The 143,303-nt window shown below is 46.6% G+C and overlaps 3 protein-coding genes and 2 pseudogenes across 14 annotated transcripts; 3 read left to right on the top strand and 2 right to left on the bottom strand.

Annotated features, from left to right (window-relative positions):
* Window positions 1-40,637: 40,637 nt before the first annotated feature.
* LOC112908653 (uncharacterized) lies at window positions 40,638-48,676 on the bottom strand. The gene is made up of 3 exons (XM_025984155.2): window positions 48,595-48,676; window positions 45,504-45,655; window positions 40,638-41,476 (listed from the first exon to the last, which is right to left on the bottom strand). Exons 1-3 carry the CDS (start codon window positions 48,674-48,676, stop codon window positions 40,703-40,705), a joined length of 1,008 nt encoding a protein of 335 aa, XP_025839940.2. The 3' UTR covers window positions 40,638-40,702.
* Window positions 48,677-65,436: 16,760 nt separating this feature from the next.
* Window positions 65,437-65,640, top strand: LOC112908637 (protein transport protein Sec61 subunit gamma-like; annotated as a pseudogene).
* An 11,053-nt stretch (window positions 65,641-76,693) lies between these two features.
* Window positions 76,694-82,796, top strand: CDK20 (cyclin dependent kinase 20). Of its 2 annotated transcripts, none has more exons than XM_025984143.2 (8): window positions 76,694-76,953; window positions 77,298-77,411; window positions 79,295-79,483; window positions 79,702-79,823; window positions 80,012-80,074; window positions 80,667-80,790; window positions 81,039-81,194; window positions 82,254-82,796. In XM_025984143.2, the coding sequence occupies exons 1-8, from the start codon at window positions 76,879-76,881 to the stop codon at window positions 82,449-82,451; spliced, it is 1,041 nt and encodes a 346-aa protein (XP_025839928.2). In that variant the 5' UTR covers window positions 76,694-76,878; the 3' UTR covers window positions 82,452-82,796. The 2 variants fall into 2 exon arrangements, with proteins under 2 accessions (XP_025839928.2, XP_025839929.2); XM_025984144.2 differs by having other exon boundaries at window positions 80,667-80,807.
* LOC112908646 (F-box/WD repeat-containing protein 12-like) lies at window positions 82,254-115,598 on the top strand. Of its 11 annotated transcripts, none has more exons than XM_072760877.1 (10): window positions 82,254-82,709; window positions 86,432-86,469; window positions 93,327-93,490; window positions 93,904-94,022; window positions 97,451-97,660; window positions 109,506-109,664; window positions 110,147-110,342; window positions 111,340-111,518; window positions 111,603-111,730; window positions 115,054-115,598. In XM_072760877.1, exons 1-10 carry the CDS (start codon window positions 82,536-82,538, stop codon window positions 115,178-115,180), a joined length of 1,494 nt encoding a protein of 497 aa, XP_072616978.1. In that variant the 5' UTR covers window positions 82,254-82,535; the 3' UTR covers window positions 115,181-115,598. The 11 variants fall into 11 exon arrangements, with proteins under 11 accessions (XP_072616978.1, XP_072617042.1, XP_072617013.1 ...); XM_072760941.1 differs by having other exon boundaries at window positions 86,432-86,654; XM_072760912.1 differs by having other exon boundaries at window positions 82,659-82,746; window positions 110,147-110,357.
* A 16,753-nt stretch (window positions 115,599-132,351) lies between these two features.
* Window positions 132,352-134,185, bottom strand: LOC112908634 (serine/arginine-rich splicing factor 10-like; annotated as a pseudogene).
* Between the last annotated feature and the right edge of the window lie 9,118 nt (window positions 134,186-143,303).

Here is a 143,303-nt window from a genome sequence, read left to right as displayed (position 1 = left end):
GATCAATAAATGAACCAAAATCAGATGGTTTATGATTAAACCATTAAAATACCCTCTATGCTGATGATAAAGAAAACTGACTTTTTTCCAGTACCACTTAATTGGTGAAGGACTCAGGTTAAATATATATACCTCCCCGCCTCAAATTATTTGTTAAGAACAAATATCCAGGGAACCCCGGGGGGCTCAGCGGTTTAGTGCCGCCTCCAGCCCAGGGTGTGATCCTGGAGAGCTGGGATCGAGTTCCACGTCGGGCCCCCTGCGTGGAGACTGCTTCTCCCTCTGCCTGTGTCTCTGCCTCTCTCTGTGTGTCTCTCATGAATAAATAAATAAAATCTAAAAAAAAAGAGAGAGAGAGAGAGAGAGAACTCTCAGGCACCAAGCTGAGTGCCTGCACCTCGCACTGTCCCCTGTCTCTGCCCCCTGCTTGTGCCCAGAGTCAGCGCCCAGGGTCCCAAGGGCTTTGCAGCCCAGAAGGAGACTTCTGAGAGACACCCCCCATAGGGCTGCTGGACCTGCTGAATCTCTCCCGAGAGCAGACAGGCCAGAAGGCAGTGATGTGGCAGCCACCCCCACCTCCGCAGGTCTGGATCGGGCCCCTGGACCTCCCTGGTCACCAGGACTCTCTGCAGGTCCTCACAGAGGAAGACAGCCAGTGGTAGCCAGCTTCACAGCAAGTGGCACTTTGCCTTTTACAGAACTAGCAGTTCCTACAAACTTTCACTTATGTCCAAAATGTAGTGTTCTTCCTTTCCAGTTGGCTTTTGGTTTTGTTTTAACTAATGAACTTTATTATTATTTTTAGAGCAGTTTGGGGTTTGCACAGCCTGTCTTTACAGCGCCCTCTGCTTCTGCCTCCAAGCACTGTTTTCTTTCCTAACTTGCTTGGTCCCTGCTGGGTGCTAGAGGTCGGGGGGGGGGGGGGGTGCTCTTCTAGCCATAAAGCAAGCTCTACTCTTCATCTGGCACCTTTTAAGACACTGCAGAAATAGCAAAGTTAAACAGAAAAGTATTTTTTACCCTATTTCTCATTTAATAATATATAATAAATAACTGGGAACTATGTCAAAGAAAAATTGAGCAGAATAAAGTGAGAGAGATGGAGGGGCTCAGCTAGTCACGAAGGGCCCTTCTTTGTTCATGGGTTGTTTTTTTTTTTAAGATTGTATTTATTTATTTGAGAGAGAATGTGTGCAAGGGAGGAATAGCAGAGGGAGAAGAACAAGCAGAGTCCACGTTGAACAGAGCCTGATGCAGGGCTTGATCCCATGACCTGAAATCATGACCTGAGCCAAAACCAAGAGTTGGCAATTTAATCAACTGAGCAACCCAGGTGCCCCCTGTTAGTTTATTTCTGAAGCCAGTGTAGGCATTTTGGGTCTGGTTGATATCAGTAAATGGAGAGACTGTGGGGACAGATCGGAGAGAACAGCATGTACGAGGGTCCTGAGGCAGAGGCCCATGACAGTGAGTGAATGAGGCTTGGATGAAGGAGTCTGGGGGTAGCAAGGCCCCTTCAAGGGAGGCTCTGCTTTATTCTAGATGGGATGGGAAGCATGAGGTTCCATGTCATCCCCTCACTGCCTCTCCAGATCCTCACTTCTTTTTCCCTGGTTTTGTGGGTGTCCTGGGACATTTGCAAATGGGAAACCACACAAGGTTGTCATGCCTGAGCAAAGCCTTGCCCTCTGCCTCTGTTTCAGAAAAAAGCTTCTTTGCCTCCTGGTTCCCTCTGGGGCTTCCTCTACCCCACCATCTGAACTCTGATTCTCCATCATCGTACAAGCCTCTTCTGTGACCTGTGGAATCCTGTCCCTTTCTTTCTGACGATGGCAAAGACTCTATTTTCTTATGCTCCCAAGAGGCAAGAGGAAATATGTGCATTCCCTTTTTCTGGAAGCAGCAAAACCATCAGATTTCCACTGGAAAGTGTGGATGTGCACATTCAGGAGCCCTCTGAAGACCCCAGGAGAGGCAGCCCACGTGGTGCAGAGGTCCGGGTGCTGTGTCATCTGGGGTGCATCTGGGATGCGTCTGAAAGGCCTGGAAGGATTGGGAGGGGTCAGGAACTCTGAGACTGAAGCTTCACACACTCGCCCACCTGTCACTACGACGACACAGAGAAGCAGTGACACTGGCCTACGCGCAGATTCATCCCCAGAAAGCGGGGCGGGGGCGGGGAACACCATGTCTTGCCCGATGAGCGACAGGGGAATGGACAGAGAAGATGTGATGTCTACATGCAGGGCCTTGAAAATAGAAGATGCTGCCGTCTGCCGCAGCTCGGATGACCCAGCGGACGCCGGGCTCAGCACAGCCAGGCAGACACAGGACGAAGGCCGCGTGGTTCCCCTGCCAGGAGGGCCGTGGAGTCCTCGGCAGGGAAGCAGAGCGGGAGAGTGGGAGCCACGGCAGGAGGGCCCGGATGGGGGCGGGGGGCTCCGTTCAAGGGAGAAGGTTCCAGTGCAGGATTAACAAGTCCGGAGACCTGACACCCACCCTGTGCCCGATGCCAACGACGCTGTGTCTGCCCTTAAAATCTACCAGGAGGGTCAACCTCGTGTTAAGCGTTTTACCACAATCAAATCAAATAATAATAATAATAAAATTGATTCTGTAAATAATTTTTTAAAAAGAAGAATAAAAAGAAAATGTAAGCAAGAGCTCAGGAATGACAAAGCGGCCCCAGGGGACAGGAGGAATTGCTGAGGGGGCCCCCAGGATGGTAGAAACCCGGGGTCTGGCCCCAGGCCCCACTAAATCCCATGGTGCAGGTCGTGGCCAGGCTGATCCCCCATGGGAGCTCTCAGGGACAAGTGCAGACCTCCAGGACCAGGGGACTCCCCTGCCCCGTCCAGCAGGAGCCCTGACAAGATGTCCTCGCCTCCCTGGGACCCCAGAAGAGTTGCAGTCTGGCAGTGAGAGCCAGGGCCCGGCTGGGGGATGCCACCTCTCCCTGGACAGACCCCTGCTCTTGATTGAGACTTCTGTCACCTGTGACCAGGAGCTTTCTAACTCATTGGTTTTAATAAAAATAGCATTTATGTTAAGATTAGATACGACATGGGACACCTGGGTGGCTCAGCAGTTGAGCGTCTGCCTTCAGCCCAGGGCGGGATCCTGGGGTCCTGGGATTGAGTCTCACATTGGGCTCCCTGCTTGGAGCCTGCTTCTCCCTCTGCCTGTGTCTCTGCCTCCCTGTGTCTCTCATGAATAAATAAATAAAATCTTAAAAAAAAAAGATTAGATATGACATGATGGCATTTGTCATATTTGTTGATGAATTACTAAACATCATTTTTATTTTTTTTTTTATTTAATTATGAAAGTCACAGAAAGAGAGAGAGAGGCAGAGACATAGGCAGAGGGAGAAGCAGGCTCCATGCACCGGGAGCCTGATGTGGGATTCGATCCTGGGTCTCCAGGATCGCGCCCTGGGCCAAAGGCAGGCGCCAAACCGCTGCGCCACCCAGGGATCCCTAAACATCATTTTTAAATGCAGCAATTATATGAGATGATATTATTAAAGTTCCCCTCATTTGGTTTGTTGATGGAAAGTTGATACAGAAGCTTTCCAAATATGTCTTTGGGGAGGTTAAAAATTGGTTCCAGTGACTTTAGTAAGAAAAGCAGTCAATATATTCTAATAAGAACCTAGAGAAAAAAATGTTTAAACATTTTTTCCCAACAACAACAAAAAAAGCCAAATTAAGTAAGAAAATACTGTCATAAGAAACTTCCTTCCGGGATCCCTGGGTGGCGCAGCGGTTTGGCGCCTGCCTTTGGCCCAGGGCGCGATCCTGGAGACCCGGGATCAAATCCCACATCAGGCTCCCAGTGCATGGAGCCTGCTTCTCTCTCTGTGACTATCATAAATAAATAAAAATTTTAAAAAAAGAAACTTCCTTCCAAAATATCTATTTTGAAGAGCCGTGGAATCAAAAGAAACTAGGTCATAATCTTTTGAACCAGTTCTTAAAATCATCTACTCTGGTTACATCTGCTGGTCCTTCTTTGATTCTATTAACTGACATTCAAATCCTCCGATAAAAAGTGTATAATTTATTTTCTCTCGTTGCAGGAGTATGAGGCCCATGGTCCTTGGAAGCCTTATCTGAGAACTATCTGGATCACATTATACACTGATCTGCTCCTGGCTTCGAAAAGAGGCTTTGTTCTGTTATAACCCCACTTAAAGGAATCTATGTAAACACTCTGGTACAATGTATATGCCTGGCTTTTGAAACCTGCTCCAGCAACATAAACATCCTTTGCATAACACGCATGTTCGCTTACCGTGTACAGAAATGTAATTACAGGTTGAGCACAAAACCAATAGTTGTAGTGCCTAAAATACTGAAAAAGGGACACCTGGGTGGCTCACTCGTGAAGTGTCCCTTCAGCTCAGGTCATGACCTCAGGGTCCTGGGGTCGAGTCCTGCATCGGGCTCCCTGCTCAGCAGGGTATCGGCTTCTCCCTCTCCCCCTGCTCATGCTCTCTCTCTCTCTCTCTCAAATAAATATATAAAATCTTTAAAAAATATATTGTAAAGAGATGAAGAAAAGAAGAATTTTTCATTATTTTAACTCACTCATCTTTTGAAATGGGTTTCCCTAACAGGACTCAGGGATCCGTGTGCTACCAGTTTGCTTACACCCCCAGGGCCAGGCCCGCACCTTAGCTTGTGGCAGGTGCCATGTCATGGTGACGCCCTGAGTACAGGGAGGATCCCCGAGGGCATGTGGACACGAGGCTTCACAGCAAGGCAGCCGGAGAAGAGTTGGTCCTACCGGAAGATTGTTGCTCTGTAATTCTGGAGTAAAAGAGCTGAAGGCGTGTATGTGGCACTTGAGTACGAATGTGCTCATTTCCTGACAGTCCAGGTGCGTGGCTCTCACCCAGGGGAAGCTTCCACCGATTCAGCTCCGCACAGACTCTGCAATCAGAGCTTCTGCGGTGGTGATGTGTGGCAGCTTCCAGACAGAAAGTGAAAGCTCGTCATGTGCTTCACAAGCAAGCCCATTGCCACGGAGGAGGAAGGATATGGCAGCAATGACCCGCTCCAAGTTTTGGTGCCATTGGTGTGATGGGTGATACTTAGAATTGGGAAGTTTCCAGTTCATAGGAATGCTGAGAAGGTGAGATTTGGCAGCGTGCCAGGAGAATTAATCTGGGTCTCTACCTTCTGGTCTTCCCTGTGCTGGGTCAGCCAGCAGGCCCCGTTTGGGGCAGTGTGGCTGCTGGCCAGGCCCCCTCAGCTCCCCAGTTCCTGCTTGGGAGGAGAGGTCCCCGTTGGAGGCTCCCCATTTGTGAAGGTCCTCATCAGCAGAACAGATGGGGAAAGATGATGAAAATCTATCTCTGTGCCATCCACATACTTGCTGGCTTTTTTCTGCCCCATGGGACCCCGTAACAGGAGCCTCCAATGCCCATGGGTGTACAAGGCAATGGTTGGTTGATGCAGTGGACCCACTGAGCAAGCAGGTACAGGTGTCCAGGGCAGTTGGTAGATGCAGGGGACCTAAAGAGCAAGCGGGTGCAGGTGTCGTGGAGGGAGCTGCCTGTCCTGGTCACATCTGCACATGAGGCTCCTGGACAGCAGAGTGTCTGAGGGTGCAATGGGACCTTCTGCACGTCCCATCTCCACAGCATAGATGTTGTGAATCACATGTGCTTATCTGAAATCACATAAAGAAATAGATCCTGCAAGGAGCCTGGTGGGCAGCATGGCCAGAGTCCTCTCTGTGTCATCGGTTCCCAGGGCACTGCTACAAGGAGTGTGCACAGACAAGCCCGTGGCCAAACACAGCCTCACGCCTATTTTGGAGGGGGGGTGGTAGAGGGGAGGGCCACACTGTGCTTTCAAGAAAACATCAATAGTTCTCATATGCAAAATTTGAGAGATGTTCACATTATAATTTTCTAGATTCTGGCTTCTCCAAAAAAATCAGTAGCTCCAACCCTCCAGGGTGGCAGGAGCTGCCTGGGTGGAGACGCGATGAGTTCATGACCTCTCTGTGTGCGAGGCCCAACCATTCACTTACCACTCAGTCCCAGGAGCAGGCAGGTGGCCACCCGCTGTAGAGAAATGACAGAGACCTTGTCCTCAGAGCAACGCCAGAGCCTCAGAGAGGACCTAGAGCACCCCCCGCTGGAGGGTTCAGCTCCCAGTCCTCTATGGGTCCCCTAGCTTCAGACATGGAGCCTTTGACTCACTATTATTTTTTAAATTCACAAGGTCGCTGTAGGAATTCTACCAGAAGCAAGCCCAGCCAAGGTGCTGACCTCAGACAAGGACTGAGTCATCGAGAGAGGTGATGGAGGTCCTGGGACATGGGACACAACGAGCTCAGACTCATACTGCCTGGGGTAACAGTTGCCAGCTTCTAGAAAATTCTCCAACAAGTTTTCGATGGGGCATGCACATTAGACAAAATGCATTGCTTCAGCCACGCATTAGGAAAAAGGAAGAAATGCCTGGCTTCTCCTAAAATATCTGTTTATTGGGCAACCGACTTAAATTTTGAGAATTTAGTATTAAGGTTATTCCTTATGTGCAAAGTAACATAAGTGATGACCATTAAAAAAGACATTGGATGCATTGATTAAATTATTTTATAGGATTTGTTCAGCAAGTAAAGTGTTTAAAGGCCAATATGTTTTTGCTGTTGACATAGAGAAGACAAATGTTAATAGCAATTCACTTTTTGAACTGAATCTTTTTTGTTCTTAAGATTTTTTTCCTTCATGACGCCAAAAGCAAAGCAAAAAAATTTTTTTTAAAGTGGGACTATAGTGGGGTGCCTGGGTGGCTGAGTTGGTTGAGTGTCCAACTCTTGATTTCAGCTTAGGTCATGATCCCAAGGTCATGGAATCTGCTTAAGATTCTCTTTGTCTTTTTCCCTCTCCTTCTGCTCCTCCCCGTCTCTAAAAAAAAATTAAAATGAATAAATAACTAAATAAAAGGTGGGACTCTAGCAAACTACAAAGCTCCTGCACAGCAAAGAAAACCATCAACAAAATGAAAAAACAACCGATGGAATAGGAGAAAATATTTGCAAATCATATAAGGAGGTGATATACAACATATATGAAGAACTCATACAACCCAGTAAAAAAAAGAAAATCCAATTAAAAAATGAGCAGAGGACCTGAATAAACATTTTTCCAAGTAAGACATAAGGATGGTCAGCAGGTACATGAAAAGATGCTCAATATCACTCATCATCAGGGAAGTGCAAATCAAAACTGCAGTGAGATGTCACCTCACACCTGTCCGAACAGCTTTTCACAAGAAAACAAGAACTATGAGCAGACGAGGATGTGGAGGTAAAGGAGCCCTCGTGCACTGTCGGTGGGAATGCAAACTGGTGCAGCCACCCTGGGAAACAGGATGGAGGGTCCTCAAAAAACTAAAAATACAACTACCATATGATCCAGTACATTCCACTCCTGCAAATCTACCCAAAGGAGATAAAACAGTATTACAAGGCAATGTTTGCACTACCATGGTCTCTGCAGGATTATTCACAACAGCCACCACAGGGGAGTATAGTGTCCATCACAGGACAAATGAATAAAGCAGGCGTGGTGCCCGTTTATTAGGGAATGGTACTCAGCTGTGAGAAAGAAGGAAATCCTGCCACCTGCAACAGCGTGGGCCGATCTTTAGGACATTATGAAATCAGTCAGAGAAGGATAAACACTACCTGGTGTCGCTTGTATGAGGAATCTTAAAAAAAAAAAAGTCACACCTGCAGAAACAGAGTAGAATGGTGGTTGTCTGGGGCTGGGGACGTGGGAAAAATAGGGAAAGCATGGTGAAAGAGTGCAAAGTTCAGCTGTAAGTTGAAGAAGGTTTGGGAATCTAAGATCTAACGTAGTGACTGTAGTTGCTGATACTGTATTGCACACTTAAAATTTACTATAGTAGGACTTAGACGTGCTCACACACACAAGAGAAAGACATGAGGTGATCTGTACGTTTAACTAGATGGAGCGAATCCTTTCACTACACACAGATCAGATCACCACGGTGTACACTTTAAACGTCGTAGTTTGACTTGTCGATGGTTCCTCCATAAAGCTGAAATTTAAGAACTTTTTCCTTCAAAAAAACCCTCTGAGAACCAGAAAATCCCCTAAAGCATTTAAAGAGTAATTAAGCAGCTGCTAGGACCCACTTTCATGGGAGGACGTAGCAGCACACCCCACAGAAGTTCCAAATCGGCCCCCCTCGCCGGCTCCCTCGCAGACCCTGTCTCCAGGCAGTGTCCCGTGGTCCCGTGGAGGGACGTGTGTCACCTGGAGGAAGACGTGCACTCGTCTCCCAGAGCACAGCAGACTGTGCGATACACTGACCGCTAAAGTCCTAGCTGCTGAATCTGGACGCAGCAGGACCACAAATGAAAGTGCCAATTGAAAAATGTGGACAAGGACCCGTTCGGGTGAATCAGTGCAGGCATTGGAAGCAAATTCAGGAAGAGGTCCTCTGTCAGGGAGGAGGGGTTGTGGGAATCTGCTGCTTACAGCAAATGCTCTGCAAGTCCTCACGGGCAAGACAGGCCCTGCTGCAACCCTGCGTGGAACCCCTGGTCTCAGGGCTACCTACGTCCCCTTTCCTGCAGTTACGATCCATATTCAAGAAGAAGAGGGACACCTGGGTGGCTCAGCAGTGGAGTGTCTGCCTTTGGCTCAGGGTGTAATCCCAGGGTCCTGGAATCGAGTCCCACATCAGGCTCCCCTCAGGGAGCCTGCTTCTCCCTCTTCCTGTGTCTCTGCCTCTCTCTGTGTGTCTCTCATGAATAAATAAATAAAATATTTTTTAAAAGGAGAAGAAGAAGAGAAAATAAGCAATTTAATAACTGCTCTGGTGGTGGGCCATCTGGTGGCTCAATCTGTTAAGTGTCTGACTCTTGATTTGGACTCAGGTCATGATGGCAGGGTTGTGAGATCGAGCCCTATATGGGGCTTGCTTGAGATTCTCTCTCCCTCTTCCACTGTCCCTCCCCCTCTTCAAAATAATAATAAAATAAAACAAAATAACAAAACTGCTGTGGTGGACGCTGGTGTGTACCACCTGGATCTTGCTTCCCACCCAGCCCTCAACCCCCAGCTCCCGGGAGTACCTGCTATCAACAGCTCCCAGATGGGAGCCTCCTCAGGAACTGTCCTCAGCAAAGGACTCTGCTTCATCCAAGGTCATCTGCCTTCCCTGGAGGGTGCAAGGCCCAAACCCCTTTCCTTATGGCAGGTCCCCTCAGACAAGCCATTCCTGCTCAGAACTGAGCCCCGTGAGGCTGCTGTTGAATCCACATCACAGCCAACTCTGCCCTGCCAGTCCTGCTGTCCTCCTGCCCTCACAAGTTGGCTCCCAAGCGGGCACCTCAAAGATCCTGCCTGCAAATCTTCCTTCAGACCCTGTTCTCTGAGGAATCCCAATGACAGTGTGGCTTCTGACATGTCATTTTTTATATGAGTGTTGCAAATATGTCAAAATGTCCCAAACATCATAAATCTGTCATGTGCAGGCCTCAGGATTTTCTCTTCGAGGGTGGCACTAACGGACACTGACCAAGGAATGTTATTTTTTTCAATGGTGACAAAATTCACATGACGTCAGAACAGCTGTCAAGCAGTCAATTTCATGGAAACAAAAATCATAAAATGAATTACTTTGAAGCATAATTGTCTATTTTTTGGCAGGTACTTAATTACTTGAAACTTATGGCCATTAAATTCAAGTGGACTGCCTGAATTTAACAATTAATGAACACAAAGAATAACAGCATTTCCCTTTCCAGGGGCTTGGAACTGTCTCAGCAAAGGGGAATCTTGCCTTCAAGCTCACAATGTGGTGTCAAAATCCAGTCTACATTCTCTGAGTTTTCAGATGGAATTTGGAAGAAAAACGTGCTGCTTCTGAACTGATTTTCGAGGCAGGGCATTCTGGATGTGTCTGGGCTGCATAGGCAGGGAGTGGGGTGAGGGGCAGGTGCAGAAGCAGCCCCATTGCCCTCACGCCTGACATCGCTCTCCACACTCTCCATGCAGTGCTCATGTCAGAATCCACTTCCAAGTAACGCCACTGGAGGTCCAAAGGCAGGATGAGGGAATGAGCCAAGGGAGGGTGATTTGGTGCAAGATGAAGCATTCTGTGTTTCTTCTGGCTCCCAGAGCTGCCCACCCTCACAAAGCTGAGCCCCGGGGGCCCCAAGAAACATCGGCACCCGCTGCATGAAAGGCAAAGGCAACCGACACCACAGGTCTGTAAGGGGCTTGGGCACCAGGCCAGCACTTTCCTAATGTCCGAGGGTCTAAGCAAAGGGTGGCGGGTCAACAGGGTCAACACAAAGGGTTTCTGACAGGGTGCGTGGCCCTGGAGGAATGTGGCATGGAGTTTTGCACCTCTTTACCCCCAACTTCTTGAAGAAAGTTACCAGCAGGTCAGTGAGAGCCATGCGACCAGCTCACGCTGCAACAGAAGCCACGCGGCAGAAAGCAGCCAATGCGTCAGCTGTTGGAGGATGGAGCCCCGATGGGTGCCCCTTATGTCGAGAGGGGTGACCCAGCAGGACTCCCGTGTTAATAGAGGGAGGGAGGGAAGGAGGCAGGGCAGGCCATGGCCAGTATTAAAAAAATAAAAATCCAGCATCTTGCCACCTCCAAGAGGCATACTTGAAATAAATTTCATGTGTATTGGAAATGGAGACACACCCTGGGGGTGCTGAGGGAAGGACCAGGACGGACACTAGTGGGAATCCGGGATGGACAGGTGCACAGCTTCGCCCTGGCCGAACCAGCCCCGGGCAGCGGCCGCAGCCTGAACGGACACAAACTTTTCTCATCGTGTGCGACCTACTTCACCTGAGTTCATCGACGGCCAGGTCCACACACGCTGATTTCCTCTCTCTCCCCACTCCTGCGTCTGTCCCCTCCGGAATGTAGCCCCAACTCAACACAGGCCTTCCCTCTGATGACTTATTTTTAAATGGATAATATTATGTCCCCAAAACAAAACTGCAAGAAAAACCCGACAGTATAGAAAGAATAAGCTATACAAACTCCCTGACAAGAGCCGGCTACTTCCAAAATACAAAGAGTAAAGACACGGCTCAGTAAGATCAATTTTCCACACGACCTAGAAATGAAGTCTCCTTCTGAAAGTGGCATCTCAGCCCCCCCAAAACATCATCTGCCACTGGGCAGCTGGGGCACCTGGGACCGTCCGGGTGCGAGCAAGCGGCGGCGTATGGCCCGTGGAGGAGTGGACGGCTGGGCTCGAGGAAAGCTGAGATCACAACACGATGTTGTATCTTGTCCGAATAGTCCGTGTGAGTCCAGGAGAAACATCTGCGAGTACTGCGGACCCCGGGCGACGAAGTTAGGACTCGCCAGCGTTCCGCCACGTGCAGGATAAAGCTGGGGCCCCGTCCAGGGGCGATGGTGCATCAGCCACTGCAGGGCAGGACCTCAGCCTCAGATGCCGGGCTGCGTCCGGAGGCTGCCACTCGCCAGATGCCAGCCCAGCATCCGAGGCACACACCCGATGTCCACCCAAAGCGGTCTCCCAACAATGATTGGCTTCCCGTATTGAAGAGAGAAGGTGTTGTAGAGAAAAAACTGAGCTTCCGTCCTTTCCTCGCTGAAAAGTAATAAGCTGGCATTTTGGTTTATACATCGGTGTCTTGAGAGTTTGGTTAACGTGAGTTAACTACAGATGCCCATCCTGAGTTAAATACGGAGACCATACAGACCATACAGGGAGCCAGTTCCTGGGAGAACACTGTCTGAGTAGCGAGCAGTCACCGTCTTTGGCATCAGAGTGGGATCAAGGCTTTAACGCTGAGGAAAAGGACACCAAGCTCAGAATCAGTGCTCCACCAATACCCCCAAGCCCTCTCTGTATTCCATTTTCCATCAGAAAACATTTTCCCCCGAGGAGGAACATTCCTAGGAGTTTCATTTTCTGGGTTGCTCACCAACAGAAGCATCTCCATCAGAACCAGACACCCAGAGGGACGATTTTGTGTGACATGGAGGCCCTCATTCTCTCCGAAAAAAGCCGTTACATATTTTACTGCAAATTATCTGAGTCATAGTTTAATTCATCTCAAGTCACCAGTCGTAATACTGAAAACTATCCCGCCTGAGTGAGGGTTCACAAAGTGTGGATTCATCTCTTCTAAGCTCGTCAAGATAAGCTTCAGTAACAGGAGTAACGGCAGAAATAAGGAACTTGCTTTAAACAATGACCAGTTTCTGGAACTCTCACCACCTATTATTTGTCTAAAGAGCTCCCCCCACCTGTTGAATTGTTAACACTTCACATTGGTATAAAACAGTCCTTCCTCGGGGCACCTGGGTGGCTCAGCGGTTAAGCGTCTGCCTTCAGCTCAGGGCGTGATCCTGGGGTCCTGGGATCGAGTCCCATATCAGACTCCCTGCAGGGAGCCTGCTTCTCCTTCTGCCTGTGTCTCTGCCTCTCTCTCAGTGTCTCTCATGAATCAGTAAATAAAATCTTTTAAAAAAAAAAGTCATATCAGGAAATAAGTTGCATTAGGGAAGAAAAGAAGTAGCATGAAGGAAACAGGGAGATACGTCCTCTATGGGAGCCGGAGCCATGACCTGTGTGACCAGAAAGAAAAGAAAGGGGTAACTATTTGCTTCCTATTGAGAAGAGGTCACATCTTGTCCCCCTGGGTTCAGGCTGAAAGCAGTGAGCACTCTGCACACTCCTTGGGGTGCCTGTGACGCTTTCCCAGCTAACCTCCCCCTCCCAGGTGCTCCCAGTTCACAGACACAGGAAAGAGGTGCAGGAGGATTCAGATTCAGATCCACCTTGTGTCGGCTACACATCAGTTAGCTGGACACCCGACACCAAGAGGAAGAAGGGGAAACGGACACGTGGCCCTCGGGGTCTGGACTTAACTATGGGGTCCTGCGCGGATGCTTCCTTAGGGCAGCAGCAGCCACCTCCCAGGGGTGAGGGTGGACTCAGGGGTCTAGCTGGGCTGGTGCAGAGGAGGAGTAAACTTGCCACAGGGCGAGGGACACAGAAGAGGAGAGCATGTCCCACCGTTTTGGGTGTGCATGGTGAGGCACTGGATCCGGGGCTGCTGGTGGAAGGGAAACAGGGGAGAGGTGGCAGACAGATAGAATTGGAACAGGCCAAAATACATTTTTAAACACAATTTCCATTTTTCCATTTGTCTGGTTTTGTCAAGAGGAAATTTTCTGAATTGAAACCTCTTTTTTAAAAAAATTATTTATTTTACAGAGAGAGTGTGTGCTCATGAGCAGAGGGAAGGGGAGAGGCAGAGGGAGAAGCAGACTCGATCACGGGACCCCAGGGTCATGTCCTGAGCCTGAGTCAAGAGTCAGACCCCCAACTGACTGAGCCACCCAGGTGACCCAAGGCCCTTTTATTTAAAGTCATCTAGTCACTGGGGGCACTTGGTAACTGTTAACAACACCAAAACTATCCATGATCATTATTGGCCATAATCATTGACAATTCATAGCAGCAAATTACAGCCTATCCGCCCACTTTTGGGAGCCTGCAAGCCAAGAATAGATTTTACATTTTTAAATGGTTGAGGGGAGAAAAGAAGACCACTATTTGGTGACACGTGAAAGTTACATGAAATTCAAATTGTGCCTATAACACACATCCAAAATAAAGTTTTATTGGAACACAGCCACGCTCCCCCCTTTACAGATGGTCTGTGCAGCTTTCCTGTTCCCATGGCAGAGCAAGGAGCTGCTAACCACACACGTTTACCATCTGGCCCTACCGGAAGGTGCACCGGCCTGCGACACAGAGAACCAAGTGTTCCTCTCTTCCTCAGGTTGCCCCTTGCCTGTTATCATAATATTGTGGATGGCCGACTACGAAGACATGTGTACGTTTATCAGAGACTTTTAAAAAAGACAGAGAAATCAGAACCCTGGAAGACGAGTGGTTGTCAGAGTAAAGACAGGGGCACCTTCCCAAGATGGATTTGAACTTCATACCTTCAAGGACTCGCGGTTCTCAGACGTGCTCCGGGAAGGAGAGAGGGAGCTCATACCCACAGTGTGCGTGAAATAGCAACGGTGCACAGGAGGGTCAAAACCTCAATTAAAGCAGAAAGTTCTTGAAAACACCATGTGGGAGAGATCCTGCACCCCCATGCTCACTGCAGCATTATTTACAGCAGCCAGGGTAGGGAAGCCAAATCCATGCCCCCACTGATAGGCGAATGGACAAAGAAGGTGTGGCAGATACATGTGTGGAATATTACTCAACCGTGAAAACGGAGGTCCTGCCATCTACTGGGGATCTGTCTGAGGTCACGGATGCTCACTGAACTGACAGTGTGACCATGTCACAGTATCTGCATATCCAGTCACTATGCTATGTACAATCTTACACAGTGCTCTACGTCAGTTATACCTTAATAAAACTGGAATTAAGTTTTTAGAATGGACAGGTTTCAACTCACATCATATTAACACCACTGGGATTGTCCACTTGACTAGGTCACTAAGCAGTGTTTTTTCGGGAGTGGGGTGAGGCCCAGAGTGACCACAACATTTGACAGATGTGGATGTTATAACGGGCATCTTCAAGATACGAGAACCCAATGATCGTGGCAGAGACGTGTGGGATGCAGCCCCTGCACCCAGTACGTACCTGATGGGTGCCGCCCCAGAAAGCTGGGACGGAATTACTGACTCACACTTCTATCACACTGCTGCTCATTTATGTCTTGGATTTTTTTCAATGGGTTGCTTTTTTGCTTTTTAAAGAATGTTTGCTATATCCAACAAACCAAGGAATCAATGTGACATAGTAAAAATTTGAATTTGTAGAGTTTAAGAGAACATTGGCATCAGTGGGCTTGGAGTGTCCCTCTTGGCACACGCATCACCAAGGTGCAGAGAAACCCTTAGGTTCTTACCCACTGCCACCTTTTGAGTTTAAAAATATAGTTTTAAAATATAGACCTGATTTCCATCCTTGGCTATGGGTCGGGTGGCTTATATCCATAAGGCACCAAGAAACCAAGCAGCCAAATGATCATTAAGATGGAAATGGATCGTTAGCCACGAGGGCCTGAGTCAGAGCTACAAGCCTTCAAGGGCCTATAAAACCATCTGAGATTTGAAAAAGGAAGAAAAGAAAGTGCACTTGAAAACTAATCTCTGTTTAATTAACTGTTTACAAAATAGAGCATTGGGTCATCAACTAGACCCAGTTTTCTCTGATAGAATTGTTTGCGCTCAACAAATGTTTGCTGGGCCTGTCATGGGGGCTGCACCCAATTCTCAATCCCCGGCTTCCTTGAATTTTCACTTTAGGGGAAGAGACAAAAAAATGACAAACATGAAGTTAGGTAAGGCCAGAGCTGTGAACAGAAATCCCTCAGGGCAGGAGGACCCCGGGGTCAGGCGGAGGTGACCTCTGGCAGAGAGCTATGTGAGGAAGGGCCGCCTTGCACCCAGAAGCAGAACAAATCACATTGTGAAACTAAAAAAGAAACAGATGGGCTTAATTTTAATACTGTCTTCTATTTAACTCAATACACCAAAATATTATTTTCACGTGTAATTGACATTGACAATTTCAATGAGATTTTTGCTGAGTGGACATGATTAAAAGTGGTTGAAATGGACAACAGCATAGCAGTCATCTAGGTGAGGGGGGTTTTACCAGTGCTTTTGGCCAGCCAGGACTTCAGGAAACCATTCATCTTTTTTTTTTTTTTTTAAGATTTTTTTTATTTATTCATTTGAGAGAGAGAGACAGAGAGAACACACGCAGGAGGAGAGGCAGAGGGAGAAGCAGACTCCTAACTGAGCCGGGAGCTCAACCTGGGGCTGGATCTTAGGTCCCTGAGATCATGACCTGATCTGAAGACAGACGTCTAACTATCTGAGCCACCCAGGTGCCCCCATTCATCTTTCTTTTGAGAATCTTTTCCTAGGGTACGGGGCAGAAGGATTCCTGATTAGGATATTTGGGACTATCTCGCATGAAACATTTAGAATTGCTTTCTTAGGTAACTTGCGATTTCTAGTATTAACGAAGACTTTTATATTGCTCCCCCCACAGAATTTGTGCTCATAAAGTGTGTGTAAGCTGGTAAGGAAGGTAGGAAGCGGCGGGTGTCCCCTATTCTGAGAACACTCATCAATAGCTCAGCTCAACAGAACGAGTTTGGAGGCGGTGCTGGTGGCCTTGCTGCTGCTGCCACCAAGAGCAGACACGGGACCAGGGACCAGGGCGTTTGCGCTGCGTGGCTCTAAGTCACACCCTTGCTGGAGGTCGGTTGCCCATCTCCCTGGGAATCTACCCCGTAACAGAAGAACAATAGAAGGCACTGTTGCCCAAATTTGGCAGAGGATTAGGAATGACCAGGATGGTCGCTGCAAATAGAGATTTGGGGCCCAGAGCAGGGAAATCTTGCTTGAGCAACAACTGTGTATTGAAGTGACATTTTTGGTACCAAGGAGGAAGAGGAGGAACCTGGGGCTCCAGGCGCTCTCCCCCCACCCCCCTCCACCTCCTTTTGTGCCTCCAGGTCCTAGATGCCTCCCTGCCAGTTTATGGCAAGGAGGACCAACGTCTGAGTCAGGACAGATACTTCTTCTGTTTCTTGGCTACGAGGGATCCTGACCCCAGGTTTCAGAGCCCACCTGCTGTCGGCAAGCAAAAACTACTTTTCTCTCCAGGTGTGTGTCAGCGATTATTAAAGTGAGTACACTGGGACATCAGGAAATCCTGAAATGGGAGAAGCCACTATGGCTTTAAGTCTCTGTGAGATGGTCGTCCCCATAGCAGGCTGTCTGTGAACCAGGGCCTGCTACAGTCCTCTGTCCTGTGTGTTAGAATATGGTGTAATTAAAACGTGAGCAGACGTGTCCTGAGGATGAAAATAAGACGGCAGATATGCCCATGAGAAGATGCCAAGAGCCATCAGCTGTGAGGAAGTGCAAATTAAAACCATGTGGGATGTCACTACAGACCTAAAAGAGTGGCTGAAGTAAAAAATATCGACAACACCAAGTGCTGGTGAAGATGCAGAGAAAGTAAATCACTCCCACACACTGGAGGGAACGAGAGTTTGTGTCGTCCCTCTGGAAGACAGCATGGAAGCTCTTGCAAAACTAAACACACGATCACTGTATGACCAAGCAAGGAAACCCTTGGACGTTTATCCCACAGAAATGGAGGTTATGTTCACACAAAAACCTGTAGGCAAATGTTCAGAGCGGCTTCATTCATAATAGCTGAAAACTATAAACCCCCCAGATGTCCTTCGGTGGAGGAATGGTCACACAGACTCTGGTATCTCCATACCATGGAATTCTGCTCAGCAAGCAAAAGAATGGACTATTTATGCAACAGATTAAAAGGGAGTCCTACTAAGTGAAAAAAATCCAATTCCAAAAGGTTACTGTTAAAAAACAATTCAACTGAGTAAATTTTAAAGATCTTATTGGCTTTATTCAATAATTCATGAATTGGACAGCATCCCATCCAGCAGATAAAAAGAAGACTCATAGCCCACATGGTACAAAATTGGAGACTTTTACAGGCAGAAGAGGGTAGGAAAAGAAGTTACTATCAAAGAGTGCATTGTTTTAGGCAAAACCACCTTCCTTTGGGGGAAGGCCAGGGGTCCATCAGGCAGATGACCTCACTAGTGCTGACCAGGTAATCCCAGACTGACTGGTTAAGATTACACTCCTGGAAGAGGCTGAAACTGTTTTAGGTATTAAGTCTTGGTTTGGTGACATGAGCCTATACTATGCCCCAGCTCCATTTTGAGCCTGTTCTCTCTCTTTAAGTAATCTCTATACCCAATCTCTATGAGCTTGAACTCATGACCTGAGATCAAGAGTCACCCGCTCTACCAACTAAGTCAGCCAGGCCCCTGTTTTCTCTTTTTAATAACATCATATGATTCCATTTTTATAGCATTATTGAAAAGTCAAAATTATGGAAATGAAGAACAGATGAGTGAAGAGGAGCGATTGTCCAGGTTACAGATGGGGTAGAGAGGACAAGGGTTACCCAAGGGGGTCTTGCGGTGATGGAAGTGCTCTGTGTCTTGACTGTGTCAGTGTCAATGTTCTGGTTGTGACATCGTCTTGTAGTTTTGGAAGACATTACCCCCCTGGGGAAATTAGGTGATGGGTGATCAAGATGTCTCTGTATTACTTCATCCAACTGTATGTCAATGTACAGTTTTCTCAAGATAAAAGTTTAATTTAATAAGACATGGAGTAACTGCAGATGTCTTATGCAGTCCAGCCCACCCACACACACAAGTGTACTGTACCCTTACCCTCAGGGGTGTTCAAATTCCTTCTAAACCCTTCTAAATAACAATCGAATGGCCCAAATGATTAATTTGCCATTTGAAAATTGTTATTAGCTGCTATTTGTCAAGAGTCTATCATTAGTATCCATTTCATGTCACTGGATTATTTCCCCTTATCTATATCACAGAGGGCACAGAGCCAACAGTTCTGTATAATCTTTTTAAGTTTTATCTAAGCAACACTTATGATTGGAAATGAGCACTGAGACGGTTTTGCTGAACTGTGTATGACAGAATGACTAAGTAGAAGTGGATGGTGCCATGGGCAATGAGACTTGGAGAATGGGATACCATTGCCCACAAAGCAATGACTGTAAATGAGATATTTCAAGTAGGCAAGATTGCCTCGGTGATGATCCCTACAATTTGCAACCAAGTGCAACCCAGGGACTCAAGGATTGAACAGTCCATGGGCTCACCCATGTGGGCCATAAAGAATAAGATCCCGGTCTGCAAGCAAGGAGAACCACCCCATGACTGCCATCTTCCACTTCATCTTTCCCAGAAACACAAAAGACCCAAATCAAAAATGAATGCACAGCCGGCACACTGAGCAAGCTGGCTCCACAGCTGAACAGGCCGTAGGTGCTCCCAGTGAGTAACAAATGAATAATGGAACACTTGAAAGGCTAAGACATTTGTATAATCATGGAGCCTGCTGCGGAAGGAACAGCTGTAATGAAAGCCACAGGGAAAACACAGAACAGAGCATCCTGGATAATCCTCTAATTGTACTTTTTAACAAGAGAAAAGCCCTTTCAGGCATGTACCTTTCATTCCCCTAGAAACTCATCACTGGATTTCCAAAGAACAAAATTAAATCTGAGGAGTAGTCTTTAGAATTTTTCTTTACTCATTTGGAAAGACAAATGAAGGGTAAATATTCCAGAAAAAAGCCATCGAGTTCTACAGTTTTCCATAAAGGACTCTTTGTCCTGAACTCAGAGCTCTTTGATCTAGAAACCAGAATGAATATCCTCCCCAAGTCAGACTGGGTGGAGTGGCCTCAGACCCCACCGCTCTGGGATGGTGCCACTCATACTTGTGCCACAGCTACCATTTCCTGCTCATTACTAGCTGGGCAGAGTCACTAGTTCACAGCTGTGGATAATGCTCTAATCATGTGCCATTTAATGCAAAACATGGGATGAGCTCCTACTTTCTCATATACCTTCTTGACATCCCATGGAAACAATTTTAACAGAGACAAACATACAACATCTTAGCTGAGTAACACCAATACCTCTGCCATCTTTCTCCTTGTCTCAGTTATGGATTGCAGCAAAAATTAGTATTATAAAATAACATCCACTTTACTACGCTCTTTGGGTTCTGCAGTCAGGGATTCAGACAGAATCCAGGACGAAAGCCCAAGAGGATGGCTTATTTGCTCCACGGAGTCTGGAACCCCAGCTAAGAGAACCAAAATGGCAGAGGCTTCTTTCCTTACTCATCTGGCACTTGGCCTGGGATGACCTACAGGTTAGGCTCACCCAGGCCAGGCCTGAGCTCTTGCACATGGCTTCTCCGTGAGGCTTGAGCTTCCTCCCAGCATGACCACTTCAGGTGAAGTAGGCTTCTTACATAGGGGCTCTCCCATTCAGCAGCATGGTCTGTGTTCCCCACTTTGTATATGGGCAGGCTCTTGGCTGCTTTGATCAAAATAATATATTGTAGGGGACCCATGCGATGTGAGGTCATCCTGCATCACTCGACTTCCCCACTATCCTCTAACTGACCACAGATACAAGGACCCATCCAGCTGGCCCAGACTGGACAGCTAGTCCAGATGACTCAGTAATCAGATGTGCAATAATCAGGTGGTTGTTTGAGGCCACCATTCATGGGCAGAAGCTAATGGATATGCATGTATTTGAGTCGGTGCTTTATGATGTCAACAGCCTGGCCAGAGTCCCAGCTCTGTGAAGGCAGGTGCCAGGTACCCTTTGCTCGCCATCTCATCGCTGGTGTTTAAAACAGCACTTGACACAGGTAGACTCTCAGTATTGATTTATTGTTGAGGGAATTAAGTGAAGTGTCACAAGTCTCCACTGGATCTGTTCCCACACTGTCATAATCATGTCTATAGGCTGTGTATTAACCCAACTTCCAGATGAAACTCAGAAAACACGTGTATGGCCACGGGACCAGACTTAATAACATTTTTTTCGATGATAGAAAATAGGTTCATGCTGGGTGTTGGGAATGTCCTGAAATTGGACTGGGGAAGCTCACAGATCTCTAGACTTTTAAACATCGATGAATTGTAGTCTGAGTGGGGGGGAATTTTATGGTATGTAAGTCATACCAACTGTTAAAAATGAAAAAAAAAAAAAACCTATCACTGAAAAAGTAAATGCATATCTAACTGGAAGAATGTGGGATGCATAAGGTTGGGAAAGAGACAGAGGGAAGGCCAGGGTTTGGAGACCCACCTGTCTCAGCAATTACTCATGTCTAAAGTTGACCCAACAAGAAAGTCAAGTTCAAGCACGTTGTTTAAAGCTAAATAGTGAACCCACAGGAGAACTGGCTACAATCATGTATCCACAGCAATCCACATGAAGGGGAGAGGAATGTGACTTAGCCAACCTTCATCTTTCCTAACAGAAAGTCATCACAAAACAAATCAAGGTTGAAAAATGGAGAAACTCGCTGAGTATATTGCTTATTTATAATCTGGAATGTTGGAAGTAACCACCAGAGAAACCCAAAACAGTAACGGTTAAATTCCTGCCTTTAGGAAATTTCCCACACGTGTCTAGATTAAATAATAGTTGGTATTTCTGTGGCAGATGTTGAAAATGATGTACTACTTCTTACTGCCCCGTGTGTGCACACACGTCCATGTCCACGTGTGTCCTCATGTGTGTTTGATGTCTTAAGAGATTCATAATTTCAAAAGGAAAACTAGCTTCAAGAAAAATTACAAAGAATCCTCTCGTATATTTATAGTGATCAGTGACATGAAACATTCTTTCATTTTTGAAGGAAATATTAAGATTTCATTACATGGAATGGTTTGCATTTAGCAAACTAGTTGATCCAGATTACATCACATTATTATACTTCAAATATCTGTCTAAATTTCTATGACTTTTGTATTGCTGAATCTGCTGCTAACACATAAAATTATATTTAGAACATTTTTTAAAGATTTTATTTATTTGACAGAGAGAGCATGCATAAGTAGGGGAGAGGGAGAAGCAGATGCCCTCTCTGAGAGCAGAGCCCAATGCAGGACTCGATCCCAGGAAGCTGAGATCAGGACCCCAGCGGAAGTCAGATGCTTTAATCAGCTGAGCCATCCAGGCACCCCACATTTTAACCTTTTACATGTGACTTTAAAAATAGTCACTAATCAAGTCATATCCAAGTGTATCTAATGAAATTAAATATCCATAGTGCTTTAATGATGACCCAAAGGGCCTTCCTTTGGGGTACTGAATCATCTCATTTCTGTTACCTTGAATCCTTGGATATTTCTGAAATTAAGAAGCGAATGTCTCTAAAATTGGCAAGACTTTCAAGGGTTTGTTAGTCGGTGTATTATCGCTTTCTGCCAAAGTGACTGTCTAAGAGGACATTGGCCAGTATGTATTTGTTTCCACTCGATCCATCCTGACTTGTGCCCTGGATGAGCAGGGACCGACGTGCAGAGATGCAATGCTGTCTCTTAGCCTGTAGTTTCAAAATGGACTTCAAAGTCCCAGCAGAAGTAATTGGAAGAAAAAAGACTTGAATCTCAAAACCATGCATCCTCAGCACCGAAATTTGAAACTTTGTCACAAACAATTTGTCACAAGAAAGTTTTTCCAGCAGGAAGACAGTAGGCTCTTTCCAGGAAGTAAGTTGTCATAGAAAATACAGCACGGCCACTAGACTCCCAGATGTAGCTACAGGTGCAGACGTGCTTAAGAGTTTCTCAGTGTAGCCAGCAGTCAGAAGGCGGCCAGGAGTTAGGATGCATTCAAGAAAAAAAATATTGAATTTTCCATTTGTCTAGGAACCTGAAAACATACTGGCTGAATAACAAATATCTAGTCTTGTGGCGAATGAGAGCCCATGTTGCTACACTGTTTAAAATGCATCCCACTCAGCCCAAATGTCTGCCGTCCTTGAAATATTACTGAGACCAGACATGATTGCAAAACATCTGGTGAATTAGGATAGATGGTTTTAATTTAATTCTAAATATGGGGAATCCCCCATGGGTCCCCATAGGAAAGAAAGCAGGAGTGTTACAAAATCTAATAGGTGATTTGTTTCTGGGAAATGTGCAAAAATGTGAATCGTGCCAAAGGCAGCCGCAGTGCCCTGAACGACCAGATTCCCCAAAGTCTCTTTCGGAGCCGAGATGGATCTTCAGTAAGAAGACAGAGGTCCCAGGCTGTATAATTCAGTCCTCTGGGGGTCACACTGTAAACTCACATTCTTGGGCCTTCCTTATCAATTCTATGTTATTTAGGTGGGGATTCATATTTGAAGCCCATTCAAGTCTATGTAAGTGCATTGTGATTATATACGTCTGGGTGGGAGCAATAAATATGCTCCAGTTTAAAAAATTGTGCCTCTTCTTGCCCAGCATCCAAAAGAAGCAGAGGAATGGAGCTCTAGACTCGGAGGCAAGCACTCAGCTACCCCACAGCTGATCCGTATTTTCCTCTTGGGTTCAAATCCCTCCTCCCCTCTGTTTGCTGCGTGGTATGGATGGGTCTGGCCTCTCTGCCTTTCACCTTCCCCATCTGTAAAGAGGTGGGGGTGGTGAGGAGGGATGAGCTGCTGGCAAAGTAGTGGGTTCACAGGACCCTCCCCGAGCAGAGTGATGATGATGGAAGCAGTGGCTCCCAGGGCCCAGAGCTCTTACCTCGATACCAAATACCCTCCGTGCAGCACCAAGGAGTGAGGTCAGCCAGATATTTCCCGATGTCCTGGAGAAGATCCCAACATCACATCCTCCTGCTGGGGTTCCACAGGCTCGCACATCGTGTAGAGCTGTGCCAATAAGCAGCCGTTGGACTTTCCTGAATGCTCCTTTTGAACGGTCACCTATGTCTCTTCCTTCCTTATGTGTCTTCTTCCTTATGTGTCAACTCCACTGGGGTATCCAGATACTTGGTTAAACATGATTCTGGGGGATCCCTGGGTGGCGCAGCGGTTTGGCGCCTGCCTTTGGCCCAGGGCGCGATCCTGGAGACCCGGGATCGAATCCCACATCGGGCTCCCGGTGCATGGAGCCTGCTTCTCCCTCTGCCTATGTCTCTGCCTCTCTCTCTCTCTCTCTCTCTGTGTGTGTGTGTGACTATCATAAATAAATGAAAATTTAAAAAAAAAAAATCTGATTAGAAAATTCCCCTGCTTAAAATCATCCATTCACTGAGAATAAAATCCTACTTTAAAAAAAAATAAATAAATAAACATGATTCTGGTTGTTTTCTGCAAGAGATAAACAGTTAAATCAATAGACTGGGTAAGGCAGACTAGACTGCCCTCCCCGCTGGCCTCATCTACTCCACGGAGGCCAAAGAAGGGAGACCTCCCTCTCCGCCTGGCCATCTCCAAGCCCGAGCACGGCCCTCTGCAGCCTTCAGGTGTGGGCATAGTCGGAACCCACACCACCCACTGCAAAACGGGGCACTTCCCCAGCTTCACCATCACAGGAGCCACTCTTTATAATACATCTCCGCTTGTGCATCCTGTCAACCTTGTTTCTCTCGAGAACCCTAACACACAAGAGTAATGTGTACACTTAAATACTTAGCATATTAAAATATACATACTTTAAATACTTACCATATCAAACAAGCTATAAAAAAAGTCTCCTATAGGGGCGCCTGGGTGGCTCAGTCAGTGAAGTGTCTGCCTTCAGCTCAGGTCATGCTCTCAGGGTCCTGGGATGGAGTCCCATTTTGGGCTCCCTGCTCAGGGCAGGAGTCTGCTTCTCCCTCTCCCCCTGCCCCTCCTCCTGCTTGTGCTCTTCTTTGTCTCTCGTGCTCAAATAAATAAATAAAATCTTTAAATAACGTAAGTAAATACATAAAAAAAAATATTATTGGTTTTCAAACAGTAATTTTTTTTTTGAGTGATACAGAAAAAAAAAAAAAAAGAATGTAAATGTCATCCCAACTTCAACCAGCTTGAAGCAACAAGAGGCAGTACCCAGGGAATAACTTTCTACGTGTCCCTAAACGTGGACAGAAGAAGAGGGGAAAAAATGACAAACATGGGAATTATATTATGCATGCAATTTTTAAGTAAAATTGTCAAATATAATTTTCTGGAATTTAATAGAAGAACACGGAACAAGTCAATTTCAGGAGTTTCTGTACGTCGAATAAATTTCCTTCTTAAGACAAATTTATTTCCAAATGATCACTCTGAAGACAGAAAAACGCATATTGCCTGCGGCTACAGGAAGCAAGAGTCAGGATTCTATTTTGCGAGTCTCAGAAAACAACCGCTGCCTGAAGTAGAAAAAGACATTTTTCAAAAGAGACCTGATAGCTCAGGGAATGCGCACAGGCTGGGGGCCTGCAGCTCTCATTCCACCGCGGAGGAGGTAGGGGCTGCCGCTGGGCACACAGGCCGGGACCCTTGGCCTCGCTGTCACGAGTGAACATCATCACTGTCCCATCTCTCCACCTCTCCTTCCAGATTCAGGTCCCAGAGGGCACAGCCAAGGCCCTCGCTGCAGGGGTGTGAGGGCCAGCCACCTAGTGCACAGCCTGCACGATCGTGCAGGAACCAGCTGGATTCTCACAAAATCGAGGAATTACCCAGCATAGCATGGGTGTGTCTGCGAGAGAACCACAAAATGCAACCTCTCCCTGCCCAGCACCCACCTATACCTCCTTCCGGTACTTGTCTTCCCAAATTCCCCACAAAATGAAATAAAACAAAAGCTTCTATTTACCCCTCATTCGGGTGAAATTCGCCCTCCCTTTGGTTTCACCCTTATTCTGCCTCAGATTCTGGGCTGTAGGAGTAATCACAGCTAACACCTCAGACGGATGGCGCCACCCTTGCACCTGTATTTGTGAGTCTGGCACAAAAGCACCAGGGAGACAGGAAAGGCTGGCCCATCCCAGCGAGTGGGCTCTTTTGTCCACCAGATTTCTAAAAGCGCCATCCGCATTTGGATGATATGGGCCTTTTATTTTTTGGCTTATTTATTTATTTATTTGTGAGACAAACTCCAAATGTTCTCAGCCTGGGGGACCATGCACATCTATCTTGCACAGTTACTTGCTGTGAGATACCAAGGACAGAGTGGGTGGGAGGCATGACGACAATGAGGGGGTGTCCTATAAAAATAATAATAAAGTTAACTAAAAGTCTGCTTTTCATTACCACCATTTCCAGATGTTCCAAGCAATATCAGTGATTTAAAAAACAAAACAAAACAGGGGCACCTGGGTGTCTCCGCAGTTGAACATCTGCCTTTGGCTCAAGGCAGGATCCCAGGATCCTGGGATCAAGTCCCGCATCGGGCTTCCCAAGGGAGCCTGCTTCTCCCTCTGCCTGTGTCTCTACCTCTCTCTATGTGTCTCTCATGAATAAATAAATAAAATCTTAAAAAAAAAAAAAAGCATCTTGCCAGCGAACAACACAGGGATGTCTTCTTGAGAACCTGGGAGCCATCACTCTGGAATGCAGAGCTGCGGGAGGTAGCAGGCAGCCTCCGGGGCACTGCGCATGGGTGGGCACCCGTCTGCAGCTGCACCGCTACCAGCGTCTCTAGACGGGAGAAGCTGACTGTTCCTTTGAGCAGAGCCAATTAGCAAACGCAGGCAGGGTCTCAGGGGAGCTGAGTCAGATTGAGGTCTGGCCTCTCCCCACCATGATGCTCTGAGTCGTCGAACCTGTTTCACCTTCTCCACGGCCTCTGCTCCCCCTGGGGGCCCTGGGCCCGGGGCCTGCACACACTCAGACCCTGACTGCAGGGCCTCAGGGCTCTGCCTCCTGGCTTCCCGCATCCCCCCATCTGTCCTCAGTCCCAGAAACCGCAGCCACCGCATCCTGAGGCACACAGATCAGCTGCTCCCCAAACCCAGATGCCCACAGCAAGTAAATCTCTAGGGAAACACAAGCATGTGTTTGTTTCCATCAGGTCCACGCGGAGATGACATCACATACAGGACGTGGGCTCCCTTCTCTGACTTCCTGTTCACTCATCTTTCTCCCTCTGTCCTGAAGCAGGAAGACTCTACCATGTGCCTCAATGTCCCACCCGCACAGCCGGTTGGCTTCTCTAGGAAACTAGAGGACGCGAGGGTGGCCTCACCTGGGGCTGCAGCCACAGCGAGGGGCCAGAGGGAGGGGCACGGGAATGCCACCAGGTCCCCAAAGCAACAGGGTGGTGTCCTCTTGCATTTGCGGTTTGGAGGTTACCTGTCACCGCGGGTACTGGGCGGGCCCCTTAGAAGCGGAGGTAAGGCCTGCGCTGGCTGGTCCTCTCAGGCCCCGTGGCAGCACCCCCACCCAATGGGGACAGGCCCCAGCCCCGCTGGGAAGCTCCAGCTCTCGGTAGACAGCTCTCAGCCACTTGCTGAACCATGTGCTTTTGTTTTCTCAAGTACTTCCCACTAATAGGCTGCCTGGAGATGCACTTTGCCAAAGGAGCTGGAAATAGAAGCTCTTAGAAGCCCCACTGGGTTCCTGGTGAGAGAGGCCTGAGGGACTGCAGCTACCCCCCTCCCCTGGGGCACACACGCCAGCAGGTGGGCCTGCCTCTCACACCCACGCCCCTTCCAGAGCCTTCTCTCCCAGGGACCCTGACAGGGCCGGGTTAGGATCCCTGAAGACCCACAAACACACACCTTCAGCCTGGGGCTCCCGGGGCCAAGCCTCATGCCTTGTGTGGCTGCCAGTCACCGGCTGCCCCCACCTCCCTACCCCCTGGTTCCCGAGCTATTCCCAGCGCCAAGTGTGACCGCTTGCAAGTCAGGTCTGAAGAAATCACAGTAGAAGTTCCCAGAAAGGTTTGCGGTAATCGTCGTCGTGGGAAGGAGGGGCTGCTTCCCAGATGCTAGAAGGGCATTCAGGACGGAAACTGTCGTTAGGGTCTCGCCCTGTTCCGAACAGGGCGGTTCGGAACAACGCCACCAGGATGGAGACGGGGCTGTTCTGCGACACAAGCATGTTCAGAGGTGGTGCTTAGAGCATCAGCCATGGCTAGGCCTCCCTCGGGCGCCGGAGGGCAGGAGGCGAGGCCCGGCCTTCACCTTCACCGGTCAGCAGGGCGAACGGCCCGTGGACCCGGAGGACCTCGCGGACGACTGCAGGAGCGGCCCTGGCACATCCTCCCGCAGCTCCCCGCCCCAGGTTGGGACGACCTCAACCCCCCAGGCACCTGCCTCTGTGTGCAGATGGGCCCAGCCCCACGTTCGCAGCTTCCCTCCTGCCTCTGCCCTCGCCCCCAGCAGGGCACACAGCCCTGCACGAGCCTCCTCCCCTCCACCCCCGGCTGCTCGCCCTCCTCCAGGAGTGTGCTCCTGTGGCCAGGCCGTGCACCGTGACTCACTCCCCGTCGGCTCGCTGGCTGATTTCCCGTGTGGACTTGGCTGGGCTACGGGCTCCCACACTTGGTGGAACATGATTCCGCGTGTTTCTGCGAAGGCATTTGGTAAAAATGAGGTTACCGTTCGAACTAGAAGGCAGACGAGCCTCTGCAATGTGGCTGGGCCTCGTCCCATCAGTATGAGGTCTTGGGACTGAAGTTCCCCCAAGGAAGAGGGCAGCCTTGGGATGCCAACTGCAAGGTTCCTCCAGCCCTCCCTGGGCCCCCTGCCTGCGGCCACCTGCAGGTTTCAGACCCGCCAGCCTCCGTAATCCTGGGGGCTCTGCTCTCTCTGCTTTCCTCCCAATCTCCCTGGTTTTATGTATGACACACACACACACACACACGCACACGCACACGCACATGCACACGCACACGCACAGTGCTGGTTCTGATTCCCTGGAAAAGCCTGACGAAGACAGCTTTCCTGGGTCACCTCCTCTGCAGACAGCACCCCATCCCAGGGCTCTGTGGGTGTCCTTCCCTGCTCCTGACCTAGACAAACCCCTGTGCCGGGGGTTCCCAGGATTCTAGCATGCATCAGAATCCTGTGGAGCGAGCGCGGCCAGATAAAAGGCAGAACCCCCGTCAAATGTGCATCTCAGAGAAACAGTGAATCATTTTTAGTATAATTCTGTCCCATGCAAAAATTGGGGCGTACTTATACTAAAACCTGATTCACTGTTTCTCTAAAATTCAAATTAACCTCTGTGTCCTGCACTGTATTCACTATATCTGGCAGCCTTACCTGGGGAGCCTGTTCAAACACTGGTTTCTGGGTTCGGGAATCTAGGGGGTCCCAGAATCTGCATTTCCAACCCATTCCCTGGTGGTGCTCATACTGCTGGTCTGGGGTGCCCTCTGAGAACCGCTGCCCCCAAACCTACCCACCCCCCACCCCCCCCAGTGCAGTTATGGTCTGCCTCCCTCCAGCGGCCTCTCCAGGGGCCTGCTCATGGGAGGGACGCTCGGAGACATGGGCTGTGCATCTTCTGCCACTTTGTCTCCTGCCTCCCTGGGGAGCCTGCTGTGTCCCCCCCCCCCCCCCCCCCCCCGATCGTCAGGAAGAAGCTCTGTGAGCTCCTGTGAACTACAGAGCAAGGCTCGCTTCCTCAGCTGGGCCCAGCAGTCCCAGCCTGCTCTGTTTGAAGTGCTCAGGGGGAAGCCCGAGGTGGCAGGGTGAAGGGGCATCCCGACGGAGCCAGAGCCCGTAGGACACTCCCCAGCTGCGTCCTGCAGGGTCCGTGCAACGGGTGGTCCCACACTGCGGGGAACATGCTCTGCTTTCCCACGAAAGACATCAGTGCCTCGTCAACACAGGTGATTCAATCCTTGCACAACATTCTAAATTTAGCAACACCCTCTTGGTTGAAAGTAGAATGTCCACCACCAGACTTCATCACCCTCGCTAGCCAAGGCCACCCACATGCCTGGTTAGTGAAGCGGCATCTGTCCCCTTCAGAGGGGGACACACCTGGTACAGTTTTTAAGCCAAGGACTCATTTCTGGTGAAGGCTTCTCCAGGCTACTCAGGTCTGGAAGCCATGTGTCTTCGATTGCACGGCTGCCATTACCCTCTGCACCCCCAAATTCATATGCTGGCCGTCTAAGCCCCAGGGCCTCAGAATGGGACCATATATATAATAAGGACACACTGATCTCGGGCTTCCGGCCATGGCGTTTGCTGTGACCGCCTGAGTGACTGACACAGATGAGGAGCACAGGTGTTCCTTCACGAGGAAAAGCATGCACAGCACACGCACCCCAGATGTGACGATTAAAATGTGAGATTCCATTTAAAATTCACTTTGACTTAACCTGTAATTAGGGCTCTCAGGCTGCCCCTCCCAGCAGACTTTACTGTCTTACTCAATCCCTCCGTGCCCCCCAAGCAAAAAGAGACCGCAAACACACACACACACACACACACACACACACACACACACGTCTGAGCTGAGGGGTGGGCGTTGGGGAGCTCAGTGTGTGCACACTAACTTACCTCTTGCTTCTTTAGGCCCTGCATGTGCCAAGAATCATCTTTGAAGACAGTCAGCCTCCTTATCAGTTTTCTTCTTTGCAACATGCAACCTTGGCCTTGATAAAAGGCAATATTCTCTGCTAATTTGAAGGACAATGAAACACAGAAAAAGGAAAAAGATTTCTGACAGACACTCTCTGTTAATCAAGAATTCAGAAATCTGCTTGTACGAAAATACTTGACTTTTCTTGCATGTCCTTTATTCCTCTAACAGTTTGGGTGTGTTCCTTCCACAAAGTTGCATTCTTGATCATTGCTTTCTCCCATCATTTGGAAAACTGCTAGAAATCATAGATCTAATTCATAGTGTAATTACAGAGCCTGCCCTAAACGTTTCAGATCCCAGAGCACAAAGTCACAGGGTTTGCACACTACCAGGCTGAGCACAAACTTTCCGAGCTCTTGGATCTTGCAATCCATGCCCGGTGGTTAATAAATATTTTATTTATTCATAACTTCTGCTTTTCTTCACCACACTGACTTGTACCACCCAAAATTACAATTTCATGACATTACTTTTCTATAACATACACATAATTAGTTGCAATTTAATTAGCTTCCTTTCTCCCCAGTTCCTAATCACTTTCTCTGATTAACCGTCTGAGTCACACAAACCCTTGTGATTGTCCTGCCGTCCATTGAAAGTGCCATTTAGACAGGAACTGCTCACGTTGCACCGTGGGTTGAAGAGTAGCAGATGGTTAGGAAATTAATTTCACAAGTAAGTGGATCCTATTGATTCTGACAGACAAAATGCAAGAACAAAAAAAGTAAAAGCAGAGGGAAGACCTTTTATCCTCCTCAGCTCTGGTTTGCATCTGCTGATTGCACCGGCATGAAAAGTCCTGTATCAAAAAAAACCTTACAGTTCTTATTGCTTCGTTCATCACCAGTCTGTGTCATTTAAATTTTTATGACTTTTGAGGTCTGAAATCCCACCGCGGAAGCTGGGTCACAACAATATAGGGTAAAAGGAGGCTCATGGGCTCTGGGGAGGGTCCCCAGTACCAGGTGCCTAATCACCCCTCCACCCCACTCCAGCACCTGTCCCAGGGCGCTCCCACTGCGCCACCTGGTGGGCCATGTCTGGAATAGACGGGTGAGCACCATCCCCCCCCCCCCCCCCCCTGGTTGGGGAAACTTGTCAGAAACGCACCTCCTCTGGTCCCCCACCTACACACCCTGGGTCAGATACTCTGCGGGTGGAGCCCAGTGATCCTTTTTAACACAGCCCTCTGGGGCTTTCTGATGACTCTTGATGTGCAGAACACAGGCCAGAAATTGAACTCTACACTCAATGAATACATACAAAGATAGTCACAATACCCAAACTACCCATAAGGGAGAGTGTCCCCTTTCACAGGGGGAAAAAAAAGTCTGAACACAGGTCTGAAAACAAATCCTCAGGAGTGTGAGTCCTACACTGAGAAATGTAACGGGTACCACACTGGTGCAGGCTGGCACGAAGTCACAGGGAGCCCTCATCCAGGATGGCCAGGGTCCTCATAAGGACAGAAGAGTTCACAGAAACATGCAAAAGGCCCCAAGGAGGAGGTGACCATCTGCATGCCCAGGAGAGAGGCCTCAGGAGAAACCAGCCCTGCCCGCGCCTGGACCTCAGGCCTCCAGACTCCAGACTGGAAGACAATACATTGCTGTTGTAGGGGCGCCTGTGGTCCTTGGCACGGCAGCCAGAGCACACTGATGCCTACACTCAGGAACAATCCTCAACAGATGAACTAGTGGTTTTACGTGTGACTTCATTATTCTGTCCTCGGTATGTAGGGAGGTGAAAATATCTATGCAAAAACCGGTACCTGCTTCAAGCAAGTGGTTTCTGCAGGTCCTCTATCCACTCCATGCCTCTCCATGAGGCGTACGGGGGGCTAGAGTCCAGGCGAGAGAGAAGGGCCCCTTCCATCGGGTCCCAGAGCGCTGGTGCCCTGGTTATGGCAAGCACAGGGCAGCTTGCAATACGCTCTCCAGATGATTGTGATTGTGGTGTGTCCTCGCTGGGCAGCGAGGCTTCCACTGACATTGACACATGATCCCAGGCAGAACAGCCAATGGAGAAGCATCCCGGCATTTAGGTTTAATTGCACAGTAAGTAGATAAAGGATATGAGATTGTCGATGTGACTATGAAACTCTCTACAGAACAGCAGCAGCTCCTGGGAGATCCGGGTGTTTGCAGGTCTCTGAGGATGGGCTCACGGCAGGTGCACAGCCATCCCCCTTCCCTCCAGGGCGGGCTTCTCCTCCCCCAGCTGCCAGGTGCTGCCTGCCCAGCTCAGAGTGGAGCAGAGCCCTCCCCAGGACCTGTGCTCTGCCAACTTCTGTCCCTTCCCCAGAGGCATCCAGACTCTGATGGCTGTCAGATGTGGGGTGCAGAGGGGTGGTTCTGGAGTGCCAGGTCAGCCTGGGATCTCCCAAGGGCTCCAATGAAGCCTCTATAGCAAAAGCCTTGTCCTTTGCCTGGTCCTGCTTCTCTCCCACATGGGGCTCCTGTGAGAACTCCCTGAGAACCCCCTGCAGGCAAATCTCACTCAGTAACCATTTCCAGATGGATGTGGTCTAGACAGCTAGCTATGAAGGGGGGGACCCCAGGCTGAGGAACATCAGATATCCGAAGGATGCTGCGTGAGAAGTGCCCAGTGGCACTGGCTACCTCCAGGACTTGAGGACAGGGGTCATGTATGAAGAGATCCCATAGTGGGTATACCCCTGCCCTGCAGCTCTGTTTTCATTTGCATTCTGCTTGGGAAATGGAGAAAAAGATGCATAATTTCTCCAACTGACACATATGTGTTTCTGTCATGAGCTAATAAGTGCCAGGCTGAGTGTAAGAAAGCTGGGAAGCTTAATAATTTTCTTTCTCTTCCAATGTGAATTAATTCAAAATAGACCTTCAACTGAAAGCCTCTCCATTAGATGATTTCCTTTTCCCCATTTATGTGTCTTTTCCCATATAAAGGAATCTAGCAATAACTGTTGTTAGGTCCTTCAAAGGGAAGGAAGACAATTCACAGGAAGTTAAAGGGAATAAATGTTTGATAAACAAATCCATCACAATGGGACACAGAGGAATTTTAACAAGCAGACGTCGCTGAGTGTCCCTCTGTCCACCACAGCCGGTTCATGCTCCACTGGGGTTACCAATGGTCACAGCTGCCTCCCGGACCAGGTTCTCCACCTACATTCTTTTTTTTTTATTATTAAATTTTTTTAATTTTTTTTATTTATGATAGTCACAGAGAGAGAAAGAGGGAGAGGCAGAGACATAAGCAGAGGGAGAAGCAGGCTCCATGCACTGGGAGCCCCATGCGGGATTCGATCCCAGGTCTCCAGGACCGCGCCCTGGGCCAAAGACAGGCACCAAACTGCTGCGTCACCCAGGGATCCCTCCACCTACATCTTTATGCACTTAGAGGGGAGGTCAAGGTTCTCCCTGAGGCTTTTGTTTCTTAAAAATAAGCAGCCTAGAACACCCACATGCCAGAGAGATGCATTTTAGGGTGGCAGTTTTGCTCCCCTGTAGCTCTGCCCCGTGACCCACAGCACATCCCTTACCTGTCCCCAGGTGGCTGAGCCATCCCCCTACACGTGACTGTTTCTCTCCATGTTCCTCTCACATCTCTACTGAATGTGACATTTCTTTGAAGGTCAGAGACACAGAAGATTCTTTCCAGGAAAGTGACCAATAGAAGAGGAAAAATACTTAGACATGGGCAGTGAGCGTTCATCTGTACCCAAAGTAGAGAAGCTCTCTACACCAACCCTTACTCAAACTTCCAGTCAGATGTTCACTGCCTCAGTCTTAAACTTGAATGAATATTTGAGGATTGCCAAATATTTAAAAGAAAGATATAACATGAAAGACAGAGACCAACAGAAATGGGGGGAAAGTGCAGAAGGATAACATCATGGGAAAGCTGTGTGGTCAGGTATCATCTGCTTCCATTCTGGGAAATCTGAACTTTGGGGTCACCAGATGGTGTGCAGGGCCAGTCAGGGTCTGGTGCTTTCCTTGCATGTGTCATGTGAATCTGAGACCCTAGTCCCTGGAGTTTGATGCAATTTCCAGCCAGGTTGGAGAGAGTCCTTCTGGAGGTGGCACCTTTTCCAACAGCTGAAATCTGCAGTTGCAAGGTGTGATGTGGGTTCCCGTCCCCAGGAGCGCACCAAAAAAAGATGGCTCTGCCAAACCATGGTTATTTGTAATAGAAGCAGCTGGGCCTCGACACCACCACAGTGGATCTCCTTATACCAGCCATAGGTCCAAGGAAGTGGAGGCCAAGTGGGCCGAGGTCCTGGGACTATCTCCAAGGACAAGAGTCCAGGAGTTCCAGAGAGTGGATCTGAGATTTAGAAGGACCCACAGCAGTGCTTTCAGCCAAGATGCGCAGAGAGGCCTCTACAGATTTGCCCATTGAGACATCATGATGCCATCAGTGAGTGTGACCAGCTCTGAGGACTGAGGATGGTGGGCACAGGGCAAGTGTGGTGACACCAGCCAGATGGCACAGATTTGTTGAAGCACCAGAGGGTTCCCTGATCACTGTGAAGGTTGAGAGGAGTCTCCAGGTAGGGACAACCTTTCTCACAGACTTTTAGCCACAGAAGGAGCAGTGGCCTGTCTACAGGGGAAGCTTCGGTACAGTCACAGAACTTACAGACCACGACTAACTTGTATTGACATTCCTGAGATGGCGAAGCTATATGAGATCCATTTGCCAAACCTGGAGTGAGAGTCTGGGAGCAGGGCGGTTATCTCTGGATCATGGTTTGAGCAGGTGGGACAAGCAATGTGGGTACTTTCTGTGGCCCTATTACCTTTCCCTCACCAGTATCAGTTCATGAACGTGATTGCTGTGTCAGGAGACCAAGGGTTTAAAGCACGTACGGTGTTAAGTACTGGGAATCTTGGAACTTCTGGTGGGCAGATTGTTATTTGGTCCAAACCAGAGTTCTCCCTTTTTATCAAACCAGCAATTAGTAGATTTCCAACACTGTTTTTTTCTTTTCTGGAGCCAATTTTTGGGTTCTCTGGTCAATTGTTCCCAATTATCATTTGGGAGAACGTCCCTTTGGACCACAACAAAGGTCTGGCTATTGGTTTCTTTGAGAGCAGCTTCCCCCCAGAAATACCAGTGAGGTGGTTTCCTTTAGCCTCCAGGGAGTCATAACCAGAAAGCCCAGGTATCTTAGTAATGGCCTGAGCAGCCAGCACAAATATGGTGTATAATAAATTTTTAAACACAGGAGCCATTCTTTATTTTATCTCCATTGAAGGTAAACCTTGCTATTTCCATAATATTCCAAAGATATGAAATACTGGAAGGCATATCAGCCATCTGTATAAATGTTTGTGGTATTCCCTTTGGCCATAATACAAGGATGGTTAGAGGGGACCCTGTGACTATTTCCGCAGTGGCCTTAACTAAGAGGGCAGTGGAATGAATGGCTGCGAGGCAGGGGGGGATATACCTGAGCCGTAGTCAGGGTCCAGTTGTTGGCTGTAATGCCCTATGGGGTGATGACAGTCCCCGTGTTTTTGGGATGAGCACTCCGAGGGCATTCTCTTCCCTCTCACGTACAAAGAGGAACAAAGGAAGTTGATACTTAGGATGTCCAAAGGCAGGGGCCTTACTAGCCTTTTCCTTAAAGTCCCAAAAGCTCTGTCCTCCTGATTTTTCCAAATAATAGGGTCAGGTATGTTGATTTTTCAGGAAAGTGTAGAGGTTGACCTGTAAGAGAGAATTTGAGATCCAATTTCGACCATACTCAGCTAGTCCAATAAAACCTCATCATTGGTGCTTAGTTGTAGGTTTAGGGGCATTCAGGATGCCTTGAAGTCTATCTGGATCCAAGTCTAGTTCTGGTTCCAAGATCAAGGGCCCTAAGTATCAAACCTGAGTTGGAGAAAACTGCCATTTTTCTTTGGAGATCTTATGTCCCTTTAAGGGCGTGATGACCAGCAGCCCCTGGACAGACATCTGCTCTCTGGAGAGGAGCTCTGGGCTGAGGGCTGACCCAACAGTGGATCAGTGGATGGATTAGGAGGACAAGATCGCTCTGCAGTGACATGCAAGGTCAACAAACCACACTCACTTACAGAACTTCCAATCAGCCTTTCCATTCCGTATCTTTAACCATGAGCAGACAACCATGGATTGCCAGACCCTCTTCTAAAATGGAAACTAAGGGGATCCCTGGGTGGCGCAGCGGTTTGGTGCCTGCCTTTGGCCCAGGGTGCGATCCTGGAGACCCGGGATCAAATCCCACATCGGGCTCCCGGTGCATGGAGCCTGCTTCTCCCTCTGCCTATGTCTCTGCCTCTCTCTCTTTCTCTCTCTGTGACTATCATAAATAAATTAAAATTAAAAAAAAATTAAAAAAAATAAAATGGAAACTAAAACCAAAAAAGGCAAAAAGAAAGAATCAACTTGGAGGAACTAAAGTATGTGTAAAAAAATAAACTCTTCAAAATTGTCATTATATCCACAACTATATGATCTCTGAGGATATTATGCAGATAGGTTGTGTCTCCAGAGGAAATAACAATCTGAATATGGGTGCCATGAGAAGGACATTTAGAACAAAAGAAAGCACGAGGTGAGTATTAAAAACCCAATAGAATGGTTGGAAGAAAAACTTTAGGAAATCTCACAAATGACAGCAATGGGACACAGAAACAGAGAACAGGAAAAATGAAGGAAATTAGAGATTAATTTCAGGAATCCCCCTGTCAACCATGAGGATTTCCAGAGAGCACAGGAGCCAAGTGCTGAGAAGGGGGGAAATGTAATGCAGTCCTTACAAAATGCCTTTGTGGTTGTTGAGCTTATATTAGCAACAATATTTTCTATGGGTGGTATTATCCAAACTCGCAGAGTCCTTCTGAAGTGGGGCCAGTGGGGTGTCCCCCAACACTTGCCCTGGGGGCTCGCCTCTGAGACCCACTGCAGCAAGAATGACACCATTTTTAGCTCTTCAAAATCCGAAACAGTATGCAATCCCTGTCACCCACCCTGCACATCCCAAGCTCTTTGGGACAGGAAGGGCAGAGACTGGGGTCTCAGGAACCAAGGGACATTGCGGGTGACCTCCGTGCATTTCCGTAGAGTGAGGATCCTAGCGCTTCCTCTTTGTCTTCTCCTCTGTGAGGCAGCAGGGGTGGTTGCCACGCCTGTTAGGCCCAAGATGCAAGCCCAGGCTTCAGGTGGAGATGGGGCTGTGGTGACCACTGCCAGCCACCATCTTGCTCCCTAGAACACCTGCAGACAACATGCCGCGTGTAGGGGGATGGCGTCCACCTTCTGTCCTCAGAGCCTGACCACGTGCAGGTGCGAGCACAAGCCCATCACCATCCCCACCCCACCCCACCCACCTCTGTTCCTCAGACCCCTTGCCCCCACCTTCTAGGAAGGGGGCCTGCCCAGCAGTACTTGCTACTGTGAGGCTGCATAGATACAGGAGACCTCAGAAACTAAATGCATTCAGGGGACTGTGACATGTTCTCAGGGTGCCTGAATGGAGAAGACTCCCTTGATCTTGAGGTCCAGCCCACCGCACCCAAAGACAGCATTTCTTAGCAAACATCTTTGCCCCTTTCTGCCCTGGACACTCAGGGCTTGAATGGATGGGTTCCATTCCTGGGTCTTCCTGACCTCCCCAACGTGGGCCAGATCTGAACCAGGAGCAGAAGCACTTCAGAAGTGATTCATCTAAATGGGGCTGGTGTGCCTTTAAAGGCATTTGTAGGGGATCCCTGGGTGGTGCAGTGGTTTAGCGCCTGCCTTTGGCCCAGGGCGCGATCCTGGAGACCCGGGATCAAATCCCACGTCGGGCTCCCGGTGCATGGAGCCTGCTTCTCCCTCTGCCTGTGTCTCTGCCTCTCTCTCTCTCTTTGTGTGTGACTATCATAAATAAATACAAAAAATTTTTTTAAAAATAAAAAATAAAGGCATTTGTAATTAGCTGGAAAGATTTAATAAAAAGGACAAGGAAGGAGGTTGACGCAGGCTAATTATCTCTCAGATTCTTTCCTGTAAGGTAGAGGATTTAATTAGCTGAATGGTTCTCGCCCAGATGTTGAAAACAAGACTACGTGTCGTTAAATATTCATTTAGGACATTGTTTGAATTGGGTGCCTAATAGTTCATGTTCTAGAAAATCCGTATAGTTAACCATTCCACCTTCCTTACACTTTGCAAATTTCTCCAAGTTTTTGCTATTATTCACGGAGGTCTTACGCATATCCTTAAATATTACACTATCTATGATGAATATTTTCATTTTCAACCCAATAGGTTAAAAATGGCATAGCACTATTTTCAATTACTTTGCTTTTGAAATTTTAGAATGATGACTTTTATTTTTTTTTAAGATTGTATTTATTCATGAGAGACAGAGAGGCAGACACACAAGCAGAGGGAGAAGCAGGCTCCATGCAGGGAGCCCGACAACATCTGACTCGATCCCAGGACCCTGGGGTCATGCCCTAAGCCGAAGGCAGTCGCTCAACCACTGAGCCACCCTGGCACCCCTACAATGATGACTTTAAAAATGTTTATTGCCCATTTTCTTGTATTTTCATTTTGGGAGGTGCTTTCATGATTCTCTGAATTTCTTAGTTTCTCTGCTATTATAAATGCTCATTTTGCCCCTGGTTTGTCTTTTGCCTGTGGAGTTTTGTTTGCAGTAATTGTCTCTCCTGAAACAATTGGCAGAGCCACCTCTTTTCTCCTACGTGTTTGTGTTTATCCTTAGAACCATTGTCTTAGCCCAAACAGTACCCCAGTATACCCTGTAATTAAGGAAACTAGATAGTAGAAGAAATACTGCCCAGACCCTGCACTGAGGAAGAGTTGGGTGCAGACCAAACCTGATCCCAGCTCCAACTCCCCCGCTGCTCCCCAGGCCCTCATTGAGAGAGCGGGAGGCCAGCAGCTGACCTGGGACTTGTAACTCGAGAAGACCTGGGGCCTCCAGGAGCCTGGCTTCCTGTCATATACCCCAAAGCATTTCCTACCAAATACCAATCCTCCAAAAGCCTTCCTCCTGTGAAGACAAGTTTCTTGCTAATAAAAGACAGAGAAAGAGACAGCTTCTGGAATCTTTTGCAGCGCAGGAAGCTTGGAGATGCCGGGGCTCAGTTAGAAGGAACATCAGTCGCTGAGCATCTCAGCGCGGGCGGATCCAGGGCCTGGCGTGTGTTAAACCCCTGGGTGTTTAATAAGCGATTGACCTGTATCTTCTCTCTCATCCTGACCACAGCATGGCATGCTAGTCTTTGTTGACCCATTCCAACGTGGACTTACACGTTGCACGGTGTTTAGAGACACAAAGACGGGGAGTCAGAGAGAAGCCCACTGTCAGGCCAGTGGGCAGCTGCGCCCTCACCCGTCCCCTGCCACACTGCTCTGCCCTTGTCCCTCTGGCCCCGGCCCTAGGGAATCCAGAGCAGCCTTGTGAACAGACCCCCAGGGCAGGTCCCTGACAATGACCATGACAGGCAGCCTGGGTCACAGCGTGGCAGCTGGGACAGCTAGGACTGTCACCTGGGAAGGGACAGTTGGGGGGCAGGGGCCACCGGGACTGTAGGCTGGAGAGTCTGCAGATCTGCACCCAAGCCCCTGAGTGGGCTTCCATGCAGATTCCTGGTGCTGATGTGGGTTGGGGTTGATTCCAGCTGAGGCAGGGCCCGAGAGCAGGCCTCCCCTGACAGAGGGTGGACAGGTGGACCGGTGACCAGGAGGTTGCTGCACCATCATTCACGAATGTCCTGGAGGTTTGCAAATGTGTCGGCCTTCCCTCCACAGCACAGAGCAAGGCAGCAGGGAAGCCAAGCTTGTGACAATCCACAGGTGATCAGCTCCTGGTTTGCCCAAGGACTGTGAGGCGGTGGGTCCCTGGCATCCATCTCTGGGTTGCACCTGGCCCTTGCTTGTGAGGTGGGTGAAGCTAACAACCTCAAAGGTGTGATTCCCCATGACCCAGAGGGGTCCTCATGATTTCCCCAACCGTGAGGGACCTCTGCCTGCCCAGTGACACAATCCAGTGCTCTGACTTGCCTCGCCCTCCCTCTCACCTGCTTCTCCATGCAGGTGGGTGTGGGGAGGGCACAGGCTTGGCCATGGGCCAGAGAGAAGGGGTGTGTGTCATCCATCCTCCTGGCTCCTCCTTCTACTCACACCACCCCTTTCACGCCACTTTGCAGCGTGTCCAGAAGGAAGGAAGCCACACTTGGCTGGGCCCCAGGGAGAGGTAAGGAGAAGTGCCCAGGCCCAAGGGAGCCGCCGCTGTGCACACGGGGAGGGGGTGCAATCTTCTGGGTGCATAGAAATGGCCACAGTCTGAGTCTTCATGCTTTATTGTTAGATCCACTTCTCCAAGGCAGCTCTTACTCTGTCCCCCAAGCCCCTTCTGAGAGTTTGAGGACATTGTAAGTGCTCCATGGCTACCAGCTAATAAGAGACAGGACAGATGGGGTTTTAAAAAAAAATCCCCTTTTCTCCCACCTACGGAAGTCACCTTGGGTCTTCTGCTTGCCTGTTCCTCTGCATTTACGACAGACCCCACCTCTGAGAAGCTCGTCTGGGGCACCTCTCCATGGCAAAGGATGCAAACCCTCGCACTCCTTTTTAATTCTGCATGGTATTACATTGTGCAGAGGAACCACAGCTGATTTATGCTATCTCCTATCCACCCGAGCTTACTTAAGTCATTTCAACGTTTTGCCCTGGGAGAAGCTTTGTGGGCTGCCCCACAGCCGTGGGGGCCAGGGCTGGGGTTTTCAGGGGCTCCAGGGCCCCCCCCCAGCATCCCGTCTCTGAGGGAGGTGGGGAAACTGCTCCCAACCCACACAAGCTCCTCCCCTTGTGAGGGCTGAGGCCAGTGCTCCCAGGGGGAAGGGGACTGCGGTGGCTGCTCCCAGGCCCCCAGGGGCTGGGAAGGCAGCTGCTGGGGTGCCATCTGTGGCTGCAGGGCGGGAGAAGGCTGCCAACCCCACCAGGGCTGCTGGTCAGAGGAGGGAGGCTGCTCCCACCCCTGCAGGGCACCGTCCCTGTCCCAGTCCCCGTAGGACAGGAGCTGCCCTAGGTCCCCCTGCTGAGCTCCGCTGCAGCGGGCTTCCACCTGGAAGAGGGGCCTGAGGGAAGCGGGAAGTGGACCAAGAGCTCCAAGGCCAAAGGTCAAAGGAGAGTAACAGAAATCTCCAGAAGACTGGCCCAGTGCACTGCCTGCAGTCCCCAGGCCAGGCAAGGCCACACCGGTGTTCAGGACATCGGCAAGTCCTGAGGAAAGGGCTTGAGCAGGAGCATCCTCTGGGTCCCCGGGGGAGGGGCCAGCATGGCTCGGGGCCCCTGCGAAGCTCTGCAGGCGCGAGCAGTCTGGGGTGCAGCTGCCGCTCTGACTGGGCACCAGAACCGGGGCGTCTGCCTCCACTCCTGGCCTCCTCGGGGTGCTCTTCGGGATTCGGGCTCTCCGGTTCTGAAACCAGACCTGGAAGGGCACAGATGGAGCGAGAAGGGGAGGGAGAGAGAGAAGACACACTTTAATGAAGCCAAAAACGATAATTATCACCACATGGCCGAGGTTAAGCAGCAGTTACCAAAGTTCTATGAATCTAGAATAAAAGCAAAACCCTTGGCCTGGCCTGGCCCCCCTTCCAGGCAAATCTCCCCAAAGTGTCCACTTGTGCCCGTGTTTACAGGTGTGCGAGTACACACAGGGGCACACACTCTGGTGGATGCGCCAGCTGCCACGGTGAAACACCAGGGCTCTGCTCTAGCATTAGAATAGGCAGCTACTAGGCTCTATCATGATGCCTGGATGCCAGCAAAGGAGAGGGGGCTGTGGTGGCCCTTTGGGGGAGGTGGACTAGGGACCTATCCTAGCAGCACTCCAAAGCAAAGCCACAGCAGGAAGCAGGATCAAACCAGCTGGGTCCAAGACAGCCCAGAGACTCTGTCCAAGTAGGAGAAAAGGCATGAAAACCTGCTCCCCCCAAAATCTCCTCCCCAAGTAATAAATATTATACTCCCTGGTTAACAAGGGTCCGTAGAAGATAGAGACCCAAACCCCATGAGCAGCTGAGCTCGAATTAATACACTTTCCCTCCCACACCACTCAACCACTGCTTCTGATCTGTCCTTGAACTCTTCCTTGGGACAAGATCAGGGCCTCCGGTGACATTCCAGGTCGGGAGGGGACAGGTCAGGGCCCGGGGATCCCCCCCACGCTGGTCCAGCGGGAGACACTGGCTCTGTCTCCTGCGCCCTCTCTACCTACCAACTGCAACTGGCCCTCTCTTACCTGCTGACCTTCCAAGTGAAGCCTTCCCCACGGGTCGGGATCATGGGAGGGGGTGCTGGGCAGAGGGCACACACCTCAGTCTTAAGGTTCAAAGGTTCTAGGCCCTCGTACAGAGCATGGTGACCACAGCAAATAATTCTGTCTCACATACTCGCACATCGCTGAGAATGGATCTAAACATTCTCCCCATGGAGATGGTAACCAGTATCTTCACTTAGAATCTTTCTAAAGCTCTGAGGATCTTTATCTACTTTTTCACATACGTATTCATGATTCGTTAAACAAGTATTCAAAATAATCAAATGCTTTTTTAAATGTACTGGATCCCAGTGAGGGGCTGACCAGGCAAACAGGCCCAGGACGCTGGATACCTGTCCCTCAGCCTCTGCCACCTGCTCTCAGCTCAGGACCAGTGGCCACGTCTGCTCCCCAGACCAGCACATGAGATGCTCCCTCTGGCCGAGCACCCTGGCATTCCAGTGCCCACAGCCTCCAGAGCATACCTGCACCTGCAGCTCCCTGCTCCCTGCCTGCCCCTGGAGCTCTGCTGAACCCAGGGATGGGGCTGCGCCCTGCCGCATCCCTGCCGCCACCTCCATTAGCTCTTATCTGGGTGGTCACCTTTCCAGCATACAAGGAGATGACACTTGCCTGAGTAAAGTCCCTCTGGTTCAATGTCATTCCTCTGTGGCTCACCTGGGCCAGGTGAGTCCTTGGTGCAGACCAGTATTGGTGGAGGCACCTCCTCCATTGCCCAAACATGAGCATCCCCTCTTCTTCTTTCCCCAGTTCAGAGCAAGGCCCAGAATCACCCAGTCCACATGCACACCCGCACTGTCTAGATTGAGAGGGGGCTACACTCTCTCAGGGGTGGGCTCCCCATCCAGCCGAGCCAGCCAGGCCTCCCCTTCGCTCTCCCAGCACACAGCAGTGACCCCCTTATAGGCCCTACCGCCAAGCAAGGCCTGAAGATCCCACAGAACAACGGGTCACACACAGGCAAACCTCTCCCAGCATTTTCTCTGCTTAGGAAAAAAAAAATCCTCCAGACAAACTGCAAGATAAAGACGGGCCATTCCCAGAACCACACCCCGCACCTCCAGCACACGCCCTGGCCCTGGGGCTAGGCTGAGGTGCTGGCGCTGCCTGTGGGAGCCACTCGGGCCTGTCCTCCCTCTGAGCCACTGCAAATCTTGATCACACCTTCTGCCAGCTGCCCTGAGGACTCAGAGCAAAAGAGCAGCAGGGTTTTCCTCCTGGCTTCAGGAGCTAGTTGAGCCCTAAGCCAGCACCCACCCACCTACCCCAAGGACTAAACTTCAGCGACCAATTCTGTCTCTGAAAGTTCATCAAGTAGGGTACCTCGCATATAGGGTTGTTTGGGCTTCCAGGAGACCATGAGTGGGAGGGTTTTGGGAATGTGATCGACTCCTGCAGAGCTGCCCACCCTGCCCTGAGACAGATTCCAGGCCCTCCAAAGGCTGCGGCAGGAGCCACGTAGGGGCCTCTAAATCAAGTCACAGGCCTAGGGCCTCACCAGGCTTATCTGTGCCCTGGTCCTCTTTGTTCAGAGCAGCAGGGAAGATAGGGAAATTAATGTAGAAAAATTTGATTCAGGTGACATTTCCAGGAAGCCCCAGGGCCCTCACCTCCCTCCCCACCCCCAGTTTATCTCTCAGCCCCTGCAGGGTGTTGCTGGTAACCTTCTCCTCTAAAGGCAAACCTTCAAGGGATGTTCATTCCCAGGCGGCAGCCTATGACCTGAGCCACCACCTTCATCCAGCACCTTGCAAGGGGCTGGGTGACAAGTGGGGGGGGGGGAGCCCCCCGGGAATCCAATGGGGTGACTCCAACTTGGGTGCAGCTGAGAACCACCTGGGGAGACTTCACAACTCCCAGGACCAGCATGAGCCCAGACTCCGTAGACAGTAGGCTCTCAGGGATAACAGGCAGAGAGTAGGAGGGCAGGGGTCGGCATACTGGAGTCATCTGGCGATCACAGCTCCACACCCAGGGCTACTCCCAGGGGTCCTGAGTTACAGATTAGGATGAGACCTTAATGGTCTCAGATCAAAAAGCGCCAGCCAGTCCAGGTCAGACATTTCTTTAAAAAAAAAAAAAAAAAAAGATTTATTTATTCAAGAGAGAGGCAGAGACACAGGCAGAGGGAGAAGCAGGCTCCATGCAGGGAGCCTGACCTGGGACTCGATCCCAGGTCTCCAGGATCGTGCCCTGGGCTGAAGGCAGCACTAAACCACTGAGTCACCTGAGCTGCCCCAGGACAGACATTTCAATGCTGGTTTCACAGCAGAATCACCGGGGTTGGGGAGGCTTTCCAAACAACCTTCATGTCAGGGCTCTACTCTCAAAGACTAGGATTTCATTGAGGGCAGCAGCTCTCAAACCCAGGCTGCACCCATGCTCATCACGGCTGCCTTCCTGGAGGCAGGACCCAGTGCCCCAAAAGCTGAGACTCAGAGGATCCAATGATCTGGGCCCCCTGGGATTTCTGAAATTAAAACCCAGATGCATGGGATCCCTGGGTGGTGCAGCGGTTTGGCGCCTGCCTTTGGCCCAGGGCGCGATCCTGGAGACCCGGGATCAAATCCCACATCAGGCTCCCGGTGCATGGAGCCTTCTCCCTCTGCCTGTGTCTCTGCCTCTCTCTCTCTCTCTCTATCATAAATAAAAAAAAATAAAAATAAAAAAAAATAAAGTGTATATTTAAAAAAAATAAAAAAAATAAATAAATAAAACCCAGATGCAATCTGCATCTGCCAGGTTCACACCCAATTTTGCAGAGGCCACCAAGCCCCCAGCACAGAGGGCAGCACCCCCGCAGCATGCAACTCCACCCCTGCCCTTCCCTTCCCACCTTCTCTCACATCCTCTCACAGAGATTTTCTAGCTGTGAGAACATGGTTGCTTGTCTTGACCAATAGTTTCATGGCTTTGTCATGGGTGTTTTTAAAAGAATTAGCGAGTACTTGAAATTTTGTCCAAATCACAGAGAGAACCTGGCCCAAGGTGTCACCTGGTTACGGCAGCGCAACCTGTATTGCCCAGCCAGGGTGCGGAGATGGTCACGCCCTATCTCAGAGGGTATAAAGAGGATTGGCACAGAACAGGCAGTGAGGTCTGGCTTCAACCAGCCTCTTGCCCCCACCCCCACCCCTACTCCCACCCTTAGCAGGGAACACAGGCCAACAGTCACCTGGATTCTGGGCTCAGGAATCTGGGTTCGTCTGGCCAGTTCCTCTCTGGCAGTGATATCAGGGTACGAGTCCCTCTCGAAGGCCTCGATGAGCACCTGGTACTGATTTTTGGTGAACTTGGTCCTTTTGCGTCTCTGGCCTCCTTGGGGCGCTGGGACAGACACACAGAGGGCAAGGGGAGGTGTTAGTCTGAGCCCACCTTACTCCCCCGTTCAGGTCAGTGAGCAGAGAGGGCAGCCTCCCAGAGACAAAGAATCTGCTTCCAGGCATAGGACTCAGACCCCTCAGAAAAATGCTCCCAGTGTCCCCTGAGATGCCACTCCTGGACTGAGCCCGCTTGGGAGCCCCCTCAGCTCCCACACCAGGGGCCCCAGCTGCTCGTCTTGCCCCAGCCATGGCCCCAGACAGCTCCCGGGGCCACTGCCCTGAACTGTAAGGTCCCGTCAGGTATTGGATGGGCACGACCCGACCTCCTACCTCTGCTTGCACCCAGCATACACAAGTAGGAAGAGATGCCGAAACCCAAAAGATAAGGAAATTTCACGTGAGAAATCCGAGCATCACGGAATTTCAGACCATGAACATTCCTATTTCCCACTGTGACGAGTCCCCCGGGCCTCATTTTTTTCTTTTTTTTTTTTTTTTTAAAGATTTTATGTGTTTGAGAGGGAGGGAGAGCACAGGTGGGGACAGAGGCAGGGGGAGAAGCAGACTCCCTCCAGCTGAGCACAATGAGGAGCTCCATCCAGGACCCTGAGATCATGACCTGAGCTGAAGGCAGACACTTAACTGACTGAGCCACCAGGCCTCTAATTTAACTTTCCCCGCCCCCCGAGTCTGTCAGAGCTGGCTCACCACTGAAGAGATTCAGGCCCAGACAAAATTCAGTCTGTGCAGAAATGGGGCAAAATACAAGGGCCAGGTCTTGGCATCCCTCACATCCCCCCACCCCCCTAACCCGGCACACTCCTGCTCAGAGCTCAGGCACCAAGCATCCCGCAGAAGCGGATTATCCACACTTCTGAGTTAAAAAGCACTGTACCATCTTCACCCTTCTACCACCCTAGCTCCTCCAGGGTCTGGTTTGGGCATTAGTCTCCCCCTTGCCGGGCCTCAGTACCAGATGCCACCCTCAAACCAGCTGGCTGAAACCCGCCTGGATGCCACTGCCCCCCAAACCCACCCGTGTCTCCCTCCAACCCTCTAGAGGCTCCTGAAGGACTCACAGTCTGAAGACATGACCAGGCCGACCCCAAAGGTACGAAGGAGGAACGTCGGTGGGAACTGCCTTCCTCCACCCGCCCCAGAATCTTATAAGAAGGCAGACGGACCCACCCAGTTAAGCCTCTTTTTAACACTTTGCAAGACCCACCTCTCGTAATTCCATCTTCTCAGAAAGGATGTTCCCAAGAGAGGTGTGGAGCCGCCCTTCAGTGTGGTTCTTCTCGCCCACCTCCAGGCCCCGCAGGGCTGGCTGCCCCCACGGGGAATGCACCCACGCCACTGCTTACAACAGGCTGCCAGGTGTAGGCTACGCGGACCACGTGAGGTGCCAGTGAGTGCTGTTTTGTGGGGCTCGGCCTCCAATGCTTTAAGTGAAGAGCATGGAAAGGAACACCTCCTCTGCACGCCTCCGGCCCGTGCACCATAAACAACAAACTGGGCTGGGAGTCTCCCTCCTTCCTCAGTTACTACGGAATCTTCCACTGCTGCTTGCTCGTCTGTACCCTCTGAATCATAATGGGCAGATTTTGGCCACAAAATGAGCTTTTCATAAAGCAGCTGCCACAATGCCCACCTAGCACACAGATGGTGGTGAGCCCAGGTTCAGGTTTATGTGGCATATCTGAGCCCCCTTTTCTGGAATCTGGGTTGATTGATCAAGTCCCCGGGTTTTCAGGAGCATGTAAACCCCTGTAAGTAGGACAGCAGGGTGAGAAGGGCCCCGAGCTGCAGGTACCGGAGAGGCAGGGAAGACTGGAGGCCCAAGTGAAAACCTGCAAGTTTGCTGGCTTATCTCACTTTGGCGATTAGCCAGGCAGGACATTAGAACCACATTTTAATGAGCACCAAGTGCTCCCTTCAAACTATGTAGAATTTCGCTTTGTTTGATTTCTGGTTGCATTGATTTGCAAGTGAAATATTTTGGGACATTCTTGTGAGGTTGACTCAGAAAAACAAGGAAAGAAAGAAATTATTTTCACTAAACTCTGCTGAGCAGAATGATTTAAATATCTAAAGGAGCAGCCTTGAGAAGATAGGAGGGCTGAGAATTAGGGCCTGAAACTCCTTGGGAGCGGCTGACAACTCCCTGGACAGTCCCAGGTAACCTGATTCTCCCTCTGCAGGCCAGGAGCTCGGAGATGCAGGAGTGCTGCCCTCCTGGCCTGTCTGCAGGCCTGTCCCCGCTCTAAGGGGGGGGAGAAGCAGGCCACCAATCCAGAGTGCCTCCACTCCTGGTGAGAAATGATCCCCAAAGCTGTGTGCCCTTGAAGGACGCGCACAGAGTCTCTCTGGAACATGTTCAGCGTCAGAGAGCCTGGCTGGAGAAGGAGCCACTTGACGGGCACTCACATCCCCACTCCTCTCCTGGGGGACAGATACACCCGCTGCAAGCTGGTTCAGTGTCCCCCGCCCCAGCCCCACAACCCTACCAGGACCATACAAAGCCTTGCAGCACCCCACATGACCCCAACAGCCACAACCCACCCTTCCTCCCTTAAAGGCTCTCCCTTCTTCTCTTGCCTCCCGCAGTCCCACTGAAGACCGCCAAGGTTTGAGGAGCCCCACTGCCCTTGCAGGGATGAGCAGGAAGAGAGAGGGTACAAGGAGGCCCAGGAGCAAGGAGGCCCAATGTACAGACCTGGGCAAGTTTGCCCAGGAGCAGAAGCAGCGAGGCGAGGGGTGCGCGGGGCTGCTGTCAGAGCTTGTTTCCAGAGGGGAGAAACTCAAGCATTGTTGTCGGAAGAATGGATAAAAACAGGGACTTGAGGGGGCCGTGCCATGGAAGGGCTCCAGGAGTCCCGGGTCTGGCCCTCGGCTTGAGGCCAAGCCCTGGTCAAGGCCTGTCCGGTGTGAAGTGGTCCTCACCTCCGCTCTCAGCTGTTTCTTCCAGAGCAGAGGTCAGGCCCAGACCCCTCAGCAGAAGCAGCCCCAGGTTCCAGCGCATCATGGCCGTGACCTGCTGCCTGTTTCCTCTCCAGACTCAGGCCGGGAGGGCTTGTCTGTCCGACACTGTCGGGCTTCCATGCATGGAAAGTCTGGGCTGGGCTGGGCTGGGCCCACTGCCTTTTGAGCACTCAACACAAAAATCAGAATGTAAAGGAGCTCAGTGATGTTTATGTTTATTACATGGTGGACACAATGGCATTTTTGACATATTGCATAAAGTAAAACATATTATTAAAATCAGTGTCACCTGTTTGCTTTTGCTCCAGATGGGAGCCCGAATGGCAGGTCCTGCAGCTGCCTGCAGATCTCACCGCTGGGGAGCCAGCTCGGGGCCCTAGGGCAGCAGCTTCCCTAGGTTTCCATGGTGACGCCAAGTCTCCAGCAATTATAGACAAAAGTTTATGTGTTCTTTTTCCCCCAAATCATCCTTGGAAACATTTGGCAGCTCCTGGCCTCTCCACACCACCACCCCACCCCCGCCCTGCAGAAGAAACAGGGGACCCAGAACACCTGGAGAGTTGACCATGGCCGGTGCACAGGGAAAGCTCCCAGAGGGAGACGCATTGTGCACTGTTCCTCCGTGGGGAGAGGGCAAGCTCCCACCGGACGGCCTCACCTAGGACAGAGTATGGTGTTGGTGAGACACTGCTTTTTGCACCTCGGTTTCTGCATCAGTGAAACAAGGGGACAGTACCACAGCAGATCACCTCTAAAAGCCTTTGAAATGCAAACACACTGGCCCTGGCCCACTGGAGCACCACCCAAGTATTTCATGGCTCCAGGCAGGAGGCTGTACTCTTTTCTCCAAGTTTCTTTTCCTAAGAGGTTATAACCCTGAGTCAGAAATTACCATAACTGACCCTGGGGCTGGGGTGGGGGGTGGGTGGGGGAGTTGGGGGTGAAGGCCGGGGATGGGAAATCACTTCCCCCAGGGGACTACTCCCACCACAGCAGAGCTGACCTCTGAACCTGCACCTGAGACTGGTTCTAGGCCTGAGCTTTGCACCCTCCTAGACACGGGGGCACAGGGCACCATCCTGGACAAAGGGCCACTGGGCACCCTCCTGGACAAGGGGGTGCTGGACGTGGTGTCCACGGATCTGCCTCGTGGGGCCTGTACAGTGAAGTCCCATGAAAACCGGGGTCTGGGTAAGGACACAGATGGCCCACAGAGGCACAATGTCTTCCTTCACATCTTAATTTTGTTTCCTTGGTTCCATTAAGAAAATATACTGAACAAGCAAAGGTAAAACCAACAATAATCCCACACAGTTTTAAAAATGGTATAAAATTAGAAAAACATCTTCTTCCTGGTGTCCTTGGCCCCTAATGCCTGCCCCCACAATGTCAACCCCAGGGGTAACTGTTCACACTGTTTGCCACATTTTCCTTGTGTTTCTACACATTATATTTATTTTACAAAAAGGTAAGCATGCTGAATTGTTGGCTCCTTCTCCTACTTCACTTCCCAGTACACACTGGCCTGGGGACTGTTACTCGCCTGGACTCAGCTTGCATCGGCTCATTCCGCCTCCTCAGATGGACCTGGACCTTCTTGTCCAATATATTTTGGCTTCCTGTGGACACCCTCCCAGGGACATACAAGTGTTGACAAGACTCCGCTGGTGAGCGTGCGGGACAGGGTGCTGTATCCTGTAAGCAGGATCTCCGCACACGATGCCCCCAGCATAGGCTGAGCATCCCAGGGGCAGAAAGAAGGGGTCTCACTTACCCAGCAGCCGCTATCAGGAAGGAGGTGTGAGAACTTCTGCTGACAGAGAATGAGAACTTTCAGAGCAGAACAGGTTGCCCATTGTAGTCAAATGATAAGGCATCTTTACAAAGTCCCGGGTAAGGCTTGGAGACCACCTGGCTCCGTGTTGCTCTCACTTCCTCCTTGGGCAAGTGATCCACCTGCCAACTCTCAAGGTTGCCTTTTTTTTTTTTTTTTTTCAGAGAGAGAGAGAGAGAAAAAAAGAGAGCATGAGTAGGGGAGGAGGAGGGAGAGGGAATAGAGGAAGAGGGAGACAAACTTCATCAAACTCCCTGCTGAGCACTGAGCTTGGAGAAACCACCTGGGGCTCCATCTCAACAACCCTGTGATCATGTGCCAAACCGAAGCCAAGAGTTGGATGCTGAACTGCCTGAACCCCCAGGACCCCTCTCAATGTTGCCTTTGTACAGAATTGGAATAGAGAGAGCTCTTACCCAAAGGCGGATGTCCAGGCGGGACACTTGGCCTTCAGGAGTAGCGATCGCTTGGGGAGCGGATATATTAAAGGCCATATTTCTGAAGCCACCCACATTTAACCAAGGCCGTCTCCTCAGAGCCTGGGATGGATCGGCTCGCTGCCATGGGCGGTCCTGTTCTCAGCCACTGGCCCCAGGTGCCTGGTGGGAGCCCTGGGAACAAATCTGGGACCTCGGGGATGGGGCAATTGAGTATTTCTGTTATGTTCTGCATGACCCGATATCTTGAACTCAGCCTGTCTTGTCCTGAGTTGTTCTGTGTGAAGGGAGAGGCGCCCTGTAAGGAGGAGCTCCAACCCCTCCACCCACAGAAACCCATCACTGGGGGCCTCCCCATCACCACTGGCCTAGGAGCGGGTGCTGTTGTCACAGATACAGACACTGAGCCTGGGGCTGTGTCTGCATGTGGTTGATGAGAGGGGCTGAGAACTGCTGTGTGGCTTTTTATATTTGGTTGGGTTAGGATGTTAGCATCCCATTCTTACTGGGCCAGTGGAGGTTGGCCAGTCCCAACAAGATGGGAATAAGGGTGGCCCCTTTGGTAAGTGAACAGGATCCCTGCGGTGGACAGATGCCCAAAGGGCAAAAGATGGCTGGAACAGTAAAGATAACAATGTTGCCATAACAGGGGCCGTCTCACCAGGTGCCTTGTGATGGGAACAGTCTAGCGGACTTGCTCCTAGACTGGAAGTCAAGTCCACAGTAAAGTCTGCTGAGGCATGACCATTGAGGGCGGTGAGTCCCCAGGGGAAGATGCAGCCTACATGCAGGAGTAAAGTTGGTGCCCATGATGCCGGAGGCGGTGGTGAGAACAAGGGAGCGGGGTGCTGGATGTGTTGTGTGCAAAGCAGAAGCTGTGTCCTAGGAGCAGTGAGTTCTGTAACAAGAGGTCCCTACCCTGTAAGGTCCAGGTGGGTCAAGCTGGGATGACACAAGAAATGCCTCTAGTGGTTGGTGTGGCTTAAAATCCATTGTTCAGCTTGTCATAAAGGCCAAGTGCTGCCTGGTATCAGGCAGTGGGCAGGGGACTCACTCAGTTTTACAAGCATTTGATAGAGGCAGGGTCTGAGAGGCAGTTAACTATTCCAGAAACATAGTACTCTGTATGATTGTCAGGGTCGCTCAGCAAGAGGCATGTGTGCAACTCGGCCTCCAGGCTACTGCTGCCATAGTCACAGCCCCCTGAGGGCAGAAGCCATCTGGGAGGGGAACGTCCCAATGTCCAAGAGGTCACTGCACATTGTCCCCATCATTCTCTCAGGCTAGGGTGATGTCCAAGGTGCTGGTGTACTTAGGGGTACACTGGTGGGGGCCAACCCAGTGGAGGGTGGCCTACTCAGGAGGAGACCCACGCAGAGCTGGTGTGTCTGGCTGGTCTCAGATCCTGAGTCTACCTGTGAGGAGCCGAGGTCAGGGTGGCATTGTAAGTGTGGTCTCTGTGGCCAGGTGAGTGGATCTCAGGGAGTTCCATCTGGTCGTTGGGTGTGCGGCTTGCAAAGGAGCATGAGGCATCCATGACCAAGTTTTGTGAAGACTCTATCCACGGTGCATGTAGATTCTGGACACATTGATAGGCTAATTGTAGGGACATTTGTGTATGGCAGCTTTGCAATCTGAGACTGCTCCGTTAAACTCTGGCAGATGGTCAAAGCATACCCTGCCAGCCAGATGGCCTAATTTGGTCATGCTGGGAGGACATTCCACCAGGGGTATGACTGGAGGCAGGGTATCAGGAGGAGTAGCTCATTTAAACCTTGCCTCATGGCTCCATTTAATGAGAGGGAGGTGAGCTCTGGGTCAGAACCCATGCCCCGTGGCACACCAGCTGAAGCCCTTCACCTGTGTCCTATGGCACTTGGGTCCCCAGCCTCCTGCGATGCACTTGTGCACCTGGCTGATTCTGTCCCAGTACATCTTCCAGGACAGGTTAGGGCCCAGGGGTCCCTTGGCAGTCCTGCCATCCAGGCTGTGCAGACGAGAAGGTTGCCACAACCAAGCACAGCATTTACACTTGACCAGCTGGCAGGGCCTCTTCGGGACCAGTGGTCTGGGTACTGACCAGAAGCACAGGGTGGCTGGGGTCATTCACCCCTCAGGGTCATTCACCTCTCCATCTACAGTGGGCTGGGGGCTTGGCCCACATCTGCCAACAGCAACCACTAAATTCCAGGGCTCCTTAGTGGATTCCATTTCTCAGTGGAACAGGCATGTAGACTTCTTTTCCTCTCTCTGAGATCCACAAGTTCCTGCTAGTGGGTCCTATAATTTTAATCTCCTGCAAAAGTTTTGATGAGTTTGTTTAAATTGACCAGTTATGGGATCCCTGGGTGGCACAGCGGTTTGGCGCCTGCCTTTGGCCCAGGGCGTGATCCTGGAGACCCGGGATCGAATCCCACATCAGCCTCCCGGTGCATGGAGCCTGCTTCTCCCTCTGCCTCTGTCTCTGCCTCTCTCTCTCTCTCTCTGTGACTATCATAAGTAAATAAAATTTTAAAAATAAATAAATAAATAAATAAATAAATAGACCAGTTATTATAACACAAATGTGAAGTAACACCATTGGCCATAGCTTTGCAGCTGGTCCTAGACATCACCACCTGGACCAAGTAAATCTATATAATAATGACCTCGAAGCAATTTGCTTGGTCTTCTAGTATAAGAGGGTCGTATCACAAAATCTGCCCTCAGTCAGGTCACCAGTTCAAAAAATCAAAACAAAATAAAACAATTGTGATAGTGAGGAGAGCATCATCTGGTGATGGGTGTGAGGATATCCTCCCTGGTATGTGTGTGTGGTTCCCTGTGGCACACTCACAGGAAGTCCTAGGGGAAACTGGAACTTGGTGTGGTGGTTTTGGGGTCCTGAGAGCTGGGACTTGAGCAAGACTAGAGCTTAGGGCAAAACTTCTGTCCTAGGAGACTCCCTTTGTTTAAAAGCCTGAGGGGCATGTCTTTGAGTAGACCATGTGCCTGTCTGTAACCAGGCTGCTAAGGACCAGTGAGCGGGGGTGGAAGCTCCACAAGATGCCATGTTCTAGAGCCCACGACTGAACAGCCTGGGAGGTGAGATAGGCTCCTTGATCTCAACCTGGGACGTCTGATGCCAAAAGGAAGGAGCATAGACCTGGGAGAGAAGGGGGTAGTGGTCAGCAGCAGAGTCTCCAGAGGAGCAACCAGTGGGAGTCCAGTAGAGGTGCCCAGATCAGGGTGGTGTTCCTATTGTCTCCAGCAGAGGGCCGCTCACCAACATGCTCTGTCACTCTGGTGCATGTGCCCTCTCCTGGAAGCCAATTAGGTACCAGTAAGAGACAACTAGATGCCACTACTTTGCTTAGAGCCGGGTGAGGGGCTGCCTATGCCTGTGTGCCCTGTCGGGCTGCCGTACTGAGTGACTCGGGGTAATGGGCCCACTCTTCTAAGGGGGAATAGCTATGCTGAGGCTGTCTGGTACCCCAGGAGGTGGCGCATGTGGGATCTTGGAACAGGCATGTAATTTGGATGAGGAGTCTGCGGCATGACTACAAGATGCTTCCAGTGCAGAGACACACGTGGCCATCATCAGCATGCGAGAATTGGCTGTCTCTATCAAATGAGATGCCCCAGGGAGGATCGTCCAAACCAGGCTGCTGACCGTTTTGTGTACCATACAGGAGTCAACAGTATATGCTCCTGGGAGTCTCATTTCCATGGCCTGTGTAGAGCCAGGCACACTGCTGCCAGTTCTTTCAGGACAGCCTTCTTCAACCAGGAGTATGCTGTCATCTGGATGGTATACCCTGGGCTTCAGTGGGCAGCCTTCCATACATGGTGGTGCTGGCATTGGCCTTCCATACATGGTGCCACCCCCACCAGCCAGGAACAACTGGCTTCCTTTCCATGTCATACAGTTGATGCCATAGGCCCCCCAAGCTGCTAGAGGGGCTGCTGGTAGGGGTGCCACAGGTAGCACCTCCACATCAGTGGTCAGGGGGCTGAGTGTGGGGGAAGGCATATCCTCCTGTAATCTGAAAAAAAAAATTCAACAGTGAGGCCTCAGTGGCTATGCTGAGCCAAGGAGGATGGAAACTTGTGTGACAGGGAGACTGGGCTATGAACCCACAAATGCCTCTGTCTCTAAAAGAGCCCAGTAGGCTGCTAAAATTTGGCAATTGAGTGACATGTACCAGGCTGTTTGGGTCAGGTTTGGTCCAGAACCCCATGGGGAGCCAGGCAGAATTGTGCTTAGTTGGGAGACTCCCTGAGGCATAGTCGATTGTGGTCAGTGATTGAACTTGGAAGTCTGATCCCAGAGGGGCAAAGGACAGTGCCAACTATACGGCAGTTTGCTGAGGTTCTCCTCAAGGAAGGAAGCCAATTTGCAAGCAATGGCATAGTAGGGCTTAGCCTCCAAAGGGTGAAGAGACCTAACATGTGCTCACCTACCATAGTGTAGTGGGAAGGCCAACTGTGAGGAGTTGAGGTTTACAGTGAGAGGAGACTCACGGTCCTCAGCTGCCCACAGTATGCCAACAAACTGGACAGAGTGGCTGGTCCTTAGATGTTATTCAGAGCAGTGGCTCATCTTCTCTGCTATAAATGTTGTGCTGTTCAGTATAAGTCTTCCTGGAGAGCATCTCAGGATTCCTGTAGCAGAATGTCCTCTATATGATGCTAAAGGCCACAGCAGGTTAGTTTGAGTGGATTTAGATCTCGTCTGCATAGGTTATATGAGACACAGGGCTGTGTAGGTAACCTTGTCGGCAGCCGAGGAAAGGTGCATCAAGAGTGTCTGAAAGTGAAAGCAAATCAATGTTGTGAGTCTTTACTGATAAGAATAGAGTAAAACACATTTGTTAGATCTCTGTCTACAATGTAGGGACCCTGAGCTTTTTTGGTGTCATCTATCATCTCTGTCTTACTAGAAATGGGAACCTTAATGGCAGGAACCTATGCATTTACATTTCCAGAGTCAGTTGGTAGTCTCCATTCCTTGGCAGCCAGTTTAACACTGGCCAGATAGGGCTATTATAGGGTGAGGTGATGGGCTAATGACTCCAGGGTCAAGCATCTCTGTAATGATGGGCCAAAGGCCCTGTGTACCTTGCTTTGACCAACATTGGGCACATTGCCTATTTGCACTGGAGAAGGAGCTGGACAGGTTCCCCTTTGGCAGTTCCCATGAAGAACATCAGGAATTTAGGTTTATTCCAGTAGGTATGTGTTGAATTATAATCTTCTTGGACCTTCCCTGGTGAAATCAGAAACTGGCCTTGCATTCAGAGGGCAGAGAGAGACTGTAGAAAGAGACAGGTCACTTCAGGTTGGTAGGTGGCAGTTTTAATAAGCAAATAAAACTCACATATGAGCCTTGTCTTGAGCAGCAGTGGGATAAATGGATCCCCACACCTGTTTGTCAAATCTTAAAAGTTTATTTATAAAGACGCCTCACTGGGTTCAGTCACATAAATGGTGCAGGTGTTCTCCACACCACATCACCATCTCAAGGCTATATCTTTGGAGCAGCCTCTTGGAGCAGGAAAGCCAAGTGGAACCCACATTTCAAGGACAGGAGGGGGTGAGGAACCTCTGAGTGCCCAGGTCCAACTCACAGGTCAACCAGCAGTCACATCTTTTTGATGACATTCCCCAACAATGTGTTATACCTGTAACAAGAAGAGAGAGCCAAGGGGCCACCAGCACTAGCAGCTATTTTTTGGAAATGTGGCACCACAGGCACATCCAGTTTGACTTGTACTCTCTCTGGTAGGCTGTCCAAGGCTCCCTTTGGGAATTTAGAAGGGTTATCTGGCATTACCATGACTCAGGCTCCTGTGACTAAAAGAGTCAGGAATATGGTTATTACCTTTGTCGCAGGGGACCACCAGAGTCATCAATGGACGGTTGTTCCCAGGAAGTGGGTCAAGCTTCTCCTAGCTGCTGAGTCCTTAGGGTAAGGCTGTGGGGGCTTCCAAGCTCCCAGATCAGAGAAAATTTCAGGGGAAGAGTAGACTTCAGGATCCTCTGAAGGTCTCTCAGCCATTGAGATTGGGCTATGTTGTGAGGTGATCACTAGATGAGAGAAGAGCTTGCACCAGGGCTGCACAGCTATGAGCTCAATGGGGACCCCAAATTGGCAGAGCTGTGGTATAAAGCCCCTTGCTATTTAGAATCGTCCTGGGCATTGCTTCCAGTGTAGGTGGTATGTAGCTTAGGACCTGGAGGTGGGAAGGGCACTCTGGGAGGTGGGATGGGAGACCTGGGACCTGATGGCTGGCCTTTAGGTTTTGGGCCACTAGAGTACTGCATATTCTGAGCCTGAGTGAGCATATCCCTCTGTGGCTATTTCCATTAGGCTTCCCTAGCAGTATAGGAGGTAACCCAAAAGTACACGAGTGCTGCCCTGTAATTTAGGGAAGGGGATGCTCCCTGTAAGAATTCTCTGGAGGAGGGGTTGGTATCTTCAGGATTGGAGGTATCCAGGTCATTTGGAATGCTGTGTTCAAAGAAGTGATAGAAGGCTAGGAAGATCAAGGAGTAGGAAGGCCTTAAGCATGCTTCCTCCCATGGATACAACTAGATAACACTCACATCAGCATAAATTCACCAGAAACCAACCTGAAGACTAACAGAACAAACTCCACAACCAAAGATAGAGAAGAGGCCACATGAAGAAAGTGGGAAGGGCAGAGAACATAATGGACTATGGCCATGAGGAGGGAGCTGGTAGTATGGAGAAGGGTGAAAAACAGACTTTCACACAGAGGAGCCCTCTAACCAGAAGGATGAATCCCCATATTTGGCTTTGAAAGCAAGAAGGGTCAAATCTTGAGAGTTCTTACAACCAGCAGGATGTAAAGCCTGATACTTTAAAAATCAGTGGGCTTAGCTCCGGGAGAGCCTGGAGGGCATTAGGAAGTGGAGTACCTATCATTAAAGAGGCAGCACAACAAACAGTCTGTGAAGGTACAGCCCTAGAACCAGCAGTTTGAAAAACACTGGGGGCAGATGGGAGGGAGGGTGATTTACTCGTCTCAGAGTGTGGCCCAGAGAGACGAGGATCACAGGGAGACCTCCCCTTAGGTAGAGGGGAACTGGCAGGCATCATTTCCTTCCCCTACCACCCAGTGTAAACACAGGGACACTTGTGGGAACCAGCACAAACACTCACACTCACTAACTTACACCAAACCCTGTCCCCCATCCCCCACCCCCACCTGCACTTGTGTGGATCTGCCTTTTCCCAGTCACATTTGCCTCAGCCCCAGCATTGCAGGCTCCTCCCACAGAAGACCAGAGCAAACCCCACTAACACCTGAGTCACACATTTTGCTGGACCTCAGTTCCAGCAACAGCAGGTCTCTTTTGCAAGCAGACCACTACACATCTTGTTAAAATAAGCCCCACTCACTGGGAACTAAACACTGCCCATGACAAAGTGTGCCTCTGCAAATGAATGGACTGAAGGGAAAAGTGGCCAGGACTTAACAGCAGAGCACATGCAACACACATAGGAGACACTCCCTCAAGTGCCAGGCCCTGGGGAATAAGACACTGCCCCGCAGGGCACTATAGGACTTCTTTATAAAGACATTACTGTCAAGAGCAAGAAATGTAGCTGACTTCCCTAACACACATAAACAGACACAAAGAGTTGAAAAAAATGAGACAGAGAAATATGTCCTAAATGAAAAAACAGGACCAAACCACAGCAAGAGACCTGAGTGAATTGGAGAAAAGTAATATGCCTAATAGATGGTGTAAAGTAATGATCATGAAGATACTCACTGGACCTGAGAAAAAGATTGGAGGACATTCAGTGAAACCCTTAACATAGAGATTAAAAAGAACCAATCAGAAATGAAGAATACAATAAATGAAATGAAAAATACACTTGATGGAATAAATTGCAGGTTAGAGGAAGCCAATGAATGAATTAAGGATTCATTCCTTAATTGGAATTGAGGACCTGGAAGAGAGAGTAATGGAAAGTAAGCAAACTGAGCAAAGGAGAGGAAAGAAAATTATGCAAATTGAAAATAGTTTTAGAGAACTCAAAGACACCTTTAAGTGCAAGAACAATCACATTATAGGGATCTCAGAAGAAGAAAGAGAGAAAAGGGGGCAGAAAATCTACCTAAAGAAATAATAGCTGAAAACTTCCCTAATCTGGGAAAGGAAACAGAAATACAGATCCAGGGGGTACAGAAATCCCCTCAACATTCAACGCAAGGAAGTCCACACCAAGATACATAGTAATTAAAAAGGCAAAAAATAGCAGGGCACCTGGGTGGCTCAGTGGTTGGGCATCTGCCTTTGGCTTAGGGCATGATCCTGGGGTCCTGGGATTGAGTCCCACATCAGGCTCCCTGCAGGGAGCCTGCTTCTCCCTCTGCCTTTTCTCTGCCTCTCTCTGTGTATCTCTCATGAGTAAATAAATAAAATCTTTAAAAAATATAAATAAAATGCCAAAAAATAGCAAGAAAGAAAAAAATTAAAAGTAGCAAGACAAAAAGAAGACAGTTACAAATAAGAGAAACCATAAAAGGCTATGAGTGGAATTTTCAGCAGAAACTTTGCAGTCAAGAATAGAGCAGCATGATATATTCAAGGTGCTGAAAGGGGAGAAAAATGCAGCCAAGAATACTCTACCCAGTATGGCTATTATTCAAACTAGAAGAAGAGATAGTTTCCCAGACAAAAACTAAAAGGTCATGACAACTGAACCAGCCCTGCAAGAAATATTAAAGAGGATTGTGAATGGAAAGGACAAATCATAAATGAGTGTATGAAAAATAAGTATATCTGTAAAAATCAATCGGGATCCACAAAGTAAAAGAATGTAAAATATAACACCATATACCTGAAATGTAGTGAGGAGAAGAGTAAAGGATGTGTTCACTCTTAAATAGCCATCAACTTAATATAGACTGTTGTATGCTGAAGATGTTACATCAAACTGAATGGTAACCACAAATCAGAAACCACTAATAGATATGCAAAGAATAAGGAGGAAGGAATCCAAGTATATCACTAAAGAAAACCATCAAATCACTTAAGAGAGAAAGAGAAGAAAGAATCAGAGAAAATTTTCAGAAACAACTACAAAACAAGTAACAAAATGTCAATAAATACATACTATCAATAATTATTTTGAATATAAATGGACTAAACACTCCAATGAAAAGACAGAGGGTGACAGTGAATAAAAAACCAAGACCCATCTATATATGCTGTCTACTCATTTCAGACTTAAAGACCCATGAGGATTGAAAGCAAGGGGATGGAGAAATATTTATCATGCAAATGGATGTCAAAAGAAAGGCAGGATAGCAATACTAATATGGGACAAAATAGATTTTAAAACAAAGACTATAGAAAGAGACAAAGAAAGGTATTCTATAAAGGGGACAGTCCAACAAAAAGATACAATAATTGTAAATATTTATGCACTCAACATGGGAGCACTCAAACATAAAATACTTAATAAGGAACATAAAGGAACACATTGATAATAATATGATAATACTAGGGGACTTTAACACCCCACTTACATCAATGAACATATCATCTAAACAGAATACCAACAAGGAAACAGTGGCTTTGAAAAAAATAAACAGAATTACTATGTAATCCAGTAATAATCCCATTTCTTGGTATATACCCAAAAAGAATTGAAAGCAGGAACTCGAAATGGTATGGTGGTATGTGCACATCCACATTCATAGTAGCCTTGTTCATGAAGCCAGGAGCTGGAAGCAGCCCAAGTGTCCGTGGACAGTGAATAGATAAACAAAATATATACTTGTATATATGGTAGTGGGTAAATCCAATGGGATACTATTCAGCCTTAAAAATAAGGAAATTTTGACTCATGCTACAACATGGATGGACCTTGATGACCTGCTCACCATGACACTATGAATGTCAGGAGTTCAGCTAAGCTGCTCCATGGTGTTGCTTCCTTGACATTCATTCTGTGTGGCCAGGCAGCCTGGGGAGCCTTGAACTGACACTGCCCCCTTCCTGAAGCACATGCCCTAGGTAGCCCTCAGACTCACAAGCAGACATATGCTCTGGGTATGACTCCCCATTAGCCCTTCTAAGCAAGTGTCCCCCGCCAGCCCCCACCTCTCAGGGCTCTCACTGTGTGCATCCCTTAGATAAAACCCCAAGAGGTTACCAAAACCCCATTGTTTTTGAAATGACCAGTCTGGCCTGGTGGGAAGGGTACCCAAAGCACTGCACCCTTGGACCCTAATAAAGGCATGAGCCCCAGGCCCTGCCTTTCTGCCTGCACCCTGTCTTGAAGTCCCTGTGTGACCCCTTGGAGATAAGTACTTCCCCCAGAACCTGTGAATAATAAGCTTCTCTATTTCAATTTCCTAGTGCTGTTTGTTGTTGTTGTTAACCCAGACTCACCATAAGGCACCCTGAGCTCCACTTAACAAATGCTAATTTGTTACAACCAAGTCAAACAATTGTCTTCCTGAACAGGATGGATTGAGTTGCCTGCAACTGGCCTCAGGGAATGCCTTTTACCTGCGACCGCTTCTCCCAGGGGGTAATCTATCTGAGCCGAGCCTGCCATCTGCTGGCACCCAGTTGCCTCTGTGGACTATAGAGTATTGCCTGTGCTGAGTACTTGCTGCTTGTGCAGAGTACTTCTTACTGTGCACTGTGCTCCCACTCTTCTCATTCCAAATTGCAAGCTCAGAGGAAGGCAGGCAGAGTCCACCCTGAACCTTGGAACATTGCTCGTTGAAGCTGATGGAGGTGCCATGGACATATCTTTCACCCATGAACACCCCATGGAAGTTAAGTTCTCCTAAAGTGTTAAATCTCTAAGACCTAGCTGCTGACTGTGAAGTGAATTGGCTAAGATTTTTTGCAAGGTCCATTGCATCTGTTAGTGGTCAGGCGTCAACCCTGTCCAAGTGTGGGCTACCAGATAAGGGTGGCAGGCATGGCATTAGGATAAGGAGGCTCCCTTCTGTGACTACTGTGCTTAGGAGCAGTACCAGGACTCTAAGCCCATCCTCACTAGGGTAGGCATGGCTCCTTGCAAAGGCAAGTGTGGCCATGGCCAGTGGTCCCTCTGTGACTACACATCTTCCTGCTGTCCCACCTTGTGATTTGTATTTCCCTGGTGATGAGTGATGTTGAGCATCTTTTCCTGTGTCTGTTGGCCATCTGTAGTCTTTTTTTAAAGATTTTATTTATTTATTCATGAGAAACACAGAGAGAGAGGCAAAGATATAGGCAGAGGGAGAAGCAGGCTCCTCCTTGGGGAAGCCCAATGTAGGGCTCTATCCCAGTACCCTGGGATCACAACCTGAGCCAAAGGCAGACCCTCAGCCACTGAGCTACCCAGATGCCCCATCTGTAGTCTTCTTTGGAGAAATGTCTGTTTATGTCTTCTGCCCATTTTTAAATTGTATTGTTTTTGGGGTGTTGAGGTTTATAAGTTCTTTTTATATTTTGGATACTAACCCTTTATCAGATATGTTATTTGCAGACTCTTAACTCTGAAACAAACTGAGGATTGCTGGAGGGGAAGGGGTAGGGAATGGGGTAACTGGGTGATAAGCATTAAAGAGGGCACTTGATGTAATGAGTATTGGGTGTTATATGCAACTAACGAATCACTAAACTCTACCTCTGAAACTTAAAAAAAAAAAAATCAAGGTGAAAACCAAGCATGGCAGTTAATAGAGGGGAAATAATACTCTGGGAATGGATTAGAAATCTTTCCAAACCTCATTCCCAAAGCATGGCCATTACTTGGCCTGTCTGGGCATTCCCTGGAATATCTCAATCATAAGGCTATCTTTATTTTACCGGACTCACAGCTCACCCAGTGCAAAAAGCCTTTACCATGGGGCACTTATTAATATTATAGGAAATTGATTAGCTCTGTGGCCATATGATGCAGAGCATAACAGCAGGGCAGATAATAGGCTAACCAAGAAGCTTCAAGGGAAAATCTGAGGAATGAGATGTCTACAGGGGCTGTGAAAAGTTCTGTCATGTTGCTGGGAATCTAGAAAGTCATGTGCATATGTAGGGAAGTGTGCATGCGTGGGTTGTGCATGTGCCCAGGAAAGACCTAAAAAGGCTGACCTTGAGGCTCTTCACAGCAGGGAATGAAGGGGAAGGCAGAGTTATCATCTGCCTGACATTGGGAGAGGTGGGCCCCAGCACAAACACACACACAAACCCTTGGCAAAGACTGGGAAATCTGTGGAAAGCTGTCCCCAGTTACTAGCTGACAACTAAGCTCAATGAGCAGAGATTTCAGAGACCACATTACACAATTAGGTCAGAAAATATACCAAATAAACAAACAACACAAATTAACACAACAAATCCTGGAAAGGGAAGATAATCTGGTTTCCAGAATCCTTTTAAAAGTCTGGTTTCAATACTAAGTAATGAGACATGGAAAGAAACAAGAAATTATGGTTTACAGGCAGGGAAATAAACACATAACAGAGACTGTCCCTGAAAAGCCCACATACTAGTCTTCTAGACAGGCTTTGAAGTCTATTTTAAATATGTTCAAAAAACTAAACAAGAGTTAAGCATGTTTCAAGAACTAAAGAAAAGTTTAAGAAAGGTGTCTTACCAAATAGAAAATATCAATTAGAAAAAAAATACAAAAAATTAAACTGTTGTTTAAAATTATAACTGAAGTGAAAAATTCACTAAGGCAATATCAGATTTAAGCACGCAGACAAAAGGCCAGCAAACTTGAAGGTAGATCAATGAACCTTTATCTGCACTGGGGAAAGGAATGAAAAGAGTCAAGAAAAATGAACAGAACTAAAGGGGACCTATAGGACACCATCACGTGTCAAAATACACATAACAGGAATCCTGGCAATAGAGGAGAAAGGGAAAAAGAATATTTGAAGAAATTATGGCCAAAATTGTCCTTATTTTCATGAAAAACATTAATATATACATTCAAGAATCTTCACAAACTACAAATAGAACCAACTCAGAGAGCCATCTCTAGGCACATCAAAATCAAACTTCTGAAAATGAAAGAAAAAGAAAATCTAAAAAGTAGCAGGAGAGAAGCAACCCATTACTTAACAGATGGTGAATAAGACCTAATTTCTCAGGGCACCTGGTGGTGCAATCTGTTGAGCTCCAAATCTTGGTTTTGGCTCGGGTTGTGGTCTCAGAGTTGTGAGATCAAACCACACCTTGGGCTCTGTGCTCAGCAGGGAGTTTCCCGGAGATTCTTCTCTCTCCCTTTGCCCTTCCCCCTATACCTCTCTTAAAAAGGAGGTGGGGGAGCAGTATTGTATACCAACAAGTTAAATAACCCAGATGAAATGGATAAATTCATGGGAAGACATGGACTCTTAAAACTGAGTCAATAAGAAACAAATTTTGAACAGACCTATAGCAAGTAATCAATAATTATAAAGCTTCCCACAAAGAAAACCCAGGAACAGAAAGTTTCACTGTTTCATTCTACCAGATGTCAGAAGTAACATTAATCCTTCACAAAGTCTTTCAAAAGATAGAAGAGGTGAGAACCCTTTCCAACACATCCTAAGAGGCCATTATTACCCTGATACCAAAACTAAACAAAGATATCACAAGAAAACTACAAACCAATATCCATTATGAATATGGTGTTTTAAAAATTCTCAAAAACTTACTAGCATAATGAAGCTAGTACCAAAACAATGAGAATACAGGCCACATACTAGGAGGAAATATTTGCAAAAGACATATCTGATAAAAGACTGTTACCCAAAATGGGCAAATGACCAGAACAGACAATTCAACAAATAAGATATACAAATAGTAAGTAAACATATGAAAAGATGCTCCATATCATATAGAGATCTCCATATCATTAAGAACTGCAAATTAGAGGCACCTGGGTGCCTCAGTGGTTGAACATCTGCCTTTGGCTCTGATTGTGATCCCGGGGTCCGAGTCCCATATCTAGCTCCCTACAGGGAGCCTGCTTCTCCCTCTGCCTATGTCTCTACCTCTCTATGTGTGTCTCTCATGAATAAATAAATAAAACCTTTTTTTTTAAGAGCTGCAAATTAAAGCAACAATGAGAAACCACACATCTATTAGAATGGTGAAAATCCAAAACACTGTCAACATCAAATGCTTGAGGATGTAGAGCAAGACAAAAGCTCATTTATTTCTTACAAGAAGTCAACATGGTGGAGCCACTTTGGCAGAAAGTTTAGAACTTTCTTACAAAATCACATATACTCTTACTATTCAATTCAGCAACTGTGCTCCTGTTTTGGTATCTACCCAAAGGAGCGGAATGCTTGTGTCCACACAACACGCGCAGATGGATGTTTATAGCGGCTTTGTTCCATAATTGCAAGAACTTGGAAGAAACCAAGATATCCTTCAGTAGGTGATTGGATAAATAAACCTTAGTACATGCAGGCAATGGAATATTACTAAGTGCTATAAAGAAATGAGCTTGTCCACTTCTGAGCTACATATCCCTGGCATCTGAGATGTTGGTCGGCAGGTGTCATGGATTAGGTAAGGCAGTTCATTGAGCCAAGTCAGCAGTTTGTGAAGGACTCAGTTTGGTTAAAAGATGCACTAAACCTGATAGAAAAGAATTCCAGAATATTGCCATGGCAACAGCATTAGAATTTGCTATAATTGGATTCATTGGCCTTTTTTGTGAAATTGATCCATATTGCTATTAATAACACCATTGTGGGTGACTGAATGCTTTTTTATTTTTAAAAAGATTTATTTATTCATTTTAGAGAGAGAGAGAGCATGTGCAGAGAGGAGGAGAAGGAGAGAGAGAGAGAAACTCAAGTTGACTCCTCACTGAGCTCAGAGCCCAATGGGAGTTCAATCTCAAGATCCTGAGATCAGGACCTGAGCCTAAACCAAGAGTTGTTCACTCAACCAACTGTGCCATCCAGGGACTGCTGAATATTTTTTTAGAAGAATTTTTTATCTTGGGAATTGGTGAACAAATGAGGATTTGAGAAGCTCATGGAGTAAAAAAGTGTCTATATGCTTTGTGTTTTTCTTTTTTTTTAAATAATTTTTTTTTTAATTTTTATTTATTTATGATGGTCACAGAGAGAGAGAGAGAGAGAGAGGCAGAGACACAGGCAGAGGGAGAAGCAGGCTCCATGCACCGGGAGCCCGACGTGGGATTCGATCCCGGGTCTCCAGGATCGCGCCCTGGGCCAAAGGCAGGCGCCAAACTGCTGCGCCACCCAGGGATCCCCTTTGTGTTTTTCTTTTGTTCCAGCATGTTTTGTATTTCTATACCGAAACAATTTCAAAATAAAAAAATAAAAATAAATGAGCTATCAAGCCACAAAAAGACATAAAGGAACCTTAAACGCATAATACTAAGTGAAAGAAACCAATTTGAAAAGGCTACATACTATGCAATTTCAACTCCATGACATCCTCCAAAAGTTCAAACTATGGAGATAGTAAAAAGTTTGGTGTTTGCCAGGGATTAGGGGAAAGGTTATGAACAAGATGAGCACAGGGGTTTTCTAGGGCAGTGAAACTATTAGATATAATACTCTAATGGTGAGTATACATGTTATCATGCATTTGTCAAAATCCATGGAATGTACAACACTGAGAGTAAACCTCAATGCAGACTATGGACTTTGAATAATAATGAAGTGTTACTGTTGGTTCATTGATTCTAATAAATGTACCACTCTGGAGCAGGATGTTGATGGTAGAGGAAGCTTGTGTGATTTGAGGACAGCATGTATATGGGAACTCTGTATTTTCTCCTTAATTTTATTGTGAATGTAAAACTGCTCTAAAAAATATAGGATGTTTTTGTAAAAAAGCATTATACATAATGACTAAATGAGATGTATCTGAGGAATGCAAAGTGGGTTCAACATAAGAAAATCAAGCAATGTAATATACCGTGTTAAGGCAAATTCCACATGCTAACCTCAACAGACACAGAAAATTTTTTTTGACAAATCCAAAATCCTTACAGGATAAAAATATTCAAAAAAAATAAGATTAGAAGGGAACTTCTTCAACTTAATAAAGACATCTATGAAGAAGACTGAAAGTTTTCTCCCTAATACCAGGAACAGGACAACCATGTCTGGTTTCTCCACTTCTACTCAGTATTTTACTGGAGGTTCTAGCCAGGGCAATTAGACAACAAGAAGAAATGAAAGGCATCTAGATTAAAAGATAGATGTAAAACTATCTGAATTTATGGAGGACATGATTTTGTATACAAAAACCACCAAGGAATCCACAGGAAAATGGTAAAAACTAATAAGTGAATCCAGCAATGTTGCACTAAAAACTACAAAACATCATTGAAAGAAATTAAAGAAGATCTAAATAAGAAGAAAGATATCCTATCTTCATGGATTAGAAGACTTAATATCTTTAAGATGGTAATACTCCCCAAATTATGTACAGATTCACTACAATTCTTACACAATCTAGTTCACTTTTTTGTAGAAATTAACAAGCTGATCCTAAAATTAATATAAAAAGGCAAAGGACCCAGAATAGCCAAAATAATCTTGAAGAGTAAGGACAAAATTAGAAGATCCCCATTTCCTGATTTCAAAATTTACTACAAAGCTGCAGTAATCAAGACTGGGTGATACTGGCATAAGGATAAACAAACTAGTGGGATAGAATTGATAGTCCAGAAAAAACCTCCATATATTATGGTCAACTGATTTTTGACAAGGTTCCCAAGACAATGCAAGAAGGAAAAAAAACTTCTTTCAACAGATACTGTTGAGACAACTGTATACCCAGTTGTCTAATGAAGCTGGACCTCTGTCTCACACCACGTCAGAATATGAACTTGAAATGGATCAAGGACTTAAAGTGTAAGTGTTAACCTTATGAAACTCTTACAAGAAAATGTAAGTCTTTATGGTGTCTTGGATTAGTCAGTGGTTTCTTAGATATGATGCCTATAGCAAAAGCAACCAAAGGAAAAAATAAATTGGACTTAATAAAATGAAATTTGTGCTTCAAAGAACACTGCCAAGAAAGTGAAAAAGATAACTCCCAGAATAGGAGAAAATACTTCCAAATCATATATTTGATAAGAATGTAGCATCCAGAACACATAAAGAAGTCTTTCAAGTCAATAATAAAGACAAATAGCCCAATAGATAATGGGGAAAGGACTTGAACAGGCATTTCTCCAAAGAAGTCATACAAATGGCCTATAAGCACAAAAAAATATGCTCAACAGTATTAGTTATCAGGGAAATACAAATCAAATCATCTTATAGTTACTAGGGTAACAAAAAAGATGGCCACATGTTGGCAAGGATATGGGGAAATCTGCTGGGAATATAAGCCGGTACAGCTACTTTGGACAACAATGTGGCAGCAACTCAAAGAGTTAAACATGGTTACCATGTGGCCAGGCAATTCCACCCCTACATATATACCCAAGATAATTGAAAACATAATTTCACACAAAAACTTATACACAAATGTTCATAGCACTATTTAATAGAGCCAAAAAGTGGAACCAACCTAAATGTCCATCACCTGAACAGCCCTGGTAGTGCAGCAGTTTAGCACCGCCTGCAAGCCCAGAGTGTGATCCTGGAGACCCAGGATTAAGTCCCAGGTCAGGCTGCCTGCATGGAGCGTGCTTCTCCCTCTGCCTGTGTCTCTGCCTCTCTCTCTCTCTTTCTGTGTCTCTCATGAATAAATAAATAAAATCTTAAAAAAACATGTCCATCACCTAATGAATGGATAAACAAAATGAGGTATGCTCATATGATGGATATCATTTATCCATAAGAAGGGAATGAGGCCCTGATGTAATGATATGGATGAACCTTGAAAACATGCTAAGTGAAAGAAGTCAGATGCAAATGTCACATACCATATGATTTTTTTTTTAATGTGAAATGTCAGACTAGGCAAATTCATAAGAGATAGAAAGTGGATTAGTGGTTGTCCAGAGTTGGGAGAAGACAGGAATGGGGAGTGACTGCTAATGGGGAGGAGGTCTTTTTGGAGGGTGATGAAAATATATTCTGGTTTAGATAGTGGAGATGGTTGCAATCTTGTGAATATTTAAAAATCTTGTCAATATACCAAACATCACCTAAGAGTACACTTGAAAAGGGGAATTTTATGGTATGTGAATTATATTTCAATTTAGAAAACAAAACAAAAACTTTGGCCATACTTTTTTAGGTCTATCCCTGAACTCTGATCTGTTCCGTTGATTTTTGCATCTATTTGCCTGCTATTACCACACTGTCTTGATGGCTGCAGCCATATACAACTCCTTACAATTGAGAAGGGTGGCTCCTCCCTCCTGCTTTATTCTTCCTTTTCAACACTTTTGAAAATAGCTATTCTAGGTGTGCCTGGCTGGCTTAGTTGGAAGGGCATGTGACTCTTGATCTCAGGTTTGTGAGTTTGAGTCCTGCATTGGGTGTAGACATTATTTTAAATAAATAAATAAACTTTAAACAATAGCCTTCTCATATCTTTTTTTTTTTTTAAAGATTTTATTTATTTACTCATGAGAGACACACAGAGAAAGGCAGAGACACTGGCAGAGGAAGAAGTAGGCTCCATACAGGGAGCCCAATGTGGGACTTGATCCCAGCAATCCAGGATCATGCCCTGGGCCAAAGGCAGATGCTCAATCGCTGAGCCACCCAGGAATTCCTGCATTCCCATATCAACCTTATCATCAGCTTGTCTACCTCTAAACATTCTTGGGGGTACCTGGTTGATAGTTTTGCTCAGTTCTTCTACGTCTGCTGATTTTCTGTCTGGTGGTTCTATTAATTACTATGAGAAAAAAGTGTTAAAGCTTCCAACTATAGTTGAAGATATGTCTATTTTTCTTTTCAGTTCTGTCAATTTTATTCCTTAGTGCATACACATTTTAAATTACATCTTCTTAATGAATTGACCCTTTTTAATCATGATAATGCTTCTCTTTGACACTGGCTGCTTTCTTTGTTCTGAAGTCTATTTTGCCTGATTTTAATATCACCACTTTGGCTGTCTTGGATTAATGTTTTTATGTATATATATATATTTTTGTTTGTTTGTTTTGTTTTGTTTTTTAAAGATTTTATTTATTTATTCATGAGAGATACACAGAGAGAGAGAGGCAGAGACATGGGCAGAGAAGAAGCAGGCTCCATGCAGGGAGCCTGACTTGGGACTCGGTCCCCGGTCTCCAGGATCATGCCCTGAGTCGAAGGCAGGCGCTAAAATGCTGAGTCACCCAAGGATCCCCTATGTATATATTTTAAAGGACACTTTAAAATTTTAGAATAGTTTTAGATTTATAGAAAAACTGCAAAGATAATATGAAGTTTGCATATTACCATTTTATATTAATATGGTACATCTATCACAAATAATAAACAATATTGATACACTGCCCATATTTTATTCAGATTTCCTTAGTTTTATCCTAACGTGTTTTTTCTCTTCCAAGTTTTCATCCAAGATACAAGTTACTTTTAGTTGTTACATCTCCTTAGGTTCTTCTTGGCTATGACAGTTTACCTTGCTTTTGATGACCTGGACTGTTTCGAGGAGTGTTACTCAAGCATTTTTGTAGATTGCCCCAAATTGGGATTTGCCTGATGTTTTCCTCATGGTTAGATGGAGGTTATGAGATTGGGGGTGGGGGTCGACCATGGAGGTAAAGTTCTATTCTCTCCATGTATCAGTGATATGTACCATCAGTGTGACTTATCACTGGTGATGTTGACCTTGGTTTCCTGGCTGAGATGGTCTCCTGTCCTCTTATTCCCTTTCCATACTGTCCTCTGACATTAAGACACAATGTACCAGCCACACTAAGGACTGCAAAGTCAGGCTGCACCTCCTGAGATCAGAGCGTCGACATAAATTACTTGGAATTCTCCTGCACAAGATACTTCCCATTATCCCCCATCTGTTTTTTTATTCAATCATTTATTTATATTACTATGGACCCATGGACATTTACTTGGGGCTATAATCCAATACTACATTATTTATTTTGTTGGTCGAATAAGGTACAGCTTTGGCCATTGGGAGCTCTTTCGGTTGGCTCCTTGCACTTTTTTCCCCCAAAGATTTTATTTATTTAGCACAAGCAAGGGGAGGGCCAGAGGGAGAGGCAGGCTCCCCGCTGAGCAGGGGATGGCGATGAGGATGGCGATGAGGATGGCGATGAGGAAGACGATGATAACGACCTGGAACTCAATCCCAGCACCCTGAGATCATAATCTGAGCCAAAGGCAGTCACGTAACCAACAGAAACACCCAGGTGTCCTGCATTTTTTGAAAACAATTGTTTACGTTTCATTTTCAATATTATCTGTGACTCCCTTGAGAACCACTGTAAACAAAGCTATAAGTTTTGCTTTCAAATATCAAACAATTTTTAAAGTCCAAGTGGAAAAGAAGCAGCTATCATATTCACCAAATATTAACCTATTCTACTCCTCTTTTTCACTTCCAACATTCCCTGTTTTCTTCTGTTATCATTTGTCTTCTGTCTCAAGGACTTCCTTTAGCAATTCCTCTAGTTGAGGTCTGCTAACAACAAAATCTCTGTTTTCCTTCTTTTGAGAAGTCTTCATTTCCCTTTTATTCTGAAGGATTTTCTCATTGAATACAGAATTTTTCTCTTAGTACCTGAACAATGTGATGCCACTTCTCTGGCCTCTCTCTGTGTGTCTCTCATGAATAAATAAATAAATAAACTCTAAAAAAAAAAAAAAAAAACCAGATATGGGAAGGCAAAGAAGCTAGAATAGCTATTTTTTAAAGTTTATTTATTTATTTAAAAATAAAGTCTACACCCAATGCAGGGCTCAAACTCACAAACCTGAGATCAAGAGCTACGTGCCCTGGGCAGCCCCGGTGGCGCAGCGGTTTAGCGCCGCCTGCAGCCCAGGGCGTGATTCTGGAGACACTGGATCGAGTCCCACGTCACGCATCTCTGTATGATGCCTGCTTCTCTCTCTGCCTGTGTCTCTGCCTCTCCTTCTCCCTCTCTGTCTCTATGAATAAATAAAATCTTTTTTTTTTTTTTTTTTTTTTAAATTTATGATAGGCACACAGTGAGAGAGAGAGGCAGAGACACAGGCAGAGGGAGAAGCAGGCTCCATGCACCGGGAGCCCGACATGGGATTCGATCCCGGGTCTCCAGGATCGCGCCCTGGGCCAAAGGCAGGCGCCAAACCGCTGCGCCACCCAGGGATCCCGAATAAATAAAATCTTAAAAAAAAAAAAAAAAAAAGAGTCACATGCCCTTCCGACTAAGCCAGCCAGGCACACCTAGAATAGCTATTTTCAAAAGTGTTGAAAAGGAAGAATAAAGCAGGAGGGAGGAGCCACCCTTCTCAATTGTAAGGAGTTGTATATGGCTGCAGCCATCAAGACAGTGTGGTAATAGCAGGCAAATAGATGCAAAAATCAACGGAACAGATCAGAGTTCAGGGATAGACCTAAAAAAGTATGGCCAAGTTTTTGTTTTGTTTTCTAAATTGAAATATAATTCACATACCATAAAATTCCCCTTTTCAAGTGTACTCTTAGGTGATGTTTGGTATATTGACAAGATTTTTAAATATTCACAAGATTGCAACCATCTCCACTATCTAAACCAGAATATATTTTCATCACCCTCCAAAAAGACCTCCTCCCCATTAGCAGTCACTCCCCATTCCTGTCTTCTCCCAACTCTGGACAACCACTAATCCACTTTCTATCTCTTATGAATTTGCCTAGTCTGACATTTCACATTAAAAAAAAAATCATATGGTATGTGACATTTGCATCTGACTTCTTTCACTTAGCATGTTTTCAAGGTTCATCCATATCATTACATCAGGGCCTCATTCCCTTCTTATGGATAAATGATATAAATGAGAAATCACAGAGACTAGAGATGTGCTCTGGGTGCTCTGGGTGGGCAATGTAACATTTCTCTATGGATGCTTTCCAGGGTTCTTCTTTTCCCTTTAGTGTCCAAAAATTTGATTATGATGCTTCTGGGCATGGATTTCTTTGAATTTATTCTGGTTGGGCTCACTCGGCTTCTTAAATCTGTACATTATCTTTCCCCCCAAATTTGTGAAGCCTTCTGTCATTATTTATTGTAATTTTTTTCAGCCCTGTGCTCTTTCTCCTCCTAAAAGTTAGAAGCACTATTATTGTCTTACAGCTCCCTCATACTCAGTTCATAGATTTTTAATTAAAAAGTTTTCATTGTGGAGAAAAAAAACAAATACACAATTTACCATCTGGATGATTTCTTTTTTCTTTTCTTTCTTTTTTTTTTTTTTTTTGAACCATTTTTAAGTGTACAATTCGGTAGTGTTAAGTGTATTTATATCATTAGGAATCAATGTCCAGAAATTTTCATTTGGCAAAATTGAAACTCTATACCCATTAAACAATAACTGCCTATTTCCCATCCCACTCCCTCCCAGCTCCTGGCACTGACCATTCCACTTTCTATAGCTAAGATTTTGACTATTCTAAGTGGAATCCACAGTATTTGTCTTTTCATAACTGGCTTATTTCACTTAGCATACTGTCTTCAAGGTCTAGCCATGGTGTAACATGTGTCAGAGTTTCCTTCTTTTTAAAGGACAAATAATATTCTACTGTACATATATACCGCATTTTAAAATCCATTAATCTGTTCATGGACACTTGGGTTGCTTCCTCCTCTTGGCCATTGTGAATAATGCTGATATAAAAATAGATGTACAAATATCTCTTCAAGATCTCACTTTCATTCTTTGGGATATATACCCAAAAGTAGAATTGCTAGATCATATGGCAATTCTACTTTTAATCTTTTGAGGAACCACCAAGCTATTTTCCACAGTGGGCACACCATTTTACATTCTTTTGTGTCTAGCTTCTTTGTTCCACATTGGGCTTGTGATTCATCCATGTTGTTGCCAGGGGTGATGCTTTGTTTATTCTCATTACTGTGTAGTACTCCATTTGTCAAATATTTCACAATTTATTTATCCATTCTACTGTAGACATTTGGGTTGTTTCCAGGTTTGGGCTATTAAAGACTGCTACTATGGATCTGTGCTGCATGTCTATAGTGAACATATATATGTACTTCAGCCAAGTTAAATTCCTAGGAGTAGAATTACTAGATTATTTATATGTATGTGCATTCTCTCTCTCATCTATCTATAAATATGTAAAATCTCCACATGATTTTGAAAAGATAATATCAAACAGTTTTCAAAGTGGTTGTATGAACTTGCTCTCCTATCAGCAGCGTATAAGAATTCTGGCTACTTTACATCTTTGCCAGCATTTGGTATTGTCTATCTTTTTAATTTAAATGATTCTGGTGGTTACAGTAAAATTATGATTTTCTTTTTAAGATTTTATTTATTTAGAGAGAGGGCCTGAGTAGGGGTAGGGAGAGGGGCAAGCAGACTCATTGTCACAATGACAATGTTGGGCTCAATCCCATGTCCTGAGCTGAAATTAAGGGCCAGATGCTCTACCTACTGGGCCACCAATGTGCCCCAGTAAAATTAATGGTTTTAATTTGAAATTTCCTGATGACTAGTGAAGTTAGTACAGACCTTGTCAAACATATATTGGCTATATGGGTATTGCCTTTTGTGAAGTGCCTACTGCAGGTTTTGCCCATTTTTCCAGTAAGGTTGTCTGCTTCTTTATAAGTTCTAGATAGGAGCCTTAGTATAATAAATATATTATATATGTATGTATTTTAGTATCTTCTCCCTTTCTGTGGCTTTCCTTTTCATTCTCTCGTGGTGTCTTTTGAAGAACAGATGTTCTTACTCTTGGTAAAGTCCAATTTCTCATTTTATGTGCTTTCAATTTCCCTTTTAGTACTTTCCATAACCTCTTTAAGAAAAATCTTACCTAACTCAAAGTCATAAAGATATTGGGTTTTTTTCTAAAACTTCATTGCTTACCTTCCATACTTAGTTTTTCAGTCCATCTGGAATCAGTTATTGTGTGTGTTGTGAGGTTTGGCTCAATACACATTTTTTTCCTAATACAACTTTTCAAATGACTATTTTTTGAAGACCATTCTTTTCCCATGGCACATTGTATTTATTCTCACCATTTGTAATAGCTATAAAGCCTTCCATTCTAAGGTACTCCCATAACTTATCTACCCATTCTTACATGGGATTTTTGGGTTATTTTCTGACCTCTGCTATCATCAAACAGGGTAAACATCTTGGTATGGATATCAAGGCATTCTTCTGCAATTTTTAAAACAAAAGTGGAACTTCTGAGCCAGAAAATATTTACTTTTTGGGTTTTTGTTGTTGTTGTTTTTAAATATTTTATTTATTTATTCATGAGAGACACACACACAAAGAGAGAGGCAGAGACATAGTCAGAGAGAGAAGCAGGCTCCATGGAAGGAGCCGGATGTGGGACTCTATCCTGGGACTCCAGGATCACGCTCTGGGCTGAAGGCAGATACTCAACTGCTGAGCCACCCAGGCATCTCAATATTTGCCTTTTTGAAAAAAAAAATAAATGACATGGTTCAAAAATCAGAGAATGCAAAAGGGCCAGTAAAAAATTTACCTCCTACCCTGTACCCAATCCTTCTAGGCCCTCCACCAGGTGATTGCAATCATGAAAACTGGAGTATCTTTGCAGATATCTTGTAATGGATGAATAGGCATTATTTAGACTTTTTCTTCTTTTCTTTACACAGGTAGGGGCACACCGTATGCTCTGTTCTGCATCTTGCCTTTTTAACTAAACAATATATCTTAGAAGTCTTATTACTGCACATAAAAAAAGCATCCTCATTAATTTTTAAAGCCATATATTCCATTGGATGGGTATACCACCATTTAGGCAGTCTTCTGCTGATGGACATCTGTGGTGTTTCCAATTTTTTGCCTTCGACACAAGGCTGCAATAAGTAACTTTGCGTATGTCATCTCAGGTGTGTGCAGTGTATCTGTTGGGGGAATTTCTACAAGTAGACTTGCTGAGTCCAAGGGGATATGCATCTGTAACTTGATCAGCATTTCCAAGTCACACTCCTCTACCAGCAATGTATAAAAGCTCATGTTTTCCCATAGCCTGGTTAATAGACTTGGAGCTAGGATCTTTAGTCATTTGTTAGGTGGAAAATTGGAGATTATGTTGCATTTATGTTGTGTGTGAGATTGAGCATCTTTTCAGGGGTTTAAGACCAACTTGTTTTTTTTTGTCAACATCCTTCGATGGTATGCACTTCCTTAGAATCACTCATGCAAATTCCTCCAAATGTTTCCTCATGAGAAGCCTTAGACCTGGGACTTTCCGATCAGAGTTTGAACTTTTTAAAAGATGTCTCTCTCTACGTGTGGCCAACTAACCTTCCAGAAGGGAGGTCCCACTAACGCTTCTTTCACAACTTGGCCCTGGACCGGGCTCCCAGCATCACTGGCTGCAGAGTGTCCTTGGAACTGGCAAGGCCAGCTCCAGGTGGAGAGCCTGGCCTGCAGTACAGAGCCGGCCCCGCCTCTCCGGGAGGCTCCGCCCCGTCGTCAGGAGGCCCCGCCCCAGAGGTGCAGCCCCGCCCACTTACGATGTCCTCCGATTGCGATCGCGCGGCCCCGCTCGGCACAACTGGCCGCGAAGCCCCGCCCCGGGCTGCGCGGCCCCGCCCCCGCTGCGTGTCCCGCGCCACTGGTCACGTGACGTCTGGGAGGTGCGAGGAGGGGTCCCCGGGCGCCATTGCTCCTCCGCGCCTGCGCCGGCGCCCTCCGCACACGATGGCTGCCCCCGAGTGAGGTGCGCTGCAGCCTGGTCTGGGCGGGGGGGGGGGGGGGGCCCGCGAAGGCGCCAACGAGGCGCGGCCGCTGCCCCCAGCTGCTGTCTGCTCCCCGGCCGGGGCCGGGAGGCAGCCCGTTGCTAGGCAGCCGCGTGGCGGGGGGGCGGGGCCTGCGGGCCGCGGGCATGGACCAGTACTGCATCCTGGGCCGCATCGGGGAGGGCGCGCACGGCATCGTCTTCAAGGCCAAGCACGTGGAGGTGAGCTGGGCCGCTTCCGGCAGCTGCAGGCCCGGAGACCCCGCCCCGCCCCCGCTTTCCGAGAGCGTCTGCTCCGCTGCTCCCTCCTCCCGCCCCGCTTCCGGCTCTGCGCCCACCACTTTGGCCCCTTGAGTGGGTGCCGGCCCGGGCGCGGTCGGCCGCCCAGCCACCCACGAGGGCCCCGGGGAGTCCAAGCCTCGGAGCTGTTAGCGCTGCGCTGCCATCAGCTGGGGCCCGGGCTGGACCTCACGTCCCTCCCGGACCGGGCGACGGGACCCGCCCCGTCGGCGCACCCCCTTCTCCAGCCGGGGATGGACTGCAGTGTCCCGTTCTGTCCCGCACAGACCGGGGAGATCGTGGCCCTCAAGAAGGTGGCCCTGCGGCGGCTGGAGGATGGCATCCCCAACCAGGCCCTGCGGGAGATCAAGGCGCTTCAGGAGATCGAGGACAATCAGCACGTGAGTGGCGCTGGGCTCCGCCTGTGCCGCTGCCTCCCTCCCAGTCTTGTCCACCTCATCCCCCCACTTAATGTCATTCCGCGTTCATTTCTTTAGTCACTGACTTCTTTATATAAAACATTTGGTAATTTGTAATGATAATAACAGCCTCTGTTGAGCTTCTGTTCTGCAGGCTGGGTTACCTGTGTTAGGTTGGGTGTCATTCTGAGCTCTCTGCTCTCCGAAAGGCCCATCTCAGGATCTCGCATTCTCAGGCCAGGGGAGGAGGCTCATCCACCTGTTGTGGACGCGCAGTGGTCGGTGGAGGCTTTGGCCCGGTTCCGCTGGAGGAGTCCAGGTGTTCTAGCCTGGGGTCCGCCCATAGGCCCTACCTCCTGCTGGGCATGGGCCCCCTTTGGGCTCCTGGGGGAGATGCACAGCGATGGCAGGGCCCATGTGGCCTGGTTGTGCTGTGATGGGGCTGGAGGCATTGTGGGCACGGAGAAGGGACTCATACACCCCCAGCCTCATTACTCTTCCTGGGGCTTTTTCTTGTTCCTGGGGAGTGACAACCCTGTCCTGCTCCTACTTGTTTGTTATCCTCTGGAGATGTCCATGATGTATATATCATATATGACAAAAGCATGTTGTAAAATTTTTTATAAAACACATCTAAAAGTATGTTCTTCTAGTTTTGTATAAAAATGTGTATATAGATCTGAATAGGTGTTCGTATCTGCTGTATCTGTTGTGAAGTGGGATAGAAAGTACTTCTAAGGTGGATTGTAGGCGATAGGATTTTTCTGTTTTTTTTTTTTTTCTTTATAATTTATTATCTGGATGTATGTGTGCAATCTGCGGAATGATTGTGTGCTACTTTCAAAGCGTGACAACCAGCAGTAAGGCTATTTGCATTTTATTGAGGAAAGTTCCAGGGCTTGTAGACCACACATGTGGGAGGGGTGGAGGGTCCGTCAGAAGGCTGTGACATGGGCTCCTAGCTTGCATCAGCAGCCCTGCAGGTTCTACCGTAAAACTGCCCACAGTTGAGCCCTGGTCACCAGAGCTGCCTCCTCACTGTGCCGCCCTCCCCACTGTCAGTGTTGGTGGAATCCATCCCTGCATGGAAAGAGAACCCCAGCCCCTCTCTTCATTCATTCCACATAACTTGTGGAATGGCCCCTGTGATGAGCACCGTCCGGGCCATAGCACAGAGCAGAGCAGATGTCCTTCCCCTAAAGGACCCTACGTGTTCTTGTCCCTCCAGCCTCCTGTTCCCACCTCAGGCTTTGTGCTTGTCTCTCTGGCCTCTGCTCTGACCCCACCCCTTCTATTCTCTCTCTGCCCTCAGAACCAGGATAGACTGGGTGGGGAGGGGAGGGCACTTTGCTTGCTTACATGTCAGCTGTCTGTGTCCCTGTGCTGTGAGCTCCTTCTGGCCCTCAGGACCTGCCAGGCCTGGCTCCTACTCCCCGCTGTGCCACCTGGTCCCTGCCACCCGTGGGCCCTCAGGATGTATATGGGATGTGGCTCCTGGATGGCCCTAGGTAGAGGAAACCGCAGGAGCCCTGTGCCGTACGCGCGCGCGTGTGTGTGTGTGTGTGTGTCTGTGCATGTGCATGTATTAGAGAGACAGACACCCTGGGTGATTTTCCAGTCCCTGGCCTGGGGAGCACCGGACACTGCCCTGGTGCCCTTCCTACAGCCTCCTCCTCTGAGTGAGTGCAGCATTGGGTGGGGACCTGCTTTCTCTCCAGAGAGGGGAGCACCTAGGGAGCCCTGAACTCCCTTCTGACCTCATATCTCACATCACTTCACCTGCTGTGTCCTGTGTCAGGGCTGGGGGGTCCCCGAGAGGGTCCGGCCCATGTGGGTCCGGGGCTGACAAGATGCCTGGCTTGCAGGTGGTGCAGCTGAAGGCTGTGTTCCCTCACGGCGCGGGCTTTGTGCTGGCCTTCGAGTTCATGCTGTCGGATCTGGCTGAGGTGGTGCGCCATGCCCAGAGGCCACTGGTCCAGGCGCAGGTCAAGAGCTACCTGCAGATGCTGCTCAAGGGTGTCGCATTCTGTCATGCCAACAACATCGTGCATCGGGTCAGTCTCCGTGCCTGCTGCGGTGGGACCTGCAGGCCCAGCCCTTGAAGAAGACATGGTTGGAGGGGGTTGGGGGGACAGGACCTGTGGGTTGGCCGAGTAAGTGGTCGTGGAGAGGGTCGGGGCCTGGGCTGACCCGTGCTTAGCCTGCCAGGCCCTCCTGCCCCAAGGCCCTCTGGGGGATCTGGAGGAACTGATGCCTCCGTTGGTGTGCTCAGGACCTGAAACCAGCCAACCTGCTCATCAGTGCCTCAGGCCAGCTCAAGATAGCGGACTTCGGCCTGGCCCGGGTCTTTTCCCCAGATGGCAGCCGTCTCTACACGCACCAGGTGGCCACCAGGTAGGGAGGGCCGATTCCCAGGCAGGACATGGCAATGGACGGGCTCCGGCCTCCTCACTGGAGATGAGAGGCTTCTGGACCTTCAGTTCAGACCTTGCTAATCAGGCTGTAGTGGGGCTGGGTGACTGTTCCAGACAGCCTCTGGCAGGCCAGCGCTTGGTTGTAACTGCCTGCCTTCCTCCTCACAGGTGGTATCGAGCCCCTGAGCTACTGTATGGCGCCCGCCAGTATGACCAGGGTGTCGACCTATGGTGAGCTGGGTGGGGGTCAAGTGTGATCAGATGGGAAGCTCCTGGGCTGGGGTCGGGGGGTGGTCTGAGGCTCAAGGCCTGTGGATCCTCTACGCAGGTGACAGGGATGGCTATCCCAGGACGGGAGCTGTCCAGAGGCCTGACCTTTATTCGGGGGCGGAGCTTGAGATTTAGCAGGTCTTTGAGAAGTGTGCCTCAGAAGGTGAGGCGGCAGCTCTGTGTTCCAGAAATTGAGGCTCTGGGGAGTCTCAGAACTGTCGAGGGTGTTGCTGTGTGTTCTAGGCTTGAGAGTGAGCTCATCGGGACGGGGATGTGTTTTGTGTTCTAGACTTGTGGTGTGTGTTTATTATAAGTCTGTTTCTAGACATGAAGCATCTGTGCTGTTTTGTGGTTCCTTGGCCCTAGGATGGGATGTGGGTGCTGTGTGTCATGGTGTGAGGTGACTGAGCTGGCGTGGGCGGGCCCGTGTCCGGGTGTGTGGTGACCGAGCTGGCGTGGGCGGGCCCGTGTCTGGGTGTGTGGTGACCAAGCTGGTGTGGGGAGGCCCGTGTCCTGGTGTGCAGTGACCGAGCTCCTGAGTCTTTATCCACAGGGCTGTGGGCTGCATCCTGGGGGAATTGCTGAACGGGTCGCCTCTGTTTCCTGGGGAGAATGATATCGAACAGCTCTGCTGCGTGCTTCGGATCTTGGGCACCCCTAGCCCTCAAGTCTGGCCGGTTTGCAGGAGTTCCTGGTGGGGAAGGGTGGGGGCAGGTGTCCTCCCTTCCCCTGACAGCCAGGACTGCCCGTCCCCATGCCTCCTTGGCCCCACATACCCCTGGCCTGTTCCTGTGTCCCCAGCACACTCGCACTTCTCACACCGGCGTTGGCGCAGGGGCCTGAGTCCAGGAGGGGGTGTGGGACCTCAGGAATCGTGGGTGAGGGTGGGCAGGCGGCTGCCATAAGCTGGTGATGGTGGTTCTAGGAGATCACGGAGCTGCCCGATTACAACAAGATATCCTTCAAGGAGCAGGCGCCTGTGCCCCTGGAGGAGGTGCTGCCTGATGCGTCTCCCCAGGCCTTGGACTTGCTGGGGCGGTTCCTTCTCTACCCCCCACACCTGCGCATTTCTGCCTCCCAGGTACTGGTACTTGCTTCCCCCGAGCCTCCTCACTTGGGGCCCTGGAAGCCAAGGGGGGAGGCCCCTTAGGACCATGGGGTCATGGGCAGGCCAGGGGCACTGCCCACCTTGCAGAAGAGCACATTGGGTTACCAGTGACTGGCTTCCTTATCCCTTCAACTGCTGCTGCTCCACCTCTGTATACACCTGTGTCGTCTTGAGGCCTTGGGCAGAGGATTGGGCTTGACTTTGGGGAGCCGAGATGTAAGCACCAGAGGTGTTTTTCAAAGAGAAATGATGAGCAGAGGTCTGGCAGGGGACCTGGAAGGGTAGGTTGTGTGGCAGGGAAGGAGGGGAAGATCATGGGCTGACAGCCAGTAGTGCAGGGGGCCTCGCTCTCCGGTGTACCCATGTTCCCACCCCGCCCTCAGCACCCGCATAGCCAGGGTATGTTCTGTCGTCATCAGTCCCTCTAATGTGGCTGGAGGCTGTCTTAAGTGCTTCCTTCAGTGAGCCCAGCACCCCCTCCACCCCGCATGGCCTGCTGCCCGTTCAGGGTGCCCTCCGCCTGGCGGGCTGCACATACCCCCTGTGCGGTTCTCCTGGGGGCACCCTCTCAGCAGAGGCCCAGGTTCTAGGGGTCCGCAGGGGTCACACACTTCTGTGGCCCTGCCACCTCCTGCCCCATGCTCATTCATTCCCCTGGGCTTCAGGCCCTCCATGTCCTTGGGCCTTGAGCACAGCTCTGCAGGCTGGCAGCCTTCCTGGTGTCCCACACCCTCAGCTGTCCCCGCTGCCGCAGCACTAGTCACGTGACACACCCTGTCTCTTTCCTCTTCATCTTGTTGGTCACCCGCACCTGGGACCCGCAGAAGACTTGAGGGCAGCTCTTTGTTTGCCAGCCTCTGGAACATGCTCAGATGCTGAGCACTAGAGGGCTGTGGGCCAGCTGAGCAGACGTGCACATGTGGGAACAAGCATCTGCTGGAGGCTTAGCTCACCCCTCAAAGGGAAGTGAGCCAGGGCTGGGACGGGGAGGTGACTGATTGCCTTCTGCTGTCTCTTGCTTGCTGCTGCCAGGCCCTCCTGCACCAGTACTTCTTCACAGCTCCCCTGCCTGCCCACCCCTCGGAGCTGCCGATTCCCCAGCGCCCAGGGGGACCTGCCCCCAAAGCCCACTCAGGGCCGCCCCACGTCCATGACTTCCGTGTGGACCGGCCTCTCGAAGAGTCGCTGTTGAACCCGGAGCTGATTCGGCCCTTCATTCCAGAGGGCTGAGACTCCGGGGCCCCCAGGTTTCTCAGTCTACCTAGCTTGACTCAACCTCCCATGGCCTCCACCCAGCCACGCTAGGTCTGCTCCATGTCCGGTCCGGCTTCAGCAGAGCAGACCCATAGCCTGCACCATCGGCCTCCCCTGTGGGTGCTACGGACTCAGCCATTGGACAGAGACTGTACCTGCCACAGTACTGGTTCCCCAGGCCCTGCCTCCGGGGTCAGGGCCCGTCCTGCTGGAGCCATCAGAGGAACACAGCCTGTAAGATGTCCTCATACTGAAATGAGTGGGAGGGCAGGTTTGTTTTGTTTCTGTTTTCAGAGGCATTAAAAGCTAGTTCAGTTTTGAGATTTGTTATGAAAAGTCCGGGCAGTTTTGCCTAGTGTCTGCCCCTCTTCTGTTCCTGTTGTGGGATGTGGCCACAGTGGCCTGGAATCCTGGCTGTTATTCTCCTTGGTCACCTGGAAAGTGGCCCTGCTCAGGGCTATTCTGGTCCTGGGGGCTTCATGCAGTGGCACGTGCTCAAGTTTGGAGGCGAGGGGACAGAAGTCAAGCCCAGGGATGGTTCAGGTTGGGGGACTGATCAGGTTTGAGCCAGTTTACAAACATCTCTACCCTGAGGATGAGGGTGAACCAGGACCAGAGGTGCCACCTGCTTAGATACAGAGCTTTCTTGCTCTGTGTCTAAGCTCTCTATCTAAGCAGCTCCTGTGTTAATTCAGTAACTCCAAATACAAGCCCAGTCAGCCCTGTTTGTTGTCTTATAAGATCAGATCAGCTGTTTCTACAATATTTACGGAAATAGAAGGGTTAGGAGAGGGCACAGAAGAGAAAAAAGAGGGAAAGACTCCATTAGACTTCAGGCTTCCTATAGGGCTTAATCAACGATCGGGAGATTGGGACGGTGCCGCCTTGGGTCAAGAAGAGCTGACAACAGCAGGGCAACGTAGCCATCTTATTCCTAAACCTCTTTTTGGTTTTTCACGTGGGTGGCTGAGGACTGAGGGCGGGTGACTGGCCATCCAAGCCCATGGGTAAAGGCACGACCCGGCGGCCTCCGCTGCAACCTTCGGGGGTTGCGAGCCCGGGTCTCCAGCCGCAGCTTCCGTCCGCTCCGTGGATTCCAGCCTGTCCTCCCCCCCCCCCCCCCCCCCCCCCCCCCGACCACTGCAGTACCAGGAGTTGGGAGTGTGAAGGCTGCGGTGCCAGGGTCAGGGAAGGAAGATCGGGGTCTCCGGTAGGGTGGATGGCAGGTGACAGCGGGCCTGAGGTTAGATGCGGGGCGAGGTTGATGCGGAGGGGCGGGGGCAGGACCAAACCTGGTGAGAGAGCCAAGTCACCGGCCCGGGGCAGGGCGAGGGCCGAGGTTGGCGGCCAGGCGCAAGTGAAGATAGGGGAGAAGCGGGCGGACCGACCACTGCCTAGGGCCGAGAGCTGCCTGGAAGTGGACCGGCCCGCAGGAGCAGGAGTCTTGCGGGAGGCGGAGAAGCAGTCCGCCGGCCGGGGGCGGGGCGGGGCGGGGTTTGGTCGGCCCGGCGGACGTGCGGTAGGATGGGCGGGACTTGCCTGAGTGGCGGAGGCACGGCGGGATGGGCGGTGCTGAGGCTGGGGGGACGGAAGTGCGGTGGGGTGGGCGGGGTTTGGACGAGCGGAGCGGAAGTGCAGCGGGATGGGCGGGACCTGCCTGAGTGGCGGAGGCACGGCGGGATGGGCGGTGCTGAGGCTGGGGGGACGGAAGTGCGGTGGGGTGGGCGGGGTTTGGACGAGCGGAGCGGAAGTGCAGCGGGATGGGCGGGACCTGCCTGAGTGGCGGAGGCACGGCGGGATGGGCGGGGTTGGTCAGCCGGACGGAAGTGCGCTCGGATAGGCGGGGTTTGGGTGAGTGGCGGAAGCGCGGCGGAGTGGGCGGGGCTTGGCCGAGTGGAGCGGCGGTACCGTCGGGTGGGCGGGGCTTGGCCGGGTGGAGCGGCAGCGCGTAGAGGGCGTGGCGGGAAAGGCTGGGCGGCCGGGAAGATGGAGCCGCAGCTTGGGCTCCACGAGCTGCTGCACGTTTTCTCCTTTTTGGAGGCCCGGGACCTGCTCCGCGCTGCCCAGGTGGACAAGGTAGCGCGCTGTGTCCCGCGCGGAGGCAGTGCTTTACAGTCGCTGCGTGTTCACGGCCGGCCCTTCCTCGGGCCTCAGTTTCCCCCCGGGAGGCGGCGATGGCAGTGCCTCCTTGCCCGGTTCGCGGACAGCGAGCGCCCGGCCTCGGCCTCGGGCTTGGGCGCGGGGACCAGCTGGGGGAACGCGTCCCCTGCTGCTGCTCCTCCTCCTGGAACGTCCTGGAGTCTCCGCCGCGGGGCCCGCGAGCGACCCCGGCAGTGTCCGCAGGGTCCAGTCAGGACGCCCACAGCGGGGGTCGGGCCCCGGCGGGCTAACGAGCGCGTGAGGTTCGGTCGGCGGCCTGCGGAGGTGTCCCCGGGGCTCTGCGCACGTGCGGGGAGCGGGGGTCGCGGCTGGGGCCCAGCGCTGCCCGGAGGACTGCTGGCGGACTGCTGGCCGACGGAGGGCTCTGACCCCCGCGGGAGGGGGCTGGGCCGGGAGCCCCCCCCCCGTAGGAAGCCGCGGCACAGCCGGGGTCCGTTTGCGGCGTGCGCCCCTGCGGTGGGCTCCGCGGTGACAGGGGCGGTGCCCCGAGAGCCCCCGCCCCGCCCCGCCCCGCCCCGCCCCGCCGGCGTCCTGGGCTTGCCCTCAGGAACTCACACGTTTTCACGGCCTTTACGGAAAGGTCCCTACGCAGGTTTTTACTTGAGTTCTCTGACCCGTTTAGTGTGTCACGTGAAACGCCGGGCTTCCATCCCCTCCACTGGGGAGGGCCCTGCGTGTTCCCGAGGGTCCCCACCGGCTGGGGTTGGATCTGGCTGCTCGCACCGCTGCGGGCTGCCTGGGGCGGCGGGGGGCGGGGAGCGGCGAGCTCCGCGGGGAGTGTTCCCTAGCTGGGGAAGAGGTCTCAGTTGGGTTTCGAACCGGGAGCTACAGAGAAGGAAACGTGTTGAACTTCTTGCCTGACTTGGCTTGATTTTTGCAAAATAGACATTTCACATTCCTGCTAAAGATACTGAGGACCTTTGACCCAGCCAGTGAGCAAGGGCTGTGGAAGTGAAGTGGAAGTGGGGCCTGGGCTCAGGGGAGGGGGCTTCCTTTCACCGTGTTTCAGGGATGAGGCCTTCCGTGGGGCGGGACCGCGGACAACCGCGCAGTGGTTCCCATCGAAGCTTCAGAATCCAGGCTGGAGAGGCCAGGGAGCACCAGGACGGGGCTGCGGTCCCCCCCCCCCTCCCCCCCCGGGACCGACCGGAGCCTCTCCGCAGTGCAGGCGGCGGGGGGGGGGGCAGTTAACGGAGCAGGGCTGACAGCGCCCCATCGCCCCCCAGGCCATGCGCGATTCTACCCTTGGGCATCTCCGTGTCCTCCAGGCCCGAGCCTTCGCCTCCTCCCTGCAGCAGTCTCTCTGGGGCCTGTTGCTCTGCCCTGGCTTCCAGCTCTAACTTCTGCCAGCTGCGGGCGATCTTCCTCCAACAGCTTAACTCAGCCCCCCGCCATCCCTGATTCCCAAGTGGCTTCCCAGGTTTTAGGACTTGGGGATTTGGGTCTAAGCAGATCTCCGCTCCTTTCCCCAGAACCCAGCACTCCAATTATGGCAGAACACTCTCTCCTTCACATCTTTGCCCGAGTGGTCGGTCCTGGCTCTCCCCGGAATGCTTCAGCCTCTGGGGACTTTATCGGTAGTCACTTCTGAGCCCCTTGGTTCCACCGAACTGGTCATTTTCTCCTTTTCCATTCATTTGGTTGTTTTTATTGGATCGTGCAAATATGTTTGATTCCCAAGAATGAATTTTCTTGCCTGCAGACAGTGAGTCTGGTTTAGCTCTCCACCCTTCAGTGCCTAGCAAGCGAGGCGCCAAGCAAGCCTGACCATTCTCTTCTCTGCCCTCTTGTTCTAGGTCTGGAATGAGGTTTCAAGGACCAAAGAACTGTGGAGGTGAGTGAAGGAAAAGCCAAACATGGTCAGGAGAGTGTTCCACAACGGTGAGGGGTGTCCTGGATAAGTGTTCTGAGCACTGCATTTCTGGCTTTGACGAGTACACAAGAAAGGACCATCCAAGCACCTAGCAGCAGGAAACCACCTCCCCCAGTCACGAGGCCTGTGATACTCTTTTTTAAATGGTATGTGGAAATGTAAGAGTTTTCTTAAATCACATGGGAGATTGACATACAGCGGGAGTACCAGACTCGGGCAGAAATATATAGCAAATGAACACAGTTGGCTGACAGAAGGCAAGTCTATACACTGCTTTTATTTGAACTCATCTTTGGTGTAACAACATAGCTGTATAAGCACAAACGATATTAGAATAAAATAAAACAAGGGGCACTTGGGTGGCTTAGTCAGTGAAGTGTCTGCTTTTGGCTCAGGTTATGATTGTGGGATCCAGCCCCACGTCAGGTGCCCTGCTCAGTGGGAAGTCTGCTGTTCCCTCTCCTACTGCCTCTCCAACCCCTCAATCGTGCTCTTGCTTGCGTGCTCACTCACTCTCAAATCTTTTTAAAAAATCAAAAATTAAATTTGAAGATAAAAAATATTTTAATCATTAATTTATTACATTTTCTTACTCATTTTTCCTTTGGCACATGACTGCCTTTGTCCCAAGAAAGGAGTGTCAGATTGTCAGATTGTTTATCTGTTGCTAAATATAAGACAGACTGTAGTCTTGATTGTTAACTGGGAACTGTATTTCGTTTTAGCCACTATAGCTGTTCCTACATGAAGGGGCCTACATGGAGGGAATCCTTGCTTGATGGGTTTTGTTTTCAGAATAACTGTGCATTGAGATATTTGGGAATTCTTGCCACATTTAGTGTTGTGTCTTACAGCGTCTGTTGCTTTTCATTCACTTGTTATTGCTAATGAATGTTAGCTAGAAAAATTATACTAATTCCTTTAGTTTTGAGAACTTTTGTTGGGCTTCAGTCTTCATCACTACAGTTTGGAGAATGTACTCTAGATAGAACATTCAGTTTTGGAAATTAATTTCTCTATGGAGTGGACAAGATTATGTCTCTTCAAATATGATTCTTAATGATTTTGTGTCATAGGAAATAAATGAATTGACTCATTGATTGGTGTGGGCATTTGTGGAAGACCTAGTGGAGCAGTATTCACACGTTGAAATAAGATGCCAGCCCCAACCCTGGGGTTTGTTCTCATCTTTGCTGCTAAGCTAGGAGAGGAATTTCTTTTTGGCAGGAGTAAGTTCAAAACATACTTTCAGCAGCTCACCACCTACCCTCCACCCATATGTCCTGTTACTATGTTGTGTTTCTGGTGTCTCAGGTAGATGGTTTGGCTTCTGTGAGCCAGGTCACAAATGGGTTTCAGTTTATTACTATTTCATACCGTTTGGTGCTAAAATTTTTAGCATGAAGTCATTCCTCAGCATTGTGTCCTTGAACTGTGTTTTTATAAAAACACTGGGTTTATGTTTCTGGAGCTGGGACAACAGCATTTCAGGAACATTGTCTTTTGTGGTCACGTGCATATATCATTTCTTTTTTTTCTTTTTTAAGATTTTATTTATTCATGAGATACACTGAGAGAGACAGAGACACAGGGAGAGGGAGAATCAGGCTCTCTGCAGGGAGCCTAATGTGGGACTCGATCCCAGGACACAGGATCATGACCTGACCCAAAGGCAGATGCTCAACCACTGAGCTACCCAGGCAGCCCTCATGTATCATTTCTGAGGCTGTGTCTATGATGTCCACCAGGCCCCTAAGTTCTCTAGACCCACTAGAAATTCTTATGGAGACAGCAAATGAGTGTAGTTAACTGGTCATATGTTTTTAATGTGTGCTGTATAATTTTAACTAAGAATGCTGCAAGTTCCTTTTTTTTTAATGCCTTATAACCTTTTAAATTCTGCTTTTTTCTTAAACACACTGAACATTAGCTTTTGATTAGAAGTAAAATCACAAAACAAATACTTGCTTTTGTTTAAAGTACATACATAATTTCTGTTGTATACAACAGATCATTTTGTTATTGCTATCTGAAAAGTTTTGGTATCAGTATTTTTTTCACTTGATATGTTGAAAATCAGAGGCATATCACATATTTTATTCATATTAATACTTCAGGCTTTTTGATGGTCTGCCTTTGTTTTGTTTTGTTTTGTTTTGTTTTGTTTTGTTTTGTTTTTAAATCCAATGTGGGGCTTGAAGTCATGACCTTGAGATCCAGACCTGAACTGAGATCAAGAGTCAACCATTTGACCAACTGTCTTTCCTTTTTTTTTTTTTTTTTTTTTTGCCAAATCATTTGTTTTTTTTTTTATTTCTTCTAAATAATGGTCATGGTTCCTACTTAAGGTTTGATGTGTATATAATAGCCATAAATACATAGAAATAGACTTTACTTCCGCAAAGAACTGTGCCTTCTTCCCTTTTTCTTAAGCCACTTTATCTTCTTGGTTTAGCTTTTGTTTTCACACTCTTTAGATTGAGATACAGGTACAAGAAATTTCCTTTGTTTCAACTCAAAATCAATGACATAAGGAGTGGTGATATGAGGTAATTGACAGTCTCAACGTTGAGAAGATAAAAAGAGATGGTGAAGTTGAGAGCTTGTTTTTATCTTAAGGGGACAGGTTTATGCAGCTCCAGACTAATTTTATCAGGTGGGAATTTAGGTTCAGTATAGCCAAGCCACCTGCCTTTTCCTGATTTTTATGTGAAAACTTAGGATTTTTTAAGTGTGGCTGCTAGTCCATGTGGGCTAATCCTCTGCAACCCAAACTAAATAATCCAGGGGCGTCCGTCCGTTGTGCCCAGAGGCTGCCAGTATACTATACTACTCTACTACTGGAGTTCCAGCAAGCACAGTAAAACCTTCATCCAGCATGGGCACTGGATTCTTCTTAGTGTGTTAGAAGGTCCCTAGTGCTAGCACAGGGCCAGGCAGGAGGTGCTCAGTGAGTGGAGAAGCTATGATGACTGTGTGTTGAACTTGTTGCGGCTATGGGCTATGAGCCATGTATTTCCCACCTAACCCCTTTTGTGTTCTCTGTGAGATAGGAGTGCTTGGCTAGAGCCACACGATGCCACATTAGCTCTGGGGACTATCATGCTGGAAGCCTCTGCCCATGAAGCCTCCCCCCCCAAGCCCTCTCCCAGCCAGAAGTCCACTCTCTCTGCTCATTTCCCATATCACACGTTGCCCCTTCTGAAATGTCATGCTTCTCCCATGAACTTTTGTTTTGCTTATCCTCCTAACTCCTGGCTCAGAGTGCCCTATGGCAAGAGCCATGTCTCACTCACTTTGGTGACCACAGAGTTGATGGAGATTCTGTAGTTTTCTACAGTGTGGGTACCATTTTTATTCTTAAAAACCTGATGAGAGAGGTGCTATCATAGAATTGACAGTAGTCACATGGAAGCTCAGAATGCAGGCTCTTGGAAAATTGTGGATTTGAAATTTTCTCCTCTTATAAAAGCAGTGAGAAAACTGACACAAATTGTCAAAATCAACTTTTTCAGAACTGGAAATGAGCGAGAAACTTGTAGTAGTCTAGGAAGTGTTCAAGAAAAGAAAATTGGAAGCTTAGAACAGCAAGTTTTCTTGAACCCTTCCAGTTCTGTGTTAGCCTTGAATATATCAACAGCTCACACAGTGAAACCAGAATACTGGCAGTCACTAGAGGGGGAAGAAATGAGATTGGATTTTCATTCCCAGAAAATTGTCATTATTTAACCTGTCTGGTATTTCTTGGAAGACTTCATGAGCAAACTGTTTTTATTTGGTCTGACTTGGAGTTCATTCATTGTGGAAAGCCTTTACTTTGGGACTTTTGTCAGAACAATAACAGACAGTTGATTACCTTTGTGGCTGTCAGAGCTGATGGACAGCAGTTGAGAAAATAGTAGGCTAACCAAAAAGCTTAAAAGGGAAAGCTGAGAAGGTGATGTCTTGGGGCGTGGGCTTTGAAAAGCCCTGATACTGTCCTAGGAATCTGAAAGCCAAGGCACGTGTAACAGGGGTGTGCACAAATTCAGAGAAGACCTAAGAATGCTGTAAACTCGTGTGTTTGGCTAACCCTGAGATTCTGTGTACATAGGAAGTGAAGGCTAGTGTAACTGCCTTGCTGAGTGTTGAATGCATGCCTTTGGTGCACATAGCCCTTTGGTGATGACCAGAAGATTTAGTAGTTCTGGGCATTTGGGAAATCCCTATCCAATCATTAGCTCTAATTTAAGCAGAGATTTCAGAGGCCGTATATAACAAAGAATGTAGGCTTTTCAGAATTTTCCACTAAACAAAAAATAACAACAGTAAACCGACTGAAACAACAAACCTAGGGGGTTCAGATTTCCAGAGCTCCACATTATTTAAAATGTTCAGTTTTCAACAGAAGTTATGAGTTGTGCAAAGAAATAAGAAAAGTGCACAGGAAATAAAGCAAACAACAGAAGCTGTCTCTAAGAAAGCCCAGGCATTGGAACTACTAGATGAAGACTTAAAATCAGCTATTTTTATTATGTTCAAAGAACTAAAGGGAAGTAGGACAATGTCTTTATCCAATAGACAATATTAGTAGAAGGCAATTTTAAAATAACTAGGAATTATAGAGTAGAAAATTATACTATCAAAAACATAGGCAGGATTTGAGCCCAGAAGATAGAATCACTGACTTTGAAGATAAGTCAATAGAGATTATCCAGTCTGAAGAATACAATGAATATGAAGAACAAAGAATCCCAGTGCCTAAGAGACCTGTGGGGCACCATCAAGCACACTAACATTGCATAACAGGAGGCCCAGAATGAGAGGGGAAAGGGAGAAGGAATAAAGTATTTAAAGAAATAAGGGCTGGAGACTTCCCAGATTTGATGAAAGAGGTTAATTTACATGTGCAAGAGCTCCATGAACTGCAAGTAGGATAAATTCAAAGAGTTACACATCACCAGGATCTTAGTGCAGTAAGCAGCACATCAGTTTCACAAAGAGTTCCACACCAGGACACATTGTAGGGTTTAGTGGGTAGAGCATGTAACTCTTGATCTTGAGGTCCTGAGCTCAAGCCCCACATTGAGTGTAGAGATTACTTTAAAATCATAAACAATGTGAAAGGACACATTGTAATCAAACTTGATATCTGAAGACACAGAACCTTGACAGCAGCAAAGGAGAAGCAATTCATCATGAGGAACCTTCCATGAGATTAACAGTTGATTTCTCATTTAAAAACATGGAACCCAGAAGGTAGTGGGATGACATTGGAAATGTTAAAAGATTGTTACTTAGAATTGAATATCTAGAAAAACGAAGGAAAACATGACCTTTTAAAATGAGTAAAAGCTAAAAAAATAAAAAATAAAAAAAATAAAAAAATAAAATGAGCAAAAGCTGAGATGGTTTGTGTCTATACTTCCTCTACAAGAAATGAAGGGAATCTTTCAGATTGAAATGAAAGGACATTAGGCAGTTAGTTGAATCTACATGAAGAAATAAGGAACACTGGTGAAGTAATTCTATAGGCATATATAAAAGGCAATCTAAGTGTATTTCTTATTTGTTAGTCTGTTTTTCTGCTTTATGACTTAAAAGACAATTGTATAAAACAATGACTGTAAATCTCTGTTGATGCACATATAATATATAAAACTTCATTTGTAGATATAGCCATGCAATTGGAGAGGGGCAGGAAATGGTGCTACATAGGAGCAAAATTTTTGGATACTGTTGAAATTAGGCTGATAATTAATTAAAACTAGGTTAATCCCCAAGGTAACCCTTAAGAACTCAAGAAATATGGTAGAAGAAATGACATTAGAAGGTATTTAATGCAAAAGAAGGCAGTAACAGAAAAATAGAGGGGAAATGCATATAAGTAGTAAGTTAACATATAAATCAATGCTTTATCATTAGTTGTGTGAAATGTATTAGGTGTACACTCCAATAAAAAGGCAGAGATTGGCAGCCCCGGTGGCTCAGCGGTTTAGTGCCGCCTTCGGCCTGGGGTGTGATCCTGGAGACCCAGGATCGAGTCCCATGTCGGGTTCCCTGCATGGAGTCTGCTTCTCCCTCTGTCTGTGTCTCTGCCTCTCTCTCTCTCTCATGAATAAATAAATAAAATCTTAAAAAAAAAAAAAAAGGCAGAGATTGCCAGAAGGGATAAACAATATCCAACTTTATACTGTCTACAAGAGAAATACTTTAGATTCAAAGACTTACATAAGTTAAAAGAATGGAAACAGGTATGCCATACAAACAGTAAGCAAAGGAAAGTTGGAACAGCAACACTAATGCCAGACAAAGTAGACTGTAAGAAAGAATTACTAGAAACAAGGCTATTTTATGATGATAAGTCAATCCACGAAGAAGATCTAAAAATTATAAATGCATATGTACATAATAACAGTAGCAAAATACACGAAGGGCTGACAGAACTGAGGGAAAAATAGTTCAACAATAAGAGTTGGAGACTTCAAGAAATATACTCTTGAATTACAATTGCGTGACCAAAGCTTATTGCCTTTGGCCTTGAGTCAGTTGTTAAAGCCACTGTGTACAAGGGGATCAGGATCTACTTCATGAAGGTATCAGAAAACTGGCTGGATGCACAAGAAATGCTGATGCCTGATGGTGGCGAACATTTGTTCAGTGTCATCTCATCATTATCCCCATTTAACAGTGGAGGCAGGTGAGGGTTCTGTAGGCAGAGTGAGTTGTCGAAGCTACTAGATAGTAAAGGCAGGAGTCAGAGCTAGACCTGTAAACATCCTAGTACCTTCTTCTAACACCTGCCCTGTCCTACCTGGGATCATGCATCTGTTTTCCAGGCAACTGTGTCTGAGACGCTGGTCATCATATAAAGCCCCTCAGATGACCTTGGGCACACAAACATGGAAAGAGTACTATCTCTGCCGATCTGAGCTGGAGTTCCGAATGGAATCTGGGCGGCCAGAGAAGGACTTCATCTGCAAAGCCATTGCTGGGCACGATGGTATGGTGGGCAATGTTGTCCTGTGTGCTTTCCTACTGCTCACTTGCCCTGGTCGAGTGTCCTGGGATTTGGTGTTTAGCCAATGAGTGGGTAGGTGCTGCTTGATGAGTACATGCCCTGCTGGGTTCTGTATTCCTGCTGTGTCTCTTGGTGCTCGAGGTAATCTTGTGAAAAAGGAATTGTTATATTTATTTCAGGGTAGAAGAAACAGAAAGCAAGAGAGTAGGGAGCCGATTGTGGCTGGTGGGAGGGGCAGTCCTGGGTGTGAAGCCCTATGTCCACTACTGCCCCTAAGGAGCACCTGTGTGCTCTCCAGAGAGAAAGGAAGGATGTCCTGTCTGCCCTTCCCCAGTCTGCATATCCACATCCCAGGTATATCTGTGTGTGTTCACGACCAGTCTGTTTTCTTCCAGGAGGTATAGATGAACTAGCCTACATCTCAACCAATGAGTGCCGGTTTGACGGGCAGGAGAAGTCAGTGGTGTGTACCGTGTCCTCGGACAGCACTGTGCGTGCCTGGGATGTGCAGGAGGTGAGCCAGGGGTGGGACCAAGGTGCAACGCACTGGATCTCAGTGAGGTCCATCCCCTTTGCTAGCTCATTCATCCCCTGTGGGCACCTTCTAGGTGGTGGGATCCCCATGGTATAGACGAGAACTCTGAGCTACAAGAGGCAGATCATACATGGAACTCGGGTCTGATTGCAGATGGAGCCTGATGTGCACTTGACTCTGTGCTGCCTGCCCAGGGAGGTGGACATTTGTGGCAGGTGGCAGCACCTGCTCCCAGTCCTGTGGTGTCCACTTTGGAGCTAGTGCCCAATCGGGTGGTTTTGCCCAAATGGTTGCCTCTTTTAGTTACCCCCTGTGCCTATTAAGTGTTGAGATTTTGATAACTCAGTTGGTATTTTACAGTTGGTTGTCACTTAGAGTTCAAAACCTTTGCAGTCCATTTTCTCATTTGGTACTCACAGCAGCTGAGCAAAGGATGCATTATTAGCCTCCTGATTTTACAGATGATCAGTCTAAGATGGAGAGGGAAGTGTCTCTGAGTCTTGAACCATGCAGTTCCCTGTAAATTCAGGGGTTCTGCACACATAGAACCCAACCTCCTAGAAAGGATTTTTTCAGAAAACTACCTTGTGATTTTGAAAGCCGTGGACAAGCGAAGGTACCCCTGGGTCCTTGCTACTTAAGTGAGGAGCCTGCTTATGTCCTTGTGAGCCAGGCCTGCTGGAAGTGCTCAGTTCGTGCACAGAGAGCCAATGGGGCTGCCTGGATTTCCCTGGCTCCTTTGAACAGGGCACCCTGGCTCCCAGCAAACAGACTTAGACCTGAGCTGCATCCCTGCATTCCCGATGACCTGTTAAGAGTCTGGGAGGGAGTTGGCATGTGCTGCATTTGGTGATGCAGGGACACCTGAAAGGCCACAGGTGGTGACAAGTCTTGAGAGTCCTAGCTGGGCTCCCACCTGGGTCGTGAGGGGCCCAGGAGTTGGGGCTGGGATGGGGCTTGGGATGGGGAGAGGGGTGCCACGTGGGAGCACTTCAGGGACAGTGCTTACACCTGCTCACTTACCGTTTGTTTTGCTTTTGAATCATGAAAGTAAAGCAGCGTTGATGGTTTTGAAAAGTAGGACAGAAGATATTTCATGAGTGCACACACTCCCCTGCCTGCTCTCCTCAGCAGCCCTACCCAGGGAAGACCCCACTTTAAGTCCTGTCTGATTTCACTTTCCCTGGGGCCAGCCCTTAGGCCAAGAGACTGATCCTCCATGCACGTACTTGAGGGTGTGTTGGTTGTCTGCCCACTTCACAGAAATGTCTTTATCTCCAGGAGCCCATTCATATCCACTCTGCTCTCTCGTTTAAAGGGTACAGAGTTTGCGTCATTTTTCTCTGCTCCATGGTCAAGTTTTCGGTTGTTGTTGATGGTTTCCTCCTCTTGTGCTTGGTCTTTCCTCCTACCAGGCAGTATTGGAGGGTCATTTCACGGGAAGGCCCTGTAGTTGCTGGTGAGGGAGGCTACCGACCTCCCCGCAGCCTCTCTGAAGGACTGGCCTCGGCTGCGGACTGCTGTCCATGCAGGCTCAAGGTGTGGGTTTGGCAGGGGACGGCCTGGTGGCTGGGTGGCCAGGAGTTTCCCAGATGACCAGGTCACAACTTGGACCAGGAGAGCACTTGGGTACAGGCTCAGTGGATGTTTTCCGTCAAGGGCCCCATGGTCCTGCTGCACCTACTCGGCTCTGCTGGCGCTGTGCAGGAGCCAAAAGCCGTGTCCCAACAGAGCCGGTGATGCTCGCTGACACGTGATGTGCACACATTTTCATGGCTTGTGAGATAGTCTTTGGATTTATTTATTATTTATTTTTATTTTTATTTTTTCTTTGGATTTATTTAAACGAAAATACAGATATGGGCAGTGGGCTGGGTTTGGCTGATAGCTGTAGTTTGCTGAACATTACTTCAGCGTGGTTTGTTTTTCCAGCAAGGGCTTCTTTTCAGAGTCCAGAGCCGTCTGCACATACTCTTCACCAGCAGATCTGTAGAAGAAAACCCCCCTCCTCCTCCCTTCTCCACACAGAGCAGTCTTCCTGTCCCCAAATAATTCTCTGTTGTTGGTAGTATTATAATTGTGTAAGTGCTTATCACACTGAGTCATGAGGCAAACTGACATTTGACTTTTCCTGAGGTTAATAAAGGTTAATAAATAAATCCTTTTTTAAAAAAAGATTTACTTATTAATTTTAGAGTGTGCATGCGAGTGACCAGGAGGGTTAGAGGGAGAAGGAATCTCAGGCAGATCCTTGCTGAGTGTGAAGCTGGACACAGGGCTTAATCCCATGACCCTGAGATCATGGCCTGAGTCGAAATCAAGAGCCGGAAGCTCAACTGACTGCACCATCCAGGCGCTCCAATAAATACTCCTTTTCAAAAACGTTCTCAGTTTCCACATTCTCACAGTATTTAAGACCATGCTTCTGACTGGTTGTATTGGTTTCTGCTCTTTCTATGCCTTGCCTTACCCACCATCCCTGGAGAGTCCTAGGGTTTGAGTTTATTTCTGGCATCAGGGTCCTTCCTGCAGGCATGTTGCAGGGCAGTCGCTGGTCAATGTATGTCTGTGTGCTGACCCCGACCTGCTTCCACTGTGAAACCAAAAGGGAGTCTCACACCTTCTTTACGAGCACTGGTGAATGTGCCATGCTCCCTGAGACTCCCGGCTGTCCCCCGGTGTCACCGATGCCGAGCTCCTTCCAGTGATGCTCACCTGGCTGCTCAAGCAACAGAAATCAAATAAGGAGGAGACTCATAGAGGAGTCCTGAGGTATCTCAGTTGGGAACAGACACAGATGATGGGAAATGAAGACGTGATAGAAGAAGGGTTATGACGACCCAGGATGGGAAAGGAGGCCCTAGTGGCAGTGGAGGAGACTGGGAAGGGTACGTAGGGGTGGTTCTCTGCTGCCCAGGGCCCACACACACTGGCTCTCCCACCCCTTCCAGTTTTTACGGTCCTGAGAAAGCCCGAGGAGTTACCCAGCTCAGACCTTGGCCGGGATGAACCACAGGAGGGGGCGTCTTTTGAGCAGGGCGGTGCGGACCCGCTATGTGAACCATTCACACCCGAATGCCTGAGTCAGCTAATCTGTGAGCCGGGGCTGCCCTGCTCTGCTTGGAGGTTCTCTGGATGCAGCCGGGATAGCCCCAGCCCCCTGCCCAACCTTCCTCAGTGGGGCCGGGGTAACTGCTGTGTGCATGCTGGGCCCCCTGCCCCCCAGTCCTGGTGGTGCCACTCACACACTCCCAGTTCAGTCACAGCTCTGCCCCGAAGCACCACCTCTATGGCCTGCCATGGACCTACCGCACTGGGGCCTGGGAGGGGAGGGGATGGTGCTGCTTCTGCCTGTGCAGCCCCTGTGGCCCCCACAGAAGTCCTTGTTTTCCTTCTGTTTTGCCCAGGGCACAGAGGTCTGGTCAAGCCCCCTGCAGCCTGCTGCTCTGGTGAACTTGGCGGCCTACCCTCAGCTGCAGCTGGTTGTCACCGTGGACAAGCGGGGCCTGATCAAGACATGGAAAGCAGAGAACGGGAGGGAGTGGGCCTCCTTCTCTCTGCCTACATCCTCGTCCGCGTTGCAGGCCTGTGACCACCCGGAGACCCCCTTTCTGCTGGTGAGTGAGTGGCTCTTGGGATCCTGTGCAGGTCCTGCTGACTCCCAAGAGTCTCCCAGTGTCTCCTAGGACGCTCTGGGGCCCAGACCGCTGTGATAGCCCGTGCTCCATGTGGCAGATCGAGTGATCATTCTGCTCCTTGGTTCCCCATCTCCTCCTGTCCAGCTGCAGAGGGCAGAGACCCCCACCCCCCTCTAGCTCAGCTGCCCACAGAGGCTGCCCCCCTAGCCCCTGTCTCCACTTCTCCCCCAGCTGTCAGTGAGATGCCCATGGATCTTGCTCACATGCCCTGGCTTACCTGTCCCCTGACCTCCTTGCAGCCTATCTTCTCCCTGCGGTTCAGTTCCTTCTCTCCTATACATGCTTACCCCTCTCCCCGTTTCACATTCCAGCTAAGGCCCAACTCAGGAGAAACTGAGGCACATTTGACAAAACCTGAGTGTTTCCCCAGGATTCCAAAAGCCTATTACCAGAATGTCCATTTAGAAGTGACTCTTGGGCACGGGGAGGCTTTGGAGAGATGTGAATATTGAGGTGGCAGGTGCAGGAAGTGGCTCTCAGCTGGAGGCAGTGTCCCCACCTATGGGGTAGGAGGCCTTGGAAGGGGTGGGCATGGTGGCATCGCCGATATCAAAAGGGGCAGATGTGCAGGAACAGCTTCACGTGCACACAGAACCGGCAAAGGAACTGAGCTTGGCAAACACGTAACATCTGATGAAACGGATTTCACGTAAGGCACACTGCAGTTGTTGGAGAAGACTTTAGAGTAAGTGTAAGTGGCATCCCCAGATCAGTTTGAGAATCTGTTACATAGATGAAGAGGCCACTGTGGTTCTCTCTGGGAGTGGTAGGCCATGTGAGTCCCAGTTATTGGTCTGCGAAGGACAGTTAGAAAAGTTAGAATGCATCCATCTCCTGGATAACATCAGAGAACTAGAAAGAACAAGTGTCTAGCCCAAGATTCAGGAGATTTAGCAGAAGTCAGAGGGGAGCCCAACATGGGCTACTTTGCCCTGGAGACACCTACCCCAGGGCAGCTGAGAGGCTTGCAGACCTTTGACCACCAAGGGGATTAGTTGGAGTGCTGGGCCCCTGAGGGCAAAGCCCTGTGCCTCCCCTTACACTGGGTGGGACATTGGGGTACAGCCCAGCACCCCAGCCACCTGGAGCAGTGACTCCTTCCTGGGGAAGGATAATGTACCTGAGTCTGCATGTTATTTCTGATCTGAAATGCAGTGTTCAGCACTCCCAACACTTAGAGCTAAGTCGGCATGTGAGAGATGTGATAGCAGCTAAAGTGGCAGGGTAAATCACAGATGAGGTCAGGAGAGCCACAGGAATTCAGGTACTGCAGTCATTACACGCTGAGACCCCTCTGGTTGCTGTGTTTAGGGAGGTGGATTTCAGCAGAGATCAAAGCTGTGAAAAGTGACGTAACAGCTTTAGTAGAAAAGAACCAAGTAGAAATTCCAGAATAGAAACACTTGAGTACAAAAGCGACTCGGTGGGTGGGTTTCATAGTAGGATGGATAGTGGAAGCACACTGAGATGGGGCAGAGGGGAGCTTGTGGTCCTCTGGCAACATCCCATCTCTTAACTTTGGTGGCGACGTGAGTATTGGCTTTATAATGATGCATTGAGTGTCGTGTTTGTGTTTCATGCACTTTTCTGTATGGTATTTTCTGCATCAATGAGAAAGTTAAGACAGAGGTTACCTGGAATGAAATAGAGATACTGAATGAAGTAAATGGAAGGAGAAGGTAGGAGATATAGACCAGTGCTTCTCAGGCTTTAATGACATGTGAACCACTGGGGATGTTTAAATGCAGATTCCAGTTCGTTGGATCTCTGGGGATGCCTGGATTCTGACCTGTGTGTGTCTGTGAGCGAGCGAGCGAGCAGGCAATTGCATGGGAGAGAGCAGGGAGTGGGGAGAGGGAGAGAGAATCTCAAGCAGACTCCCCACTGAGTGCAGAGCCCAGTACAGGGCTCGATCTCATGACCCTGAGATCATGACCTGAGCTGAAATCTAGAGTTGGACGCTTAACCCACTAAGCTACCCAGGCACCCCCTGAATTCTGACTTTTTAATGAGCATCTTGGTAGTATTGGTATTGCCAGTCTGCAGCCGACATTTTGAGTAGCAAGGCCATAGAGGATCCATGGAAAATTCTAGTACTTGGTATCAGGAGCAGGTGAGGGAGTGAGTAGGTCAAAAGAACATTTGAAGAGATAGTGGCAGATATTTCTCCAAAATAGATTAAGGACATTAATCCATGGAAATCAAGAAGGCCTACAAGCTCCAAGTGGACTAAAAATAAATGTGCACATGGGCCCATTAAAGTGAGCTGAGATTGTCTGAGGACCTAGAAAGCCTAACGGAGCAGCCAGAGGATGTAGATTCCCCTTGGGTCTGACATGCTACCGGCAGCAGTGGGATCTCACAGATCAAGAACAGTATCCGGAAAGAAAGAACTACCAGCCAGGAATTTCGTAATAGAAGGTGTCCCCCAGGAATGAAGGGGGATAAAGGCATCTTGGTTAGAAATGAGGAATTAGCAATGGCCACACCACCACTAGGAGCAGGTGTGGGACTTGAAGCAGAAGGAAGATGAGCAGAACTGGAATCCCAGGGTGGTGGGAGAATGTGATGAGCAGCACTGGTGAGAATGAGATCTGAGGGGATCAACAGTAAAACAGCAGGAACTACGTCTTGTGGGTTTAAAATGACATGTAGAAAAGAAACACAGGACATTAGCATTTATGTTAGAAGATTATGAGGAACTAAATGCCCAAGATTTTGAATTGTCTGTACAGTTCACATGTTGATGGGCCATAATGTCTCTAAGCAAGGCTGCATGCAGCAACCTCTTACACAACTCAAGTGAAGAGCATGTAGCCTTTAAGTCCTAAGATGAACAGGGGTAGGATCAACCCTGACCCCAAGTTTGGCTTGATAATCAAGAATATTGAAGCCACATGAGCTCCAAGGGGGGTGTGTGTGTCACATAACAAGGCTTTCAGGACAGGGGCTTCCAGGAGGTGGGCCTGAACGGCTGGAGACAGCAAGAGGGAGTGACTGGCTTGCTCTTCCTGTGGTTGCGGTAGGGTGGAGGGAGGGCTCCTGGAGGGGCCGGGTTTCTGTGGTTTGAATTCTGCACAAGTGGCCTTTGTCTGCTTACCTGGATGTGGAACAGAGGGTGGGATGTGCAGGCCAAGAAGCTGTCAGCAAACATCAAAGATAGAGTCAGACTCCAGGAAGCTTCCTCTCTGGTGACTACTGTAATTCTGTCTTCAGGCTGATTGGTGACATGTGCACGCTTTATCTTCTTGAACCTGGACTTGTGTATGCCGGCCATGTGCGTGGTGCTCTGGGAGGCTGCATGCTAAGGCTGGCACATGAAGGGAAGTTCTCTAGTATGGCTTGTTCAGGAGCTCACTTTAAGATTTTATTTATTTATTCATGAGAGACAGAGAGAAAGAGGGAGAGACACAGGCAGAGGGAGAAGCAGGCTCCATGCAGGGAGCCCAACGTGAGACTCGATCCCAGGTCTCCAGGATCAGGCCCGGAACTGAAGGTGGCACTAAACCGCCAAGCCACCTGGAGTGCCCCAACTGTTGTGTATTTGAGAAGTGAAGTGAGTGCCTGGTCACTGTCGGTATGTCTGGGTCTCCAAAGGGGATGAAGGTGTCTGATGTGTGCAGAGATGTGTGTGGTTGCCATTTATGCCTTGGGGTTTGTGGGAGGCAAGAGTTCCTGAGGTCTTTGCCTAGAGGGAGAATTGTGGATGAGAAGCTTTGTTTCAGGCCGCGTGGCTGCAGCACTGGCTATGGCCCGTGAGTGTAAATGTGCACCTGTGGCTGGTCCTTAGCTGGGGCTTCCAGAGCTAACCTAAGGTGACTGCCTGAAGCTCGGCCAGTTGTCCTGACTGTTGGGTCCACTCTTTATCAGGGATCTTCCAGGTAGTGGAGGGACCGTGCAGTGTGGTGGCAGCTGTGCTACCTGGACAGTGTGGAAACTCCGTTTCCTGTTTACTCAGAGAGTGGCCTTCTCCAGTGTCCTTGCATGTGGCAGGCAGGGGTCTGAGGACAACAGGAAGCTACTTCCTCCCACAAAAGGAAGACCCAGCACGGCCCATGCCTGCCTCCATCCTGACAATGCCATTTTTTTTTTTATGATAGTCACAGAGAGAGAGAGAGAGAGAGAGAGAGGCAGAGACACAGGCAGAGGGAGAAGCAGGCTCCATGCACCGGGAGCCCGATGTGGGATTCGATCCCGGGTCTCCAGGATCGCGCCCTGGGCCAAAGGCAGGCGCCAAACTGCTGCGCCACCCAGGGATCCCCGACAATGCCATTTTTATTTCAGCAGGGAGGCTTCTTGGCCAGGCACAGCCCGCAAGGTGCCTCTCCACATCCCAAGGCAAAATGCCTACGTGGGAAGTTGGAGACCCAGATGTGGCCGCAGCCTTTACTGGACTGTTGTAGGACAGCAGGCTTTGTCCAGAAGCACTCATTTCCTTGGGGTTGCCCTGTAGGGAGATGGGGCAGGATCATCCCCTGCCAAGATTTGGCTCAGATTTGGAGATTGCTCACCCTGTACGTGCACGGGTAGGGAATGGTAAGGGTGTTCCCCAGTCCCCAAATTCACACCTACTCAGAGCCTCAGAATGTGATCTTATTTGGAAATGGTGTCCGGTTAAGGATCTCATGCAAAATCATTCTGGATTTAGGTTGGGCCCTCTGTCCAATGACTAGTGTCCTAAGAGGAGGAGAGGACACAGAGTATGTCTCTGTCGTGTGATTCCATTTCTGGGAGATGCAGTCCTGACAGAACAAATCTGCAGTGTCAGCAGACCAAGGTCCCTGGGATGGAGGCGGCTGCTGAGACACGGGGACTTCTGGGATGCTGGAGATGTTCCAGAACTGGACTGTGCTTGTGAGATCTAGGAAGGCTGCCTTCCCTTACTTTATAGAATCAAATTTTCTGTCTCCTGGAAAGAAAATGGTATTTTCACTGATGGCAGGTTCAGTTTAAATACACACATGGAGGGATCCCTGGGTGGCGCAGCTGTTTGGCGCCTTCCGTTGGCCCAGGGCGCGATCCTGGAGACCCGGGATCGAATCCCACGTCGGGCTCCCGGTGCATGGAGCCTGCTTCTCCTCCCTCTGCCTGTGTCTCTGCCTCTCTCTCTCTCTGTGACTATCATAAATAAAATAAAATAAAATTCTTTAAAAAAAAAATACACACATGGAGAAATGGACATTTATTTATTTAAGATTTTATTTATTCATGAGAGACATAGAGAAAGAGAGAGGGGCAGAGGCACAGGCAGGGGAAGAAGTAGGCTCTATGCAGGGAGCACAACGTGGGACTCAGTCCCGGATCCCCAGAATCACGCCTAGGCTGAAGGCGGCGCTCAACCGCTGAGCTACCTGGACTGCCCCGGACATGACCTTTGATGCCAAGTCAGTCTTTCCAAGAATAGATCATGTATTTCCGTTGGTTCAAGTTTACTTTTTATGCTCTTCAGTGATTTACATTTTCCCTCAGATACATTTTGCACATTTCTTATTGTTAACTTTATTCCAGAGTATTCTATCATTTGTTGTTATTCCATCAATAGGTGAAAATATTTTCTGTTCCATTGTTTTCTAACTGGGTGGTGTTTATTTAAATGAAAGCTGTTGTTGGTTTTATAAAATTCTTTCATCTTACTCAGTTCTCCTGTTTGCATTTATCTTATAATTGATTCACTTAATTTTTTTAGGTAAACCCTATTATCCATGGGTAGAGATGTTTATTTTTTTCAAGCCTTAGGCATCCCGTTGCTTTCTGTTCTCTGAGTGCTCTGGCTCATACTTCCGGTATGATACTAGTTAATTAGTGGTGGCCTTGCTGGCCATTCCTCCTTGTAGCTGACCATAGGGAATGACCTAGAGCTTCGCTATGGGGGGATGGGTGCTGGTTTCAGGACTGATGTTAATGAAAGAGCCATCAGTGACATTTTACTATGAGTTTTCAAAAATCATGATCAGGTGTAGTATTTTGCAGAAGGCCTTTTCAGTATGCAGATATAATTACAGGATTTTTCTCCTTAGGTTTGTTATGCAACCCTTTGTTTCCCAGAGTCCAGAGTCTTTCATGGTTTGTCTCCCTCTCTAATTTTTCTCACTCAGTCCCCCTCCTTCCAATTCCTTTCACTATTTCTTATATTCCCCATATGAAGGAAACCATATGATGATTGTCCTTCTCTGAATGACTTACTTCACTCAGCATCATACCCCCCAGTTCCATCCACATCGAAGCAAATGGTGGGTATTCGTCCTTTCTGATAGCTGACTACTATTTCATTGTATACATAGACCACATCTTCTTCATCCATTCATCTGTCAGAGGACATCATGGCTCCTTCCACAGTTTAATGTGCTGATGCATTCTAAATGATGGTGTTTTACTAGGATTTGGATCTATGTGAGATTGGTCTGTGGGTTTTTTGGTCTTCCTTCACCAGGTTTACATATAAATGCTATAATTCATTCAAGGAATGTGAACATTTTTCTTCTTTTTTTTTTTAATTTTATTTATTTATTTATTTTTTTATTTATGATAGTCACAGAGAGAGAGAGAGAGAGAGAGAGAGATGCAGAGACATAGGCAGAGGGAGAAGCAGGCTCCATGCACCGGAGCCTGACGTGGGATTCGATCCCGGGTCTCCAGGATCATGCCCTGGGCCAAAGGCAGGCGCCAAACCGCTGTGCCACCCAGGGATCCCCTTTTTCTTCTTTTTTAATCCCCCAGAACAGTTTAAGTTTCAGTGGAATTATCTGGTTTTTCAGTTTGATACAATTTTTTTTTGATGTTATTTGGTGCTGGGTGCTTTTTTATGTGGAGAAGTTTTAAAACCATTTTCTCACCCATCTTCTGTGGAAACTGGTCTGTTCAAGTTTTTCTTTCTCTGCTAGGATTAATTTTAATTTATTGTGTTTTCCTAGAAAACTACCCACTGTATCTAGGCTTTCGACTTTTTATGCATTTGTCTAGGATACTCTTCAGAGATTTTTTCTTTAAATTTGCCCTATTTGAACATTTGTTTCTGCCCTGTTATTTTAAAGTTTTTTGAGTTGAATTTAGTTACATATAACGTATTATTAGTTTCAAGGGTAGAATTTAGTTATTCAACAATCTTATGTAACACCCAGTGCCCATTACATCAAGTGCCCATCACCCCACAACCCTCAGTTTTTTTCCTGGAGTTAGGAATCTCTTAGGGTTTGTCTCTCTCTCTGTAATTTCATCTTGTTTTGTTTTTCTTTCCCTTGCACTATGTTCATCTATTTTATTTCTTAAATTCCACATATGAGTAAGAGCATATAATTGTCTTTCTCTATTTTGCTTGGCATAATATCCTCTAGTTCCATCCACGTTGTTGCAAATGGCAAGATTTCATTCTTTTTGATGGCTGAGTAATATTCCGTTGTATATAAATACATCTTCTTTATTGCCCTGCATTTTTTTGTGTGTATATGTGCCTTCTCCCTTTTTTTCATGATTATATTAGCTAGTGCCTTGTCTGTTTTATTTAATATTTCTATTGATTTCTAGTTTCATTTCACTGATCAGAGAATGTTGCATTACTTTACCATATTGGATTTACTGAGGTTTCTTTGTGATTATACATTTAATTTTTGTGAACATTTGTGTGTGCTTACAAGAAAGGTGTATTCTCCATTATTGGGATACAATGATCTAATATAGTCATTAGTAATATTATTGTTAGGTCTTTTTATTAATGAGAGCACAGTAGGGAAAGGAGCAGAGAGAGAGGGAGGAGGAAATACTGTCAAGCAGACTCCACCCTGAGCATGGAGCCCAACACAGGACTCAATCTCACAACCTCCAGATCATGACCTGAGCCGCAACCAAGAGTCCAAGGCTCAACTGACTGCACCACCCAGGTGCCCCAATTATATTGTTAAGTCTTATATTTACTTTTTGTCTACTTGGCCTTAGACTGAGAGCATTACGATTATTTATTTTTATATAATAATATGTTTAATTCATAAATACTTAAGTATTATCATTATTATTGTGTCACCATGTTTCTCCTTATGTCTGCTTTGTGAAGGTGATTGGGGTGTTTCTTTGATAGGTATCAGAGGTTTTATTTCTTCATTGTGAATTATAGTCTTTAGTGTTGTTAACCTTGAAAAAAAGTTGCCAGTTATTTTAATAGCAAAAATTCACTTAGGAATAGCAGAGAATTCAATCAGGACAAGCTAGTTGTGGCAAAACCATAGAGAAGTCCACAAAACAACGAAGAAAGAGAAAGGCTCTTTTAGAGAAGAAAGGGGGTGTAGGGAGGGGCTATTGTAAAATAAAAGTCTCCAGAGTGAATTGGGAGCTGGACATGTAGTGGCTTCTCATTGGCTGAGCTGTGGCTGCCTCTCATTGGCTGGGCTGTTGCTGGGAAGGAAGAAAGCTTCCTGCTGGGGTAGTAAGGTAGCATCCACCTGTGCAGTCCTTCTCTTCCAGGAGGGTCTGTGCTTGGTGTGAGACCTCTCCCTGCGGGCCCCCTGACTCCATTCTAGCGGAGGTTTCCTTTTATTAATTTTCACAGGGGTAGGAAGTGTCTGTTGCTGGATTTCCTGCTTTGGGCCTGAGTCCTCCCTTTCTGGTATCAGGACCCACTTCACCTTCCTTCCTAAGATTTCTGTGTGCCTGACACACCTTTCCCCTTTTGTCATGGTTAACTTTTCTGTTTTGATGGAACCTCGTGAATATGCAGTCAGGTTTTCTTTTGTTCGTCAATGTGATCAACTTTTTTATTCTGATAAAGTTAGTTAAGCCATTTACATTGAAGACACACATGTGCCTGATCTCAGCTTTTGTTTTATGACACGTTTTTGGTGTGATGTGGCACATTACTGGGTTCCTTTCCCCAAGTGTGTTTTCCCTGTTTTATGTATGAGTTTTGGGTAAAGGTGATATCTTTTGTTATTTAGGAGGGTTTGTATTTGTGTTGAGGTAGTTACCTTTGTGTTAATACTTTGTTTCCATTTTCCCTATTTGGGCTTATATACTGTTTTATATGTTGGCTTTATGTGGTATTCCTTTCCTTCCATGGTGATCAGTGAACTTACTCTTTTTTTTTTTTTTAAGATTTATTTATTTATTTATTTATTTATTTATTTATTTATTTATTTATTTATGAGAGAGAGAGAGAGAGAGGCGCAGAGATACAGGAGGAGGGAGAAGCAGGCTCCATGCTGGGAGCCCGACATGGGACTCGATCCTGGGACTCCAGGATCATGCCCTGGGCCAAAGGCAGGTGCCAAACTGCTGAGCCACCCAGGAATCCCCTCAGTGAACTTATTGTATTTTGATTATTCTCCCTCTTTTTTGAGAACATGCAACATTATACACTGTTCTTATCTCACTTTTTAAAAACTCTTTGACCTATAGTGTGTACTGTACTTAGTAGTCACATCAGTCTTGGTGACATTTTCCCTGTATCTCATGGTCTAGTGGGGCCCATCCTTTAGTAGATCCCCGAAGAAGTCTCTTGGATCCATCCTTGTGGGACTGACACCACTTTTCTGTAGCCTGGAGGCTTGTAGGATGGCCTGGTGGGGCCCTAAATCCCTGGTTCATCTTCCTCTTGAGTTTTGTGAAAATACTTTTTCACTGTGTATGTGTCTGTTGAAAAGTCTACTTCCACCTTGACTTATTTTCCATTTTCCTTGTTAGACACTTGGACTTTTAAATCAAAGGCATGAAGGATTTTTGAAATATTTCAAGTCTGGTAGTTTTGTTGTGAGGTATCTGTGGTGACCATCCTGGATTAACTTTTCCAGGAACATATGTACCCTTTTGATATATGGATTCAGGTTTTTTTTTTTTCTTTTTTCCTTTTTCCAGAAAGTTTCATTGTATGTGAGTTTTAAGTATTAGTCTGTTAATTGTTACTTTTCTTCTGCAGGAGCTTCACTTCTATGTTTACTAGATCTTCTTTGCCCGTCTTCTTGAACACCTGCTCTTGGATTCATCTTAGCTCTCTATTCCATCTTTGTTCTCTTACTTGTTTTCTTTTTTAGACTCCTTATTGGTCTAGTAGAATATATTCTCTCTTAGGCATATTGCTAGTTTTTCTTAAGATAATTTTTTTCAGTGTATTTCCTGAATTAATTTAGCTCTCATTTCACATCTTTTTGTCCATTTCAGTTTAAGTGTTGAATTTCCGATTCAGAGTGGTCCTTCTGCACATGCTTATTTTATGATACTTGATTCATGTTGGGGTGTGGCTACCGATCTCTGATTGTTGATGGTCCTTTGGGAAATGGTCTAACAGCAAAAATGTTTTGTTTCTTTCTTTCACTTTCTTCTAATGACTTTGTTTGAATGTTGCTGCCATTTTCTGAGCATTTTGAAGTTTTTGTTTTCTTGGCCAGTAAGAACAGGTTTCTTTACATAAATTGAACAGAATAGAAAGTCCAGAGAGTGCTCCATGTAGAAGTGCAGTAGGTGAAGGACAAGCTGTTGGAGAAATGGAACATATGGACAGGAAGGAAAAACAGGTTACTCCCATGTCACTCTGTAGAAATATACTTAGGGTAATTAAGAACTAATGTAAAAGACGATAGTATAAAATAATCTGAAGAATATATAAATGAGGGACACCTGGGTGGCTAAGCGATTGGAGCATCTGCCTTTGTTTAGGGTGTGATCTTGGAGTCCCGGGACCGAGTCCCACATCAGGCTCCTTGCATGTAGCCTGCTTCTCCCTCTGCCTGTGTCTCTGCTTCTCTCTCTGTGTGTCTCTCATGAATAAAAAAAAAATGAAAAAAAAAATATATAAATGATCTTTGAATCAAGAAAAATGACATAGGCTTGATTTACTAAAAATCCAAAACATCTGAATTGGAAAATATTATAACATTAAGATTCATGAAAATTGTGAGAAAACACTGTATTTTCTTTAACAAAGCACTGATACCAGGGGAATCCCTGGGTGGCTCAGGGGTTTAGTGCCTGCCTTCAGCCCAGGGCATGATCCTGGAGTTCCCAGGATCAAGTCCCACATTGGGCTCCCTGCATGGAGCCTGCTTCTCCATCTGCCTGTGTTTCTGCCTCTCTCTCTGTGTCTCTCATGAATAAATAAATAAAATATTTTTAAAAAGCACTGATTCCAGATTATATGAATCTAGTTGAAAAATAGTCAATTATTGGAAACAGTACAAATGGCCAATAATGTGCAATTACTAACTGCTAATCAAGAAAGGGACATTAAGATGAGGCTTTCACCTATTAGATGAGTAGACATTTTCAAAGACCAGCATTACAGTAAGTTAGATGAGGGTAAGTAGGTATGTTTTACACATGGCAAAGAAGATCTGTGCTTTTTTTGAAAAGTTTGTTTTCCTATTGAGTCTTCAGTATGACACTCTGACCCAATGAGGCAGGCTCTGGGGCTCTCTCAGAGAGAGGGCTGACACGGTTCATAGAGCTTGTGTGCAGGAGTGCTCAGGGCTGCAGTGACAACATTTGTGAACAACTTAGATTTCCATCAGTGAGAGAAAGCAGAAAGTTGTGGGAAATGTCAGACAATAACTATTTCCAGGGAGCATTTGAAGCTGAAAACAGCAAGGCTGTTTGCGGATGCCACTTCAGTAAAACAGATGGAGGGAGCCCTGGAGGAGCAGACGGTTTGCCCCAAAGGCACATGTGCTATTCAAACACATTTGTTTCAGGTGTAAGGAGGTGGCGTTGCCCCAGCAAGGAGGCAGTTGAGCAGTTGGCCTCTGCCCTTGGGGGAGGCCCTCTGCTAACCATGGCCCTTGCTGTGCAGGTGGCCTCTGCTGAGGGTGTCATGTATGCGCTGACCGTGCCCCAGCTGCAGCTCCTGTCCTGGACCAGCGTGTTTCCCAGCAGCCCCACCAGTCTCCTCTGCTCTCCCGACGGCCAGTGGGTGTTTGCCTCAACCCAGGACTCAGACCTCGGCCCAAAGGTCAGTGGTGGGCTGTGTCCTCTGCTCCAGAGGCTGGCTTTGTTCATGCAAGGTGGTGGGTTCTGTACCCAGGCTCATGGATGTGTCTGGGGGGTGGCTTCCAGGGCAGGACCAAGCTTACCGGAAGCACTGGGACCTTCAGACAGGATGGTCCAGGGCCAGAGGAGTCACCTGGAACAGACTTCGAAGTGTGTAGGACAGGAATACAGAGCAAGACGCTGGAGGCAAAAGCCACATCAGTGACGTACGCTGCCCCAAACCACCAGAGCCGTTGATGTGGTTGTCCTGTCACACCAACTGACCTGGGACTGGTGTGCCGGGTGTTTCCAGTAGGGCCAGACAGGCCCATCCGAGCTATGTGGAAAAGAGGGTGCACAAGTGACATGGGCAGCCCTGTGAGACTCAGCGAGATCACCAGGCGTGGGTCTGTGGCCCTTCTGGGTGGTGGTCAGCACAGGGACCATGTGGCCATGTTTCCCCAGGTGTTCTACACTCAGTCCCTGCTGTGTGTGGTGGAGGATGAGCCTCCCGTCTCTACCACTCTGCCTGTCTTGCTGACGTCCAGAGCCTGCTGGGCCCCTGACGAGACAGCCAGGCTGATGGTGATGCACAGAAACAGTGACAACATGCGGCTGGCCATCACCACCTATGAGCTGGGGACCAAGCAGTCCCGGAAAGGTGTGGACGCTGTGGGTAAGGGTCCCCGCAGCAGGCCAGTCACTGTTGCACTGTGGTGCTTCCAGCACAGAGTCCTCTGCTTTCCTTTGGGACACTTTTCTTCCCTCCCAACAAGTGTCTTGTTTGTGATTATTTGTACTGGCCGCATGGTTGAGTGCTTGCCGTGTGCTGGGTCCTCTGTGTGGCCCCGGGATCCAGACACTAACCACTGGCCACATACAGCCTCACCCCTCCTCAGTGTTTTGTCACAACTATGGCAAACACACTCTTCTTGGTGCTAAGTGTGTGGATGAGTAAAAGCCACACCATTTCTTTCCCAGGCTGCTCCCGGCCAGCAGGAAAATAAGACCTATAGTTATCTCTTTTTCTGCCTCCTTTGTCTTCCGGACTGCATGTCACTGTGACTGGCCTGCCCTGTGGCCCTTGGCATTTTTTCTTTTGTGTTACAGTCATATAATCATTTGCCTCTAAGTTTTACTCTGAGCTTCCTGGCAGCTGAGGAGAAAAGGGAAACAAGATGTGTATTATTATAATCCCTCGTTTGGTATGAGCATGAATTCTTTAAAAGAGGTGATTTTTTTTTTCCTGGTGCTAAACCATAAGGAAATGATCCAGTTAATTTTTCTAAACAAGGAATGCTATGCGGTATAAAAGACAGTATCTTCAGTAATAGTTCTTGGCAGATGTTATAAATGTTAGTTCTCAGGAGGCCACTTCTTGCCCCTGTTGTAGATGGGGAAAGGCAGGGAGCCCATCCCCCAGAAGGTGTGTGCCAGATAGTGTCACTTCCATGTGCACCTTGCTGCGAATCTTTGTAGTCCCCTTACCTAGAGCACCGTCATCAGTGCTGGAGAGCAGATGAAAGGGAGGCTTCCCGGGTACGTGCAGGTGTGATCACAGAGGTGTCACCTCTCGTTGTCATCTTAGATGAGGCATGTGTGCTCCACTCCCAGACACTATTGAGAGATGACAATCTGTGTGTTTTTATTTGAAAAAGTACAACAGATTGCAAGTTTCCTCCTGCCAGACACCATGATGCCTCCTCACCTTATGAAGGGCCACGGCTCGCAGGTGGTCCTGCTGGTGTCTGGGTTGGAGCTGGTGCTCTTCACCATCCAGGGCTTGCAGCTGGCAGCCTTCCAGGACCACCAGAAGCCCATCACATCCATGTGGGTGGTGAGTGCCCGCCCGCCATGCACTTGCATCGCGGCCCCGCTCCCAGAGCCTGCGGCCCCGTCTCACTGGGCTTCTCATTTCAAGGACCAGAGCCGAGTCCTCACGGCTTCCTTCGACCTCTCTCTGCGAGTCTACATGTGGAATAAGGAAAATAAGTTTCCTGTCCTCAAGAGCTGCTATCACCTGCTTGGGGGCTCCCACAGATGGGCCAGGTAACTGCTCCCAGTTTCCTCCACTTTACCTGTGAAGTGACCTCACCTGACCCGCGAGCAGCATCTGGACAGGGGGTGTCTGGGACGATCCGGGAACCTGAGGCAAGTTGCCACTCAGATGCCATTTTCTCCTCTGCTTAAAAAAAAAAGATGCTAAGCATAATCTGCATGACTTCCTCTAATGTACAAACCACCACCTGCAGGCGGTGCCACTCTTCCCAGATGAAGCAGAGGCTCTGAGATGCAGCTGTTTATGTACAGTCCCACGGGGAAGCACGGTGACCTCCAGGTGGGCCAGCTCAGGCCTGCAGCCCCGCTCTTGCCCCCACCCTAAGCTGCCAATTCCAAAACCAGTTTCCAAACACAGGTGGTGGTGCGGTCGGTGCAGGTTAGATGGGAACAGTCCTGAGATTGCAGTTTTACTTTGGATTCTATAGGTAGTGTCTTGAAATCACTTAGGTTTCTTCTTGCCAGATGGAGCTCTGCAAAATGGCCAGGGCGTACAGGCCTTACCCTGCGGGGCCACTCACGCTGAGATCACAGACACCTGTCAGTGACTTGATGAGGTCTGAGTAGATTCAGCCTCCTGTGGCAGATGTTTTATTGTTTTCAGTGGAAAAATACCAAGCCCCAAACCAAATATTTAAAAAAATTACAGATTTCTGTAACAAAACTATCTTATTTCTGAGTTTTAATCAGTTGTCATTTGAAGATAATTACTAAAGTAAATTCCTAATTAATGCAGAAAAAATTCATTCCTTTTTAGAAAGCTCAACTTTCTGATAAGATACAGATTCAACTTAAATCATAGGATAACTGGCCCTGTAAGTAGATTCTAACAGCCTCTCTTAACTTCCTGAACAAAGCATAGTGGACAGCCTGATGCTCTCATTCTGAGAAGGACTTGCATCCATTGCTTCCTCACTCAGGATTCCTCCTTAAATTCCTCTGAAGTTTGAGGCCACGTTTGCATCTACACTGCTCTATTTTTGCTAGTTAACACCCTGGCACACTTGCCCCTTCATTTACCTGCCCTTAGAGGCATGCTGAGTCTGTGTGACCAGAGGCTGGCCTTTGTGACAAGCCTCTCAGGCAGGAGAGGTCCTGCTTAGATGCCACAACCACTCAGACTGTCATGATGGCTTCCTCCTCTGAGGGACACACAGTGTAGATGCTTGTTTTCATGGTCGCTGGAAGATGGCCAGGTGAGGAGGTTGCCCAGGAGGGAATTGTGCTTCCATGTTGGCCTCAACCTTTCCCCCTCTTTTCTATATGTGTCTTTAAAGAATTCTCCTTCACTGAAATGACCCCATTCTCAATGTGACAAATAAGTAACACACTTAGAATTCTTTTAGGCAATGTGCTTTAATCAGGACCCCAGAATGGATCATGATGTTGAATTATGCCCCTTTCCTTTTTTTTTTTTTTTTTTTAAGATCTTATTTATTTATTCATGAGAGACACAGAAAGAGAGGCAGAGACACAGGCAGAGGGAGAAGCAGGCTCCCTGTGGAGAGTCTGATATGAGACTCTATTCCAGGACCCCGGGATCACGACCTGAGCTGAACTGAGCCCCCCCCCCCCCCAGGTGTCCCAAATTATGCTCCTTTCCTAATTCAGAACAGATTCCTCCAGAAATCTGTAGTTTAGTGGTATTTTTTTTTGTGGGGGGAGCTTCATTTGGCAACTGTAAACCCAGCAATCATGCTTCATGCTGTTCCCCATAGGTTTTTTTCCAGCACCTTTTTGAATGCTGCAAGATATAACCAGTACTTTCTGAGAGCTTTTCAGTTTCATCTGTGAATACATAACACATAAATTAATTTGCTCAAGAAAATAGGGAAAATGGGTCTGTTAAATATAAATTTACCAGCAACCTAGCTACATATCCCCAGGGATCAAACAAAGAGAAATGTCCACACAAGGACTTGTATGTGAATGTTCTTAGCAGCTTTATTCGACATGACCCCAGAGTGCCCATCAGCTGGTAAATGGATTCGCCCAGACAGGAATCGCACCATGACAGGGAAAAATATTTTTGTACACTCAGTGTGGGTGAGCCACAAAACATTGTGTTCCAAGAAGGAAGCCAGACGTGTGAGCCCACGTAGTGTGATTCCAATTACGTGACCCATCTAGAAAAGGCAGGTCTCTAGAAACAAGGGAAACCTTGGCTTCCTGCAGCTGGGTGTGGGTGGGGATTCACTGCAGATGGGCACAACAGATCCCCTGGAGTGATGGAAATCTAAATAGGTTGGTGCTGATGGTTGGACTGCTCTGCACATTTACCAGAAATCAGTCGAAGAAAGACTAAGGAATTCTCCAAAGAGAATGAGAAGGAAACATGCTAGTTCAACCTTCCTTGCCAGCAAACCGTGCAGACCACTGGCTGACTGGCATGCCACCTGCTGCACACCTGGCCCCCGTGTAGGCTAGCAGCCCTGCAGGTTTCTGAGATCCTGGAGATGCCACCTTCCACTCTTGTTACTAATTTCTAAGTTAGTAGAACTTCAGTTGCTACTTAAACTCAGTGTGGAATTTATTCTAAGCTAGAAGGTAGTTCCTGAAAGCCAAAGTGGCAATATTTTAGAAGCAATCTATTGCACAAACCAGCTTCCACAGAAAACCACGAGGCCTGTGTGGTTTGGCTGGTTCAGTTCTCTCCACACCTGCTCACTCCTTGTCGTGCCTCAGAGAGGCATTGTCTGTCTTGCTGGGCAAAGATAGCGTCATGGAAGGTGCTGGCCCCATCAGTTCCGCGCTGGTGTCTTTCACTAAGGCTGGTCGGGAGTTGATGGGCTGATTCTCAGTTCTGGGAAAATGACTACCCTGCAGAGATTGGATTAATTACCCATTCTCCTCTATCAGAAGTTTCTAGACTTGCTGGAATCGTGATTCAGGCAGCTACCATCAGGAGGGCCCACAGCTGACATGCCCACTCCAAAGCATGAGTATGTTTGCTCATTGTTAGGAATGAACACCAATCTCAACATGGATGGGGTGCTCGAGGGTGGAGAAGGTCCAGAGGTTGTGCTCCATCTTTGTGTAAAGGCTTTTTTTTTTTTTTTTTTTTTTTTTTTAATGATTTTTATTCATTACTGAGAGGCACAGAGAGAGAGAGGCAGAGACACAGGCAGAGGGAGAAGCAGGCTGCATGCAAGGAGCCCGACGTGGGACTCGATCCCGGGTCTCCAGGACCACACCCTGGGCCAAAGGCAGGCACCAAACCGCTGAGACAGCCAGGGATCCCCCATGTAAAAGCTTAACTACTTAAAAGTATGTCTTCCTCAAGTTAACATGCCGCCTGTCCCTTCCTTTCGCAGTGGATTCACCCATGTGGAAAGCGACAGTGTGAGCATTGTAGGTGTAGAAGCCAGAAGCGTTGGGACAAGTATTCTGAGGTCATATTGCTTCAACGTGCAGCATGGTTCAGATGATTGCGTCGATTGAAGATAATCTCACTTTGGTGAAGAGCTTGTCTACATACAAACTAAACTATTTTATCAACATTGGGAAAGGAGCAAGCAATTCTCAAATGCCTCTTATGAGACAGGCACAGTGCTATGTGACTTTAATTTTCACAACAAGCCAATGAAGGATGTATAGTGTTTCTGTTTGTCAGACAAGGAGCATGACCAGTAACAGTTACCCATTATTGACCTGTTGTTCAGCTGCCATGCCACCTGCCCACGCTTACTCAGTAAAGTGGGAGAAGAGTGGATTCAAGAAGGCCCATGTTCAAGGGTGCTGGGTTTGTACCTTGATTGTTTTTTTGTTCAGATATGTAATGAAGTAAGGAACTGTGTTTGTTTTCCTTTTCTGTTACATGCGTCAGATGTTAATAAATGGTTGTATAACCATTGCATAACTGTAGGGGTACCATTCTGCATTTTGTGCAAGTGGCGTCGCTGGAGTTGGTCCACAGGGAAGCCCTGGCTGCTTTGGTAGGCGTATCATTAGAGTTCTCAACTGCAAGCAACAGGAACAGAAAGCTAGCTAGGAATTTTCTGGAAGGAAATAGAGCATTGCACTGGGTCAATAGGAAGGCTGGAGAAGCAGACATGCGATCACAGAAAGTGGGGCAGCAGGCAGCAACCAGGGCCTGTTGCAGCAAGATCGTGTCTGCTGTCATGTTCCCCTAGCACTCCCGTATGGCCGCCACTGCACACATGGCACTGACGCTGTCTGACAACATGCCAGCTGCCCAGGAAAGTGGGACTTCAAGGCTCAGAACACCAGCATGTGTCTGATTTTCCAACTTGCCACATGTGCACACCACCTGGGCCAGGATGGGAGAATCTCAGCCCTTTAGCTTCAATTGAGCAGCTCCCAGTCAAGACTCACAGTGAAAAATTCTTTAAAAATAGGAAAAAATTGGGCAGCCCGGGTGGCTCAGCAGTTTAGCGCCTGCCTTCCGCCCAGGGTGTGATCCTGGAGACCCGGGATCGAGTCCCATGTCGGGCTCCCTGCATAGAGCCTGCTTCTCCCTCTGCCTGTGTCTCTGCCTCTCTCTCTCTGCCTGTGTCTCCTGTGAATAAATAAATAAAATCTTTAAGAAAAAAAAATAGGAAAAAATGATCGAGAAACAATGAAGATGAAAAGCTCTTTACTACAGTCTGTCTTTTTGTCCAGTACCAATACCTCCTTTTCCTAAAATATATACTTCATACCCAACAGAGCACCTGTGCCCCATTTAGAAAAGCCCAGATGCAGTCATTTCCTTAAAAGGAGAAAATCTATATCCAACCCCCTTTTAAATCTAAGATAAGGTTTATTTGGGAATAACTTTAGGTTTACAGAAAAGTTGCAAACACTGCAGCAGATTCCACATACCTTTTTCCCAGCCTCCCTGGTGTGAATATCTTACATAACGTAAGATATGTGGAAACCCAAGGTCTTTGTCATCTTGAAGTCAGAACTCTCTGCTAGTCCTATTACTGTTCTCTCTGATACTCAGCAGTCCTGGTGCATCCTGCATATACAGACAAGGAGCATGGAGAGGAGACGAGAAGTTAGCTGAAATAAACACACATGTGTTTTGTGTAAAGGCAAAAAGGAAATAGCTGTTTCGTTCAGAAGATGAAGGGAAAGTTCAGGTAAGTTGAGATACAGGAGCTTTTACTGAAGACGCATGGAAAGAGGTTGGAGTGTTGGCAAAAGAGGGGAGGTCAGATAAGAGAATGGTGAGTGTATGGCCACCTGAGCGGTGTGGACGTGGGAAAGCAGTGCAGTCAGTGCAAAGGGAAAGTAGCAGCCAGGGCCTGGCGTGTGCTGGCTCTGGTTGCCCTGCCTGCGGACAGCTCCGTGGACCCCTGCTTTGGGTATAGTGTGGAGGCCTGGAGAGGGAGTCCTAACGGGAGCACAGGAAGCTCTTGCGGAAGGTGTGTGCTGAGTCTACAGACGGGCTCCTCACAGGAAAGCGAGGTCTGTGAGATGTGATGCCACTGCCTGGGGGAAACAGTGTGTGTCATGCTCTCTGGTCCTCTGAATCCAAGTTCTGAGGCTTTCCTTTCATGTGGTGAGGACTGCTGCTGCTGGGGGAGCATGGGGACCTTAACGGCACCTCTCATTCCTGCCAGTAGGCAGATTTGAGCCTTCCTCAGAGCCTCTATTACCCCACATGCAGCCCAAGATACTCTATTAAGTAGAGAAGTAGCTAGAAAATACTGAAGAATTCCTAGTACTTGACCACAAGTGAAGTCTTAACAAATTCCAAAATATTAATTGCTAACTATAGTAATTTTTTTCAGAAGACAGTCACACCAAACATGTACACAGCTCATTAAAATTCACTTTTAAATAACTAATAAGAGAAAATCTCAGCAGAAATTACTAAATTTTAAAATAAGATATTTTCTTAACTGGATAAAGGGAATACAAAAGACTGCAAACGTGCTTAATGACAGGTAATCAGAAACATTTCTGACATGAGAAGGTAAACTTGACATGGATCACCACCATAATTAATACTTTTGAAATTAAATTTAAAAAAATAAAAATGAGTATGTGTGCTATAATTTCTAAACAGTACTATCTCCTTTAAAACCCTAAGAAAATCATTAGAAGTAGCAAATCATGATTGGTGAATAGGTTATCTACATACTGAAATCAGTGTAACAATTAGAAAATATGATAGAAAAATTATCCCATTCACAATAACACCAGAAACTATAATATCTTGGAATCCAAAAAGAAACAAAATTTATGAAGAAAAAACACAACTTTTCTAAAGGAATAAAGAATAGAGATGGCCCATGTTCATAGAAGAATTGCTACTTTAAAGAGGCCATATATTGAAAATGGCTACCATTTTAAAAAGAGAATGTAGAAAAATGGTTATCAGTTGTATATGGAGCTATAAGAATACAAGAGTAGCCTTTTTCTGTTTTTTGCAGAAACAAAAGGGCAAAGGAAAGGATAGACTTGCCCTGTGAATTATAAAAACAAGCTTTATCATTGAGACAAGTAGCATCAGTGCGTGAATAGACAATAGATGAAACAGACCCATGTGTATTTGGAAATTTGGTTTATAAGTGACATTTGAAGTCAGAATGGAGAAATGCTTCAGCAAGTGAATTTGGAAGGATTGGCTGTAAAATCAGATTCCTTCCTCATACTGTGCACAAAAATAAGTTTTTTATTTATGAAGGATCTAAATAACTTTTTTTTAAATTATGGTGGAAAGTTAGAAAAGGGGAGGCTTCTAAAGCACGATTAAATAATACAAAACTAAAGCCCATAGCACAATACTCCCTATAAAAATTTAAATCTTTTGTACAAGTGACACCATAACCAAAATTAAGACATGCTGTTGACAGCAACCCCCAAATCGAACTAAGGGGAAACATAATTTACAGAAGAAACCAAACACTGAAGTATAGGATAAAATGCTCACAATCAGTAGTAACCACAGCAGAGTAGAACAATAATGACCTATCACTTTGCACTACTAGGCTGGCATAAAAAAAAAAGGTGGGGGCGTAGAAAGCTGGATGATGCTCTTTACAGACACATGGACACAGGACTCAGTGATGGAAGCTGCCTCAATCTTGGTCACATCTGGACGTCTTTGGCCAATCCAAGGTATGTATTCTAGTCCTGTAGTTGAGGGTAACAGTGTCTCAGCTCCCTAGCACCCCCCAACATCCCCTATTCTGTTCAGCAGAAGGCTGCCTTCTCTTATTCCCAGCTCTTTTCAGGATGGGGCAGGTTTAGATGCTAATCTCCTTTGCTCTGAGGGTGTAGCTCTTTGTGGTCCTAGCTCAGTGTGGGGCTCACTTCTGTGCACCTGTAGTATACACCATCCAGCTCTTAGGTGGCTGACAGCCAGCTCTAATGCCCTGAAGGAGAGGGGGATCTGGTTGAGGGAATTGGAGGTGTATAAGTTTTGCGTCCCAGCTCAGTCCACCCTTTGCACCACTCCCTCCCACTGAGGACAGCCCTTGGATGTCATTGTGGGGCCTGCTATCCCTGAGCCTCCGTCTGCCAAGAACAAAGGTGTCCTTAGTCTTTGCAAGTGTGACTGGTGTCCCAAAGTTGAAGAAGACCTGTTCTGGACACCTGTGACAAGAGCACTAGTGAAACGAGCAAGAGTCCCTCTGCAGGATTCCCTTTAAGCAGCACTTTGGACTGAGTTGTTTGGTGGAGTGACTCAGATCTTCATCCCCAAGGTAATGGTTGCTCATTGAAAGTCATTGCTGGGTTTAACAGTTAAGAGATACCCAGTTATTTACCTGCGTTGTAGACACTCCACTCTACCTAATTATCCACTAGCCACCTTCATCCCTGATGTTCGTCAGTTACGAACCCAATCATCAGAGCCAGTCCTTTCTTTGCCTGTTGGGCCACTGGCCAAGAACAAGATAAAACTCAGGTGGTAGTTACAGTTTCCCCGTAAGAGGGATGCTTGCTGTGACCCTAAATTGCCTCCACTCCTATCTCCAGGAGCTAGGGCCTATCTGTATCCCCAAGAGCTCAAACAACAAAATATGCAGGATTGGTGGCTATCATTATAGGTGGGGCCACTCTTCTACCTGTTGGTTCTCAGACTCATGTATTCTAGCAGTAGTAGCACCGTCATTGGTCATTGGTTCAGAATGTATGCCCCATCGTGGATTGGAAGATGGTCTCCAGGCCTCACTAAGTGTTGATCCCTGGCCAGCACCATAGTGGAACTGTCAGTGGGCCATGTCCCCATCACAACAGGGCAGTTAATCTTGGATGATGGGTATGGGACAAGACCAGTGCGTTCTATCGTCAAGAGCTCATGGTCACATCTCCTTTGGTATAAAATGAGTCCTTTGTTCTGAGGCAGTACTGTGGGATATCGGTACTGATATCACAGTACTGTGGGATACTGTGGCAGTACTGTGGGATATCACAGGTAAGGCATTCTGTAAGTCTTTGGGTTCTGCCCTGGCAGAACCATGGCCAGGAGTCAGGAGGACAGAGTACTGGCCCATGATTAATGGTGCCAAGTTGATAGCATCAATCTGTTGTCCACTGGACAATCCTTCAGCTATGGTGGCAACTGTGAGTCTTGATATGGGAAATCCTTACCATCGAGCCTGTGCTTAGCCCTTATCCCTGATGCTGTCCATGGACCTTTGCACAAGGACTGGATTGGTGAGAAGAGTGCCTGGCAGCCAGAGGATGGTCATCCTGTGACCTATGTTACTGCGAGCCTTCCCTGCACTACATGGTCTCTGCCAAAAGTCTATGTATGTCTCTACCTCCAGGCATTTTCTTATGAATGAATGAGCCACTCTCAGCTTGGTTTATTTGAAGGACTTCCTTTCACAGGGTCTTTCAAAGATATCCCATGTGGTGCTATAATGGGGCAGCAGTGTGACAGGAGGCCATTTCAGCCAACAGCCATATGACAAGCCAGCCTACTTGTGATTCACTCTGAGTCCTTTCCTTGTGCTGGTTAGTCATAGGAGCTGCCCCTCCCCTCTCCCCCATGAAGCACAGGTGCTGGTTGAGGGAGAGGCAGCACAGGTAGGAGTCTGGATCATCTGTTCCTGTGATTTACTTAGGCCTTATAGCCACGCTTATGCCAGCCTCACACGGGCCACTACCATAGTACAATAGATCACTGCTGTGTACACCAGATTCTGTGGTGGGTGGATCATATCACATCTAGTTACGATGGGAAACTCTGATCAGTTCTCACTTTGTGTCCTGCTGTTGGGTGATCTCTGCTACCAGGACATAGGAGCTGCTCTTCAGACTACCGGTTCTCCTCTAGAAGGCACAGAGTTACTCCAGAATACTATATCCTTACCAGTCACAGACCTTCTGACCTGCTGAGTTCTAGGATCAAGGAGGACATCTTTTTTTTTTTTTTTAATTTCTTTTTATTGGAAGTCAATTTGCCAACATATAGCATAACACCCAGTGCTAATCCCATCAAGTGCCCCCCTCAGTGCCCGTCACCCAGTCACCCCCACCCCCTGCCCACCTCCCTTTCCACCACCCCATGTTCGTTTCCCAGAGTTAGGAGTATCTCATTTTCTGTCACCCTCTCTGGTATTTCCCACTCATTTTCTATCCTTTCCCCTTTATTCCCTTTCACTATTTTTTATATTCCCCAAATGAATGAGACCATATAATGTTTGTCAAGGATATCTTATGCCACAGCTAGGATCACTGTAGGGCCTGCTCTGGCTCTGGGCCCCTGACAGTTTGGCAGCCTCTGGGGTTGCCCAGTAAGTGAGTCACAGGAGTACTCCCAGCTTGGTACTTGCTGCCTCCAAATTCAGATTCCAGAGAGATCCACAAAGTGTTATTTTCATTGTTTTTGTTTAAGTGGAGAGATATTTGAAGTGCAGCAGCTTGTCCTTCACCTGAGAAGATATGCCCTTGACCTTCCTAGTGCATGGTTACTTGGCAAATGGCCATAGGTTCCTTTGAGAAATGACTGAAAGAATACCTACTGTGTACATTTGCAGAGTTAAAGGAGTATTAGTTTCTGAGGTGGAACTGAATTTCTTTCACTCAGCGTGCTCTGCGTCTGTAAATTTAGAGCTGGGAACTGGGTGTGGGGACCCCAATTTTCCATTAAGGTGGAAGACAGTTCATGAATTCTTTTTTTTTCCTTTTTTTTTTTTTTAAAAAAAAAGATTTATTTATTTATTTATTTATTTATTTATTTATTTATTTATTTATTTATTTATGATAGACAGAGAGAGGCAGAGACACAGGCAGAGGGAGAAGCAGGCTCCATGCCGGAGCCCGATGCGGGACCCGATCCCGGGACTCCAGATTGCGCCCTGGGCCAAAGGCAGGCGCCAAACCGCTGAGCCACCCAGGGATCCCTTTTTTTTCCTTTTTATATGAATAAGTTAGCCCTCTTGGGAGTTATGATATAATAGCCACTGCCTCACATCCCCAGTCACGCCATCCTGACTGCCACTCTCACTCTGCCCATCCTTAGTCTGCTGAGATGACTTAGGATATTGTTACTCAAGTAAAAATTGTGAATCAAAGGTGAGTGCCCCAGGTCAACTTAAATGGTCTCTTGGTTCTGAAATTTTTACCTTCCCTCATCTAACACCAGGATCCATTTTTACAAACACACTCTCCAGGCTCTATTATTAGGCAGGTCCTGTAATTCCTTTGTTATGTAGGCACTTTTTCTCCAAAGCAGGGTTTGTATTTCTCTCTCCAGGCTCTGTTGGTACCTGACTCTCCTTATCAACCTAGAGGCAATGAGGAGTTACCTGTAGGTCCTGAGAAGGACAAACATCATCATTCAAGGAATCCACCTCAGATGAGGCTAACATGGAAGGCACTGTTCCTGCCTTCAGGAAGCGTTCAGGGAAATGGGTGTATATGTCAAGATTCTCAGTTGTCCACCAAAATATCCCAATCCCAAATTTTTGAGTGTTACTCATCCTGCGTCTGGGCCTGATTTTCACATAAGACCTGCTGAGGCTGTACATGCAGACTACTTTGCATTCCGACCTGTGCTGGCAGAAGATAAGGTTCTCTTGTTTTCAGATATTTTCTTAAGTTGGAGGATATCTATCATTTACTTTTTGTAAACTGACATGGTATTGAATTTCATCCAACTACTGGAGTGAAAACTAATTCAGGTGGGTCATAGACCAAGAGAAAGAAGCAGGAGTACTCGAGAATCTAAGAGGGTGCACAACTCTGCAAAACAGTATGGAGGTTCCTCAAAAAGTTGAAAATAGAGCTACCCTATAACCCAGAAATTGCACTACTATTTACCCCAAATATACAAATGTAGTGATCTGAAGGGGTACCTGCACCCCAGTGTTTATACTAGCAATGTCCACAATAGCCAAACTGTGGAAGGAGCCCAGAGAGCACAGATAACTAGATAAAGAAGATGAGATATATATATACAACAGACTACTCAGCCATCAAAAAAAAAAAAAAAAAAAAAAAGAAATCTTGCCATTTGCAATGACATGAATAGAACCAGAGGTATGCTAAGTGAAATAAGTCAGTCAGAGAAAGACAAATATATGATCTCACTTACATGTGGAATTTAAGAAACAAATTTCTTTTGTTTCTTAGGAAGAGAGGAAAAAATAAGACAAAATTAGGGAGGGAGACAAACCATAAGAGACTCTTATTAATCATAGGAAACAAACCGAGGGTTTATAGAGGGGAGGGTGGGTAGGAGGATGGGGTAATTGGGTGATGGGCATTAAGGAGGGCATGTGATATAATGAGCACTGTTAGAGGATTGATGAATCACTGACTTCCACCTCTGACACTAATAATACATTATAGGTTAATTGAATTTAAGTAAAAACTTTTATTTAAAAAGGTGCACAGAGTTTCCTTCCCAGTATGGACATCACATCTACAATTACAGAATATATTTTCTTTGCAAGTACACAGTGTGTGTTAAAAAGTTAAAAGAGGGATCCCTGGGTGGCGCAGCAGTTTAGCGCCTGCCTTTGGCCCAGGGCGCGATCCTGGAGACCCAGGATCAAGTCCCACATCGGGCTCCCGGTGCATGGAGCCTGCTTCTCCCTCTGCCTGTGTCTCTGCCTCTCTCTCTCTATGTGACTATCATAAATAAATAAAAATTAAAAAAAAATAAATAAAAAATTAAAAGAAATACACTGGGAAATCAAGTCTCCATAAATGTTAAAGAATTAATATTATTCAAAGTATGTTCTCTGACCACAATAAAGTTATTTTAGAAATAAATGATTAAAAAAAGAAATAAATGATAAAGATATAATCAGAAATTTCCATGTTTTGAAATGAAGTTTATTACAATAACCACATGTCAAAGAATACACCGAAAAATAAATTTAATCATTTTTGATCAAATGATGAAAACATTCTATGAATCAAAACTTGCAGAATGCAGGTAACCCAGTATGTAGAATTTATAGCCATAAGTGCCTATTTTGGGAAAGAAAAAAGCTGAAAATTAGTGAACCTCCAACCCATCTTAAAATGTTAGAAAAAAAATAACAGGAAAATAAAAATGGAAATGAAATTATAAAAATAGTGACTTATAAAACAAAAAATATATAATAAAGAGGAACAACAGGGGATCCCTGGGTGGCTCAGCGGTTTAGCACCTGCCTTCAGCCCAGGGTGTGATCCTGGGTTCCCGGGATCGAGTCCCGCATTGGGCTCCCTGTGTGGAGTCTGCTTCTCCCTCTGCCTGTGTCTCTGTCTCTCTCTCATGAATGAATAAAATATATTTAAAAAAGAGGAAAAACAGAAGTTAACATTTGGCTCTTTAACAAGACTAATAAAATTTCCAACTCCCTATGAAGACTAAGGAACAGAAACAGCACAAAAGGTGAACAGGGGGAATGTGAAAGGACATTACTAAGGAGAATGTGGAGGATAATGTGAATAATGGTAGGCCAGTAAAGTCTTAATTTGGATGACATGGATAAACCTAAGAAAGGGACTACCCTGCAGAAGAAATAGGAAGGCTGAATGGTTCTATAGTCATTAAAAATAGAATTGAACAGAATTGAGAGTTTCCTCAGAAATTAGAAGATAGGATGGCAAGTAAGCACATGAAAAATGTTCAGGATCATTAGTCATCAGGGAATGCAAATTAAAACCACAGCTGCTAGTATAGGTAAAACTTTAAAGGAAAATGTCAAGAATACCAAATGTTGGCCAGGATGTGGGGCGATGGGAACTCGCCTGGCCCACTGCTGGGAGGGAAAATGGTTTCTCCTGCTTGGAATATAGTTTGACGGTTTCTTATCCAGTTACACATCACTTCACAGACCAGCAGTCCATGCCAGTTCTGTATGTTTACCCAAGAATAATAAAAATATATGTGCACATAAGGAAGAGTGTAAAAACTTTGTTGTTTGCTGACAGCTTTTAAGCCTACCACTTCTCTCTTCCCTTTCTGCTCACTTTTGGGCAGGCTGACAAGACCTCAGTACAGGTGCCTGTTCCAATGGTGAAGATACAAGGCTCAAAGCCACACAAGCCCCTGCCCATGCTCAGGAACCTTCCCTTGGCCCCAATCTCAACTACCCTAAACCTCCACACCAGTGCCGTTTCCTTGATCTTCCAAGTCACTTTTGCTTGGTAGCCATCCTGCTCTCCCAAGAAAGCCTTGTTATGTAAATAAAAAAAGTCTTAGTCTGTGGTAACATCATCAGTGTGGACAACCAAGCCGAACATGGCAAATCTGCTTCTGCAAGGTGGCCACCAAATCTACACAAAAGCTTGTGTGTGAATGTTTATAGGAACTTTATTGAAAATAACCAGAAGCCAGGAATGAACCCAAATGTTCATCATCTGGTGAGTGGATAAACAAATTGCATTTGTCTACATACACAGTGAAATACCACTCGGCAATAAAAAGGAACAAAATCCTGATACATGCAAAAACATGGATGAACCTTGAAAGTGTTAGGCTAAGTAAAAAGCCACTTAGAGCAGCAGGCTTTCCCCCCCAGCCTGATGATTCTACTTAGAATATTCCACTTAGAGGATATTCTTGAAAATTCAAAACTATAGGAATGGAAACCAAATCAGCAGTCTCCTGGGCCTGGCGGTAAGAAGAGCGGATTGAACACCAAGGGGCACAATAGGATTTTTGGTTATTAATGGTCTACATCTTGTAGTGGTGATAGGATATAGACATTTGTCTAAATCCACCCAGTATACGCTCATAAAAAGCGAATTTTACTGCATATAAATTACACCTCAGTAAGCCTGACTTAAAAGATTTCCCCAAAAGGAAACTTTAGACTTCACTGGTGAGTTCTGCTAAATCTTTAATGAAAAAGCAATTCCAAATCTTACACCATTTCCAGAGAATAGAAATAAGTGAACACTCCCAACATTTTAAAAGGCTAACATAACTTGATAGTCAAACCTGACAAAGACATTAAAAGAATAGAAAATTTAGGCCAGTGTCCATTATAAACATGGGTACAAAATGACAAAATGTCAGTAAAACAAATCCAGTGATACATTTTTAAAACGGACAGTATATCATAGTCAAGATAGGTTTATCCTAGGAATGTAAGGTTGGTATAATTTTAGAAAATCTATTAATGCCATTTGCCACATTAACAGATTAAAGGATTAAAATATACCTCAAAAGATGCAGAAAAATTAATAGAATTTAATATTTACGTTAATAACCAGCAAGCAAGGAATAAAGGGTAACATACTGAGAAATGTATCTATATTAGATCTACCACAAAGCATCCTTACTAGTACATTGAAATTTTTTTTTTAAGATTTTATTTATTCATGAGAGAGAGGGAGAGACACAGGCAGAGGGAGAAGTAGGCTCCCTGCAGGGAGCCTGATGTGGGACTTGATCCTGTATCCTGGGATCACGCCCTGAGCCAAAGGCAGATGCTCAACCACTGAGCCACCCAGTCGTCCCCATTGAAATCTTAGTATTTATGATCAGGAACAAAACAACCCACTTCTGTTTAACATTTTTAATGGAGAACCGAGCCTGGGCAGGAAGGTACATAAAGATAAATGTATAGTGATTGGATAGGATGAAACAACAGTCTATCCTTTTTGCAAGTAAAATGATTATATATGTAGCAAATCCCAAATAGTCTTCAAATAAACTATTAGCACTGATAAGATATTTTATCAATTTTCCTAGATACAAATTGAGTTAAAATCTATTGTTCTTCTACATACTAGGAATTTACAGAATGGAAGAGGAGATACTAATTAAAATGCAATTTTTAAAGTTTTAAGTGCCTAGGAATAAATGCAACAAAATATGTATACAAAATTTTCAAGTAAAATAAATCTCTAATTAGATCTATTAAAGAAGACCCAAGTAAATGCAGAATATCATATTCTTGGGTCAGAGAACTGAGTGGTGAAGATATGTCAGTATTGTCAGATTTTATATTTTCCCCCAATGCAACCCCAACAAAATCTCAACATATTTTTTCTGTAACTTGGCAATATGATTCTAAAATTTGCACAGATGCCAAGGGCTGAGACTAGCTAAGGCACAGTCAAAAATGAAATTAAGGTGTGATATGAACACTTATGAAGATTAAGATAGTGCAGTATTGGTGGGATGAGAAGGAAGGTGAGAAAGATTAAGGAAATAAGGTCGAGCCTGGAAACAGACCCATGGACATATACACAGAACAGGGAAGTGATAGTGAAGAGCAGTGAGAGGGAAGGACATTTTTTAGAAATAAATAGGGTTGGGGTAATTGGGTAGCCATCTGGGGGAAAAAAAAACTGGAATTTTTTTCTCAAACTACATGCAAGGATCAATTCCGTGACCCATGGGAAATAAACTATAAAGCATTTAGAAGAGTTAACGTATGGAAGAGTTTGCTTTTACTGTGTGGTGTTAGAATTGCTTAAATCAGTCATAAAAGAAATCATTAAGGAACAGATTTATAATTTATATTAAAATTTAAAAGCTCTGTACATTAAAAGCACCATTTAAAAATTGAAAAAGGGTGTCAAAATTTTTGCAACAGATATAAAAAAAAGGGTTAAAATACAAAAAAATATATAATTGTTTTCTAGATTTAAAAATACATTTAAAAGTCTCTAATAAGAAAGGGCAGGCAGACTAGGAAATATGGTACTTCATAAATAAAAATCGCCAAATATGCATATGAAAATTAAAATTATTCAGGGAAGTGCATACTAAAGTATGGTGAGAGGGCAGCCCCGGTGGCGCAGCAGTTTAGCGCCGCCTGCAGCCCGGGGTGTGACCCTGCAGACAGGGAATCGAGTCCCACGTGGGGCTCCCTGCATGGAGCCCGCTTCTCCCTCTGCCTGTCTCTCTCTCTCTGAATAAATAAAAAATCTTTAAAAAGAAAATAAAGTATGGGACGCCTGGGTGGCTCAGCGGTTGGGCGTCTGCCTTTGGCTCAGGGCGTGATCCCGAGATCCGGGATCGAGTCCTGCGTCGGACTCCTTGCGGGACGCCTGCTTCTGTCTCTGCCTCTCTCTCTGATGAATGAATAAATAAAATCTTTTAAAAAATAAAAAATAAAGTATGGTGAGATATTCTAAACCCTCAGATTGGCAAGAAACTTAGATTGAGAGTAACAAATATGAAGATATGTCACAACAGGTACTCAGCACTGGAGGCAGTGCATATTAATTGGTCTGTTCCTTTGGAAAACAGTTTGTTATTAAATGGTAAAGTCGGAGATACTCATATCACCACTTCTAGGAATATCCACCTTGAGAAGCGCTTGCACACATGAACAAGATTGTTCATAAAAGTGTTGTAGTAGCTCCAAATTAGAGCTCTAGATCTCACTCATCTTTTTAAAAAAATTACATATACACACATTTCTATTGCAGGTGATTGAGATCTAGCTAAGGGACTGAGATCCAAGAGTAATGGCTCACATATGAGTGTTGACAGAGTCCAAATGCCATTTCTTCAGCCCAGAAGCTCCAGCTGCTGCTATTCCCAGAAATGACCACAGCAATGAAGTCCAACCATGTGTTAGATGTTGTGCTAAGACATATACACAGTATTACAGGAAGACATCACAACTGTCTTCTGCATGAAGTACTATTATTCCCATTGTGCGGGTAAAAAAATCTAGTCAACTTATGATACACGGAGGGTATTTAAGTGTTAGCGAACTGGCCTAGTATCAAACAGCACTGTCCAGCAGAATCCATGTCTGCTGGACACCAGAGCCTATACAAGCAACTTAATCCCAAAGGCTTTCAAGAAGTAGACTACATTTACTCTACAGTCACCCAGAAAATACATCACAAGAGGCTCCTAAGAATATACATACTTGTATAACATGTATCTTTAAACATGTGATTGGTAAGTAAGTCACTAAGCAGAAGATGCATCCAAGCTCCTAAAGTCACCTAGGTATGCTTTCTGACTGCTGGATCCTTTCTCTGTGCTGCAGACACCCTCTGCAGTACTACTGTGTTGACAAACTCACAGTTGGAAGGGGCTTTGGAGATGGTCCATCAAGTTCTCACATTACAGCCTTGCAAAATCTAAGGCCACGGGATGGAAACAGACTTGCCTGGAGATCTAGAATGTTAGTAAGAAGGGTAGGAACAGAACCAGAGCTCCATTACACAGTAATAAAAATAATTAAAACAGAATCAATTAATACTGGCTATTACTGTGTTGGGGCATCTGCAATATGCCCTGTAGTAACAGGATCTCATTTAACATTTAAAGCAATCTTTTAATAGAGGTGTTGTCATCTCCATCTGGAACAAAAGGAAGGAGCTTCTAAGTCCAGGATCACACAGGTAATACATGGCAGAGCCTAGATTTGAGTCAAGTTCTTTATTTAGACTCAAGATTCTATGTTTTTTCTAATTTTTGCCTCAACTTTTATTCATGCTATTAAAGTACAGGAAAATAACTGCTTCAGTGAGAAAAGAACAGAAGGCAAATATATGATGTATTCTGTGATCAATATTAGAATGATCTCTCCAATAGCTAAGCTTTATTCTTGTCTCAAGGAAAGTTTGAATGGAAAGTGTTTGCACTGCATGTTACCACTTCAAGTTGTAAAGGTATGGGATCATCTGGAAACAACAAGGCCTTATTCTATTTTGTAGGAGAGAGATATCTGTTGACTCTCTTATAGACATTCTACTTGGATCTTCAATTGTACAGTCTTTTTCCTTTTACACCTTGTCTCAGTGGTTCCTTATACTGTTTTTTTGGGTCACATAGAGATAGCAGGGGTTGCAGATGTTTTCTGTATTGAGCCTTTTCCATGAATTCCTCACCCATAGTGGCACTGGTCACCAGAAGGGCAGTCGAGCGAAATAGCCAGTTGTCTTATGAAGCTTTCCCAAAAAATTCCTCAGTGCTGCTTTTTCTTTCTCAATCTCCCTGAACCGGATATCTAAAGCCTTCTGGAGTTTCTGAATGTAGAGCTTAGTCCTTTTCTCCTCCCCAAGGTTGTTCACAAGGGCCTTCCGCAGGTATATGCGGTCTCCTATTTCCAAGGTCCTCTTCTTCAGTGTGTAGCTCATTCCACCCATGGCCAAGCTTTGGGAGAGGAAGGTCAAGACAGGAGTGAGGTTTCCCGTAAATGTCTCAGCAAAATGATTCTCCTGCAGTTTGGAATATTAGAACCATTACACCATGGGAACAGAGACTCAGAATCTTGGGGCTGAGTGGTATCAGAGATACATCAATTCAGCCTGAACTCTTGTATTTGCCCATCAGAAGTTTCTAAGCTTGCATTTACTCTTCATTTAGAAACAAAGATGAGTGTTTCAACAGACCAGAGTGGCAAACAAATGTCCGCTACTGTTTTGTGGTTACATATAGGTTGAACAGTAAGTGTCTTTGGACACTCATAGGTAAGACAAGAATGTTTGCAGACAAAGAACAATAGAAAATAGAGTCCATAATTCAGCTTAGTTTTAGAAGCTTTTCTTCATTCCTTATGTATTCACTTGAAGCTGTTAAATAAATGTTTGAGATTCTGTAATTTTCTAGATATTGGATTGGACTTAAAGAAGTTCCTCATGAAGTATCTTTTAATACAAGAAAGGATAGGAAACAGGAAAATATGCATGTATCTATCATATGTGAAAAAACCCCCACAGGAAATATAAACAAAACTAATGGGATGCTAGAGATGGGAATGGACAAGGGGTGGGGATGGGGAAATGGGAATAGGTTGGAAGGAACAATAAGAGGAACACCTAGGTATACCTTTTAATTGTCCTTACATTTATAAGTGTGTTTGGTTTTCAAATCCTCAAAAATCATTAAAATAAAAAAGGAATGGGGGTTGTGTATCCCACACCATATGTAAATTCTAGAATTAAGAAAGAAGTAAACATATTGTGGATAATGCCAGCCAGGTTCTCTCTGTTGGAGAAAAAAACTATAGAAAATGTAAAGGAGAAAGGTTATAATGTACTCTGTGGTGCTGGACTGAAACTGGAGACACCAGGATGATACAGTTCTACAAGTCAGTGTGGATTCACAGTTCTATAAATCAGTATGAATTCTTGTGAAGACTAGATCATTAGAAACTCTGGTCTTCAAAGATGACTTAAAGACAGTGAAACTCTCCCCAACATGGTCTGAGCCCCATTTATTCCTGAACTCAAAATTCCCTCTGGCAAGAGAAGATAACAGGTTTTATGGTTTTATTTTCAGATTTTAGCCATGACTTTCCATAAGTTTTGATAGCATCGCTTTATTCCTTTTAACTTCATTAGAAGCAGACATATGTATATTTGTTCCAGTCCTTTTTAATCAGGAGGAGAAAACTTGAGCAATATGGAATTTTTCTAACGGAAAAGCACTTATTTTTCTTCTAACAAGATAATTTTACAAATTTTTAACTTTGAATTGTGGCCTTTGGAAACCATCAAAAAATTTAGCAAAACTTGTTCATATCATCAACTACTAATGAGTACAAATACTGATAGCCCAATCAGACCACACTCTTTTTTTGTGTATGATACTATAAAAGTTATTTATTCACCATACACAGAACATGTCCCCTACAAAATGTACATGTAAATCACTAAAAAGTATAATCTGGTGAACATTTTCTCAATTACAGAACATACTAAATTAGTTGGGATAACAGCTATCTGCCTCAAAATAATCTAATTGTAGCACCCAGAGTCTCCTTTATATCTAATGCAAAGTTAAATACTTATTTTGGGGATTATTTCCTAATATGTGTTTGAGGAGGCAGAGTTAACAATTTAATATAACTCTAGTATACTGCAGTCACTGCACAATAAATCTGTTTATTACATATTAAAACATTAGATTTTCATTATTTGTATTAATGGGATGCAAACAGAAATACTGCATAATTTTTATTTTTTAAAAGATTTTATGTATTCATGAGACACACAGAGAGAGGCAGAGACACAGGCAGAGGGAGAAGCAGGCTCCATGCAGGGAGCCAGACATGGGACTCAATCCCAGGACTCCAGGATCACGCCCTCAGCTGAAGGCAGCGCTAAACCACTGAGCCACCCAGGCTGCCCATACTGTATACTTTTAAATGGCAAATAACCACAAAATTATCTTTGATAGTATTCTGGGTTTTACATTAAGATACAAATGGTGTAAAATAGTTATGTTACACCTCAAAACAATGAGGCCATACTGTAATGATTCACTAAATTGTGCTCACTAGACATTAAATAAATGAATTTTCTGTTTTTCTCCCCAATGACCCAATACAATTTTGCCCATAATAAGGGCTCTGTAAATAAATGTTTGCTGAATATACTTACTTAGGACAGAGGTGAGAAGAGATGGACTCTCTTAGCTAGATGTCAAGTATCAGAATTGGAATTTACCTGGGAAAGAGAGTGTAAGGAAGATGTAAACTGCACATGGCATACAAGTCAATAAACTTAGATGCCAACAAAGCAAACCATTAAGCAGAAAAACACTGGCACTGAAATGAACAATGGCAAGATTTGCCAATAGCTAAAATGGAACTGACTTTAAGAGATAACCAAGAGAAAGTTTATATTGGACCATATGTTTTCTCACCCAATTCAGTCTGAGACATACCAACAGAGGCACTGTGAGAGACTATGGCTGTCTTCCTCGAGAGTCAGACATTCTAGTTTCCAATCATTTATCATGGACCTGTTACCCATGAATCAATATAAACCTATTCAGATTTAGGAATTCGTTTCTACAAGTACAAAGCTGAATTTCCTTTTATTTGTCCTAAAATGCTTACTTTCAAACTTGAAAAGAGTTATATTATTCCATATAGTTTCAGTAACATTCTTTTTTCTTTTCAGACCAGAGTTAAAATATTCATACAGTATTCCTATGCAGCATTCACTGCAGCACCTTCCACCCACCCTTTGGTCTCTTCAACTGCCCTTCTTTGGTTCTTTTTCCGCTTTCTCAGATCTTCCTTGAAGTGTAGGAAGCAGAACCGCATTCCAGCTGCAGTTTGGTCTTAAATAAAAGAAGGATGTTTGCCGGTTTGGTTTTCCTTATTCTTCTCTGTGGTATACAGGATTTTGTTAGTTGAACTGGATGTAGCAGTTAACTGTGCCAAATTTTTGAGAGAATAGTACAATAGTTTCCAGGTCTTTTCCCTGGGTTCTAAAGTTAACAGCGCATACTCTATGTAGCGCCTTTCTTTCTCACTGCAGCATTATCTGTAATTTTTCTTCTTGCTTACTTGGCTATCATTGTCGGAATGGCTTTTGCTGCACTGTGGTCTTCCAGCCAGTCTACTTTTCTAGGACTGTAAGATCTTCTATAGTTGTGGTCAAAGGACCAGCTTCTTGACCTTTTTCATAACTTCAGCTCCTAGAATGTCTGTATCTGTCATAATCATCATAGCATGGAGAACTGTACACATTCCTCCCTTCCTTGGCTTTCATTTGATTTGGAGTCTTCCAATCCCTCTGTGCAAACTGTATTTTAATTTCATGTCCACAAATCTATTTTCTGTCCAAATTATGTAAAGCATCTGCAGCATCATGGACATCCTCAAATTGAACACATAAGCAAGTCCTCTTGGGTAGCGTGTGTAGAAATCAAGTGGAACATATACATCAACTATAGGACCATAACGACCAGATTCCCATGGTAAATCTTCAGACCTGGCATCATCAGCTACATTCTTTATGAACAGACACGTGTTGGGGGAAGGGGCACAGGTAGTGGGACATGACGGTGACGTAAGTCTCAGCAGGAGCTCAGTAAACCATCTGCGGATCCAGTGGCAGATCCCCCCAGACCACACTCTTAAGGGAGTCTGATGGGTCCATATATTTGGGAGCGAGAAGCAAAGGCATCTTTACAAATATGACCCACCAGAAGAGACGATCAGATTGGCAAGGAGTGTGGAAGTGAACTTCTGGTTGAGAAAATTTGGACAAGACAAGATATTGCTGTCAAATAACTCAAGGACTATCATAGGATAAAGATTGTGCGCACCCTGACAGAAGAACTAGTGTGAGCTGGTAGAGAGGGAAGATTACAGCTCAGGGTAATGAGCATCTCTCCCAGTATCTGGAGGTACCCATTAATAACATATTTGTCACTAGAGATGTTCAGGAAAAATCATCATTGGGATGATTTCATGGACTAGGATGCATTCATGAACTAGGACACATATAAATATGTGGGTGCACAAACATATGCTGGAGCAAGGCTGTCTATAGAAGTCTCTGTGATAATGGAAATATTCTAGATCTGTGCTGTCCAATACAGTAGCCACCATGATATATGGATTGAGAGCTCTGAAATGTGGCTGATGTGACTGAGAAGCTGAATTTTAAATTTTGTTTAATTTCAATTAAATTTAAATTCAAATAGTTTATGTGGCTTGTGGTTATCATACTGGACAACAAAGGTCCAGACTTATAGGTGGTGACATATGCACATGTCCTTAGGACCATGCCATGCTAAAAACAGACACAGACAGAAGCCCTTGTGCCTTCAGGCACACAGTTACAACCAAACAGACATACTGCACTCTTCCACCCCTCAATCCCTCAGGTGTGCACACAGGGGGTCTTGTGTGCACCCACAGTCCAAATATGGGCAGAGACAGTAGCATCAACCCTTCACTGGAAGCCAGACCACTCCCCCTTGAGGGAGGAGGAGGCATGTCTCCCTAAGACATACATTCCTGCAGGATTGTATTGGACTAGAAGAAGATGTGAAAGCATTTGCAGGACGAACCTGTGCCTCTCTGCCATGTCTTCCAACCACTAAACCTTTCTGTGTCTGCTTGTGGTCTCCCTGCCCCCCTACTCATCCCACATTCCAGTCTCCAGCCTGACTACCAAGCCCTCTGTCACTCAAAGCTGCTATGACAGAGGTCAAAGTCCAGATCTGGAGAATGGGGGGAGATCATACAAAGCTCCAAGTCACCAAGAGTTCTGGTAAGAAGGGGACATGAGAAGCATGTATACGATCCCAGCCTGTCCTTGACAGAGCAAAATGGACCCCACAGGATTCTTGCTGGAGGCAGGCCAGGGTGACCAGACATCACCTGGAGGATGCTAGAAAATTAAAAGGAACCTGACCAGATCCTGAGGGTGGGGACTCTGGCTGAACTGACTTAGCAGGACTCTTACTAAAACTGGACAATGCAGAGAACTCAGAAAAATGCCGACTGGAAAGTTTAGAAGAGCTTGAGCAGAATCTTCCCAGGACAGGATCTTCATCAAGGGGAAGCAGCACTTCATTATTATTCCTCAAGATACCCAAGGAGGTTTATCAACTGACTTAAGATCACAAATCTCCCAGTTGATGTGTTTGGGCACTTCTAAATGCCAGTGCCCATTAGCACACTAAGTGTTTCCTTCTCAAAGCCACTGCTGAAAAATCAGGATGCTGACCCCAGCCCATCTGAGGCTGACTGGGATCACCAAGAAAGGGCAGTCAACACTCAAACACGGGCCACTCAGGACCACTAGGAGCTAATAGGTGAACACCCAAAGAAAGAAAGAAAGAAAAAGGGACAGTTGGGGAAAGAGAAAAAGTAAAAATGAAAAAAAAGAGAAAAGTCCTACACACTTAGAGTTACAAGCCATTCTCAAAGATTTTGTTTACAAAAAGGACAATGAAAAGCACCTTGGTGGCTCAGTCAGTTAAGCATCTACCTTCAGCTCAGGTCACGATTCCATGACTGAGCCCCAAATCAGGCTCCCGGCTCAGTAGGGAGCCTGCTTCTCCCTCTCCCTCTGCTGCTTCCCCTGCTTGTGCTCTCTTGTTCCCTGTCAATTAAAATCTTAGAAGAAGAAAAAAGAACAATGAATGTAGGGAAAACCATATTCCTACGCTCAGCTGGGTCACTCTGGGATTTGGACTTGAAGAGATGAATGACATGGCAGGGCATCACTGCACTATTAATCTCAGGAGTGACTGAGATTATTAAGGCATCCAAGGTACAGCTCTGTCAGAAGTCCTAAGATCTCTCAGATTTGAGAGATTCTCTGGTTGATCAGTTATGAAGGAAGATTTTTACCTTAAAATGGCATTCTGAGGAGTGGGAGGACCCTGGGCTTACCTCCTGTGGTGTGGCCACCTAGAGAACACCCACATCAGCATAAATAACCCAGAAAACCACCCAAAGATAGGCAGAACAGACTCTCTTGTAGACAAGAGGCCACAGCAAAGCAAATCCACCCCCTCTGATATGCTCTTGGCAAGATCCCATCAAAGCAGTGCAAGCCTGGCAGTGTGCAAGCAGTCCAGACAAGGGGCAGCCCCACTCCAAAGTGAGTTCTTCCCCAGGGAGTGGGGAAGATGACCACACACCAGTCTGACTGTGACCCCAGCAGTGGGCTGGGGCAGGCAGCTGGTTTGACTGTAGGCCCCACCAATAAAAGCTTCTTAGGGGACAACACAGGGAGAGCACCCTGCAGTCTGGTACCAATTCATCTCTGGTAAACACCTGGTCTGATTCATCATAAGCCCAAGGCAGCCCTGGACTGGCCCACTAACACCACAGGGACTAGACTCTGCCTACAACAGGCAGAGAGCCACAGCAGACCAGACTGCAGGGAAAGAGTAGAACACCCCTTAACAACACACACCCTTGAGGCACCATTTTCTGGTGAAAAGGAGACATTGCACTGTGCAGCATTACACGACCTCTTCATAGAGCCATTACTTTCAAGTGTGGGAGACAAAGCTGACTTTCCTAACACACAGAAACCAACATAGTAATAGACAAAATGAGAAGCCAGAGGACTATGTTCCAAATGAAAGAGCAGAACAAAATCATACCAAGAGACCTAAACAAAATGGAGATAAATATTATGTCTGATAGTGAATTTAAAGTAATGCTTGTAAAGATACTTGCTAGAATTGAGAAAGGGGTGCAGGACCTCCATGAGACCCTCCACAAAGAAATAGGAGACCTAAACAAACAAACAAACAAATTAGAGATAATAAACTCAGTAAATGAGATTTAAAATAGACCACCTGGAATAAATAGCAAACAAAAGGAAGAATGGCTTAGCAACCTGGAGGACACAGTAATGGAAAGTAATGAAGCTAAGCAGATGACAGGGGAAAATATACGCAAACTGAGAATGGACCCAGGGAACTCTGCGATACTGTCAAGTAACAGTCACATGGCAGGGATCCTAGATGGAGAAGAGAGAGAAAAGGGGGTAGAAGATTCTTTGAAGAATAGCTGAAAACTTCCTGAATCTGGGAAAAGAAAGAGAAATCCAGATCCAAGAGGCACAGAGAGCCCCAAACAAAACCAACCCAAAGAGGTCTGCACCAATAAACAAAGTAAATAAGATGGCCAAAAGTAATTAAAGAGAGAATTTTAAAAACAGCAAGAGAAAGGAAAGCAGTTACATACAGGGGAAATCCCTATCTGTGGATCTTTCAGCAGAAACTTTGCAAGCCAGAACACAGTAGCATGATATATTCAAAGTGCTAAAAGGAAAAAATCAGAAGCCAAGAATACTCTACCCAGCAAAGCTTTCATTCAGAATAGAAGGATATAAAGTTTCTGGGAAAAACAGAAGTTAAAGGAATTCATGACCAGGAGCAAAAGCAGTTATGTCCCATCACACACAGTGCCATCAGCCTATGAGTCCCAAATCCATAGTCCAGCTGCCCTCCTGCCTGAGTCAGCATGTACTACTGGCTACCTGCTCAAAGTCAATACACCTTCACTTCAGTTCGACAAGGATTCAAGCTGACACACTTCCCCTCAAAATCCAACCCCTGTGCTCAAGTTTGTGCACAAAAGTGGGCCTAATTATAACAGCAGAATGAAGCAACCCAAATAGTGACACCATTTCTGTGAAAGACAAAGGATAAAAGGAGTGTGCTAGGCTGAGAGCATCTCCAACAAGCACATCAAAGAACAATACATACAGCATGATAATGGTTACTAAAAGAAACCCGAGAAAATAAAACAAGGCAAAATCAGAGACAGAGACAAACTATAAGAGATTCTTAATCATAGGAAGCAAACTGAGGGTTACTGGAGGGGAGGAGATGAGGATATGGGGTAACTGGGTGATGGGCATTAAGGAGGGCATGGGATATAATGAGCACTGGGTATTATCGAAGACCAATGAATCCCTGAACTCTACCTCTGAAACTAATGTATTATATGCTAATTGAATTCAAATAAGAAAAAAAGAAATCCAAAATGGCATTCTGTTTGTGTCGAGGCTATTCATAGAATGTTTGTAATTTTCTTTTTTTTTAATTTTTTATTTATTTATGATAGTCACAGAGAGAGAGAGAGAGAGAGAGAGAGAGAGAGAGGCAGAGACACAGGCAGAGGGAGAAGCAGGCTCCATGCACCGGGAGCCCGACATGGGATTCGATCCCGGGTCTCCAGGATCGCGCCCTGGGCCAAAGGCAGGCGCTAAACCACTGCGCCACCCAGGGATCCCTGTTTGTAATTTTCTATTCTCCAAAACTACTCAGTTGGCAGATAAGTGGAAAAATTAAAACTGATTATTTTCTTTGTCCAAAATTATTTTAAAATTTTAAATTTGTATAATTTTCCAAGAATGTCTATAATTATTCTATATAATGTCTATAATTATTAAGAATGTCCATAAAATAAGAAAACTAAGTTTTTTATTGCCTTAGAATTTATATTATCAGTTATCTAGGACCAAACAAAAATATAGGCCAAATATACAAAATGGTAAAATCTCAACCAATAATTAGGCAACTGCAGTTAGAAATGCAAATCCACTTCATAAAGTCTAGCTAATCTAATGAACCTTTCCTGAGTATCATAGATGTATATAGGTCTATCACTTTTATGATAATTTGGTCTCTTGTATTATTTTATAACATTTCCCACTTGCCACTTTAATGTTTACAAACAATGATCACAACACCTTCCAGATGGGATCCTCACACCTTCCCTAGAGGTGAGTGATAGACAATTTTCATGGTATTCCCCTGCCACCTGCCATCAACTGAGTGGTAGTAAGAGCTGGAGTGTGCCACCTCCATACTGTTTTTCACAGTGGCTGCACCAATTTACAATCCTACTAATGGTGCGTGAGGGTTCCCTCTTCTCCATATCCTCCCCAACACTTGTTATTTCTCAAAATATAGTTTAAATTTAAAAAGTTAAAAGACCAATGAGGGATATTATATATTAATAAAAAATTCAGTAGACCAAGATAAAACAATTCTAAACATTAATGCCCCTAATGATAGACCATTAGAGTATATGAAGCAAAACTGAGTTAAAGAGAGAAATCATTCTACAATAATAGTTGGAGACTTAGGGGTGCCTGGATGGCTCAGCTGGTTAAGCATCTGACTCTCAATCTCAGCTCAGGTCTTGATCTCAGAGTCATGAATTCAAGCCTCGCACTTTATTTATTAAAAAATAAATAAATATAAATAAAAATAATAGTTGGGACATTTTAATACTCCTCTCACATAAAGCACAAAACCACCAGACAGAACGTAAGGACACAGAGAATTTAACATAATAAACCAACTAGATCTAATTGACACATACAGAGCACTCCACCCAATAACAAGTGCATGCACATTTTTCCTCAAGTGCACATTTTTCCTCTGGGATAGGTCCTATGCTAGGAAAGAAATTATGACTCTAGATTTAAAGAAATAGACATTAAAGTTTATACTCTAACCACAGTGGGATGGAGGTAGAAAATAACAACATAAAAAAAATGGAAAATTCGAGACACCTGGGTGGCTCAGGAGTTTAGTGCTTGCCATCGGCCCAGGGCGTGATCCTGGATTCCCAGGATTGAGCCCCCATCAGGCTCCCCAGGGGCACCTGCTTCTCCCTCTGCCTGTGTCTCTGCCTCTCTATGTGTGTCTCATGAATAAATAAGTAAAATCTTTTAAAAAATGGAAAATTCACAATATTGTAGAAATTAAACAGCAGTTTTAAACAACCAGTGGATAAAAGAAGAAATCACAGGAGAAATTAGATAATATTTAGCTGTGAATGAATATGAAGACATAACATACTAAAACTTATGGCACACAATGAAAACAGTGTTAAGGGGTAAACCTCTAAGTAGAAGCACATTAAAAAACAAGAAAGATCTCAAATCAACAACCTAAATTTACAACTTAAGGAACTTGAAAAAGAACAACAAACTAAACTCAAACTAGCAGAAGGAAAGAAATAATAAAGAGATAAATGAAATAGACAAAAGAAAAATAGAGATAATCAATGAAAAATCAGTTCTTTGAAAAAAATCAACCAAATATTACTCAGCCATTAGAAACAACAAATACCCACCATTTGCTTCGACCTGGATGGACCTGGAGGGTATTATGCTGAGTGAAATAAGTCAATCAGAGAAGGACAAATATTATATTGTCTCATTCATTTGGGGAATATAAAAAATAGTGAAAGGGAATAAAGGGTAAAGGAGAGAAAATGAGTGGGAAATATCAGAGAGGGAGACAGAACATGAGAGACTCCTAACTCTGGGAAACAAACAAGGGGTGGTGGAAAGGGAGGTGGGTGTGGGGGTGGGGGTGACTGGGTGATAGGCACTGAGGGAGGCACTTGGTGGGATGAGCAATGGGTGTTATGCTATATGTTGGCAAACTGAACCCCAATAAAAAAAGTAAACAAAGAAATAAAGTATATACATAAAAAATAAATAAAATAAATAAAAACTAAAAAAAAAAAGAAAGAAAGAAAAAATCAACCAAATTGACAAACTTTTAGCTAGGTGGACTAAGGCAAAGGGAAGACTCAAGTTGATATAATCAGAAATGAAAGTGGGGACAATACTGATTTTACAGAAATAAAATGGATTATAAGAGAATAACAGGAACAACTGTACAACAAAAAAAAAATTGGCTAACCTGTATGAAATAAATTCCTAGAAACACAAAACCTACCAACATGAAACCATGAAGAAAACAATTTGAATAGATCTATAATTAGTAAGGTAATGGAGTCAGTAATAAAAAGCTGCCCAACAGGGACACCTGGGTGGCTTATGGTTGAGCATCTGCCTTTGGCTCAGGGCATGATCCCAGGATCCTGGGATCCAGTGCTACATGGGATTCCTTGCAGGGAGCCTGCTTCTCCTTCTGCCTGTGTCTCTCATGAATAAATAAAAAAATTTAAAAACTTTTTAAAAAGTTGCCCAACAAATAAAACCCTGGACCTGATGACATTTAAAGAACAATATTAATCCTTCTCAAACTTTTCCATGATGATTGAAGAGAAGGGAAACATTTCCTAACTCGTTCTATGAGGTCAACATAACCCTGATACCAAAGCCAAAGACACCAGAAGAAAACTAGAGACTAATATGCTTCATAAACACTTATGCAAAAATCCTCAACATAATAGCAGACAAAATTCAGCCGCATATATAAAGGATTATATAGTATGACAAAGTGAGAGCTCCTGGAATGCAAGGATGGCTCAGCAAAGAAAAATCAGTCAATACACCATAGAAGCGAAAAAAAACCCTGTGATCATCTGAATCGATGCAGAAAACACATTGACCAAATTCAACATTCTTTCATAATAAAAACACTTAACAAGAAAGGAATAGAAGGAAATCAATCCCACATAGTAAAAGCCATATAGGAAAAACCCACAGTAAACATAATTCTCAAAGGCAAAAGAATGAAAACTTTTCTTCTAAGATCAGAAACAAGGACAGGGTGTCTGCGTGTCTCGGTCAGTTAAGCGTCCAACTCTTGATTTTGCCTCCTGAGATCAAACCCTGTGTTGTGATCCATACTGGGTGAGCAGTCTGCTTAAGATTTTTTGGGATCCCTGGATGGCACAGCGGTTTGGCGCCTGCCTTTGGCCCAGGGCACAATCCTGGAGACCCGGAATCGAATCCCACGTCGGGCTCCCAGTGCATGGAGCCTGCTTCTCCCTCTGCCTATGTCTCTGCCTGTCTCTCTCTCTCTCTCTGTGACTATCACAAATAAATTAAAAAAAAAAAAAAAAGATTTTCTCTCTCCTTCACCCCCTCCCTGGCTGGCTCTATCAAAAAGAAGGAAAAAGAAAAAGAAAGAGAAAGAGAAAGAGAAAGCAAAAGCAAAAGCAAGGTAATGATCCTTGTTTTCACAAATGTCTATTCAACACAGAACTGGGAGACCTAGCCAGAGCAATTAGGCAACAAAAAGAAACAAGATAATCTTTGTTTGCAGAGAATATATGTAGAACACCTTAAAGATTCCACAAAAGTTTTTAGAATAAATGAATTCAGCAATGTAACAGGATATAAAGTCAACACACAAAAATAATTTGCATTTCTATACACAGAAATTAACATTTTGAAAAGGAAATTACAAAAACAATTCTGTTTACAATAGCATCAAAAGAATAAATTACTTAGGAATTAACTCAATCAAGGAGGTGAAAGATACAACGAAAATTCCAAAACATCACTGAAAGAAATAAAGAAGTCAAAAATGAATGAAAAAAAAAAAACACATTCCATGTTCCTAGATTAGAAGCCAATATTGTTCAAATGTCAATATTACCCAAAGCGATCTACAGATTCAATGCAATACCTATCAAAGTCTCAATGATATTATTACTAGAAACAGAAAAACCTACTCTAAAATTTATATGTATCTCAAGAGACCTTGAATAGCCAAAACAATCTTGAAAAAGAACAAACCTTCTGACTTCAAAACATACTACAAAGCTATGGTAAATCAAAAGAGTGTGCAACTGGCATAAAGAAACCACATATGGACCCACAGAATAGAATAGAGAGCCCAGAAGTAAACCCTTACATATACAGTCAAATGGTTTTTGACAAGAATGCCCAGACTATTTAATAAAGAATGCACAGGCTTTTTGGCAGAAGTGGATATGCCTGTGCAAAATAATGAAGCTAAATCCTTATCTAACACCATATACTAAAATTAACTTAAATTGAACAAAGAACTTAAATTTAAATGTTAGACCTAAAACATAAAGCTCTCAGAAGAAAACACAGGACTGAAGCTTCATGACACTTTATTTTTTTTAATAATAAATTTATTTTTATTGGTGTTCAATTTGCCAACATACAGAATAACACCCAGTGCTCATCCCGTCAAGTGCCCCCCTCAATGCCCGACACCCATTCACCCCCACCCCCCACCCTCCTCCCCTTCCACCACCCCTAG

This window comes from Vulpes vulpes, chromosome 1, assembly GCF_048418805.1.
Source record: "Vulpes vulpes isolate BD-2025 chromosome 1, VulVul3, whole genome shotgun sequence".
NCBI classification, from domain to species: Eukaryota; Metazoa; Chordata; class Mammalia; order Carnivora; family Canidae; genus Vulpes; species Vulpes vulpes.
Note: the sequence above shows the minus strand (reverse complement) of the source record. Positions and strands in the feature narration are given on the sequence as shown.

Bases quoted from the DNA above. Each gene is read 5' to 3' on its own strand.
- LOC112908653 (XM_025984155.2), bottom strand. From the start codon at position 48,676: ATGATGCGCTGGAACCTGGGGCTGCTTCTGCTGAGGGGTCTGGGCCTG. The intron at 45,656-48,594 runs GTGAGGACCACT...TGTCTGTCCCAG, and splicing joins AGAAACAGCTGAGAGCGGAG to CGCCCCAAGGAGGCCAGAGA. The intron at 41,477-45,503 runs GTGACTGTTGGC...GTGCCCTTCCAG, and splicing joins TTCCTGAGCCCAGAATCCAG to GTCTGGTTTCAGAACCGGAG.
- CDK20 (XM_025984143.2), top strand. From the start codon at position 76,879: ATGGACCAGTACTGCATCCTGGGCCGCATCGGGGAGGGCGCGCACGGC. The intron at 76,954-77,297 runs GTGAGCTGGGCC...TGTCCCGCACAG, and splicing joins TCAAGGCCAAGCACGTGGAG to ACCGGGGAGATCGTGGCCCT. The intron at 77,412-79,294 runs GTGAGTGGCGCT...CCTGGCTTGCAG, and splicing joins AGATCGAGGACAATCAGCAC to GTGGTGCAGCTGAAGGCTGT.
- LOC112908646 (XM_072760877.1), top strand. From the start codon at position 82,536: ATGTCCGGTCCGGCTTCAGCAGAGCAGACCCATAGCCTGCACCATCGG. The intron at 86,470-93,326 runs GTGAGTGAAGGA...TCTGTTTTCCAG, and splicing joins AGGACCAAAGAACTGTGGAG to GCAACTGTGTCTGAGACGCT. The intron at 111,731-115,053 runs GTAACTGCTCCC...TTCCTTTCGCAG, and splicing joins GGCTCCCACAGATGGGCCAG to TGGATTCACCCATGTGGAAA.